This window comes from Leptodactylus fuscus, chromosome 1, assembly GCF_031893055.1.
Source record: "Leptodactylus fuscus isolate aLepFus1 chromosome 1, aLepFus1.hap2, whole genome shotgun sequence".
NCBI lineage: Eukaryota > Metazoa > Chordata > Amphibia > Anura > Leptodactylidae > Leptodactylus > Leptodactylus fuscus.
The window spans coordinates 352,960,375-353,104,553 of record NC_134265.1 but is presented as its reverse complement, the minus strand read 5'-3'; the positions used below and the strand labels follow the sequence as shown (position 1 = coordinate 353,104,553).

General features: G+C 46.3%; 1 protein-coding gene across 2 annotated transcripts; it reads right to left on the bottom strand.

Moving 5' to 3' along the window:
* Window positions 1-71,916: 71,916 nt before the first annotated feature.
* LOC142188244 (5-hydroxytryptamine receptor 7) lies at window positions 71,917-106,815 on the bottom strand. 2 transcript variants are annotated; one of them, XM_075261801.1, is made up of 3 exons: window positions 106,478-106,815; window positions 103,897-104,459; window positions 71,917-72,865 (listed from the first exon to the last, which is right to left on the bottom strand). In XM_075261801.1, the coding sequence occupies exons 2-3, from the start codon at window positions 104,400-104,402 to the stop codon at window positions 72,094-72,096; spliced, it is 1,278 nt and encodes a 425-aa protein (XP_075117902.1). In that variant the 5' UTR covers window positions 104,403-104,459; window positions 106,478-106,815; the 3' UTR covers window positions 71,917-72,093. The 2 variants fall into 2 exon arrangements, with proteins under 2 accessions (XP_075117902.1, XP_075117903.1); XM_075261802.1 differs by lacking the exon at window positions 106,478-106,815 and adding an exon at window positions 106,227-106,367.
* Window positions 106,816-144,179: the final 37,364 nt, after the last annotated feature.

Sequence of the window (144,179 nt, the reverse complement as noted above, 5' to 3'; positions counted from 1 at the left end):
GTTGATGCTCCATCTATGGTATTTTCACCAGTCATGATCTGTTGGTATTCTGTCTATGGTATGTTCTCCAGTCATGGTGTTCTGTCCATAGGATGTCCACTAGTCACACCTTTTTGGTGATGAGTAGTCCATCAGCCATGACCGGTATTGTCGTTGGGTTGTACTTCCAGCTACGACCTCCTGGTTTCTGTAACGGGAACCAGACATCTCCAGTCATGACCTATTGGTATTCTGTCTATGGCATGTTCTCTACTCATGACTTGTAGGTCTACTCTCCTTGGGATATCCTCCAGTCATGACCTATTGATATTCTGTCTATGGCACGTTCTCTACTCATGACTTGTAGGTCTACTGTCCTTGGGATCTCCTCCAGTCATGACCTATTGGTATTCTGTCTATGGCACATTCTCTACCCATGACTTGTAGGTCTACTGTCCTTGGGATCTCATCCAGTCATGACCTATTGGTATTCTGTCTATGGCACATTCTCTACCCATGACTTGTAGGTCTACTGTCCTTGGGATCTCCTCCAGTCATGACCTATTGGTATTCTGTCTATGGCACGTTCTCTACTCATGACTTGTAGGTCTACTGTCCTTGGGATCTCCTCCAGTCATGACCTATTGGTATTCTGTCTATGGCACGTTCTCTACCCATGACTTGTAGGTCTACTGTCCTTGGGATCTCCTCCAGTCATGACCTATTGGTATTCTGTCTATGGCACGTTCTCTACTCATGACCTGTAGGTCTACTGTCCTTGGGATCTCCTCCAGTCATGACCTATTGGTATTCTGTCGATGACATGTTCTCTACTCATGACCTGTAGGTCTACTGTCCTTGGGATCTCCTCCAGTCATGACCTATTGGTATTCTGTCTATGGAATGTTCTCTACTCATGACCTGTAGGTCTACTGTCCTTGGGATCTCCTCCAGTCACGACCTATTGGTATTCTGTCTATGGCACGTTCTCTACTCATGACTTGTAGGTCTACTGTCCTTGGGATCTCCTCCAGTCATGATGAGCTGTTGGTATTCTGTCGATGACATGTTCTCTACTCATGACCTGTAGGTCTACTGTCCTTGGGATAATATACCCACAGCAATCCATGAGTATATACAGTATATACAGGACATTCCACCAAAGCTTCATGGCCTATATTAATGCCTGAAATGGCTAAAAATAACTTCCATAAAGTCCACATATGCTGTTTGGAGCTTCGTATTTTTCGTCTTGCATCAACCTGTCCAGAAAACATATGAAACATGGCAAAAATGGCTGAGCTGTGATTTTCAGATGACGGTTTCAGACATAATGCCACATCTCAGGAGGGAACATTTTTCGCGTTCAGCCTTCGCTGTGACAGAAGGAATCCCCCCACTCCCCATCCAGCATGCCTGTGTCTTAATAAGACGTGGAACTAATATGAGAACAGATGGACCTGACTGTATAATGCCGTATGATTTACCCTGATTATGATGCAGATATGACAAATTTATCAAGTGTCTGGATATTCCTCTCACTGCTGCCCCCGGGGGATTTGTTGCCCCAGCATTGTCACCTTTGCATCAGATGTGTCTAGCACACTGCATTGTGGTATATAGAGGAGATGTAAATATAGAGAATTATTCACAGCCCTATCCTTATGGGAGTCTTTATACTGCGCCCCATACAATCCTGTTAGTCTGGCATGCTTATGACCACCAGTATAATGTCCCCCTAAATATGGCCCCCACAGTATAATGCCCCCATTTCCATAACCATCAATGCTATTTTATCATCTAGTCTAATCCTTTTATGAATGTGTCAGCTGTGACTACTGTAACCAGCTCCCAGGGTAGGCTATTCCACAGATTCGCAGCCCTTACAGTGGAAAAGACTTGTTGGTTCTAGAGATTAAACTTTTTTTCCTTCAAGTGGAGAGCGCGCCCTGTTGTCTTTTGATGGGATTTTACATGGAACAGCTTTTGCCCATATTTCTTGTATGAACACGTAGATTTAACTCCTTTATTCTCTCTCTATAACAGAGGTCCTCCATACCCCCATCAGTTTTCTGGCCCACCGTTTAACGTTTTCCAACTCCAGGACATCCTTTCTATGAACTGGTGTCTAGAACTGAACTACATAATGAGATGGGGCTGCACCACTGACTTGTAAAGTGGTAATATACATCCATGTCCAAAAAATCCATACCTCATTTCAGTGGCGTAACTAGGAATGGCTTGGCCCCAAGGCGAACATTTAACATGGGCCCCCCCACCCCGACCGAGCCAACCCCAGCCCCATCCCCAACCCATAACACCCTCCTTATCCCCCTGCTCACACAAACCGGATTCCTGCACACAGTATTATGCCTCATAGTGGCCCCTGCACACAGTATTATGTCCCATAGTGGCCCTTGCACACAGTATTATGTCCCATAGTGGCCCCTGCACACAGTATTATGTCCCATAGTGGCCCCTGCACACAGTATTATGCCCCATAGTGGCCCCTGCACACAGTATTATGCCCCATAGTGGCCCCTGCACACAGTATTATGCCTCATAGTGGCCCCTGCACATAGTATTATGCCCCATAGTGGTCCCTGCACACAGTATTATGCCCCATAGTGGCCCCTGCACACAGTGTTATACCCCATAGTGGCCCCTGCACACAGTATTATGCCCCATAGTGGCCCCTGCACACAGTATTATGCCCCATAGTGGCCCCTGCACACAGTATTATGCCTCATAGTGGCCCCTGCACATAGTATTATGCCCCATAGTGGTACTTGCACACAGTATTATGCCCCATAGTGGCCCCTGCACACAGTATTATTCCCCATAGTGGCCCCTGCACACAGTATTATGCCCCATAGTGTCCCCTGAACACAGTATTATGCCCCATAGTGAAGCCACACTTCGACTCAGGAGAGTCACCAAGTCCACTATGACACTCCAGGAAATGATGCCAAACCCTGGAATGCAACTGGGACAGCAGGGGAAGCATGTCTGGGGGCATCTAACAAGCCCAAGTACCTGTATTACACCACTATCTCATTGGGATCCCTGCCAGTTTGCGATATGCGGGAGCTGACTTTTTCCCATAGGAATGCATTGACCAGCGTTGATTGGCCGAATGCCATACAGAGTACAGTATTAATCAATGCTGGTTCTAGCGGAGAAGGCAGAGTCTAAGATCGGTCTACAGCAGTCTCCATTGTGGTCCGATCTCAGATGTTGCAGTGTTGCTCACCTAAAATGTAGCAGAGCTGACCGTACGCTGAGCTCTGCTACACCCAAGATGTAGCAGAACTGAGTGTGCGCTGAGCTCTGCTACACCACAGATGTAGCAGAGCTGAGTGTGCGCTGAGCTCTGCTACACCACAGATGTAGCAGAGCTGAGTGCCGGAGGAGGTGGAGTCTAAGATCGGTCCACAGTCCAATCTCAGATGTAGCAGTGTTGAGTGAGCGCTGAGCTCTGCTACACCCGAAAGGGTTAAATTTATTGTCATATATGACTGGAAACATTCCCTAAGGAAAAAAAAAAATATGTTCAATGTTTTATTATCTAAGTTTTTAACATGAGGCCCTATAGTTAATTTAGGGGCCCCACTGCAATCACTAGACTCTCTTGGTTATGCCTAGTCCTAGTTTTAGTTCATTACAATCCTCTGCATTGAAATTGTACCAAGATGGAGACGTTTTGCAATTATGGAAATCCCAGGATGGATAGACTTGTCACTAATATGCAAATGATAAAAAAAAAATGGAAACCAAATATAACAAACATTATTTATTCAGTATCAAGTATGAGCAGAATGCAGAAATCTCCGCACTGACACGCCTTGGCATGCTATCAGAGAGGATATCAATGGTTACCTGGTGAATGTTATGCCATTCTGAATGTATTTGGGCACACAAGTCATCAAACTGGCTACTGACAGCTCATTGTCATCCAATGACTTCCCAGATGTGTTCAATGGGAGCCAAGTCCAGAGACTCTGCAGACCATGGTAGTATATTTAGACCATGCAGGCTGCGCGCTGTAGCACAAGCAACATGTGGCCTGGTGTTGTCCTGCTGAAAAATGGCTCCTGTGACTCGTTGGAGGAATAGTTGTACTACTGGTTCCACATATCAATGTAACACTGAGCCGAAATATAGATTAACGGGGTTCAGTTACCATACATAATGCCACCCCTCACCATAATCTTGGAAGTAGTACTGCTGTCGTGTGATGGCTTCTTAATGGCTTCTTAATGACATGACATTGCCAATGTCATCTCCAGACCAATATCCGGGTTTAATATGGTATAATACATCACCAACTTCATCCATGTTGTCCTCCCATTGTCATCTCCGTTTATGTTGTCCTCCCATTGTCTTCTATGTCTATGTTGTCCTCACATTGTGAACTCTGTCTATGTTCTCCTCCCATTGTCATCTCCATCTATATTGTCTTCCCATTGCCATCTCCGTCTACATTGTTCTCCCATTGTGATCTTTGTCTATGTTGTCCTCCAATTGGCATCTCGGTCTATGTCTGTGATGGCAAACCTATGACATGGGTGCCAGAGGTGGCACACAGAGCGCTATTTTTGAGCACTCATCTGTGGAACAGATTATACTGTGTGGAGGCCAACGTGGAGCCAATTGTACTGTGTGGGGGTCACAGTGGAGTAGAACGCTCTATAGAGCCCCATTCGTATGACCATATTTGGAGGTCTGTAATCGTCTCTAATTGTAGATCCGCACATTATTAAGGATAAATTGCCGTGTTGGCACTTGGTGATAAATTAATGGGTTTTGGGTTGCAGTTCGGGCACTCGGTCTCTAAAAGGTTCGCCATCACTGGTCTATGTTGTCCTCCCATTGTCATTTTGGTCTATGTTCTCCTCCCCTTGTAATCTCCATCTATGTTCTCCTCCTATTGTCTTCTCCATCTATGTTGTCCTCCTATTGCCATCTCTGTCTGTGTTGTCCTCACTTTGTCATTTTGGTCTATGTTGTCCTCCCATAGCCTCTGATTTCATACAGCTTTCTATACTCAAGTTTATTCTCTTAGATAGGAATTTTCTGTATAACTGGCACACGGCTGTTATCTTGGTCAGCAGGATGATGTCTTCAGGACTCAGAACATTGACAGACTCTGCTGAGAGTTGATAAGGCTCAAAAAGACGTGAAATCTCCTCACAAATCCCCAAATGCGGTTTAATGCACACGTCCATTCTTAAAATGCTTAGAAAAAGCTGCAGAGAGAGAAATACAAGCAAATCACAGTTTATTCGCTGACGTATAAAAGAACATAAGAAGTTCTATCATTTATCCAGTGGTAGATTATGGTCATGGTCAGGTCTTATATCTGGGCAGTCAGATGGTTATAAATACTCTGTATAACAGAGAATATCTACTGCATGCACATCATGGTTTTCTCTAGTATAGACTGTAGGGGGCACAAAAAATGGATAGGATAGGTCTCCAGAATTAGATCCATCAGGATCTGACACCCAGACCCCCCACCAAACATGTTTCGACTACTGGAAGCTATATATTAAGTATACTGGCAGAATCTGCCCTGTTATTATTCAACTGATGTTCCAGGCAGTGCCACTACATTCACTTGAATAGGATCAGAGCAATTCCGGCCCATGTACCTAGTATACAACTTTTTGAGGCCGAAACAGCATATGGTCTGATACATTTTTCCTATGTCTTAAAGAGCAGAGATAGAAAAATTTAACAGTCATATTTTTTTTGTTTTATTGTTTTACTCCCCGCCTTCACAAAAGCCATAACTTTTTTATTTTTTGGTTGACTGGTTGACTGTTCCGAGCTCTATGAGGTCCTATTTTTTCTGGGACAAATTGTTATTCCTAATAGTAACACTTAATCTTCTGCACATTGTACTTAGACGCTGGAAACAATTCAGAACAAGGTGGAATTAAGAAAAAACTTCTTCCATTTTCGTATGGTTATATTATGCGGGTCAGTGTGATCTCGGAAATATCAAATTGCTATAGTTTTTGTTATGAGTCACCATATTCTGACGTTTTTATATTTCCGTATTCGGACTTGGGAAAGGCAACTTTTATTTGTGGGGCAAGTTACTGGACAACAGCATAAGTTTTATGGTCCGTATAATGTATTCAATAAGGAGGAAAGAGGGGGCCTCTGGAGTCAACAAGACTGGAAACTTCTGTAAAGTTCCCATCATTGGTTTTTTGGGAAATAGTTATGCTTTTTGTGCGATGCACTTTCATTCTATGGGTTGTTAGGTTTGCAGTAAAACCGAATATGAAATTTTTAACACCCTATCATGCCATTAGGCGCTGGTGGGTTTACAAAGGGCTCCTCCTCCTTCTGTAACGACAGCAGTAACTAAGGGGTTAAAGGGCAGGAATTAGAGATGTAGACGCTGTATACTACACCCACTATTATGGGTGGGGTGCACAAAGGGGTTAAATGTATTAAAAGATAATTTAAAAAAAAAATGTAAAAAATAAAAATAAAAACATTTCCAAAGTTTCTATTGAAATTTATTGTACAAAAAGAAGTTAAAGGGATCCTATCATTAAAATCACATTTTTTTCTCAATCACATCGAAAGGCTATTGTTCTCTGACCTTTAGATGTCTTCTCTGTGCCGCCATTCGGTAGAAATCCCAGTTTTAGTCTGTATGCAAATGAGTTCTCTCGCAGCACTAGGGGCAGTCCCAGAACTCTAACAGCACTGTGGGTGTCCCCAATGCTGTGAGAGAACTCTCCAGCGCCGCCTCCATCTTCTTCAGGAACGGCCTCTCTGCGCATCTTCTTCCAGAGCTGGGTTCAAACTTCTACGCATCCGCAGTCGGCTCTGCCGTCGGGCTGCAGTCAGAGCCGACTGCGCATGCCCACCTGGTGTAAGCGGCCATTTTTTTGTGGCTGCTTACCAGTAAGCTGCGGTAACGAAAAAATGGTCACGTGCATGTGCAGTCAACTCTGCCCGAGTCCCGGTGGCAGGGCCAACTGCGCATGCTGGGTTCAAACTTCTATGCATGCGCAGTTGACCCTGCCATCGGGACTCAGGCAGAGCCGACTGCACATGTGCGTGACCATTTTTTTGTTGCCACTTACTCCAGTTTACTGGTAAGCAGCCACAAGAAAATGGCCGCTTACACCAGGTGCACATGCGCAGTCCACTCTGCCTGTAGCCCGATGGCAGAGCCAACTGCGCATGCGTAGAAGTTTGAACCCAGCTCCGGAAGAAGAAGCGCAGAGAGGCCGTTCCAGAAGAAGATGGAGGCGTTACTAGAGAGTTCTCTCGCAGCATTGGGGACACCCACAGTGCTGTTTGAGTGCTGGGGACCGCCCCCAGTGCTGTGAGAGAACTCACTTGCAAACAGACGAAAACCGGGATTTCTACCGAATGGTGGCGTGGAGAAGACATCTAAAGGTAGGAGAAGAATAGACTTTCTTAAGGCTATTCCTACGTGTTAGGAATAAAAATCTAAAAATATACAAACATTTGTGATATCATCTATTTGATTTCGTTCTTTTGGTGTTTGTTTTTGTGTAGTTTTCTACTTCTATCACTACATACTGCACAGCCGAGAGGAGAAATAGTCGGCGACCACGGAGATAGCAATTACTCAGGCCCAGGCGAAGTCCTCTCCTAATTGAGTCTAGTAATTTAACAGTGGGCCTTCTAAAATGTCACAAATGAGCCTGAACCTTTCCAGTTTCTATAATGGGGACTGAATAGCGCAACAAGTGAGGCATTCAGAAAATGACTGTACCCCCCATAGTTCAGGGTGAAGGTGCTCGGCTGGATAAAGTGGCATCTGCTGTAAAATTATTAGCAGGAGGACAGACTAATTTCATGACTTCCAAGAAATTCTGTGTTTCAGGGGTAATGACATTTTAAAAGCAATGTTCCAGATGAAATATCGGCTGAGGACTCGGCCCGGTTATTGTGATTTATAATTATAGTATGCGGTCTGCCGGTGGTCGTGTGGCTATTAATGTTTCATTGTGACTCACTTCTATGTAATGATCGGTGAGTACAGCGGTAAGTCTATAATGGTGGCTAAGCAATGGCTGGATGGCTGTCCACACCCTATGGTTTGCATTAGAGATGACTAATAAGTTGAGGTGAACAAAACAACTCGGCGCAAATCAAATTCATGCTGATTTCCTAAAAGTTTTGGATTTCAGCAAAACTTTCATAATTCATTTGAATTTACATCAAAATGGCAGCTGGAATAGGAGCCAGGGGAATTTTAAGGGTCCGGCTCTGATCCGAGGCAAAATAAGTATAATAAAGGTTTAGTTTATTTATATAGTGTTGGTGATCTTTATTTCAATTAAAGTGTATTTTTTGACAATGGAGATGTTTAATCGCTAGTGTTCTAATACTAAGGAAGCAGATTAGTGATTGTCAGAACAATGGCTAACACTAACAAACTCTTTTCTATTACCTGAGTATTCAGTGCCATCAGGGGTACCAGGAAGAGCCAGATACTATCAGAATCCGACCACCTAAAGTCATACTCAACTCCTAGTGGGGCCATAAGATGGTATTTTTAAGGCTGCAAGGGTCAATATCCATGGACCGTCCCAAGCTAATAATACTGTCCTGACACAGGTGATTACTTCTTTTTCCCATCCTTTTCATCTCCTATATGGTATAGTATTTACCTCACAATCCAGAGACTTTAATTGCAACAGATTTTTCCAAAGTTTTGGGGTTCATCACTCATGAATAGGGTTGAGCGATCGGAATTCCGAACACGATCTTTCACAGTGGGATCGAGATCGGTACGATTTCCCACAATGCTTTGCTTAGCCTTCACACTGAGTATATAGTGTATATTCAGTATGAAGGCTCCGCTGTGGTTCCATAGGAATGAATGGAAGCAGCTGGCACACAGCCTCAACCCCCTGCACGCCGGCTGCTTCCATTCATTCTAATGGGAGACTAAACTAACATCTCTAGTAGCTACTTACCTCCAGAGATGGCTGCTCCGCTGCTCCGGTGTTCTTCTTCGCCTCGCTGCCGCTCCACGCTGCAGTCTTCTCGGCTCACTGCCCCGCCTCCCAGGTTAGTGTTTAAAGAGCTAGGAAGGCGGGGCTTGTGGCTTAGGAGAGTGTGGGCGGGTACAGGGCGGGGAGACGTGACGTCTCCCCTCCCAGTACCCACCCACACTCTCTTAACCCGCCCACACTCTCCTAACCTGGGAGGCAGGGGGCAGCGAGGCAAGAAGAGCAGCGTGGAGCGGCAGAGAGGCGAAGAAGAAGGAGAAGCAGCGGAGCAGCCATCTCTGCAGGTAAGTGGACACCAGGGGGGACTAAGCAGCCAGAGGATTTAAAAAAAAATCCTCTGGCTACTTAGTGATTCACTACACAGCGTGGATTCTAACAATTAAAGCGTTCAATTGTTAGATTCCATGCTATATAGTGAATAGGGTTGCTTTTAAAATCCGATCATCAATTAATAAAAAAATCCCATTGACTTGCATTGGGATCGAGATCGGGTTCGAATGAAAAATGATCGGAAATCGGATTTTAAAATCGATCCTGAAAAGTCAAGATCGGCTCAACCCTAAAGGTGAGATTTTAAAAATGATCAGCTGAACCCTACTCCATAAACATAAAGTAACTAGAGTTGAGCGATCGGGATGGGGAAAGATTGTAGCAAATTTCACGATCGCCGATCAAGATCGACTGGAAAATGATCAAAAATCGGATTTTAAAAACAATCCTGTACTCTGATGCCCGATTAAAACTTAACATTTAAAATCTCAAATTTAAAACCATAAAGTTGGAAACAAGCCATATAGGTAGGAAGGAAGTAACCAGACAAAGTCATCTACTGAACGTACAACAGAGATGAACCATCTGTAACAGCTGTGATGGTAAAGCGAAAATGGTAATAAAGAACGATCTTACCAAAGGTTGAAGGTAGGGCCAGACATACCACAGGAGGATCCTAATAAATCCCTGTGGTCAACCTGCCGATATGCCCTATCACCCAAATGACTCCCACCCTTACAAGGGCAGTCCCAAGCTGCCCCTCACAGGAGACCCTATAAGTCCCTAGGCCCTACGCATTTCTTGGCCCAGTTATGCACCAGTCATCAGGGGACCTTACTATGCTGCCATAATCGCAGCCCCTTCAATAAAGGAATAACATATATGCCTACACTGGTAGGACATACATACATCCCTTCCTAGCACTGACTTCCAAGTAGTGACATTGGCAGCCAATGGAGATGACATTGTCTGGTTACTTCCTTGCTACCTATATGGCTTGTGTGTATATGGCCCGTGCGGTCACTGAGGCCCAATGACTGGCCTCTGCAGTCCACCGGGGTACATGATGTCAGCCAGGAGGCTGGAAGACTATTGAAGAGGATCATGATTGAGCCCAGGAGAGGTGAGGGAATCTGTAAGTGTGGGTTGATATGCTGGGGTCTAAGATGGAGTGTTGTAATGGCTGCAGTCAGTGCTGTCGGGTCACAGTCAGAACTTTCTATTCTTGTAGAAGACGTTGATTGATCAGATATATTGCGATAGCATCTTAATAGATTTTCTACAAGAGGGTGACTGAGCGGCCGATGTTTCTCTCCACTTTACCAGACGGCAGACACTTTACTTCTACATTATTCTTCATTTGGCTGCTGTGGGTGGAGATTGCGCTCTCCGAGGTCCTGAAAGGACCTTGTTACTGCGTGCGGACATGTTGCTGTGTTCATGCGCAGCAGCGTACCGCTATATACACCAATCTGCTCCACTACCATAAGTAACATAATCCATCACAGTGACATTCTAAACATTAAGTACCCCTATACAGTATTGTGCAAAAGTTTTAGACAGGTGTGGGAAAAAATTCTGCACAGTAAGAAGTTGTTCCTGATATTTTAAGTAAGTCCAAGTCTTCTGTGGATGTCGGCTTGCTCCAATCCTTCTGTCTCTTCATATCATCCCAGACAGACTGGATGATGTTGAGTTCAGGGCTCTGCGGGGGCGGTATCATCACTGCCAGGACTCCTCCCCCAAAGGGCAAAGGTGACACTAAATATTGATGGATTTGCATTTCTCTTTTCTTCATTCACTTCATTTTGGTCATTGCTAAAAATAAACTATTAACCCTTCTATTTCTGAAAGCATTCTTAGTTTGCAGTGTTTTATCGAGACATGCCTAAAACTTTTGTACGTGACCAGCCCATAAAGTGTGTAAGTCACATATAAATTGACCCCGATGGGCCAGGAGATTTGCTTGCTCTTCCAGGAATCCAGGTGAGTTATTTGTGAGAACTTCCCTGAGAGTTGGTAAGTACATGATAGTCACATCCTAAGAATGCAAGGCAGGGGAGGGGTTAAGATGTGACATGATTTCTTGTTAGTAGTGATGTAATGATGGGTCAGTGGTGTTATCTATAGAGGTGTTATCTTCTCTTGTAATCCTGTCTGTGATGCAAAGGAGGTGACTGGGTACAAAGAAGACTGCTAAAGAATTGGCAAGTATCAGTCTATTATTAGGCTTAGTAGGCAGAGTGAAAATTGCAGGATTTACATACATTTATATAGATACAGACATTTGGAAATTCTTAAAAATATGTTTAACCTAAAAGCTTTGTTTAAAAAGTAGATAACACCTTCCCTTTAAGTGAAAACTTTATTTTTTTTTTGCATTCACATTTCAGGAAAGTTCCACCCCAGGGAGGGTAATCAGGGGGATTGTAAACCACCAAAAAATGCTACATAATACTACATTGTATGTAACCATAGGCGTTGCATCGCCCGGGCCAGGTGACTACCAGTGTAGTGTATTATTTCAGTGCCGACGGAGCACAGAAAGCCTTGAAACTCTCCCCCTGTCAATCCCATTACAATGCACACGAGAGCCCGGTTTACGGTGTTTTGTGACTGGAGCTGTACAGCGCTCCTGTCTGCTAATGTGTTCCAGAAAGGAACTGAATAGGAACAGGAATGTCAGCGAGAGGAACAATTAACTTCTCCTTGGCAACACAAAATTCATCTTCCTATAAATAAATTAAAACACTTCAAAGTCGTGAATGGGAAAGCGACATTTCAGGGGACAGGTCGTAATTGCTAAGGCGGAAAGCAATAATGTAATAAATATAAAACCGCCAACAGATATGAGGAACAATAGTGATAGATATGCAGGGTGATAGTAGAGGAGGATTCTTCTACAACGTTGCTTCAGGTCATTGAGGACCCTGGTCAGCCGTTTCTGCCACCATGGCATTTAGGTTGGGTTGAGGTCTGGTCATCACAACATGGCTATATGTCAGTCATTCTATTGTGGCTTTGCTGCTGTGCTCGGGATCGTTGTCCGTTACATGACCCAGTGTCAGCCGTGCTTAAGCTGTTGGATAGATGGCCTGTAGGGTTGAGACGATCTTGAAATTTCCGATTTCCGATCATTTTCCATTCGAACCGGATCCCAATCCAAATTCCGAACCCAATTCAAGACAATGGGATTTTAAAAACGATCCTATTCACTACACAGCATGTTGTCCAAAAAATCCCCCGGCTACTTAGCCCCCTGGTGTCCGCTTACCTGCACAGATCCGCTGCCGCTGTCACTCCAAGTTCTTCTCGGTCCTGTCCTCTCTCATTGACATGCCTTCAGAGCACCGTGCACGCCCCCACCTCCCTAGGCTAGTGATAGAGATGATAGGAGTAGGCGGGGCTTGTTTCTCCCCTCCCAGTACCCTCCCACACTCTCCTAAGCCACAAGCCCTGTCTTCTCCCAGCATCTCTAACAGAAGAGGAGCAAGAAGAACAGGGAGCGGCAGCGGCAGCACTTCTGTGCAGGTAAGTTGAGCGAAGTTCGCGAGTAGATAGATACTATCTACTCTTCTGCTTCGTCCCTGCTTTACTGTATACTCAGCTCTGCTACAACTCAGATGTAGCAGAGTTGAGTATACCGTAAAACAGGGACGAAGCAGAACAGTGGCAGGCTGCAGTAAATCCATAGGAATGAATGGGCGCTTGCATTCAATCCTATGAGTGCATGCTATTCGAAAACGGGAGTTTTGAATAGTACTCGCTCATCTGATACTATAGCTTTTCCCACAATGATTGACCAGTAACCAAGCATTGTGGGAAATAACCTCTGACCTCGATCCCGCTGTGAAAGATAGGGATCGAAGAAGAAGTATTAGTAGTAGTAGTAATAGTAGTAGTAGTGGTAGTAGTATTATAAGATGCAGATGTACAGTAGTATTGGCAGTAATAGTAAAAGTAATATTAGTAATAGTAGTAGAGTTACAGTAGCAGTAGTAGTGGTAGTAGTAAAAGAAATATTAGTAGAGTTGCCGTAGTAGTAGAGGTAGTAATAGAGGAGTTACAGTAGTAGTATTAGTACTAGTAGTAGTAGTAGTAGTAGTAGTAGTAGTGTTACAGTTGTAGTATTGATAGTAGTACTAATAGTAGTAGTGGCATAGTAGTAGAAATAATTGTAGTAATATTAGTAGTAGTGATAGTCTTAGAAATAATAGTAGTGTTACAGCAGTAGTAATAGTAGAGGTCAATAGAGCAGTTACAGTAGTAGTAGTAGTAGTAATAGTAGTAGTAGTGTTACAGTTGTACTATTGATAGTAATCGTAGAAGTAGTAGTGATAGCAGTACTAGAAGTAATGGTAGTAGTAGTAATAGTGGTGGCAGTAGTAGAAGTAGTAGTAAAGTTACAGTTGTTTTGATAGTAAGAGTAGTAGTAGTAGTATTGACATAGTAATAGTAGTAGTACTAGTAGTAGCAGAAGCATAATAGTAGTAGCAATAGTAGTAGCAGGAGTAGGAGCAGTAGTAGTAGTAGCAGTAGTGGTAATAGTAGTAGTAAAGTTACAGTTGTTTGGTAGTAGTAGTACAGTAGTATTAATAGCAATAGTAATAGTAGTAATGGCATAGTAGTAGTAATAGTAGTAGTAGTAGTAGTAACAGTAGTAGTAGTGGCATAGTAGTAATAGTATTATTAGTAGTAGTAGTAGTAGTAGTAACAGTAGTAGTAGCAGCAGTAGTAGTAGTAAGATAAGATAAGATAAGATAAGATAATCCTTTAATAGTCCCACCTTGGGGAAATTTCAGCGTGTTACAGCAGCATAGTAATACAGATACAGGATAATACAGAGTAATATATAGTAGAGGTAGTAGTAGAGTTACAGTGGTAGTATTGATAGTAATCATAGTAGTAGTGGTAGTAGTACTAACTGTGATAGTAGTAGTAGTGGCATAGTAGTAATAGTAGTAGTAGTAGTAGTAGTAGTAGTAACAGTAGTAGTAGTAGTAGTAGTAGTAGTAGTAGTAACAGTAGTAGTAGTGGCATACTAGTAATAGTAGTAGTAGTAGTCTAACAGTAGTAGTAGTAGCAGCAGTAGTAGTAGAAGTAGTAGTAGAGTTACAGTGGTAGTATTGATAGTAATCATAGTAGTATAGTGGTAGCAGTACTAATGGTAATAGTAGTAGTAGTGGCATAGTAGTAATAGTAGTAGAAGAAGTAGTAATAGTAGTAGTAGTAGAGTTACAGTTGTAGTATTGATAGTAATCATAGTAGTGGTAGCAGTAGTGGCGTAGTAGTAGTAGTAGTAGTAGAAGTAACAGTAGTAGTAGTAGAAGCAGTAACAGTAGTAGTAGTGGCATAGTAGTAATAGTAGTAGTAGTAGTGGCATAGTAGTAGTAGTAGTAGTAGTAGTAGTAGTAACAGTAGTAGTAGTGGCATAATAGTAGTAGTAGTAGTAGTAGTAACAGTAGTAGTAGCAGCAGTAGTAGTAGAAGTAGTAGTAGAGCTACAGTGGTAGTATTGATAGTAATCATAGTAGTATAGTGGTAGCAGTACTAATGGTAATAGTAGTAATAGTGGCATAGTAGTAATAGTAGTAGTAGTAGTAGAGTTACAGTGGTAGTATTGATAGTAATCATAGTAGTGGTAGCAGTAGTGGCATAGTAGTAATAGTAGTAGTAGTAGTAACAGTAGTAGTAGTAGAAGCAGTAACAGTAGTAGTAGTGGCATAGTAGTAATAGTAGTAGTAGTAGTAACAGTAGTAGTAGTAGCAGCAGTAACAATGGTAGTAGTGGCATAGTAGTAATAGTAGTAGTAGTAGTAGTAGTGGTATAGTAGCAACAGTAGTAGTAGCAGTAGTAGTAGAGTTACAGTGGTAGTATTGATAGTAATCGTAAAAGTAGTGGTAGCAGTACTAACAGTAATAGTAGTAATAGTGACATTAATTGAATAAGAATCCATCTTCATCTGTATGGGATAAACTACTGGTCAATATTCTAGAACATACTGAGTGTCCACCTGATACATACAGTATATATACTGTACTGTATATAGGAGACGTTCCATCACAGTGAATAGGGTATTGTGCTTGCTTAGTATTCCTGATATTTTCTTGCCCTTGGATGAAGGCCATCAGCATGAAGGTGATATAGTGATATTCTATAAATATGTCTGCTGTTTCTATAGAAATAGAGAGGAATCTGAGAGGGACTATGAAAGCCATACCGCACCCCCATCACTGCTCACACACAGCAGTACTTGCGTTACATTAACTTCTCTTCTCACAGTTAACCCTTTGTGTGCACTGTATGGTATGTATGAGCGGGTGTAAGCCTGCCCCCTCCCAAGTCTGAGGCCATATTCACATGACTGATTGGCTGTGTGGTGTCCACGATCAGGTTTGCCTGGTTTTACAATATGCTGTATCTATTGCAATGAATGTTGAGTATTTCTGTATCTCTCAATGGCATCACTCCATTTGTTCATTGCTCTAAAACATTTATCATCCTCCGTGAAGACCAATTCATCTTCCATAATGGCTGCACCCCGGAGAGGAGAACTAGAACATGTAAAATCAATTACAGAGGAAGTCGCGCACTTTACAAGAACCTCGCGAGGAGAAGACTGCGGCCTATTATACTTCTATCAGGCAAGGCTTAGGGCATCAGAAAATATCACGAGGAATCGGACCATGGCTTTCATCCTGACCACATCTGAGGTCCCAGGACTGGAAACAGTGTGACTATCCAGGGTCATCCATCACATCGTATATGGTGAGGTCCCTACAGTGTTGGCCAAAAGTATTGGCACCCCTATAATTCTGGACAAGGACACAGGACAGAGGTTGAGTCAACTTTAATCTATTTCAACTGGCTGCATGAGTGATTTACTTATTGCCACCACCTGTTAGGTGCCTCAGGTAAGTAACAGGTGCTGTTAATTACATAAATTAGAGAAGCATCACATGATTTTTCAAACAGTGCCAATACTTTTGTCCATCCCCCTTTTTTATGTTTGCTGTGGTCTCAGAGGACCCCATGGCTTGGGAGATGACCCATGAGGCTGGCAGAGGGCCATGAGGGAGACCAGGAGGAATAAAGGAAGGCAAGTATCAGGGTTTACTATGTCTCCGTATCTCCCTTGGACCTCGGCTCCGGTCAACCCAGAAACGTTTGTCCAATCCAATTTGTTCCAAACTAACTCTCGTATCAATTAGTAGATGGCGGAAGTAAAATTTTTGATAGACTCCATTTTAGATAGAGGGAATACGTGATACTCCACTGAGCCAGAATTACAGGTCTTATCATTCCTCTATGGCCCGTGACATCACCCAGGAATCCAGAAGACGTCCACATCGCAGTACACGAGGTGAGTATCAGTGTTTGTTATGTTTCCGCACCTCCCCGTATACCCCTGGTGCCTACAATTGGTTTGCAGGTGGTCAAACCTGAAACTTTTGAAAAATTTGGGTCCCATCTGGTTCTTAATAAACTGGCTACATGGTGGAAACACAAAAAGTTCCATTTCGGGAAGACTCCCTGTCCGACAGAGAGAAGACACGATGTTCTGCTGAGCTATGGATTTCGGTCTCGTCCTTTAAGGCCACTTTGGTCTTTTGAGATCCACAACTCAATAATCTCATAAAAAATCCAAATAAGAAATAACAGGATGTAGCGCAGCGAGCGCGGCCTGGAAGACCTTACGCCGATGTAATGAGCTAATATTGTGCTCCCCGCAGTACACCACATGTCAGCACTACACACTCTTTTGTCTTAGTTTTTGTGCGACCTCAGATATAATCTCAATGTTATAAGTTTATCCTCATGAGAAGACTCGCAACGTCGACAATAGCTGCTTACAGGGCGTAGCGGTAGTGCTGAGCCAGCCGTCGTACAGGGCGGGTCTATGTTATTAACTATCATTGCAAACATCGTTGTTTCCAGACTGTTTGTTACTAAAGTGGCACACCATAGACAAGCCAATATTTAGAGCACCTGCCCCATCATCACCCCCAGCTACCCCCTGCCAAGGCAGTACCATGGAAATTAGGAGGTGACAAACTGTACCAGGTCCACCCACTGACAGTCCCAATAGTCTGCAGATCTACTGAATGATACTATGCAGACGTCAAGACAAACCTTCTCTGAAATTGTCTGTATGGCGGTATTATCTTGACTACCTATGAAATATTCATCCACTATATGACAGTGTAATTTGGACAATATGGCATTTGTATTTAAACATGGCATGGCATTATTATTAGTGGTATTATCATTTAGGCAATGATTGTTGGAATTATTTAGGAATTATGTGGCGGTATTATGTAGGAATTGTATAGCATTATTACTTAGGCACTGTATGGTGGTATTATTTAGGCACTTTATAGTGGAATTGCTTAGGTATAGTGTGGTGTCACTATTGAGGTATTGCTGTATTATTTATGTGTTATATGGCAGTATTATTAAGGCATTGTATCATGGTATCATTCAGGCATTATTAAGTAGTATCATTTAGACATTTTATGGTGGTATGATTGAGGAATTATATTTTGGACATTATATAGAGGTATTATTTAGGCATCTTAATGTAGTATTACTTAGGTATTGTATAGTGGTATTATTTAGGCATTGTATAATGGTATTATTTAGGCATTGTATAGTAGTACTATTTAGGCTTTTTATGCTGTATTATTTGGCAATGTATAGTGGTATTATTTACCCATTATATGGTGATATTATTTAGGCTTTGTATGGCAGTGTTGTTTAGGTAATATATGGCAGTATTATTTAGACTTTGTATAGTGGCAATATTTAAGCATGGTATGGTGGTATTATTTAGTCATTTTATAGTGGAATTGCTTAGGTATAGTGTGGTGTCACTATTGAGGTATTGCTGTATTATTTATGTGTTATATGGCAGTATTATTAAGGCATTGTATCATGGTATCATTCAGGCATTATTAAGTGGTATCATTTAGACATTTTATGGTGGTATGATTGAGGAATTATATTTTGGACATTATATAGAGGTATTATTTAGGCATCGTAGGGTAGTATTATTTAGGTATTGTATAATGGTATTACTTAGGCATTGTATAGTAGTACTATTTAGGCTTTTTATGCAGTATTATTTAGGCATTGTATAGTGGTATTATTTAGTCATTATATGGTGATATTATTTAGGCTTTATATGGCAGTATTATTTAGGCTTTATACAGTCCTATGAAAAAGTTTGGGCACCCCTATTAATCTTTATCATTTTTAGTTCTAAATATTTTGGTGTTTGCAACAGCCATTTCAGTTTGATATATCTAATAACTGATGGACACAGTAATATTTCAGGATTGAAATGAGGTTTATTGTACTAACAGAAAATGCGCAATATGCATTAAACCAAAATTTGACCGGTGCAAAAGTATGGGCACCCTTATCATTTTAATGATTTGAATACTCCTAACTACTTTTTACTGACTTACTGAAGCACAAAATTGGTTTTGTAACCTCAGTGAGCTTTGAACTTCATAGCCAGATGTATCCAATCATGAGAAAAGGTATTTAAGGTGGCCAATTGCAAGTTGTTCTACTATTTGAATCTCCTCTGAAGAGTGGCATCATGGGCTACTCAAAACAACTCTCAAATGATCTGAAAACAAAGATTGTTCAACATAGTTGTTCAGCGGAAGGATACAAAAAGCTGTCTCAGAGATTTAACCTGTCAGTTTCCACTGTGAAGCGAAAGAGGGACCGTCCTCCTTGTGGAAGATGAAAGGAAAACCGCGCTCGCCCAGGTACAATGAAAAGACTTTATTTTGCACAACGCGTTTCGAGCATACTGCTCTTTCTCAAGTGCATATGATCAACCTTAAAATTAACAACAACATCCAGAACAACAATAAATACTTCAAAATTTAGACAAATAGTTAAAATATCCAGTTATACAAAGGCTAAGGATATCATGATAAGGTCCAGTAAGTTGCTACACTTATGGACTAAGCTAAGAGAATTCTAACAGTCTCATTAGATGTGTGAATAATCACATAGAATAGAACTGCTAAATGAAATAAACCTTACTAACACAACACAAATAGGAGAGATGATAATCATTGCAATCTAAAACATTATTCAACTTGTAGGTGAACATAAATAGCTCACTATAGATAAAACATACAGATCAGGCCATGTTGTAAAAAATCCCTCAAGCACTAAATAAAGTGCCAGGGGAGTCACTCAAATCCTACTTCACCATAAATCCTAATGGTTCTGATGGGAGGATATAAACACATAACAAGAATACATGACAAGTAAGTGGGAAAACCAGCCTCTGTGCTTACCTTCCCTAGTTGAGGGTTAGTGCTTGAGGAAAGCAACAGTAGGTTGATTATTTATACAATAAGCGGCAGGAAGTGACATCACACGGCAGGAAGCCCGTGACCACGTTGCCAGTGTAACACATCCCGGCGTCAGGTATCGGGCAACTGCGCATGCGCGGGCTTATGAGTCCGATACATAGTGCGGTCAGTTAGGAACACAGTTATCGGGTCGCATAGAATACCAGCGACCCGAGTTCAATTCCCATCATACTCCCTAGGACGGATGACATCTATATTTAACAACTTAAAACCTGCATCTTAAAAACATAAAAAAATTTCCCCATAGGCAAAAACACTGAGCAAAAACAATAATACATAAAACACTCATTGCCTTGACGTCTTGCAGGCGTTCTTTCCAGCGGCTGCCCGTGTCCCTATTGCTTCCAATATTATACGTCATAGAGTTGTTGTGTCACACACAACTCTTCCAGGTGAGCGGACAAATTTTTTGCTTACCTACTTTTTACCCATCATTTCTACACATTGGTCGGCTCGGTGCCCCTCTCTCTCTGTAGTTTCCACTGTGAGGAACATAGTAAGGAAATGGAAGAGCACAGGGACAGTTCTTGTTAAGCCCAGAAGTGGCAGGCCAAGAAAAATATCAGAAAGGCAGAGAAGAAGAATGGTGAGAAGAGTCAAGGACAATCCACAGACCACCTCCAAAGAGCTGCAGCATCATCTTGCTGCAGATGGTGTCACTGTGCATCAGTCAACTATACAGCGCACTTTGCACAAATAGAAGCTGTATGGGAGAGTGATGAGAAAGAAGCCGTTTCTGCAAGCACACCACAAACAGAGTCGCCTGAGGTATGAAAAAGCACATTTGGACAAGGCAGCTTCATTTTGGAAACAAAAATTGAGTTGTTTGGTTATAAAAAAAAGGCGTTATGCATGGCGTCCAAAAAGAAACAGCATTCCAAGAAAAACACTTGCTACCCACTGTAAAATTTGGTGGAGGTTCCATCATGCTTTGGGGCTGTGTGGCCAATGCCGGCATCGGGAATCTTGTTAAAGTTGAGGGTCGCATGGATTCCACTCAGTATCAGCAGATTCTTGAGAATAATGTTCAAGAATCAGTGACGAAGTTGAAGTTACGCCGGGGATGGATATTTCAGCAAGACAATGATCCAAAACACCGCTCCAAATCCTCAGGCATTCATGCAGAGGAACAATTACAATGTTCTGGAATGGCCATCCCAGTCCCCAGACCTGAATATCATTGAACATCTGTGGGATGATTTGAAGCGGGCTGTCCATGCTCGGCGACCATCAAACTTAACTAAACTTGAATTGTTTGTCCAAAATACCTTTATCCAGGATCCAGGAACTGATTAAAAGCTACAGGAAGCGACTAGAGGCTGTTATCTTTGCAAAAGGAGGATCTACTAAATATTAATGTCACTTTTCTGTTGAGGTGCCCATACTTTTGCACCGCTCAAATTTTGGTTTAATGCATATTGCGCATTTTCTGTTAGTACAATAAACCTCATTTCAATCCTGAAATATTACTGTGTCCATCAGTTATTAGATATATCAAACTGAAATGGCTGTTATAAACACCAAAATATTTAGAACTAAAAATGATTAAGATTAATAGGGGTGCCCAAACTTTTTCATAGGACTGTATATAGGTATTATTTAGTCATTATATGGTAAATATTATTTAGGCTTTATATAGTGGTATTATTTAGGCTTTATATGACAGTATTATGTAGACTTTATATAGTGGTATTATTTAGGCTTTGTATGGCAGTGTTGTTTAGGCAATATATGGCAGTATTATTTTAGACTTTGTATAGTGGCAATATGTAGGCATGGTATGGTGGTATTATTTAGGCTTTGTATGGCGGTATTATTTTATACAACATTTAATTGTAGGACATTATTATCTAAAGATGAAGAAGGTGAAGACTGAAAACTTATAATAATTTGGGATATTATTTTTATTTATAGGGAGGCAGAAACACAGGTATCATAGTAATCTCGTACCTGACGACACGTGTGCAGACATATTTAGCAGACATTTCTCAGGTTGTCTCGGTTGGAGGCTGCGCTTAGTTCTCTACGCAGGCAGGATAACCCGGAGCACGCGGCGAGCGCTGCCATACCTCCACAGACATGATGTATTAACTTTGTAAAACAATTTGCAGGCTAATATTGCTTGACCTCAGGAGAAAACACATCTCTTGAAAATGTGCCATAAAAACATGACAGTCTATTTGTCAAAGTCAGCAAGATACCGAAACACAGCGGAAACTTAAGTGGATTTCTCCGTTTTTTTGCAGTTGTGTTTTGCTGGCTCAGTAGAAGATATGGGAGCTCCTGACAAGTGTCCCCTGCCTGCTCCGGCCAGCAATGGGCAAGCGGCCGCCATAATGAAGATGAGAAATGGATTGTTACATGACGACATGAAGAGAGACATCTGTGTGAACAAGCGCATTGTTACAGGGCCTCAAACACGCCAAATCTTCTCTAAGCCTCACACTGATGACTTAATTGTGGCGGGAAGGTTACACAAACCGGGGCAAGCGGGGTTAATTGAAAACATAACACGGCATCATGTCTGCGCGCAGACCGCAGGGATATCAATACCGCAATGATCTGTAGTAATGGTTAACTATTACATGTCCTGCTGGAACACTCCTTCTATATTGTAGTATCTATCTATCTATCTATCTATCTATCTATCTATCTATCTATCTATCATCTATCTATCTATCTATCTATCTATCTATCTATCTATCTATCTATCTATCAGTGGTGCAACTAGGAATGGCAGGACCCCTAGTGAACAGCTGACAGCCCTCTAACTCTCTCCCCCCCTACACAAACCACATTCCTGCACACAGTATTACCCCCCATAGTGGCCCCTGCACACAGTATTATCCCCCATAGTGGCCCCTGCACACAGTATTACCCCCCATAGTGGCCCCTGCACACAGTATTATCCCCCATAGTGGCCCCTGCACACAGGATTATCCCCCATAGTGGCCCCTGCACACAGTATTATCCCCCATAGTGGCCCCTGCACACAGTATTATCCCCATAGTGGCTCCTGCACACAGTATTATCCCCCATAGTGGCCCCTGCACACAGTATTATGCCCATAGTGGCCCCTGCACACAGTATTATCCCCCATAGTGGCCCCTGCACACAGTATTATGTCCCATAGTGGCCCCTGCACACAGTATTATGTCCCATAGTGGCCCCTGCACACAGTATTATCCCCCATAGTGGCCCCTGCACACAGTATTATGTCCCATAGTGGCCCCTGCACACAGTATTATAACCCATAGTGGCCCCTGCACACAGTATTATGTCCCATAGTGGCCCCTGCACACAGTATTATAACCCATAGTGGCCCCTGCACACAGTATTATCCCCCATAGTGGCCCCTGAACACAGTATTATCCCCCATAGTGGCCCCTGCACACAGTATTATCCTCCATAGTGGCCCCTGCACACAGTATTATGTCCCATAGTGGCCCCTGCACACAGTATTATAACCCATAGTGGCCCCTGCACACAGTATTATACCCATAGTGGCCCCTGCACACAGTATTATACCCATAGTGGCCCCTGCACACAGTATTATGTCCCATAGTGGCCCCTGCACACAGTATTATGTCCCATAGTGGCCCCTGCACACAGTATTATCCCCCATAGTGGCCCCTGCACACAGTATTATGTCCCATAGTGGCCCCTGCACACAGTATTATGTCCCATAGTGGCCCCTGCACACAGTATTATGTCCCATAGTGGCCCCTGCACACAGTATTATACCCCATAGTGGCCCCTGCACACAGTATTATGTCCCATAGTGGCCCCTGCACACAGTATTATAACCCATAGTGGCCCCTGCACACAGTATTATGTCCCATAGTGGCCCCTGCACACAGTATTATGTCCCATAGTGGCCCCTGCACACAGTATTATAACCCATAGTGGCCCCTGCACACAGTATTATGTCCCATAGTGGCCCCTGCACACAGTATTATAACCCATAGTGGCCCCTGCACACAGTATTATACCCCATAGTGGCCCCTGCACACAGTATTATCCCCCATAGTGGCCCCTGCACACAGTATTATCCCCCATAGTGGCCCCTGCACACAGTGTTATCCCCCATAGTGGCCCCTGCACACAGTATTATCCCCCATAGTGGCCCCTGCACACAGTATTATCCCCCATAGTGGCCCCTGCACACAGTATTATGTCCCATAGTGGCCCCTGCACACAGTATTATAACCCATAGTGGCCCCTGCACACAGTATTATGTCCCATAGTGGCCCCTGCACACAGTATTATAACCCATAGTGGCCCCTGCACACAGTATTATGTCCCATAGTGGCCCCTGCACACAGTATTATGTCCCATAGTGGCCCCTGCACACAGTATTATAACCCATAGTGGCCCCTGCACACAGTATTATGTCCCATAGTGGCCCCTGCACACAGTATTATGTCCCATAGTGGCCCCTGCACACACTATTATAACCCATAGTGGCCCCTGCACACAGTATTATGTCCCATAGTGGCCCCTGCACACAGTATTATAACCCATAGTGGCCCCTGCACACAGTATTATACCCCATAGTGGCCCCTGCACACAGTATTATCCCCCATAGTGGCCCCTGCACACAGTATTATCCCCCATAGTGGCCCCTGCACACAGTGTTATCCCCCATAGTGGCCCCTGCACACAGTATTATCCCCCATAGTGGCCCCTGCACACAGTATTATCCCCCATAGTGGCCCCTGCACACAGTATTATGTCCCATAGTGGCCCCTGCACACAGTATTATAACCCATAGTGGCCCCTGCACACAGCATTATGTCCCATAGTGGCCCCTGCACACAGTATTATCTATCTATCTCCTATCGATCTATCTCATATCTATCTATCTATCTATCTATCTATCTATCTATCTATCTATCTATCTATCTCCTATCTATCTATCTCCTATCTATCTATCTCCTATCTATCTATCTATCTATCTATCTATCTATCTATCTATCTATTTATCTATCACTGTCTCAGCTGTGAGGGTCTCCATCAGTTGTATTATTCTGTGGGGATCCCCACTTTGGTCTCCCCTTTGGTATGTTTGTGTACATCTATACATTATATTGTTTTTCTTTATTTGAAAGATTAATAAAACCCTGAACAAGAAAAATCTTCCACAATATACCTGGTAGTTATACATTAGAGATGAGCGAACACTAAAATGTTCGAGGTTCGAAATTCGATTCGAACAGCCGCTCAATGTTCGTGTGTTCGAACGGGTTTCGAACCCCATTATAGTCTATGGGGAACAGATACTCGTTAAGGGGGAAACCCAAATCCGTGTCTGGAGGGTCACCAAGTCCACTATGACACCCCAGGAAATGATGCCAACACCTCTGGAATGACACTGGGACAGCAGGGGAAGCATGTCTGGGGGCATCTAACACACCAAAGACCCTCTATTACCCCAACATCACAGCCTAACAACTACACACTTTACACACTCAATACCACCTCTCTGACAGTAGGAAAACACCTTGAAACATGTGTATTTGGCACTTGCAGTGAGGAGAGCTTGTCACCAGCAGTGAATTTGGCCCTTGTAGTAAGTTGAGGTTGGCACCAACATTTGTTTTGAAAATCAGGGTGGATTGAGCCTCTAACCAGCAGAGTTTGGGCAAATTCATGGTGGAGGGAGCCTCTAAACACCCCAGTTTGGGCAAATTCATGGTGGAGGGAGCCTCTAACCAGCCCAGTTTGGACCAATTAATGGTGGAGGGAGCCTCTAAACAGCCAAGTTTGGACCAATTCATGGTGGAGGGAGCCTCTAAAAACCCCAGTTTGGACCAATTCATGGTGGAGGGAGCCTCTAACCAGCCCAGTTTGGGCAAATTCATGGTGGAGGGAGCCTCTAAACAGCCCAGTTTGGGCACATTCATGGTGGAGGGAGCCTCTAACCAGCCCAGTTTGGACCAATTAATGGTGGAGGGAGCCGCTAAACAGCCCAGTTTGGACCAATTCATGGTGGAGGGAGCCTCTAAAAACCCCAGTTTGGACCAATTCATGGTGGAGGGAGCCTCTAAAAAACCCAGTTTGGACCAATTCATGGTGAAGGGAGCCTCTAACCAGCCCAGTTTGGACCAATTAATGGTGGAGGGAGCCTCTAAACAGCCAAGTTTGGACCAATTCATGGTGGAGGGAGCCTCTAAAAACCCCAGTTTGGACCAATTCATGGTGGAGGGAGCCTCTAAACAGCCCAGTTTGGGCAAATTCATGGTGGAGGGAGCCTCTAACCAGCCCAGTTTGGACCAATTAATGGTGGAGGGAGCCTCTAAACAGCCAAGTTTGGACCAATTCATGGTGGAGGGAGCCTCTAACCAGCCCAGTTTGGACCAATTAATGGTGGAGGGAGCCTCTAAACAGCCAAGTTTTGGGAAATTCATGGTGGAGGGAGCCTCTAACCAGCCCAGTGTGGGCAAATTCATGGTGGAGGGAGCCTCTAAAAAACCCAGTTTGGACCAATTCATGGTGGAGGGAGCCTCTAACCAGCCCAGTGTGGGCAAATTCATGGTGGAGGGAGCCTCTAACCAGCCCAGTTTGGGCAAATTCATGGTGGAGGGAGCCTCTAAACAGCCCAGTTTGGACCAATTCATGGTGGAGGGAGCCTCTAACCAGCCCAGTTTGGGCAAATTCATGGTGGAGGGAGCCTCTAACCAGCCCAGTTTGGGCAAATTCATGGTGGAGGGAGCCTCTAAAAAACCCAGTTTGGACCAATTCATGGTGGAGGGAGCCTCTAACCAGCCCAGTTTGGGCAAATTCATGGTGGAGGGAGCCTCTAACCAGCCCAGTTTGGACCAATTAATGGTGGAGGGAGCCTCTAACCAGCCCAGTTTGGACCAATTAATGGTGGAGGGAGCCTCTAACCAGCCCAGTTTGGACCAATTAATGGTGGAGGGAGCCTCTAACCAGCCCAGTTTGGACCAATTAATGGTGGAGGGAGCCTCTAACCACCCCAGTTTGGACCAATTCATGGTGGAGGGAGCCTCTAAACAGCCAAGTTTGGACCAATTCATGGTGGAGGGAGCCTCTAAAAACCCCAGTTTGGACCAATTCATGGTGGAGGGAGCCTCTAACCAGCCCAGTTTGGGCAAATTCATGGTGGAGGGAGCCTCTAAACAGCCCAGTTTGGGCAAATTCATGGTGGAGGGAGCCTCTAACCAGCCCAGTTTGGACCAATTAATGGTGGAGGGAGCCGCTAAACAGCCCAGTTTGGGCAAATTCATGGTGGAGGGAGCCTCTAAACAGCCCAGTTTGGACCAATTCATGGTGGAGGGAGCCTCTAAAAAACCCAGTTTGGACCAATTCATGGTGGAGGGAGCCTCTAAACAGCCCAGTTTGGGCAAATTCATGGTGGAGGGAGCCTCTAACCAGCCCAGTTTGGACCAATTAATGGTGGAGGGAGCCTCTAAACAGCCAAGTTTTGGGAAATTCATGGTGGAGGGAGCCTCTAACCAGCCCAGTTTGGACCAATTCATGGTGGAGGGAGCCTCTAAACAGCCCAGTTTGGGCAAATTCATGGTGGAGGGAGCCTCTAAAAAACCCAGTTTGGACCAATTCATGGTGGAGGGAGCCTCTAACCAGCCCAGTTTGGACCAATTAATGGTGGAGGGAGCCTCTAAATAGCCAAGTTTGGACCAATTCATGGTGGAGGGAGCCTCTAAACAGCCCAGTTTGGGCAAATTCATGGTGGAGGGAGCCTCTAAAAAACCCAGTTTGGACCAATTCATGGTGGAGGGAGCCTCTAACCAGCCCAGTTTGGGCAAATTCATGGTGGAGGGAGTCTCTAAACAGCCCAGTTTGGGCAAATTCATGGTGGAGGGAGCCTCTAACCAGCCCAGTTTGGACCAATTAATGGTGGAGGGAGCCGCTAAACAGCCCAGTTTGGACCAATTCATGGTGGAGGGAGCCTCTAAAAACCCCAGTTTGGACCAATTCATGGTGGAGGGAGCCTCTAAAAAACCCAGTTTGGACCAATTCATGGTGGAGGGAGCCTCTAACCAGCCCAGTTTGGACCAATTAATGGTGGAGGGAGCCTCTAAACAGCCAAGTTTGGACCAATTCATGGTGGAGGGAGCCTCTAAAAACCCCAGTTTGGACCAATTCATGGTGGAGGGAGCCTCTAACCAGCCCAGTTTGGACCAATTAATGGTGGAGGGAGCCTCTAACCAGCCCAGTTTGGACCAATTAATGGTGGAGGGAGCCTCTAACCAGCCCAGTTTGGACCAATTAATGGTGGAGGGAGCCTCTAACCACCCCAGTTTGGACCAATTCATGGTGGAGGGAGCCTCTAAACAGCCAAGTTTGGACCAATTCATGGTGGAGGGAGCCTCTAAAAACCCCAGTTTGGACCAATTCATGGTGGAGGGAGCCTCTAACCAGCCCAGTTTGGGCAAATTCATGGTGGAGGGAGCCTCTAAACAGCCCAGTTTGGGCAAATTCATGGTGGAGGGAGCCTCTAACCAGCCCAGTTTGGACCAATTAATGGTGGAGGGAGCCGCTAAACAGCCCAGTTTGGGCAAATTCATGGTGGAGGGAGCCTCTAAACAGCCCAGTTTGGACCAATTCATGGTGGAGGGAGCCTCTAAAAAACCCAGTTTGGACCAATTCATGGTGGAGGGAGCCTCTAAACAGCCCAGTTTGGGCAAATTCATGGTGGAGGGAGCCTCTAACCAGCCCAGTTTGGACCAATTAATGGTGGAGGGAGCCTCTAACCAGCCCAGTTTGGACCAATTAATGGTGGAGGGAGCCTCTAACCAGCCCAGTTTGGACCAATTAATGGTGGAGGGAGCCTCTAACCACCCCAGTTTGGACCAATTCATGGTGGAGGGAGCCTCTAAACAGCCAAGTTTGGACCAATTCATGGTGGAGGGAGCCTCTAAAAACCCCAGTTTGGACCAATTCATGGTGGAGGGAGCCTCTAAAAAACCCAGTTTGGACCAATTCATGGTGGAGGGAGCCTCTAAACAGCCAAGTTTGGACCAATTCATGGTGGAGGGAGCCTCTAAAACCCCCAGTTTGGACCAATTCATGGTGGAGGGAGCCTCTAACCAGCCCAGTTTGGGCAAATTCATGGTGGAGGGAGCCTCTAAACAGCCCAGTTTGGGCAAATTCATGGTGGAGGGAGCCTCTAACCAGCCCAGTTTGGACCAATTAATGGTGGAGGGAGCCGCTAAACAGCCCAGTTTGGGCAAATTCATGGTGGAGGGAGCCTCTAAACAGCCCAGTTTGGACCAATTCATGGTGGAGGGAGCCTCTAAAAAACCCAGTTTGGACCAATTCATGGTGGAGGGAGCCTCTAAACAGCCCAGTTTGGGCAAATTCATGGTGGAGGGAGCCTCTAACCAGCCCAGTTTGGACCAATTAATGGTGGAGGGAGCCTCTAAACAGCCAAGTTTTGGGAAATTCATGGTGGAGGGAGCCTCTAACCAGCCCAGTTTGGACCAATTAATGGTGGAGGGAGACTCTAAACAGCCCAGTTTGGACCAATTCATGGTGGAGGGAGCCTCTAAACAGCCCAGTTTGGGCAAATTCATGGTGGAGGGAGCCTCTAAACAGCCCAGTTTGGACCAATTCATGGTGGAGGGAGCCTCTAAAAAACCCAGTTTGGACCAATTCATGGTGGAGGGAGCCTCTAACCAGCCCAGTTTGGACCAATTAATGGTGGAGGGAGCCTCTAAACAGCCAAGTTTGGACCAATTCATGGTGGAGGGAGCCTCTAAAAACCCCAGTTTGGACCAATTCATGGTGGAGGGAGCGTCTAACCAGCCCAGTTTGGGCAAATTCATGGTGGAGGGAGCCTCTAAACAGCCCAGTTTGGGCAAATTCATGGTGGAGGGAGCCTCTAACCAGCCCAGTTTGGACCAATTAATGGTGGAGGGAGCCGCTAAACAGCCCAGTTTGGACCAATTCATGGTGGAGGGAGCCTCTAAAAACCCCAGTTTGGACCAATTCATGGTGGAGGGAGCCTCTAAAAAACCCAGTTTGGACCAATTCATGGTGGAGGGAGCCTCTAACCAGCCCAGTTTGGGCAAATTCATGGTGGAGGGAGCCTCTAACCAGCAGAGTTGTGGGAAAGCAGGGTGGAGGGAGCCTCTAACCAGCAGAGTTGGTGGAAATCAGGGTGGAGGGAGCCTCTAACCAGCAGAGTTGGGGGAAATCATGTTGGAGGGAGCCTAGTATTAGCAGAATTGTGCAACGCTTATGGTGGATGAGTATGAGGATGCGGAGGAATTGGAGAGGTTGAGTACAGACATGGAGTTTCATGTTGGGGTGCTTTACACAGGTGGGCACAAAAATGAAGGCTCTATCCAGTGGTGGTTCATTTTTATCAAAGTGAGCCGGTCGGCACTCTCAGCTGACAGACGGGTGCGCTTGTCAGTGATGATGCCACCGGCTGCACTGAACACCCTCTCAGATAGGACGCTGGCGGCAGGACAGGACAGCACCTCCAAGGCATATAGGGCAAGTTCAAGCCACAGGTCCAACTTCGACACCCAATACGTGTAGGGCGCAGAGGGGTCGGAGAGGACAGGGCTGTGGTCGGAAAGGTATTCCCGCAACATGCGCCTATACTTCTCACGCCTGGTGACACTAGGACCCTCCGTGGCGGCACTTTGGCGAGGGGGTGCCATCAAGGTGTCCCAGACCTTAGACAGTGTGCCCCTCGTTTGTGTGGACCGGTGAGAACTTGGTTGCCTACTGGAGGAACTGCCCTCCCTGCCGCCAACGTCACATGCTGGAAACATCTCCATCATATTCTGCACCAATTGCCTGTGGCAAGCATTGATGCGATTGGCCCTCCCCTCTACCGGAATAAAAGACGAGATGTTGTTTTTATACCGGGGGTCAAGGATAGCAAAGATCCAGTACTGGTTGTCCTCCATGATTTTGACAATACGCTTGTCGGTTGTAAAGCACCCCAACATGAACTCAGCCATGTCTGCCACAGTGTTAGTTGGCATGACTCCTCTGGCCCCACCGGAAAGTTCAATCTCCATTTCCTCCTCATCCTCCATGTCTACCCATCCGCGCTGCAACAATGGGACGATTCGAAGTTGCCCGGAAGCCTCCTGTATCACCATCACATCATCGGACAACTCTTCTTCCTCCTCCTCCTCCTCCTCCTCCTCCATTAAACGCAGTGAAGCGGACAGATGTGTGGACCTACTCTCCAGCTGTGACGGATCGGATGCTATCCCTAACTCCTCTGTGTGATCTGAGTTATCCTTGATGTCAATCAGGGATTCTCTCAGAACACACAAGAGCGGGATTGTAAGGCTCACCATCGCATCCTCAGAGCTCACCCTCCTTGTGGACTCCTCAAAGACCCATAGGATGTCACAAAGGTCTCTCATCCATGGCCACTCATGGATGTGAAACTGAGGCAGCTGACTTTGTGGCACCCTAGGGTTTTGTAGCTGGTATTCCATCAAAGGTCTCTGCTGCTCAACCACTCTATTCAACATCTGAAACGTTGAGTTCCAGCGTGTGGGGACGTCGCACAAAAGCCGGTGTTGTGGCACATGCAGGCGTTGCTGGAGAGATTTTAAGCTAGCAGCGGCTACTGTCGACTTGCGAAAGTGGGCGCACATGCGCCGCACTTTCACCAGTAGCTCTGGAACATTGGGGTAGCTCTTTAGGAAACGTTGCACCACTAGGTTGAAGACGTGGGCCAGGCATGGAACATGTTAGAGTCCGGCAAGCTCCAGAGCTGCTACCAGGTTCCGGCCGTTATCACAAACGACCATGCCTGGGCCCAGGTGCAGCGGCTCAAACCATATTGCCGTCTCATCGAGGAGGGCATCCCTCACCTCGGAGGCAGTGTGCTGTCTGTCCCCCAAGCTGATCAGCTTCAGCACAGCCTGCTGACGTCTACCAACGCCAGTGCTGCAACGTTTCCAACTCGTAGCTGGGGTCAATCTAACAGCGGAGGAGGAGGCGGTGGCGGAGGAGGAGGCGGTGGCGGAGGAGGAGGCGGTAGAGGAGGAGGAGGAGGGGGGTGTTCTTCTCGTGTCCCTGCCAGGAATGTTAGGCGGGGAGACGAGGTACACCGGGCCAGTTTGGGAAGCAGTCCCAGCCTCAACTACATTCACCCAGTGTGCCGTCAGTGAAATGTAGCGTCCCTGTCCGCATGCACTTGTCCACGCGTCGGTGGTCAAGTGGACCTTTGTGCAAAGCGCGGAACTAAGGGCCCGCCTGATGTTGAGTGACACGTGCTGGTGCAAGGCGGGGACGGCACACCGGGAGAAGTAGTGACGGCTAGGGACGGCATAGCGAGGTGCCGCAGTTGCCATCAGGTCCAGGAAGGCGGGAGTTTCAACAAGCCGGAACGCCAACATCTCCTGGGCCAGCAGTTTAGCGATGTTGGCGTTCAAGGCTTGCGCGTGTGGGTGGTTAGCAGTGTATTTCTGCCGCCGCTCCAATGTCTGAGAGATGGTGGGTTGTTGTAAAGAAACGCCTGATGGTGCCTTTGATGGTGCAGGAGAAGGAGATAAGACAGGACCAGGGGAGGATGAGGTAGAAGTCAACAAAGTGGCGGAGGCAGATGAAGTGGTGTCCTGGCTCGTCCTCTGGAGTGCATCGCCAGCACAGTCAGCAGTGGCAGTGGCAGAGGCAGAGGCAGTGGCAGAGGCAGTGGCAGTGGCGTGAACGGCAGGCGGCCTTTGTCCTGCCGTTGCTGCCTGCCACTGATTCCAGTGCTTGGATTCCAAATGACGGCGCATTGAAGTGGTGGACAGGTTGCTCTTCTCAGAGCCCCTAATCAATTTCGAGAGGCAAATTGTGCAGACAACACTATATCTGTCCTCGGCGCATTCCTTGAAAAAACTCCACACCTTCGAGAAACGTGCCCTCGAGGTGGGAGTTTTTCGGGGCTGGGTACGAACTGGAACATCTTGGGAGATTCCGGGTGTGGCCTGGCTTCGCCTAAGCTGCTGACCTCTGCCTCTGCCTCTAGCTACCCTTTTTGGTGCTGCACCTGCCTCAACATCCACACTACTTTCCCCGCTTGACATCCCCCCTGTCCAGGTCGGGTCAGTGTCCTCATCATCCACCACTTCCTCTTCCAACTCCTGTCTCATCTCCTCCTCCCGCACAATGCGCCGGTCAACTGGATGCCCTGACGGCAACTGCGTCACATCATCGTCGATGAGGGTGGGTTGCTGGTCATCCACCACCAAATCGAACGGAGATGGAGGAGACTCTAGTGTTTGAGCATCTGGACACAGATGCTCCTCTGTTAGGTTCGTGGAATCGTGACGTGGAGAGGCAGGTTGAGGGACAATGAAAGGAGCGGAGAACAGCTCTGGGGAGCAGGGACAGTTTGGGTTATTGTTCTGTAAAGCTTCGGAATTTTGGGAGGAAGGAAGACAAGACTGTTGGGTAATAGGAGGAGAGGAGGCAGAGTCTGACTGGCTGCTGGACAATGTGCTGTAAGCGTTCTCTGACAGCCATTGCAAGACCTGTTCCTGGTTCTCGGGCCTACTAAGGTTTGTACCCTGCAGTTTAGTTAATGTGGCAAGCAACCCTGGCACTGTGGAGTGGCGCAATGCTTGCTGCCCCACAGGAGTAGGCACGGGACGCCCTGTGGCTTCACTGCTACCTTGCTCCCCAGAACCATTCCCCCGACCTCGCCCACGGCCTCGTCCACGTCCCTTTCCGGGAGCCTTGCGCATTTTGAATTCCTAGTTAGAAATTGGCACTGTATACCAGTAGTAAAAATTGTGGGTGCACGTAACCCCAATATATTCTTTGAATTACCAGTCAGAAACTGGCACTATATGGCAGTAGCAAGAAATGAGGGTATTTGTATTCCCAATATATTCTTTGAATTCCCAGTCAGACAATGGCACTGTATACCAGTAGTAAAAATTGTGGGTGCACGTAACCACAATATATTCTTTGAATTACCAGTCAGAAACTGGCACTATATGGCAGTAGCAAGAAATGAGGGTATTTGTATTCCCAATATATTCTTTGAATTCCCAGTCAGACAATGGCACTGTATACCAGTAGTAAAAATTGTGGGTGCACGTAACCCCAATATATTCTTTGAATTACCAGTCAGAAACTGGCACTATATGGCAGTAGCAAGAAATGAGGGTATTTATAACCCCAATATATTCTTTGAATTCCCAGTCAGACAATGGCACTGTATACCAGTAGTAAAAATTGTGGGTGCACGTAACCCCAATATATTCTTTGAATTCCCAGTCAGAAACTGGCACTATATGGCAGTAGCAAGAAATGAGGGTATTTGTATTCCCAATATATTCTTTGAATTCCCAGTCAGACAATGGCACTGTATACCAGTAGTAAAAATTGTGGGTGCACGTAACCCCAATATATTCTTTGAATTCCCAGTCAGACACTGGCACTATATGGCAGTAGCAAGAAATGAGGGTATTTGTATTCCCAATATACTCTTTGAATTCCCAGTCAGACAATGGCACTGTATACCAGTAGTAAAAATTGTGGGTGCACGTAACCCCAATATATTCTTTGAATTACCAGTCAGAAACTGGCACTATATGGCAGTAGCAAGAAATGAGGGTATTTGTATTCCCAATATATTCTTTGAATTCCCAGTCAGACAATGGCACTGTATACCAGTAGTAAAAATTGTGGGTGCACGTAACCCCAATATATTCTTTGAATTCCCAGTCAGACACTGGCACTATATGGCAGTAGCAAGAAATGAGGGTATTTGTATTCCCAATATATTCTTTGAATTCCCAGTCAGACAATGGCACTGTATACCAGTAGTAAAAATTGTGGGTGCACGTAACCCCAATATATTCTTTGAATTCCCAGTCAGACAATGGCACTGTATACCAGTAGTAAAAATTGTGGGTGCACGTAACCCCAATATATTCTTTGAATTCCCAGTCAGACACTGGCACTATATGGCAGTAGCAAGAAATGAGGGTATTTATAACCCCAATATATTCTTTGAATTCCCAGTCAGACAATGGCACTATATGGCAGTAGCAAAAATTGTGGGTGTATATAGCCCCAATCCTATTGCTAGGGGACTTGCAGGGTATTTCTGGGGTGAAGGTGGGGGGGCACACCGTTGGAACGGGTATCGGGGGTATATATCGGGTATACGGGAATACACTGACAGTGTATTCCATTCAGGATCCTGGGAAAGCTGGGTTGCGGCGATTGAGCCCGTCAGTGCCACGTTACACTGACAAGCTTCTCCCTGGAATTTAGCTCTTATAAGAGCTGTTGGTTGTCTTCTCCTTCCTATCCTAGCCTGTCCCTGCCTACCCAGAATCTAAGCCCTAGCTAACTGGACGGAAACCTCCGTCCTCGGTGAATTGCAAGCTCAGAATGACGCGAAGCTGGGCGGTGCTGTTCTTTTAAATTAGAGGTCACATGTTTTCGGCAGCCAATGGGTTTTGACTACTTTTTTCAACGTCACCGGTGTCGTAGTTCCTGTCCCACCTACCCTGCGCTGTTATTGGAGCAAAAAAGGCGCCAGGGAAGGTGGGAGGGGAATCGAGTAATGGCGCACTTTACCACGCGGTGTTCGATTCGATTCGAACATGCCGAACAGCCTAATATCCGATCGAACATGAGTTCGATAGAACACTGTTCGCTCATCTCTATTATACATCTGTACGACAGATACACCGGGGAAGATGTATTATACATAAAAAAGTCAAAATTTTTGGGTAGAAGTTGTTTTATTGTGCTAAAACTTTTGCAACTTGTTCTTTTTATATGTCGCCCTCGTCACTTTCCCAATAATTTCCGCTCAACACGTCTTCTCTTCAGTTGCTGGTCCATGTGGGACAGTTTCCTTCTCCTTACAGAAATATGGCTGTCTATGCCATCCCGCCTTATAGACGCCATCTTATTTATGCAGCTAACTTTGGCCTTTCCAGACATTGTCCACTAGATCAGACCGCCCTCTAGGGGTCTGTGCAGAGGTCAACATGACATATGTCCCAACATCAACTTATCTGCATCCTCCGACTTCACCATTGAGCACCTGGTGTATACTGTCCAGTCAACTGAAGGGGAACATTATACTGTGGGCTCAAATGGAGGGGGAGCATTATACTGTGGGGGCAAATGGAGGGGGAGCATTATACTGTGGGCTCAAATGGAGGGGGAGCATTATACTGTGGGCTCAAATGGAGGGGGAGCATTATACTGTGGGGGCAAATGGAGGGGGAGCATTATACTGTGGGGGCAAATGGAGGGGGAGCATTATACTGTGGGGGCAAATGGAGGGGGAGCATTATACTGTGGGCTCAAATGGAGGGGGAGCATTATACTGTGGGGCAAATGGAGGGGGGGATTTTTTTTTTAATCCTCTGGCTACTTAGTCCCCCCTGGTGTCCACTTACCTGCAGAGATGGCTGGTCCAGTGCCCGGTGTTCTCGTTCTTCTTTGTCTCGCCGCCCCCCGCCTCCCAGGTTAGGAGAGTGTGGGCGGGTACTGGTAGGGGAGACGTCACGTCTCCCTACCCTGTACCCGCCCACACTCTCCTAATCCACAAGCCCCGCCTTCTTCCTAGCTCTTTAACACTAACCTGGGAGGCGGGGGCAGCGAGGCGAAGAAGAACGAGAACACCGGGCACCGGACCAGTCATCTCTGCAGGTAAGTAACTACTAGAGATGTTAGCTAGTCTCCCATTAGAATGAATGGACGCAGCCGGTGCGCAGGGGGTTAAGGCTGTGTGCCGGCTGCTTCCATTCATTCCTATGGAACCGCAGCGGAGCCTTCACACTGAGTATACGCTCCGCTCAGAATGAGAGGCGTGTATACTCAGTGTGAAGACTAACATTGTTAGCTTTTCCCACAATGCTTGGCCAGTAGCAAAGCATTGTGAGAAATAATCCCCGATCTCGATCCCACCTAAAAAGATCGTGTTCGGAATTCCGATCGCGATCGCTCAACCCTAGTAACCAGTGTTTGGCCATTCTGCTGAAGTTCTGTAGTACTAAGTGTTGCACCATGGAAGGAGTTATTCGCCATGTCCCATGGTATGACCCATATTGGCTGCAATGTGATGCTTAAGTTATACCAGGGGAAGGCTCAATATAAGTAGAGTCCTTGCACATTTTTGGGTGTTCCAGCCCTGTGATGCTGGGTCATGAATCTGTGAGAGGGAATAGAAGAATGGGTGTTGGCAGAAGTGTTGCCAGTAGCCTTACACAAACCCCGGTAACTTGAAGTTGCTGTTTACAATTGCTGTGATGTTTTTCACGTTGACGGTGTTTCTTTCCACCAATCCTGCATGGCGCCGACCACTTGTCTAGCCAACAGTTGACTCTCCCAACTCCTACATAGACATACACCCTTGACATGTATCCTCCTCCATATCCCCTTCCACCTCCTTCTTCACTGCTCGTTCCCCATTACTCCCTCACATCTCGCACCTTCCTCGCTTCTCCTTCCATCCGATGCGATTCCTCACTTATATTCGGCTCTAGCAAGTGTTTCTACCAATAATCTTCCCATCTATGGCAACAAAGCCTTCATTTCTCATCCACAGATATCTGCTCGACAGGCTGTAAAATAAGACGTGCCCACAATTTTTCTTGTTAAGTGAACAATCTTTTCCTAGGCATGGCCGTGTCAGGCTTCGGATTCTCTGCCTTCCCCTATGATTACAATGTTCTTTCATTGGAAAACCATTTCAATGCAAAAAAATAAAAATAAAAAATGCAATTTCAAACAAGAAGAATTGCAACTTTTGAAATACAAAAATTCTGCGCTATCCTGTCTAGGTCTACCACGAGGGTCATGGAACGGGTCTTGGACTTGTGGTTTTATGTCACATTCGTCGGTGGCAGGGGACGCGGTAATTATTATTTTATGTCTTGCGTCTCGGTATACGTTACTCGGCGGAGTGTTAAATACACACAGATGTACAATGATACTAAAATTAATCTCCGAGCCCACAACATGTCAGACATGAATAGAAACTGATGCGCTTCCTCTTTACTGCTCATCCCTCGGATCCCAGGTGCACGTTTTATTCTCCCGTTCCTCCGCGTGGATTCCATTGCAGCTCCCAATGGAGAAATATATTCTCTCATCCCTGTATACAGTGCCAATAAAAAGTATTCACCCCCCCACATAATATTCCAGGTGATACTCCAAGGCCCTTTAACCACTTCCCACCCCAGCAAAGTTTTAAAGGGATTCTGTCATTAAAATACTATTATTCTCCCTAACACATAGGAATAGCCTTAAAGGGATCCTATCACAGAAACCCTTTTTTTTATGAGTAACACGTCGGAATAGCCGTAAGAAAGGCTATTCTTCTCCTACCTTTAGATGTCTTCTCCGCGCCGCCGTTCCGTAGGAATCCCGATTCTTGTCGGTATGCAAATGAGTTCTCTCGCAGCACTGGGGGCGGGACCCAGCACTCAAACAGCACTGGGGGTGTCCTCAATGCTGCGAAAGAACTTTCTCCAGCGCCGCCTCCATCTTCGTCAGCAGCATCCTCTTCATCCTCTTCTTCCCGTGCAGGTTTCCGACTTCTAGGCCTCGGGCATTGGGCAGAGCAGACTATGCATGCCCACAGGCCATGAGAAAATGGCCGTTTACAATAATGTGCAAGCGGCCATTTTCTCGTGGCCTGTGGGCATGCACAGTCTGCTCTGCCCAAGGTCGGAAACCTGCGCCGGAACAAGAGGATGAAGAGGATGCTGCTGACAAAGATGGAGGCGGCGCTGGAGAGGGTTCTCTCGCAGCATTGGCGACGCCCCCAGTGCTGCGAGAGAACTCATTTGCATACCAAAAAGATCCGGGATTCCTACGGATTGGCGGCGCGGAGAAGAAAACGAAAGGTAGGAGAATAGCTGGGCTTTCTTAAGGTTATTTTGACGTGTTACTCATAAAAAAAAGGGTTTCTATGATAGGATCCCTTTAAGAAAGGTTAGCGCTAGCTTCAAACTTCTAAGCATGCAGAGTCGGCTCTGCCGTCGGGCCTCGGGAGAGCCTACTGCGCATGCCCACAACCATTTCCTTGTGGCCGCTCACCCCAGATTACTGTGTAAGCAGCCACAGGAAAATTACTGCGGGCATGCGCAGTTGGCTCTGCCCGAGCCCCGACAGCAAAGCCGACTGTGCATTCCTATAAGTTTGAAGCCAGCACCGGAAAAAGACGCAGGGAGAGGCCGTTCCAGGCGAAGGAGAGTTCTCTCGCAGCATTGGGGATGCCCCCAGTGCTGTTTGAGCATTGAGGACCGCCCCCAGTGCTGCGAGAGAATGTTTTTGCATACAGAAGAAAACCGGGATTTCTACCGAACGGCGGCGCGGAGAAGACATCTAAAGGTAGGAGAAGAATAGCCTTTCTTAAGGCTATTCCTACGTGTTAGGGAGAAAAAATAACATTTTAATGATAGAATCCCTTTAAATCTCTGCCTTTTAAAAGCCATACGTTGTATCATTTTAATTTCCATTCCAATTTCCATTCAAAGAGCTATGTGAGGGCTTGTTTTTTGTGGGACGGATTGTATTTTCTGTAGGCACCATAAAATATCCAATATGATATATTGGGAAGCCAGAAAAAATTCTCAAATTTAAAAAAAAGGTGGTACTGTACCTATTGCTGATGGGTTTTGTTTTTACAGTGCGCGCTGTGCGATAACAAATGACAGGTTACTTTTACTAATTGTGGATTATTTTTATGTTTTAATACCCTTAACTTTTTCAAACCAAAATTTCCTTTGTGTTACTCTATTACACTTTTTATATAATAATTTCTACAGATCTGCGTCAGGGCTCTTTTTTTGTGGGATGAGATGATGTTTTTATCGGTACCAAATTTTTGATCGTTACCCTAACAGTGCCACGTCATGCTCTCGTAACAGAACCAATGTGCAGCAAACTAAGTCTGTGATAGATACAATACAGTAATCTCTGGTCACCCGATGCCCCCATAGACCCGTGCCACTCACCGTGTAGGGTTCATATGCCATATTGTCACACATTATTCTTAAAGTTACGGTAAAACCAGAGCTTCACTTTCTGTAACTATCCAATATCCATCTTCTTTATACATGAATGGAAATGGTTGAAATGTCACGTATCAGTCAGCGCTGAAGGATAGATACGGACCAGCGATTGTCCCACAGGAAGAAGCAGATGAATAGCGGTGATTACCGGTGACACGTGGCAATGCCAGTGCCCGCTCTCCATGTTCATAGACACCAGCACAAAGAATCCCATCCATTTACATACAAATCTCATTCCTCCGAACATCCCCGGAAAAGGAACACTGGTACAAAGAGACACAATCAGAATATTTTAGGAGCTATTTGTGAAGACAAAGAGCCTGAGATCAATCATGACACGTAGCAATCCGCAGATTTCTGAGTTAACCCCTATCCATCAATGCTGGGCAGAAGTGTTATATATAAGACGCACCTAGGTTTTAGAGGAGGAAAATAGGGGAAAAAAATTTTGAAGCAAAAACTGGTAAAATATTTAATATATGGGAGTTGTAGTTTTGCAACAGCTGCAAGGCCACATTGACAGGTGACCCTGCAGCTGTACGGGGATGCATAGAGTGGTTTTTTTGGCGGGGCTAGAAGTACTTTTTAGTTATACCATTTTGGGGAATATCTATTGCTTAGATCACCTTTTATTAAAAAAAAAAAAACGGTGGTTTATGATATATGGTTTTCTACTTTTATATATATATTCTAGGGACAGGAGGTGATTTAGAACTTTTATTTATTTCATATTTTTAAAGCTTTTTTTTTTTTTTTACTATTTTATTCCCCCCCCCCGGGGCTTGAGCCTGCGGTCACTTGATTGCAAGTCACATAGACGGCAATACAACTGTATTGCCGTCTATGGGACATTCTGTCTATTAGTATTACGGCTGGTCATAGAGACCAGCCGCAATACTAATATATAGCAGTGACAGGCCTGGGAGCCTCACTAGGCCTGGGAGCCTCATTAGGCCTGGGAGCCTCATTAGGCTCCCGGCTGTCACCCGAACAGGTCGGCTCCTGCGATATCGCCGCGCAGGAGCCGGCCTGCAACTTCACAGGTATGGGGGGAGAAGAGGCCGCTGATACAGACTGCAGACCCGGCATCCGCTGTACTAGAGAGGCGGATGCCGGGGAGGGATAGACGCCGGGGCCTGAGACATCGCTGCCCTGCCCTGTATGAAGCCAGCGGCGGGGGGACGGAGGAGCGGAATAGCAGCATCACTCCTCCCGCTGCTGGCTTCATGCAGGACAGAGGAGCACAGCGATGTCTCAGGCCCCGGCGTCTATCCCTTTCCGGCTTCCGCCTCTCTAGTACAGCGGGTGCCAGGCGCCACATTCGGCCTATAAGACGCACCCTTCTTTTCCCCCCAAATTTTGGGGAAAAAAAGTGCGTCTTATAGTCCGAAAAATACGGTAGTATCATATGCTATATGCTATAGTGTAACTTATCACCATCATATAGCAAGTCTGACAACTGAATGTGTGGACAGGTTACAGTTTCATAAAAAAATAAACTATCTTTTCCTGAAGTACTCTGTGCTGCAGATGGGTCACCTTACATATATAAGACACTAGAGGGAGGACCCAGCTTCGCACGGGTATATTACATTTTATGTTTGTGTAGTGGCCCCATAAGAATTGTCCAATTTTGCACTGGTGTATTTTGTATGTGATTTGTGTGTATGTCCATAAGCGTCATGTGATTATGTGTATCTCATTTTCAGTGAAAAACCTGTGATCAGTTGTTATGGATACCTGGAGTAAAGCTGTATCTAATCCTTCCCCGTGTAATACTGTGTTTAGATGCAAGTATCCAATCCTTGTTGGTGTGGTACTGTGTGAAGACACGTGTATCTAATCCTCCCCTGTGTGGTATTGTGTGAAGAGGCGCGTATCTAATCCTACGGCGTGTGGAACTGTGTGTAGACGCGCGTATCCAATCCCCCGGCATGTGGTACTGTGTGCAGACGCGCGTATCTAATCCTATGGCATGTGGTACTGTGTGCACACGCGCGTATCTAATCCTCCCCTGTGTGATACTGTGTGCGGAGATGCATATCTAATTCTCTGGCTTGTGGTACTGTGTGCAGAGGCATATACCTAATCCTCCAAAGTGGGGTACTGTGTGCACACACACGTATCTAATCCTCCCCTGTGTGGTATTGTGTGAAGAGGCGCGTATCTAATCCTTCGGCGTGTGGATCTATGTGTAGACGTGCATATCTAATCCTACTGCATGTGGTACTGTGTGCAGACATGTGTATCTAATCCTATGGCGTGTACAACTGTGTGTAGACGCGCGTATCTAATCCTACGGCATGTGGTACTGTGTGCAGACATGCATATCTAATCCTACGGCATGTGGTACTGTGTGTAGACGCGCGTATCTAATCCTACGGCATGTGGGACTGTGTGCAGACGCATGTATCTAATCCTCTGGAGTGTGGAACTGTGTGTAGACGCGCGTATCTAATCCTACGGCATGTGGTACTGTGTGCAGACGCGTGTATCTAATCCTATGGCATGTACAACTGTGTGAAGACACGTGTACCTAATCCTCCCCTGTGTGGTATTGTGTGAAGAGGCACGTATCTAATCCAATGGCATGTGGTACTGTGTGTGGACGCGCGTATCTAATCCTACGGCATGTGGGACTGTGTGCAGACGCGTGTATCTAATCCTCTGGAGTGTGGAACTGTGTGTAGACGCGTGTATCTAATCCTACGGCATGTGGTAATCTGTGCAGACGTGTGTATCTAATCCTATGGCGTGTACAAATATGTGCAGATGCGCGTATCTAATCCTTTGGAGTGTGGAACTGTGTGTAGACGCGCGTATCTAATCCTACGGCATGTGGTACTGTATGCAGACATGCGTATCTAATCCTATGGCATGTGGTACTGTGTGTAGACGTGCGTATCTAATCCTACGGCATGTGGGACTGTGTGCAGACACGTATATCTAATCCTCTGGGGTGTGGAACTGTGTGTAGACGTGTGTATCTAATCCTACAGCATGTGGTAATCTGTGCAGACGTGTGTATCTATTCCTATGGCGTGTACAAATGTGTGCAGACAGGCATATCTAATCCTCTGGAGTGTGGAACTGTGTGTAGACGCGCATATCTAATGCTACAGCATGTGGTACTGTGTGCAGATGCGTGTATCTAATCCTATGGCATGTACAACTGTGTGAAGACACGTGTATCTAATCCTCCCCTGTGTGGTATTGTGTGAAGAGGCGCGTATCTAATCCTACGGCGTGTGGAACTGTGTGTAGACGCGCGTATCTAATCCTACGGCATGTGGGACTGTGTGTAGACGCATGTATCCAATCCCTCGGCATGTGGTACTGTGTGCAGACGCGCGTATCTAATCCTATGGCATGTGGTACTGTGTGTAGACGCACGTATCTAATCCTACCCCGTGTGGTACTGTGTGCAGACGTGCGTATCTAATCCTCCCCCCGTGTGATACTGTGTGCTGAGACGCGTATCTAATTCTCTGGCTTGTGGTACTGTGTGCAGAGGCATGTATCTAATCCTCCAAAGTGTGGTACTGTGTGCACACACACGTATCTAATCCTCCCCTGTGTGGTATTGTGTGAAGAGGCGCGTATCTAATCCTTCGGCGTGTGGAACTATGTGTAGACGTGCGTATCTAATCCTACTGCATGTGGTACTGTGTGCAGACACGTGTATCTAATCCTATGGCGTATATAACTGTGTGCAGACGCGCGTATCTAATCCTCTGGAGTGTTGAACTGTGTGTAGACGCCTGTATCTAATCCTTCGGCATGTGTATCTAATCCTATGACATGTACAACTGTGTGCAGACACGCGTATCTAATCCTCTGGAGTGTGGAACTGTGTGTAGACGCCTGTATCTAATCCTTCGGCATGTGGTACTCTGTGCAGACGCACGTATCAAATCCTTCAGTGTGTGGAACTGTGTGCAGAAGTGCGTATTTAATCCTCTGGTGTGTGGGACTGTGTGCAGACCCGTGTATCTAATCCTGTGGCATGTGATACTGTGTGCTGATCTGTGTATCTAATCCTCTGATGCGTGTATCTCAGTTTGGATATCAGTATTGTATTGTGCATGTGGAGTGACCGTGTGCATTGCAGTTGGAATATGAGTGAAAGTCTTGCAGGTTTGTATTGGCTAAGGGGGGGGGGGCACTGTGTTTGGAATGCTGTATCTCAGCAACCGTACGTTCAAGCGAGTTGGAGTCTCGTCTTAAACCTTCCCGGATATCTGAAGTATCTCTGTACCAAATTTGGTGAAGATCGGTCCAGTCGTTTGGTTCGCATTAGAGAACAGACAGACAGACAGACGGACAGACAAGAATTCATTTTTATAAGATAGAGAGAGAGAGAAGAGATATGTGGCCTCACATTTGTCCCCTTCTCACATCTCATGACTTTATCACATGCAACCTTGTCCTCACAAACAAGGACTTCTCTGCACCTACTGCTGGTATTACTGTAATGTGACACCATTATACTGTGTGGGGGCACTAAGGAGAGCATTATACTGTGTGGGGGCACTAAGGAGAGCATTATACTGTGTGTGGGCACTAAGGAGAGCATTATATTGTGTGGGGGCACTAAGGAGAGCATTATATTGTGTGGGGGCACTAAGGAGAGCATAATACTGTGTGGGGGCACTAAGGAGAGCATTATACTGTGTGTGGGCACTAAGGAGAGCATTATACTGTGTGTGGGCACTAAGGAAAGCATTATACTGTGTGGGGGCACTAAGGAGAGCATTATATTGTGTGGGGGCACTAAGGAGAGCATAATACTGTGTGGGGGCACTAAGGAGAGCATTATACTGTGTGTGGGCACTAAGGAGAGCATTATACTGTGTGGGGGCACTAAGGAGAGCATTATACTGTGTGGGGGCACTAAGGAGAGCATTATACTGTGTGGGGGCACTAAGGAGAGCATTATACTGAGTGGGGGCACTAAGGAGAGCATAATACTGTGTGGGGGCACTAAGGAGAACATTATACTGTGTGGGGGCACTAAAGAGAGCATAATACTGTGTGAGGGCACTAAGGAGAGCATAATACTGTGTGGGGGCACTAAAGAGGGCATAATACTGTGTGGGGGCACTAAGGAGAGCATTATACTGTGTGGGGGGAATAAGGAGAGCATAATACTGTGTGGGGGCACTAAGGAGAGCATTATAATGTGTGGGGACACTAAGGAGAACATTATACTGAGTGGGGGCACTAAGGAGAGCATAATACTGTGTGGGGGCACTAAGGAGAACATTATACTGTGTGGGGGCACTAAGGAGAGCATAATACTGTGTGAGGGCACTAAGGAGAGCATAATACTGTGTGGGGGCACTAAAGAGGGCATAATACTGTGTGCGGGCACTAAGGAGAGCATTATACTGTGTGGGGGGAATAAGGAGAGCATTATACTGGGTGGGGGTACTAAGGAGAACATTATACTGTGTGGGGGCACTAAGGAGAGCATTATACTGGGTGGGGGTACTAAGGAGAGCATTATACTGTGTGGGGCACTAAGGAGAGCATTATACTGGGTGGGGGTACTAAGGAGAACATTATACTGTGTGGGGGCACTAAGGAGAACATTATACTGTGTGGGGGCACTAAGGAGAGCATAATACTGTGTGAGGGCACTAAGGAGAGCATAATACTGTGTGGGGGCACTAAGGAGAGCATTATACTGTGTGGGGGCACTAAGGAGAGCATTATACTGTGTGGGGGGACTAAGGAGAGCATTATACTGAGTAGGGGAACTAAGGAGAACATTATACTGTGTGGGGGCACTAAGGAGAGCATTATACTGAGTAGGGGAACTAAAGAGAACATTATACTGTGTGGGGGCACTAAGGAGAACATTATACTGGGTGGGGGTACTAAGGAGAACATTATACTGTGTGGGGGCACTAAGGAGAACATTATACTGGGTGGGGGTACTAAGGAGAACATTATAATGTGTGGGGGGACTAAGGAGAGCATTATACTGAGTAGGGGAACTAAGGAGAACATTATACTGTGTGGGGGCACTAAGGAGAGCATTATACTGAGTAGGGGAACTAAAGAGAACATTATACTGTGTGGGGGCACTAAGGAGAACATTATACTGTGTGGCAGTATAATGCATAGAAGACATAGAAGAAAAACTGTACTGTGGTGGGGGGACTAGGGGCATTACAATGTGTGGGGGCTGACTTGGGGTTATTATAATAAGTGGGGTCTGCAGGAATAATAATTTGTGTGAATGAGGACATTATACCAAATGAAGGGCTGTTTAGGGCCCATTGATCGGGCATTATATGGTGTGTGGGCACTAAGAAAAGCATTGTACTGTGTAGGGGAACTAAGGAGAGCATAATACTGTGTGGGAGCACTAAGGAGAGCATTATACTGTGTGGGGGCACTAAGGAGAGCATTATATTGTGTGGAGGCACTAAGGAGAGTATTATACTGTATGAGGGCACTAAGGAGAGCATTATATTGTGTGGAGGCACTAAGGAGAGCATTATACTGTGTGGGGGCACTAAGGAGAGTATTATACTGTATGAGGGCACTAAGGAGAGTATTATACCGTGTGGGGGCACTAAGGGCTCGTTCACATCAGCGTTGTGAACTCCGTTATGCAGGTTTCCGTTTCCTGCCTAAAACAGAGCAGGAGACGGAAACCTGCAGGAGTCTCTCTCACCCATTCATTTGAATGGGTGAGAGAGATGTCCGGCCGTGAGTGGCGGTGAGCGTTTTATGCTCTCCACCGCGAAACCGGGTTTTATAATCCGGACACAGAGTCGGACATGCAGTACTCTGTGTCCGGATAAAAAAATCCGGTTTCGCGGCAGAGAGCCTAAAACGCTCACCGCCGCTCACGGCCGGACGCGGTCTGTGCTTTCCGTCTTCTGGCATGCAGAAGACGGAAAGCACAGAACGTAAAGAAGAACGCAGGTGTGAACCTAGCGTCAGGAGAGTATTATACTGTGTGGGGACACTAAGGAGAGTATTATACCGTGTGGGGGCACTAAGGAGAGTATTATATTGTGTGGGGACACTAAGGAGAGTATTATACCATGTGGGGGCACTAAGGAGAGTATTATACTGTGTGGGGACACTAAGGAGAGTATTATATTGTGTGGAGGCACTAAGGAGAGCATTATACTGTGTGGGGGCACTAAGGGGAGTATTATACTGTATGAGGGCACTAAGGAGAGCATTATATTGTGTGGAGGCACTAAGGAGAGTATTATACTGTGTGGGGGCACTAAGGAGAGTATTATACTGTGTGGGGACACTAAGGAGAGTATTATACTGTGTGAGGGCACTAAGGAGAGTATTATACTGTGTGGAGGCACTAAGGAGAGTATTATACCATGTGGGGGCACGTTTGAGAGTATTATATTGTGTGGGGACACTAAGGAGAGTATTATACCATGTGGGGGCACTAAGGAGAGTATTATACTGTGTGGGGACACTAAGGAGAGTATTATACTGTGTGGAGGCACTAAGGAGAGCATTATACTGTGTGGGGGCACTAAGGAGAGCATTATACTGTGTGGGGGCACTAAGGGGAGTATTATACTGTATGAGGGCACTAAGGAGAGCATTATATTGTGTGGAGGCACTAAGGAGAGTATTATACTGTGTGGGGGCACTAAGGAGAGTATTATACTGTGTGGGGACACTAAGGAGAGTATTATACTGTGTGAGGGCACTAAGGAGAGTATTATACTGTGTGGAGGCACTAAGGAGAGTATTATATGGTGTGGGGAGACTAAGGCGAGTATCATACTGTGTGGGGGCACTAAGGAGAGTATTATACCGTGTGGCGGCACTAAGGAGAGTATTATATGGTGTGGGGAGACTAAGGCGAGTATCATACTGTGTGGAGGCACTAAGGAGAGTATGATACCGTATAGGGGCACTAAGGAGAGTATTATACCGTGTGGGGGCACTAAGAGGTCACTAAGTACAGCCAATTACATATCAACCAGCAGTAACTTGTGAAACGTCTCGGTAAAACTTAATCAGGTTCATTTTCAAACAAATCTCTATTTTTTCAGGATTTACTCTAGAAAATGTTATGGCCCAAAGGGGTTAAAAGTAAGAGAGCAGGTGAGCAGATGACACACTAGCCTGACAGGCGGCACCCTTGGGTACGTTGGTGATGCACATATTATGGTCAGGATGTCATCTGTCCATGGATTCAGCGAGCTAGAAGCAAAACATCAGATGGCTTGTGGGGATTCAGAACACGCTGATTCTGCCAACATGAGAATATGGTGCATTATTTTCTCACCGATCTGTCGTTCTGCTTTCATGAGAGGCCTTAAAGGCGTTTTCATCTCAGATTTCAACAATATTTGGGGGGATGGTATTAATAGTTCACCTGGCCACTGTGCAACTAAACAATGCCCATGGCTTTGATAGTTGTCACCTGGGTGCAGGAGCTAGAGCTGGCACATGGCCCTATAAGCATATACATGGATGGCATTAAACCTGCACCAACAGGGCTTTGCAGCTGCAATATAAAGTGACGACGTATTCTACAAATGTTATAACATTTCTTATTTTGCTACAGCGACTTGCAGTACCAGGCACAGCCACCACCACCATTAGGGCGCTGTGCCTGGTAAACAATGAAGTTATGCAATGCCAAAAGGAGATTTACAACCTCTTGCAGTCAAATGACCATCAGAGGTACCAGCATACCTCCCAAATTTTGAAGAACAGAAAGAGGGACAAAATGCAAATTTAGCTCCGCCCACTTTTATGTTGGCTCATTCATTTTTCATGTGCCCTCACATATATAATCCTCCTACAGTCACCCATAAATTATATGCCCCCCTCCATTTCTACCCCCAGTTTCATGTCCCCCATCTCTGCACAGTTTCATGTCACCCTTCCATCTGCCCAATTTCATGTCCCCTCCATCTCTGCCCACAGTTTCATGTCCCCTCTCCATCTTTGTCCCCAGTTTCATGTCCCCCAATCTCTGCCCCAGTTTCATGTCACCCTTCCATCTGCCCAATTTCATGTCCCCCTCCATCTCTGCCCACAGTTTCATGTCCCCCCTCATCTTTGCCCCCAGTTTCATGTCCCCCCATCTCTGCCCCAGTTTCATCTCCCCCTCCATCTCTGCTCCGAGTTTCATATCCCCCATCTCTGCACACAGTTTCATGCCACCCTTCCATCTGCCCAATTTCATGTCCCACCTCCATCTCTGCCCCGAGTTTCATGCCCCCCCCTCCATTTTTGTCCACAGTTTCATGTCCCCCATCTCTGCACACAGTTTCATGTCACCTTTCCATCTGCCCAATTTCATGTCCCCCCATCTCTGCCAACAATTTCATAACCCCCCTCCATCTCTGTCCCCAGTTTCATCTCCCCGCTCCATCTCTGTCCCCAGTTTCATGTTGCCCCCCTCCATCTCTGCCCCCCCAGTTTCATGTCCCCCCTCCATCTCTGACCCAGTTTCATGTCATTCCCCCCCCCCCTACATCTGCCCCTAGTTTCATGGGCTCCAGACGCAGATGAGTTGAAACAAGGACATACCTTCCGACAACCGGGACTGCGGGACAGGACCCCGAATCTGGGAATGTCCCGTAAAATCCGGGACGGTTGAGAGGTATGGGTACCAGGATTTGGACTATAAGAATGTAAAAAATGTGTTCAGGGTGACACTGTGTAGCTATAGAAGGCCAGGATCTGCCAGCCAGTGTCAGGAGTCTTGTGCTGTGTTCTGCACTGGAGCGGCAGGAGATTTTGAAGGTCAAGAAATACCATGAAGTCAGCCAAGACCTGTGTCCTGATGTCCCCTGGTGATGTAAGGGAGAACTCCCACCAGCAGAGGTCAGACTAGGGATGGGTGAATTGGTTGGATGACGCAGTGAAGAGGCCGCTAAGAGAAGAATAGCCTTTCTTAAGGCTATTCCGACCTGTTCTTAGCTAAATAAAAGGGATTCTAATGATAGGATCCCTTTAAGTGTTTTTTGTTGCTCACCCAAAAAATAGTCTTGCAGTCCTATGAATGCAAATGGCGCTTTTAACCCATTGTTGTCTCCGGCACTGTAATTTGCTGTCTCTATGGCCGTTGTCAGCACATTTTCACCATCCGCCCTGTACATGGCTCCATACTAACCATCAGTGACACGGAGCAGCTCAGCCCTAAAAGCTTCATCTGCGGTTTGGGTACATTGAAGTGTCCTCCAGTAATCTGTAGCAAACATGACGCCACCGCCTTAGGATTTCCATATGGGAGTAAGAAACCCATTTACAAATTTTCCTTCCAGAGACAAATATTATACATGAATACGGTTTACATGTCCTATTATCTGTATGTGAGCACGTAATCGACACTGCAGTATTACAGTCATATGGCCATACAGTGCGCAATAAACCTTACCTTATATAGGTAGTAATACATACTGTAATATATTTATATACATACCCTGAAAATAATCTTATGGACAGTGACAGATGACTAGTAGCACCAAATGCCTAAGGGCTCGTTCACACGGGCACAGAGGGGGCGGATTATGGCACCGAATCCACGTCATAGTCCGCCCCCTCACAATGGTGGTCTATGGAGACCACTAGCGTTCTTTTTGCTCCCCACGTCAGTCTCGGTGCCAAAATCCGCCCTTCCGCTCCCCGTGTGAATGGGGCCTTATAGTACCATTTAGTAATGCCATAGAGTGCTCATATAATACTGATAAACAATGCTCTTATAATACCTCCATACAGTGCTCATATAATACCACCATATGGTGTTATATAAATCTGAAATACAATGCTCGTATAATGCCACCATACAGGGTTAGTATAATATTGAAATACCATGCTCATATAATACTGACATGCAGTGCTCCTATAATCCACCCTTTAGTATTCATATATTACTGACATATAGTGTTCATATAATACTTCCATACAATGCTCAAATAATACTAACATCCATTGCTTATATAATACTGCCATACAGTACTCATATAATGCCACCATACATTGCTTCTATAATACTGCCATACAGTACTCATATAATGCCACCATCCATTGCTTCTATAATACTGCTATACAGTACTCATATAATGCCACCATACATTGCTTATATAATACTGCCGTACAGTACTCATATAATGCCACCATACATTGCTTAGATCAGACTGTCCTACTAATATACTACTGACATACAGTGCTTCTATAACACCTATATACAGTGCCCATACAAGGCTGCCATACAATGCTCATATAATACCGTATCTGTATGCTGCACTTTGTGCATTGAGCTACCCCTGTTAAGCTGCTACATGTCTCCTGCCCCATTTCTGCACTGAACATCGAGGTGCCGCCATCCATAATCCGATAGACCGCCATCAGAATGTGTCCGGGGAAGCTATTGTCTTACTACCACACCACCATCTTCGAGCACTGCTCAATATGAATGGTTTGTCATCATGGGCTGAACCCTGATCTCGAAGGCGTATGAAACTTTCATGCCACGGCTCTCAAGGCTTTCATCTTCGCCGTCTTCCCGTTTCAGGTCCTATCGCACTTCGCCTTCACTTTTCCTATTAGAATCATAATACCGAGCATTAAAGGCTTTCACGGGAGGGACGGCACAAAGTGAAGTTTTGGTCATGGTGTTAACTCCATAGGTGCCAGATAAGGACTCTCTCGTAAGGCCCCCCCAATACCTTCTCCGCCTTAGTTTTAGGAAAACCGTAAGACGCGTCGGACGCCTTAAGCCGAATGCATGTGGTGAAATGTCAAACGCTGTCTGCAGCGCGATATAATTGGAAAGGGCCAGGGGTGGAAATCAAGGCAGTGACTGTGAATAGTGAGGAAGTGTTACAGATGGAGCGGGCCTCGCTCCTGCCCCCTGGGACATGGCAAGAACAACCCTCCAAGCCGACTAGGAGCGGAGGGTTGGGGTACAACGTCTCACTTTTTGCCTCTCTGACTGACATAATGATGGGGTTGTACACGTCGGCCATGGACGTCTGCACGCGCAGTTCGCCAGGGCCTTGCTGGGATTCGCCTGCGGTTCTTGGAGAACGATTTCGTCATCCGGGTAATGGAGTGGCTAATGAATTCCTCGCCTGCTAATAAAAGCGGAGGAGAATTAAAAGCTGACCTGACGCTTCGGGAAGAGACGCGCGAATCATCGGGGCACGACATTTCCTACTTGGTGTCGCCAGGTAATAAAACCAAAAAGGCCTTTAACCCCTTCAGACCCTGTTTTTTTTTTAGTAATTGAAATTATAGAGAAAAATTTTTTAAAAATTAATAGAATCCCATGTCATAGATTCAAGAAAAAAAAATATTTTCACATCATAGAAAAAAAAATCAAAAACATAAGTCACAACACAACAAGAATTTAGCTCTCTGGCATATTGAATATCTGGGATATAGGATAATACATTACACCTGTACATAATAATTCTACATTTATTACACTACTAGCCTCTGCCTGCGACTGCGTCTGCGAGTTGTTGGTGTCGATGATCCGCCTATATTCAGCAAATTGCTGCCATCGATGGTTTGCCTGCTCCGGCGTTTTGGCAGCTCTTAAGCTGTCCTGCTGCTGAACTTGTTCCTCACGCTGTGCCTGTGATTGTTGCGGCATCTCAGCAGCTCGCTGGGACTCCATATAATGAGCGTGTTGTTGGTGTTGATGATCCACCTGCTCCAGCGTTTCAGCGGCTCTCAAGTTGGCCTGGCACTGAAGTTGTTCTTCGCACCGTGCCCGTAATTGTTCCGGCATCTCAGCAGCTTTGTGCGACGCCATATAATGCATGTGTTGTTGGCGTAGATGATCCCCCTCAGCTCCGCTTGAGGAGAACTCTGTGACTTCTGGCTCCTTCATAGCTTTTGTTGTTTGCGACAAATTAGATTTTCTTTTTCCAGGCATGTTTAAAATTGACAAACTGCCAATTTGGATTAAAGGTGTTTTCCCATCTATTGTGCAGTGAGATCAGATAATGTGCAAATACGTGTACACAATCCACTGAGGGTTAGTGAGTGTTTACACAGAGAGATAACAGACCTGGGACCTGAGATAAGGCTGCTGCCAAGAGCAGTGTAATATAGTATGTGAACATAAATTCATAACAGTCTTGAAGCCATGTCATTTACCGTGATAAAAAGTAGCCTGTGAACATAAATTCATAACAGTCATGAAGCCATGTCATTTACCTGGATAAAAAGTAGCCTATGCTTTAATCGAGGTTACAATCTATGTGCCACATTTCATTCAAATCCGTTCAGCTGTTTTTGCATGATTGAGGAACAAACATCCAAACTTCATTTATAATATTAGTAGGATTTATAATATTAGTAGGATAGGATAGGACTAGTAGGATAGGATGCCTATGTGATTTCCTATAGGTCCCACACACACATTGACTGAACCCACAGATTTCCACAGAACCGGCCGACCAATGTGTATGGGGTCTTCAAGATAACAAGATAAAGAAGAATCAACCATGATGAAATTTAAAGGGGTATTCTTGGGAATAATAAAACTTACTGGTACATTCTCTATATTACTAATATAGACCTCATCCCCATTTACCAACTTTGCAGAGGGCAGTGGGGGGGCGTCAGATTTCTTGTTTCTCCATCTCCCTGGCTGACACGACCACTCTTGATCATATGAAGGGCTGAGCAGAGCGTGTATGTGTATAGGGCATCAGGAGGAACAGCTGTCACTTGGATAATCTCAGTACTGGAGCTAAGGAAGGGGTTAAATTAAATGGACAGGATCGGAGCTTTCTACAATCAAGAATTTGGCATGCCCTGGGCCATATAGAGTAGCATGGCTGGGGGGGGGGGGGAATGGATGTGGAGCAATGACCAAGTATAAAGGCGGAAACCAATATGGCTGCACTTCCTGTTGTCACTTTTACTGTTTTAATATACGATGGTGAGCAGAATTTACAGGCATTTACGGACAATGACCACGGGGGCCGCCGCTGCACTGTTAATTGTTTTATGATATATTTAATATGAGACCTGATCCAAGTAACTGAAGATCAATCCTCGCAAATGTAATTGCTTCAATTATGATATTGCTGTTGTCTTCTATTACAAGGTTCTGGGCCAAAAAAATTTATCTATTGGCCACGAATCTGATGGTGTGACTATTAACTCCGTAAATGCTGGCCAGAACTGATATTGAGAAGAATGTGCGCCTCCGTCAAGGGTATAACTACCGGCGACAGCCGCTACTGCTGCGGTTTTTTTTTCCTTAATAGGCCGTTACCGGCTGGAGTAACTCTATGGGCCCTATTTACTTACCAATCCTAAGCGTCGCAAACACTATTATTATACTCGGGGGTCTTTTCAGACCCCAAGTATAATGATCGGAGGCCAAGGAGAGGTAAGAGAACATAAAAACCAGTGTTACTTTCCTCTCCGGCCAGGCTTCAGGCCTACTTCTGTGACGTCTCTGACGTCACATGACCGAGGCCTGCGACCGGGGCCATGTGACGTCGTGGACGTCATTGAAGATGGCCGACACCATTGAAGAGTGCAACGGAGCCGGAGATAGGTAAGTAACAGTGTTTTTTATGTTTGTTTTCCCCCTCGCGGGTCTCCGATTATTATACTCTGGGGTCTGAAAAGACCCCAGAGTATAATAATTGTTAATGGGTGTCCACAATGGAGCACAATACTGTGTGCAGGGGCCACTATGGGGCATATTAGTGTGTGCAAGGGCCACTATAGGGCATATTAGTGTGTGCAGGGGCCACTATGGGGCATATTAGTGTGTGCAGGGGCCACTATGGGGCATAATAGTGTGTGCAGGGGCCACTATGGGGCATATTAGTGTGTGCAGGGGCCACTATGGGGTATAATACTGTGTGCAGGGGCCACTATGGGACATAATACTGTGTGCAGGGGCCACTATGGGGCATAATACTGTGTGCAGGGGCCACTATGGGGCATAATACTGTGTGCAGGGGTCACTATGGGGCATAATACTGTGTGCAGGGGTCACTATGGGGGATAATACTGTGTGCAGGAGCCACTATGGGGCATGATACTGTGTACAGGGGCCACTATGGGGCATAATACTGTGTACAGGGGTCACTATGGGGGATAATACTGTGTGCAGGAGCCACTATGGAACATAATACTGTGTGCAGGGGCCACTATGGGACATAATACTGTGTGCAGGGGCCACTATGAGGGATAATACTGTGTGCAGGGCCACTATGGAGCATAATACTGTGTGCAGGGGCCACTATGGGACATAATACTGTGTGCAGGGGCCACAATGGGACATAATACTGTGTGCAGGGGCCACTATGGGACATAATACTGTGTGCAGGGGTCAGTATGGGGGATAATACTGTGTGCAGGGCCCACTATGGGACATAACACTGTGTGCAGGGGTCACTATGGGGGATAATACTGTGTGCAGGGGTCACTATGGGGGATAATACTGTGTGCAGGAGCCACTATGGAACATAATACTGTGTGCAGGGGCCACTATGGGACATAATACTGTGTGCAGGGGTCACTATGGGGGATAATACTGTGTGCAGGGCCACTATGGAGCATAATACTGTGTGCAGGGGCCACTATGGGACATAATACTGTGTGCAGGGGCCACTATGGGGGATAATACTGTGTGCAGGGCCACTATGGAGCATAATACTGTGTGCAGGGGCCACTATGGGACATAATACTGTGTGCAGGGGCCACTATGGGGGATAATACTGTGTGCAGGGCCACTATGGAGCATAATACTGTGTGCAGGGGCCACTATGGGACATAATACTGTGTGCAGGGGCCACAATGGGACATAATACTGTGTGCAGGGGCCACTATGGGACATAATACTGTGTGCAGGGGTCACTATGGGGGATAATACTGTGTGCAGGGGACACTATGGGACATAATACTGTGTGCAGGGGCCACTATGGGGGATAATACTGTGTGCAGGGGCCACTATGGGGGATAATACTGTGTGCAGGGGCCACTATGGGGGATAATACTGTGTGCAGGGGCCACTATGGGGCATAATAGAGAAGGCAAGAATGCAGGGGGGGGAGTCGGTCGGGGTCTTCAGCCTCAGTCATGGGTGGGGGGCCCATGTCAAAAGTTCGCCACAGGGCCCCGCTATTCCTAGTTACGCCACCGGCCTCCGTCAATGCAGGAGTGTCTTGCCCGACAACCCGCACATGAGAGCCTCAGTCCTTGTAAAGCGCTCTACTAAAACCTAATAAAGTGTCCTCTTACCATCCTCTATCTGCCTCCCAGGACATGACAAGATCCAGCCGGGTCATAAAAAGAAAGAGGAATTTCTATGGCATTTACGACCAATTTAGCTGCGGCAAGTGAAATATTCAACAACTAAAGTAAAATCCTTTCTAGAGTGATGGAAGGACACCGATTCATTTCTAAAAATACAGGAACTATCCCAAGTGAGGTAATGGGCCAGAATCCAGAATGGAGAATGTCATCAAACTCACAATGGAAGCCGAAAAACTAATAGTTTCCTATGTTCTGTAAGTGGAGGAGTATGGAGGTGAAGAAGGTTGCAAGCAGAGATGGGTAAACCCTGCGAGATTCATTTGCAAATATGTTCGAGGGTCGTCCACCTGTTTTATTCAGTCCTGAACTTGAAGTGATGTTGTCAGGGCCGAGTCTAGCTTTTCTGCTGCCCGAGGCGAAAATTGAAATGTCACACCCCCAATAACTTGGGATGTTTGTGCTCCCAGACCTTCTTCTACATACATGGTTGACAGTGTCTACTAAATCAAACACCTCCAACCTCCCCCCAGACATTCCTGCTATAAAATTGCACCGTTTTTACTTACATCATTTGGTGGCCACAATAAATATTGGATTCATTTATAGTAAGTTGATATGTCTGGCGGTGGCATGGGTGGTGGGGGGAGGGGGCGCTGTTGGTTTCTTTACTTCTGCTGTTAATGGCAGCCAGGCTGAAAGTGGAGTCGGCAATGCCACCTTCTCATGGCCTCTGCAATCTGCCGTCTGAGGCAAGATCCTCATCCCGCCTCATGGCAAATGCAGTCCAGATTTCTTATATATACTCCAAGGTATTTTCAGATCCCAGAATTTAGTAGGTGGAGGTCCGGGGGAGGTGCAGAAACATCATATATACCGATGCTCACTTTCCCTTTGCTCTCCTGGGCTCCCTCGTAGCCTCCACCACTGCTGTAGGGTCGTCTTATAGCCTCTTCTTGTATGACATCATGGGCTGTGGGGGACCACTTAGGCCACAGAGGTCACAAGGGGCACACGGAAGTCATTGCACTTTAATCACAGAGTATACTAGCAACTTGTGGATGGGCAGTCCCTCAAGTTTCCAGTTAAACCTGAAAATTTTGGAAAAATGTAATTAAATTTAGTTTCTTCCGAATTAGTTTGCTCATCTCTAGTTGTGGAGAAATTTGTGATGCGTTGGACATAACTGTGCCAGCATAATGACACAGGTGAAATTGTGTCATCTTGTGGGCTAACAAAAGTGTATAGGCTTTACAGACTACCAGAATGATTGTAGTGCAAATTCTGAAAATTGGATACCCTCTGCGCCAATCTTTAAGACATGCCTAGCAGTCATTGTTCTATCACCTAGAGGTACACTACCCAAAAGTAACATCTGAGAATCTTTTTATAGGGCATCAGCAGAAAACAATTTTTGTCGTCCTGTTGTGACAAGACCTAGTACCACCCCTGTCATAGTTTACAGGGCGAGTTTTTCAGTAATCCGAGATTTCTATCTGCGGGCGGTATTTTTTCTTTTCAATAGGTGTGTTATGGAGGTCATCACAGGGTTAAACGTCTATCTTCTGTTCTCATTTTAGACATTTTGAAGCAATAGCATGACATGTGGCTGTGACGGCGGAGGTCCCCTATAAGTACAGTATGTAGCAGCTGGAATCATTGCGTATGACGATGTCAAACTTTCCTGTAAGTTCCAGACTTTGTGATAGTTCCGCCTGCGCCATATGGTATTACCATATCTAAAAGCTTGCAGTGACCTACTTCTCATCGTAAAGCTGGACGCTGCCGCTAAGGAGATTGTGACTCATACAGATCGCCCCTTTGTCATCCTCCCCGGGTGAACTTTGATATTTGTCTGTCCCTCATCTTATAGAATGGAGATGAGTATTCACCAAGCCGAAAACCTGCACCGAACAGGGAGTCCCTCTCCTAGTATAATAGGTGCAGGCAGTGGCGTAACTAGGAATGGCGGGACCCCATGGCGAGGTTTTGCCAGAGACCACGACCAACCAACCCATAGTGTCCCATAGTGGCCCCTGCACACAGTATTATGCCCATAGTGGCCCCAGTACACAGTATTATGCCCATAGTGGCCCCTGCGAACAGTATTATCCCCCATAGTGGCCCCAGTACACAGTATTATCCCCCATAGTGGCCCCTGCACACAGTATTATGTCCCATAGTGGCCCTGCACACAGTATTATCCCCCATAGTGGCCCCTGTACACAGTATTATGTCCCATAGTGGCCCCAGTACACAGTATTATCCCCATAGTGACCCCTGCACACAGTATTATCCCCCATAGTGGCCCCTGCACACAGTATTATGTCCCATAGTGGCCCCAGCACACAGTATTATGTCCCATAGTGATCCCTGCACAGTATTATCTCCCATAGTGGCCCCTGCACACAGTATTATGCCCCATAGTGGCCCCTGCACACAGTATTATGTCCCAAATTGGCCCCTGCACACAGTATTATGTCCCATAGTGGCCCCTGCACACAGTATTATGCCCCATAGTGGCCCCTGCACACAGTATTATGCCCCATAGTGGCCCCTGCACACAGTATTATCCCCCATAGTGGCCCCTGCACACAGTATTATGTCCCCATAGTGGCCCCTGCACACAGTATTATCCCCCATAGTGGCCCCTGCACACAGTATTATCCCCCACAGTGGCTCCTGCACACAGTATTATCCCCCATAGTGGCCCCTGCACACAGTATTATCCCCCATAGTGGCTCCTGCACACAGTATTATCCCCCATAGTGGCCCCTGCACACAGTATTATGCCCCATAGTGGCCCCTGCACACAGTATTATGCCCCATAGTGGCCCCTGCACACAGTATTATCCCCCATAGTGGCCCCTGCACACAGTATTATCCCCCATAGTGGCTCCTGCACACAGTATTATCCCCCATAGTGGCCCCTGCACACAGTATTATCCCCCATAGTGGCTCCTGCACACAGTATTATCCCCCATAGTGGCCCCTGCACACAGTATTGTACCCCATAGTGGCCCCTGCATACAGTATTATCCCCAATAGTGGCCCCTGCACACAGTATTATCCCCCATAGTGGCCCCTGCACACAGTATTATCCCCCATAGTGGCCCCTGCACACAGTATTATCCCCCATAGTGGCCCCTGCACACAGTATTGTACTCCATAGTGGCCCCTGCATACAGTATTATCCCCAATAGTGGCCCCTGCACACAGTATTGTACCCCATAGTGGCCCCTGCATACAGTATTATCCCCAATAGTGGCCCCTGCATACAGTATTGTACCCCATAGTGGCCCCTGCATACAGTATTATACCCCATAGTGGCCTCTGCACACAGTATTATCCCCCATAGTGGCCCCTGCATACAGTATTATACCCCATAGTGGCCCCTGCACACAGTATTATCCCCCATAGTGGCCCCTGCACACAGTATTGTACTCCATAGTGGCCCCTGCATACAGTATTATCCCCAATAGTGGCCCCTGCACACAGTATTGTACCCCATAGTGGCCCCTGCATACAGTATTATCCCCAATAGTGGCCCCTGCATACAGTATTGTACCCCATAGTGGCCCCTGCATACAGTATTATACCTCATAGTGGCCTCTGCACACAGTATTATCCCCCATAGTGGCCCCTGCATACAGTATTATACCCCATAGTGGCCTCTGCATACAGTATTATACCCCATAGTGGCCTCTGCACACAGTATTATCCCCAATAGTGGCCCCTGCATACAGTATTGTACCCCATAGTGGCCCCTGCATACAGTATTATACCCCATAGTGGCCTCTGCACACAGTATTATCCCCCATAGTGGCCCCTGCATACAGTATTATCCCCAATAGTGGCCCCTGCACACAGTATTGTACCCCATAGTGGCCCCTGCATACAGTATTGTACCCCATAGTGGCCCCTGCATACAGTATTGTACCCCATAGTGGCCCCTGCATACAGTATTATACCCCATAGTGGCCTCTGCACACAGTATTATCCCCCATAGTGGCCCCTGCATACAGTATTATACCCCATAGTGGCCTCTGCATACAGTATTATACCCCATAGTGGCCTCTGCACACAGTATTATCCCCAATAGTGGCCCCTGCATACAGTATTGTACCCCATAGTGGCCCCTGCATACAGTATTATACCCCATAGTGGCCTCTGCACACAGTATTATCCCCCATAGTGGCCCCTGCATACAGTATTATCCCCAATAGTGGCCCCTGCACACAGTATTGTACCCCATAGTGGCCCCTGCATACAGTATTATCCCCAATAGTGGCCCCTGCATACAGTATTATCCCCAATAGTGGCCCCTGCACACAGTATTGTACCCCATAGTGGCCCCTGCATACAGTATTGTACCCCATAGTGGCCCCTGCATACAGTATTGTACCCCATAGTGGCCCCTGCATACAGTATTATACCCCATAGTGGCCTCTGCACACAGTATTATCCCCCATAGTGGCCCCTGCATACAGTATTATACCCCATAGTGGCCTCTGCATACAGTATTATACCCCATAGTGGCCTCTGCACACAGTATTATCCCCAATAGTGGCCCCTGCATACAGTATTGTACCCCATAGTGGCCCCTGCATACAGTATTATACCCCATAGTGGCCTCTGCACACAGTATTATCCCCCATAGTGGCCCCTGCATACAGTATTATCCCCAATAGTGGCCCCTGCACACAGTATTGTACCCCATAGTGGCCCCTGCATACAGTATTATCCCCAATAGTGGCCCCTGCATACAGTATTATGCTCCATTGTGGACACTGACGAACAATTATTATACTTTTCAGACCCCACAGTATAATAATCGGAGACGCAGGGGAGATAAAAACATTAAAAAACACTGTTACTTACAAATCCCAGGCTCTGCTGCATTCTCCGCCGCTGTCGGCCATCTTCAATGACGTCCAGGACGTCATGTGACTGGGGGGCCTGCGTCGCGACGAATATGGACGCAGGTCCTGTTCATGTGATGTCAGGGATGTCACGCAAGTAGGCCCAAAGCCTGCCCAGAGAAGAAAGTAAAACAGTTTTTTTATATTCTCTTACCTCTCCTGGGCCTCTGATCATTATACTCGGGGGTCCAAAAAGACCTCAGAGTATAATAGTGCTTGTGGGGCCCGCAGCATCACTTACCGATCCCGGCCCCTGCCAGGATCAGTAAGTAAGTAGGGATTGTTACTGGCTAACGGCCTATTAAAAAATAAAAAACCGCAGCGGTAACAGCTATTGCCGGGCCCCCTAATGTCCCGGACCCTGTGGCAGCTGCTACCACTGCTACCCCGGTAGTTACACCCCTGGGTGCAGGCCAGTAAACCCAACAAACACATTTACAAAGTTTCACAGCTGAAAGTTGGTTGTGTAGATGCGAGGTTACCTTGCCAACTCTGTGCGGGGTTTTCTTTGCAGCAGTCGCCTTATTTACACCAGAGGCTGCATTACAATAGAAGATAACACCTTTGGACCGCAGTGAATGTACCATTAGCATGTGCTATTTAGGGTATCGGGGTCTTCTTATATGTCAAAGGGTCTTGGTGTGACTATATTAAACCTCCAGGATCTTGCTTGCTGTCCGCCATACTTTACAGCCTTCGCCTCTCACCTATAAATACCGCTCCTACTGTATGTTTATACCCAGCTACAGTAATTGCATGTGACGCACCGCAGGAAGCAGCAATATTAACTCTGCGGGCTCCACATAATTACATACAAATCACTTGTACCTCCTGATGGTTACAAGACAGAAATAAAACATCGCTTGTGGTTTTTATGGGACCAACGTAAAACTGGTGAGAGGGTCAAGACCTGGGAAGACGCAGCCGCAATAATCTGCAGAAGTCACAACATGATCCCTGGAGGAGACGGAGATGTCCCTGAACTCTCTCAACGTACAGTATGTCAACGATAACGCCAAAAGTATTCGCACTATGACTTTACTAGGACTGAACGTTGAGGTCAAGATTTAACATGGATCATCCTTCAGATGTGACCACAACTCCATCTTTGTTAAGGTGATTGGATTGGACATGATTGGGAAGACGTCCACCTTTCTAGATAAGGTGCCGAGGGCATCAGTACATAAAATTAAGTCAAAAAGCTCAAAGCGTGGTCAGAAAGTCTTCGAGACTGGAGATCTAGGAAAGGAAACAAATTAGTTGAGGAACATGTGGCCTCCATCATTCTTAAATGAACCACATTTTCAAGAGTCGTTCTATGATCCTCGGTGAAGAAAGTGACCAAGAATCTGGTGGTTCAACCATGGAGAGACTGCACGTGGTCACCAATCAGGCTTTATGGTAGAACGTTATAAGACAATGGCAGGACACATGGGCTCTGATGGAACTGAAGACTGAATTTTTTGGGGGTACCAGGCCCCTCCTATCTATCTATCTATCTATCTATCTATCTATCTATCTATCTATCTATCTATCATCTATCTATCTATCTATCTATCTCCTATCTATCTACAGTATCTATCTATCTCCTATCTATCTATCTCCTATCTATCTATCTATCTATCGTATCTATCTATCTCCTATCTATCTATCTATCTATCTATCTATCTCCTATCTATCTATCTATCTATCTATCTATCTCCTATCTATCTATCTATCTATCTATCTATCTATCTATCTATCTATCTATCTATCCTATCTATCTATCTCCTATCTATCTATCTATCTATCTATCTATCTATCTCCTATCTATCTATCTATCTATCTATCTATCTATCTATCTCCTATCTATCTATCTCCTATCTATCTATCTATCTATCTATCTATCCTATCTATCTATCTCCTATCTATCTATCTATCTATCTATCTATCTATCTATCTATCTATCTATCTATCTATCTATCCATCCATCCATTCATGTCTCTATCCACTATCTCCCCGTATCTCCACCACTTCTATATCTGCTGTGATATAAATAGTCTTCCACCACCGCTGACCTTGATTTTTCCACTTGTTTTTATCTGATTAACCTATTTCTCGGAGTACTCGGCTGCGGTTTTCTGCGTTGTCGCCGGATATGTGTCACGTTTAATATTTCACTGCTGGATCCTCTGCAGAACCGTTTGCTCTCTCCTTTGTGCTCGCTCTGATAGATCCGGCGTCTTCTCCGTGTGTCACATCTCCAGTAACAATGACTGTATGTATTTGTACCTCAGCAGTCATCGCCTGCGCCTCGCACCCCATTATCTGCCATCTTGGGCCTGTCTGCTGGATATTTCGTGTTATGGGGACTCCCGCCATGTATCTCTGTATCCTCGGCTTCCTTCATGGAGCTCGTGATTATTTGGACTACTTGTCCTCTTCGTGTCGTGTCGTATTGTGTCCATATTCTCAATTTACTTCCCTACGAAATTGTTGAGCTTGTTCCCTTCCCACCCACATTGCCTCTCTTTATATCACAGGATGAGACCCATCCCAAACAGAAGTGTAATCTGGGGCGCAGTGCTAAATAGTTGCGATCGTCTATGTGTTCTCTAGAGCCCGAATGGAGCCGCTACCTCTCCACTCTCCATATATGTAGATACGTATAGTATATCCCAACATATGCCATAAACATCTATAATACCCCTTTAAAGGGATCCCATCATTAAAACTCAATTTTTTGTCCTTAACACGCAGGAATAGCCTTAAGAAAGGCTGTTCTTCTCCTACCTTTCGATGTCTTCTCTGCGCCGCCGTTCGGTATAAATCCCGGTTTTCATCGGTATGCAAATGAGTTCTCTCGCAGCACTGGGGGCGTCCCCAATGCTGCGAGAGAAATCTCCAGCGCCGCCTCCATCTTCGTCTGGAACAGATTCTCTTCGTGTTGAGTCGCCCTGGCTCGGCCTCTGTGGATTCATGGTGCAAGCAGGCCTGACACCAGGGGCGGCAGCGCCTTGAAGAAGGGGAGTTTTAAGTAAAAATGGATTAAAGAAAAATAATAAAGAAAAATAAAAGTTTTTCGTGACGCCAATTGGAGTTTCAGTTTGGGATGAAGCCGGGCACTGATGATGGGGCCTCTGGGAAAAGATGGTGACGCAGTGCCAGATGTTATACCCTCTCCAACCAGGGCAGGTCCCAGGGCCAGATGATATAGGTGAGGAAGGGGTGATTTCCAGGAGGAGTAACAGGAGGGATGATTGATGAAAGAATCCAGTCCAGACAGGGGTTAACCAAGCAGGATTTTACAGGAGGATTCACCTTGTTCCAGTATAGTGAGATGCCAGGCTTCCCTTTTACCACCAGTATGATTCAGCCTTCCTCTGCAGCTCACACTCTCTAATAGATTTCCTCTGGTCCTGGGTTCCAGGAGCTCAGAGGTTACGTACAACTGGGTAGATCCCCCTTCTGGACAGCAGGTAACGCGAGTTCTTTTGGATACTAGATGCACTCACCCCCAACTCTGTATGTTACTGAGCCTCCAGGAATCTTGCATTCATTAGGCCTCAGTCCAGTGAGTCTCTCAATGTTCTTAGTGTTTCTCACACTAGTTAGGAATTGATGGTTCTATGACTGCAGTTCCGTCCCTGCAAGGTCTTGTCTCACTTCTGCAGACCCCTGGCCTCCTGTGCTGTGCTATCACACCATGAGGCTGCAGCACACCCTGCACCTCCACACCCTTCTGCTCTCTCTTACAGACTCCTGCACTCTCTGACCTGGAACTCAAAGAGAGACCTTCGTCCAGTCCTTAGCTCCACCTAAAGAGGAAATGTCTATGGAACTTTGTGTATGCTAACAGGTTGTCTGGATCTCACTATATCTTCACAATACACAGTGTAGATCACATAAGATGACATTTCTAGTGACCCACTCTGTGGGGCGCTACAGTGTCTTCTTCCGGTGCAGGGTTCAAACTGCGCATGCCCACTGGCCACAAGAAAAGTCTGAAGCCAAGTGATGAAAGAAGACACAATGAGAGCCCGTTCCTGAAGAAGATGGAGGTGCTGCTGGAGAGTTCACTGCAGCACTAGGAATGCCCCCAGTGCTGTTTGTTCGCTGGGGCCCGCCCCCGGTGCTGCGAGATAACTCATTTGCATACTGATGAAAATCAGGATTTATACTGAACGGTGGCGTGGAGAAGGCATCTAAAGGTAGGAGAAGAATAGCCTTTCATAAGGCTATTCCTATGTGTTAGGGACAAAAAATTGAGTTTTAATGATAGGATCCCTTTAAGTTTGTTTTCATATCTCGACATACCACTTTAGGCCAAAATTGGTGACATCCTTGAAGGGGTTTTTTCATGTTTCTTATCCTTAGGATATCAGTATGGGGCCAACAGCCAGCCGCCCACGGATCAGTTGTTCGGAGTTGCACCCAGTCTGAGTACTATACAATTTCACTCTGAAATCCGTTTTGGTTTCGCAAGATGGACTGTTCACTGACGTATCAGATCACATATTCCAATAGCTGTCTATGAAGAGGGAGGAAAAAAATGAAAGAAAGAAACATACACCTAGACAAATGGTGGCTTCTGGAGTTAATGGTAAGTTTTATATCTAGCCAAATTATTTTTCCTCATCAGTATGGGTCAGTCCTTCTCTACTTCTCTATGTTGTTCTATATAAGTTTACTGAAGCTTCTGAGTGATAGTGAAGGAGCAGAATCTCGGTTTTCCTCTGTGTTTCATCCATTGGAGATATCATAGTAGTTGGTTTACATGCACAAGCTCAGGGAGAACTGGAAATGAACATAACAGAGGGGAAAACTGCCAAAACTGCAAATCATGTAATGGTCAGAAATAGTGTTACTAGTGATACACCGCATATACAAAAGCATGGCAGGTTATTCTGAAAATTTTAGGTCTGCTACAAAATTTAGAACACTGAGCGTGTTATTCAGAGAGGGACGAACAAGACAGATCAACCCGAATATTCCACATTGTTTGGTTTTAAGGAAACTGAACAAACTGTGACAAACTATAATGGCCGCCTCAGCATGCATTGCAGTAAATGATTATCCTCTGGAGTTTCTTCATACCCCATAGTATAATAGGTGGAGATTTTGGGGATATCTATGGCAGGTGCATTGGGAAACGGAGAAGCGTCTATGGATGGTGGAGACTATATCCGGGGGCATCGGTGGCTGACTCCAGCAGGGGGCATCCTCTATGGCTTGCAGGGGTTTACAGTGTTCACTATTGTGCAGTAATGCGGTGTTTGCAGCAATATATATACAGTATATACACTCACCGGCCACTTTATTAGGTACACCTGTCCAACTGCTCGTTAACACTTAATTTCTAATCAGCCAATCACATGGCGGCAACTCAGTGCATTTAGGCATGTAGACATGGTCAAGACAATCTCCTGCAGTTCAAACCGAGCATCAGTATGGGGAAGAAAGGTGATTTGAGTGCCTTTGAACGTGGCATGGTTGTTGGTGCCAGAAGGGCTGGTCTGAGTATTTCAGAAACTGCTGATCTACTGGGATTTTCACGCACAACCATCTCTAGGGTTTACAGAGAACGGTCCGAAAAAGAAAAAACATCCAGTGAGCGGCAGTTCTGTGGGCGGAAATGCGTTGTTGATGCCAGAGGTCAGAGGAGAATGGCCAGACTGGTTCCAGCTGATAGAAAGGCAACAGTGACTCAAATAGCCACCCGTTACAACCAAGGTAGCCAGAAGAGCATCTCTGAACGCCGCACAGTACGTCCAACTTTGAGGCAGATGGGCTACAGCAGCAGAAGACCACACCGGGTGCCACTCCTTTCAGCTAAGAACAGGAAACTGAGGCTACAATTTGCACAAGCTCATCGAAATTGGACAATTGAAGATTGGAACAACGTTGCCTGGTCTGATGAGTCTCGATTTCTGCTGCGACATTCGGATGGTAGGGTCAGAATTTGGCGTCAACAACATGAAAGCATGGATCCATCCTGCCTTGTATCGGTAACGGTTCAGGCTGGTGGTGGTGGTGTCATGGTGTGGGGAATATTTTCTTGGCACTCTTTGGGCCCCTTGGTACCAATTGAGCATCGTTGCAATGCCAAAGCCTACCTGAGTATTGTTGCTGACCATGTCCATCCCTTTATGACCACAATGTACCCAACATCTGATGGCTACTTTCAGCAGGATAATGCAATGCCATGTCATAAAGCTGGAATCATCTCAGACTGGTTTCTTGAACATGACAATGAGTTCACTGTACTCCAATGGCCTCCACAGTCACCAGATCTCAATCCAATAGAGGAGCATCTTTGGGATGTGGTGGAACGGGAGATTCGCATCATGGATGTGCAGCCGACAAATCTGCGGCAACTGTGTGATGCCATCCTGTCAATATGGACCAAAATCTCTGAGGAATGCTTCCAGCACCTTGTTGTATCTATGCCACGAAGAATTGAGGCAGTTCTGAAGGCAAAAGGGGGTCCAACCCGTTACTAGCATGGTGTACCTAATAAAGTGGCCGGTGAGTGTATATTACACAGCAGCTAGGATTGCATTTGGCCACAAGCACTGGCATACACTCCGAGAGCTGCAGAGGAATAATATATGGAAAATGTACAAGAGAACAGTCGTCCTTGTGTGTATAAATAGCTCATTGATGTCGCTGCCCCCTCTTCATCATTCCTGCAGGCCCCTCTCTCTATAATACGGCTCGTGCCCCTCTGTGCCCCTCATCTCACTGCCCAACTGAGCTGTCACAAATCCCCCGCAGCCATAAGATGTCCCCTGCACGCTCCCATTTATCACATAGCAGAAGAAAGAAGGCGACTGATCACCACCCCACGCCCCATCCTCATCAGAGTGTGCAACTACAAGTCCCAGCATGCAAGTACATAGGTCATTGTGTGAGCATTGAGGTTCCTGTACAAACTGATAGCAGGATGAATGTATTTTACACACTGATTCATGGTGATGTAACAGAGCTGGATCTGACATGACCAACCCCCCCCCCCCCCATTACCTTCCATAAGATTCCATAAGAGAAATATCTTTACGTAACTGATGGGACTCTAAACATAGAGACTCCCATCGATATAATGGCAATGTCAGTGTATTCCAAACCCAGGGGTGGCCTGAGGCGATCCTGGCCAAAAATGGTGGGGTGCAATTTTTTTAATTAGCCACTATCTATTGGATTATTCCAATACTTTACTCCCCGACCCCGCTCCTATCCAGCCCAGTCTCTGCTTCTTCCTCCAGAGGGCGCAATGTCCGCACTCTGAAGGCAGAAGAGGAGGTCAGATAGGACAGGAGAGTGGATCGGTGAGTAATATTTGCTCCTATCTGTTGGAATAATCTAATAGATAACGGCCAAACTTGTGCGGCACCAGGGGAGGTGAGTACAAGCAACAAACAGTTATACTCACCTCTCCTCTGCATTTGGAAGTCACCAGGAATCCTCTTGAAGTGTCTGAATGATGTCACAAACCGCAGGGTGACAGTCACTGGGCCTCAGTGGTCACATATCGACATCATGACACTTTGACGTAATATCATTACAATGGCGCGTCCCAAGTGACCGCGGATATCCAATCACAGGCCTCAGGGGCAGTGTCTTGTGGGCCCAGGTGCAAATTTTGATGATGACATCATCAAAGGTCCTTCAGCCCATTAGGATTTAGCATCTACCTCAAGAAGAGCCCCGGTGGATGCTAAGCCTAGAACAGGTGAGTATAAAGTATTGGGATGGCATTTGATTCCAGTCGGGATCCTTTCCATTTACAATATGTATAATGGTCGGGGAACAAGGATTTCCCCAACCTCTGTGGTCTGGGGCACCGGCCATTTCCAGCTGGCCGCGGGGCCCTGTACAGCTCTGGGCCCGGTCACGGTCCCACCCCCTGCGACCACGATCGTTACGCCACTGCTCAGCGGTGACTCTGGGGCGTGTGACCCAGCCAGAGGCCGGAAGTGGCCCAAAGAGGATACCTGGGGTCAGAAAGTTTCCCGGGCCCACGGAAATTGGCATGTTTGGACAACACTTATCTAATGTGTATGGGAACATTAAAGGTGGACCTGTTATCACATCTGACATACACTAACAGGCGCTGTCACCCTGAACAATTTGATGTTTTGTTTTACCAAATCCCTTTAGATATAAGCCTTTACTCCATTGACAAAAATCAGAGTCTACTAGCCAAGTGGGTCCCTATAGAAACCACAAAATTATCACCCATTTAGCTAACAGTTCCATTAGAAGGGCTTATATCTTTGGAATAGCTGAACAGATTTGGATAAAAGCACCGATCAGATGACCACTCTTCTTTAAAGATGGACATACACCTTCGATACCTGTCTGCAGAATACTTGTTCGGACTACTATTACTACAATATCCCTTGGCCTGATGGGGGTTTTGTTGATCAGAGGCAGAGGACATCCAATAGCAATGTAGATAGATAGGATAGAGCCGATCTTGAGATTTCAGGATCGATTTTAAAATCTGATTTCTGATCATTCACCATCCGATCCCGATTACGAAATTTGCTTGATCGCAGATCGGGATCCGATCTTTCCTGATCCCGATCGCTCGACCCTATTCATGATATATACATGAGCCGATCTTGAGATAACCTCTGACCTCGATCCCGCCAGAAAAGATCGGGATCGGAATTCCGATCGCGATCGTGAAATTTACTCGATCACCGATTGGAGTCCGATCTTTTACGATCCCGATCGCTCAACCCTATAGATAGAACATTTGAAGAAAGAATGGACATGTCTTTGAGAAGCCAACTAGAAGATGAAACTTTTTGATAAAAAATTACTTTGTTCACAACTAGAGATGAGCGAGTAGTATTCGATTGAGTAGGTATTCGATCGAATACTACGGTATTCAAAACACTCATACTTGATCGAGTACCACTCGCTATTCGAATGGAAAAATTTGATGCAGAACCAGCATTGATTGGCCGAATGCTATACAGTCAGCCAATCAACGCTGGTTCTTCTCCTACCTTTAGAAGTCTTCTCCGTGCAGCTTCCCCGCAGCATCTTCCGGCTCTGAATTCACTCTGCTAGGCATCGGACCTGGGCAGAGCCGACTGTGCATGCCCGCGCTACAAGAAAATGGCCACTTTGACTGTAAGCGGCCATTTTCTTGTAGTGCGGGCATGTGCAGTCGTCTTTGCCCAGGTCCGATGCCTAGCAGAGTGAATTCATTGCCGGATGACGACGCGGGGACGCAGCGCGGAGAAGACTTCTCGGAGAATCCAGCCTGACCCTCACTCGTAGACTTGGTAATTTCAGTTTGATCGAACGTTGCTTACCCCTGAAACGAGCATTTCCCCCATAGAGTATAATAGGATTCGATATTCGATTCGAGTAGTCGAATATTGCGGGGCTACTCGAAACGAATATCGAATATTGAGTATTTAACTACTTGCTCATCTCTATTCACGACCTTATCTGTACACGAAGATAGTCCTAGCCATCATTACACTCATATTTTCCCGTCGATGGTCTAATATCACATACACACATCAGCCAAGTACTAGAACAGGAGTGGGCAAAGCCTTTTTATTGAGTTCATATGGACAAACAGATGGTCAGATGTACTGAGTGCTACCGAGCTGAGGCAAAACACATAAGAAATACCATTCCACCTTCACAATTTTATGCCATTGTGATTGTGTCATTTCCCCACTAGGAAATATATGTATCAAAAATGATCTTCTACCAATGATGGCGTCGACTCTATTTACATTTTTGTATTACAAGTTGTCACCTACAGAACCATACAAATGTACAAAGCTTTGGAGCTCCGATTGGATTCTGGTGGTGATTTCCTCTAAGGCGAGCACACTACGGGTGTCTATACATGCCGAGCACTGGTCATAATAAGAAATGGTCACAATTTGGTGATGATTGTCTCTGACGGGAAGTGTTGAAGCTGTGTGAACGTTACCCTCATGTAAACCTTTGTAGTTAAGAGCTGGAGAAGAATGCACATTCAGTAATGGTCACGGCATAGTACATCTCTGGTCAATTTACAAGAAAATCTTACGTGTGGTTTTTTATACAAGGTCCATTCAAGTAGAGGAGTGATTACCAACATTTTTACCAAAAACGGAACTCTTGACAAAAATTTTCATTTCAAGGGAAAGCCCCTACAACCATCCCATCCCTACAGTAATGGTGACTTGATGGTGGTGTCTCTTGGAGAGGTCATCCAACCACTTCATCTGGAGGTATCTCATGGAGAGGTCATCCAACCACTTCATCTGGAGGTGTCTCATGGAGAGGTCATCCAACCACTTCATCTGGAGGTGTCTCATGGTGAGGTCATCCAACCACTTCATCTGGAGGTGTCTCATGGAGAGGTCATCCAACCACTTCATCTGGAGGTGTCTCATGGAGAGGTCATCCAACCACTTCATCTGGAGGTGTCTCATGGTGAGGTCATCCAACCACTTCATCTGGAGGTATCTCATGGAGAGGTCATCCAACCACTTCATCTGGAGGTGTCTCATGGAGAGGTCATCCAACCACTTCATCTGGAGGTGTCTCATGGGGAGGTCATCCAACCACTTCATCTCTACCATAAAGGTGACCATACATATTAGACAGACGTAGATAATTTTTCTGGTGATGCCATGCAAATTTTACTCCATATTGGTTTTTACAGTCAGATACCTGATGAAGGACGAAGGATTGATTGAAAATTTCACCCAACGAACAATTGTTTTGGTTGAAATCTTCCATTTTGATTAATTTTATACTAATGTGTATGGCCACTTTTATGGTGAATTTTAGTTGCTGTCTCCTCGAAACCTAGAAGCACCCTATCCTTCAAGTAATGGGGGTTTAAAGGTGAGGTTTCATGGGGAACCCTTATAAAAACTCCAACTTTTTGCTGGGTCTTTTTCCTGGTGAACCAGCCTATCCTTACTGCAAAGTGGCTTATAGGCCCTACAACCACCTTGGTCTTCTGGAGACCTCTGAACCAAATTCCATAGAGCTCCAGGAACACTGTTTGGAAAGCAGCAGCGTACAGTAGACATATTTTTCAACTGTATTTCTACCCAACAGGTTTATAATAACCATGGTAATAAATATACTGAAAAACTAAATCAAAAGACAGTTCACCATAAAGCATCGTCTCTCGGGATAGGCACTAAACAGCGTGTCTCTCAAAGTCCTGGTCAAGTCATGATGTCCAAGGTCCATGGTGAGGAACCATGAAGAACAAGTTACAAGATGCCCTCATGCCTTTCTGTAACTTTTAATGCTTCATGCATACTGGCGGCCGACAGCCTCCTATTGATATTGGTGTACTTACACCTCAACAAGTTCCAAAACGTAGTCCTTAAATCCCTGTTGAAGAAGGCATAGATTAATGGGTTTATGAGTGAGTTGGTGTAGCCCAACCATAGAAGTGTCCTCTCCAGTCTGAGGGGCATGCAGCTACACCTAATGCCACAAATGAAAGGCCTGGCCGTGGACAACAAGAAGAATGGAAGCCAACAGAAGGTGAAGGCTCCAACGATTATCCCAAGAGTCCTGGCGGCTTTCTGCTCTCGTTTAAAGATGGAGATGTTCTTCCTGTCTTGGCGTATGAGTTTGGACAAGGTGGCAAACTCTTCAACCGCTTTGTTCTTTTTGGAGCTTTTTTTAGGAGCAATTTTATCTTCCAAGCAATAAATGCCTTCTTGTTCGATAAGTCTTGGGATGTTCACGAATTTGTGCTTCTCGGCACTGATTTTTGCTGCTACAAAGATTCTCTGATACATAATGAGCATGACAGTCATAGGGATGTAGAAGGCAACTGCAGTAGAGTAGACGGTATATCCAAAGTCCTGACTTATCAGACACATCCTCTCCACGGTGACATTTTGAGCCCATCCGAACAGTGGCGGGAGCGTGATAGAGGCAGAGAGAAGCCAAACGATAAACACCATCTTAGCCATCAATTTGCCATTCTGTCGCGCTGGATAGGTGAGTGGTCGCGTTATCCCGAGGTACCTGCAGAAAACAAAATGAAGGCGTTACATGAAGATATCGGTAGACATTACACAATGCATCAGAAATGCAAAACCAGTCATTAAAAACCTGCACCACGTCGGTCACTGGGCTATGTCTGATAATTCAGCTCATGCCTATCCAAAAACAAATTCTGACCTTGGGCAACTTTTTGAATTGATTAACAAACTTTATGGATATTAAAATGAGTGACAAACGCACTAGAACCTATCCAATGTGGTACTACCCAAGCCAAGATAGTGGTCGTAAAGTGGAGCTAAGCTGTAACAATCCTGCTCCGCACATCGAAACACAGTTGATCAACAGATGAGACATGTACCGGGTCCAGTCAACATTGCCACCAGTGGTCGTCAACCTGAGACTCTCCAGACGTGCAAAACTAGATCTTACAGGATAGGAATTAATCTCTGATAGAAGGGATAGTATTATTGGATAACATTCGAATGTCAGCCGAATCGGTCAGTGGCATCTGGGCCACTTTGTGCTTCCATGTTTTTTCTTGGTTGAAATTGGGACACAAAGACACTCGAGGGCATCTACAACTCGTTAAATTGCCTTGATTCATAATGGCCATTCAGAATACCAAAGAAGCATTGAATATCTCTAATATCATAGTAGGCCTTCCCGTGGTTTACTGGACGAATAGTATGGATTAGAAATGAATAAAACATTTCATACTGACACATGTTATTCAAGAATCTTCTAAAAAGAATATTTGGAGTTCAACACCCACAAATCATTATTACACGTCGGCCACGAGCCATTTCCAGTCACCCATGAATTCACTTGATGTCAGTGGCCCCAGGACAACTGATTCCTGTTCATAGCCTGATGCCTACGGGACCGATTTATGCTATGTTTGTTGAAAAAGTTAATATTTTTGCATGTAAAACATCCCCCCCTCCCCCCAAGTGATCCGATATGTTTTACAGATCTAGCTTCTTAGCTCAGTGTTTAACTACTAATACTGCTGTGGGAAGTTACAACTGGCCATACATGTGCAATGGGGAACTATAAGACGACATATATACATTCTAATAGGGGACCCTTGAAATATATCAACCAAGTCTACCCAAATAAAAGACACTCTCTGATAGCAGATCTAGTATATGAGCCAAACGTAGGCTACACTTTTACATCCGAAAAACAAAGTAAAGCAAAAGCTATGTATTCTTGAGATTTGTGTAATCTTCAGATCTATGTATTCTTGAAGTGAATTTGTTGCCAAAACCAAACACAATGACCCAGCCCCACAGATAGATAGGTTACTGTCACCAGACCCAGCATATCACTCCAGCCCTGCAGATAGATAGGTTACTGTCACCAGAACCAGCATATCACCCCAGCCCTGCAGATAGATAAGTTACTGTCACCAGACCCAGCATATCACCCCAGCCCTGCAGATAGATAGGTTAGTGTCACCAGACCCAGCATATCACCCCAGCCCTGCAGATAGATAGGTTAGTGTCACCAGAATCAGCATATCACTCCAGCCCTGCAGATAGATAGGTTACTGTCACCAGACCGAGCATATCACCCCAGCCCTGCAGATAAATAGGTTACTGTCACCAGACCGAGCATATCACCCCAGCCCTGCAGATAGATAGGTTACTGTCATCAGAACCAGCATATCACCCCAGCCCCGCAGATAGATAGGTTATAGTTACCAGAACCAACATATCACCCCAGACCTGCAGATAGATAGGTTAGTGTCACCAGAACCAGCATATCACCCCAGCCCTGCAGATAGATAGGTTATACTGTCACCAGAACCAGCATATCACCTCAGCCCTGAAGATAGATAGGTTACTGTCACCAGAACCAGCATATCACCCCAGCCCTGCAGATAAATAGGTTACTGTCACCAGACCTAGCATATCATCCCAGCCCTTCAGATAGATAGGTTAGTGTCACCAGACCCAGCATATCACCCCAGCCCTGCAGATAGATAGGTTAGGGTCACCAGAACCAGCATATCACCCCAGCCCTGCAGATAGATAGGTTAGGGTCACCAGAACCAGCATATCACCCCAGCCCTGCAGATAGATAGGTTAGTGTCACCAGAACCAGCATATCACCCCAGCCCTGCAGATAGATAGGTTACTATCACCAGAACCAGCATATCACCCCAGCCCTGCAGATAGATAGGTTAGTGTAACCAGAACCAGCATATCACCCCAGCCCTGCAGATAGATAGGTTACTATCACCAGAACCAGCATATCACCCCAGCCCTGCAGATAGATAGGTTACGGTCACCAGAACCAGCATATCACCCCAGTCCTGCAGATAGATAGGTTACTGTCACCAGAACCAGCATATCACCCCCGCCCTGCAGATAGAATGGTTATACTGTCACCAGAACCAGCATATCACCCCAGCCCTGCAGATAGATAGGTTAGTGTCACCAGAACTAGCATATCACCCAGCCCTGCAGATAGATAGGTTAGTGTCACCAGAACCAGCATATCACCCCAGCCCTGCAGATAGATAGGTTAGTGTCACCAGAACTAGCATATCACCCAGCCCTGCAGATAGATAGGTTACTGTCACCAGAACCAGCATATCACTCCAGCCCTGCAGATAGATAGGTTACTGTCACCAGAACCAGCATATCACCCCAGCCCTGCAGATAGATAGGTTACTGTCACCTGAACCAAAAAGTGCTTTCACCATTGCTTTAATTAACATGCAAATGAGTATTGAGGGTGTTGCCTCTGACCTCTTTGGAGCAATAAAAATGCCCTTGTCTTATTTGCATAGTTTAAAAGACAACAATATCTTGGGAACAGAGTCAGCGATACACAAGGGAGAACCCTAACCTAGCTATCTTTCACATGATGGAAAATGAAGAGGAATTCCTCTTCATTTTTCAGATGCCGTTTCCCGGCTGCCGGCTACCCAAAGCATGGGCATTCCATCACCGCTATCCGCCACCGATCAGGCCCAGGTAGATGGCGGCAAGGAGGCTCGAGACGCAGACTCCGCAGCTGAATCAGCCATGGCATCCACAATAAGATCGAGCAGGACACTTATTTTTTCAACATCCTTGATAACAAAGGGAGGCAGAATGTGTCACTGATTCGGGGCAGATTCCTACTTGTAACAGCCCCTAAAAATCCTACAGATCAGTGACAAAGAGGAATGATAGAAGGGCAATGCTTGCGGCAGAAGGTACTTGGTACTTCAAGGGGGCAAATACTTTTTTGCATGAATTATCAGACTCTTTGTAGGTAGTAATAATGATAACACTTGTTAACTCCACCTTCAGTTTTAATATAAGAAACCATTATATGCAACTACTATACAATAGGGGGCATTTGGAGGGGGGTACATACTTTTTCACACACTGTTGGCGGTGTAAATGATTGTTCTTACAGGAATACACATTAGTAGAAACTTACATCTCTCCCTGTCCTCGCCAATTGCTTCTGGAGGTGCGAAGTGAGATCTTGTAGGTGATACATTAGACCCCCCCATTACACGAATCCATCGCGCCTGCAGTCATATAGGTCATGACGTACGAGCAGATTACTGCGGCCTGTTACATGAATTGTAATAATCTTAGAAATGACCTTTAGTCTCTACTACATCACCTTACCCAATATAGAGAATCACTACAGCCTACGTAGTGCGGCATACGGTAGTATAAAAGTAATATACGGTAATATACTATGATAGAGTGTTGTAATGTAGTGAATGTGCTTCTACGGGTTGTCCACCATCTTGGGTTCTTCTTCCTTGCTAATACAGTTGCCGTAAAGCAGACTATACTATTAATGATGCTTTGGACAGATGGAGGGGTCGGAGTCTCCCCATACTGCACTTGGTCTGTACAAAGTCCTTCCCAAGAGCAGCAAGTGATAGCACCATGATGCCATACCTCCCAACTTTTGAAGAGCAGAAAGAGGGATAAAATGCGCTGTAAATTAAGCTCTGCCCACTTTTATGTTGACCCCCACCCATTCTCATTCATTTTTCATGTGCTCCCACACAGTATAATCCTCCTACAGTCACCCGTAAATTATATGTCCTCCCTCCATTTCTCCCCTAGTTTCATATACACCCTTCATCTGCCCCTAGTTTCATGTCCCCCCCTCCATCTCTGTCCCCAGTTTCATGCTGCCCCCTACATCTCTGTCCCCAGTTTCATACCCCCCCAATTCATGTCCCCCCCGTCTCTGCCCCAGTGTCATGCCGTTCTTCCCCCCTTCATCTGCCCCAGTGTCATGCCGTTCTCCCCCCCTTCATTTTCCCCAGTGTCATGCTGTTCTCCCCCCTTTCATCTGCCCCAGTGTCATGCCGTTTTTCCGCCCCTTCATTTGCCCCAGTGTCATGCCGTTCTCCCCCCTTCATCTGTTCCAGTGTCATGCCGTTCTCCCCCCTTCATCTGCTCCAGTGTCATGCCGTTCTCCTCCCCTTCATCTGCCCCAGTGTCATGCTGTTTTCCCCCCCTTCATTTGCCCCAGTGTCATGCCGTTCGCCCCCCCCCCCTTCATTTGCCTCAGTGTCATGCCGTTCTCCCCCCCTTCATCTGCCCCAGTGTCATGCTGTCCCCCCCCCCTTCATTTGCCCCAGTGTCATGCCGTTCTCCCCTCCCTTCATCTGCTCCAGTGTCATGCTGTTCCCCCCCCCCTCATCTGATCCAGTGTCATGCCGTTCTCCCCCCCTTCATCTGCCCCAGTGTCATACCGTTCTCCCCCCCTTCATCTGTCCCCAGTTTCATGGGCCCCCTACATTATGTTCCACCTTAATGTTTAACACAAACACTTACACTCACTTTCCATCGCTCCCCCGCTGCTCTCTCCCTCATACGCGTCATATCACGGCTACAAATGCCAGAGTACAGCGTTAAAGCAGGAGCTGAGCTGTGACAGCTCCTGCTTTAAAGAGGACCTTTGATGGTCCGGGGCACAGGCAGTTCTATATACTGCTGGAAAGCCGACAGTGCACTGAATTCAGCGCACTGTTGGCTTTCCCGATCTGTGCCCCGGGTAAAAAACTAGTGGTGCCGGTACCGTAGCTCTTTACAGTCAGAAGGGCATTCCTGACAGTCAGTCAGGAACGTCTTTCTCCACAGCAGCGCCTATCGTGCTGTACAGTGTGAGCGGTGAGGAACGCCCCCTCCCTCTGCTCACAGTGCTCGACTGGGACTGTGGGACAGGACACCAAAATCGTGAGTGTCCCACGGAAATCGGGACGGTTGGGAGGTATGCGATGCTTGGTGTGCCCATGTCACTGCTGTGGGCCGGACGCAGCAAGGAGGCAGAGCGCCGGATGTCGTGAGCAAGCCCAAAAGGGGTAACGGAAGGTGAGTATAAGTGTTTTTTTCTAATTTTTACACCTCCCCTATTATATCCTGATGTCTGAAGAGACCCTAGAGTATAATAAGTTACTGCAATGTACATCACAGCAGGCAGCCAGGTTAGTACGTCCAAGATGAATCCCAAATGGCTTAGTTTTGTTGAGAAACAAACAATTTGAAATATTTGGCTTGAATCCAGTTCATTAGAAACTGATTTGCCAATTTGTAATCCTATGTAATACAGCTTCAGTGTACTTCCTGCCTGCACTAGGTTTCTTCCTGTCAAGTCTTGAAAGCAGGAGGCAGAGGGAGGAGCATGGAGCTGAATTTTATAGAAATACACTGGAGATTCTGCACACAGCAATCACAGATCCTATAAGGCAAAAATAATCTCTTCAGCAGCACTCTATACATGGAGTGAGCTTGGTGAGATGGGTCTGAGAGCTGCCTGGGGAGATTTAATAGGTGATAATATAATCCTATAGTTCATAGCAAGTCAGAGACCGGCTCCTGTCTGCACATGAGAGCCAGCTTTATATTGGACCCCAACCTGTGCTCATATCCTGCAGTGAATCTGATGGGTTACACTTACAGTATCAGATCAACAGTAGTTCTGCTGACAGCCATTACCTGTATAATACTGCCCCCCCCCCCCCCCCACCTCGCTGTGTACGTAGCTGGCCACAATGGCAAATGTGAAAGGGAATCTAACTGGTCCAGAATATCTTCCAAGCCTATAATAGGGCTTACAATAGATGATATCTCTGTGGCTACAAACTGAGGATGCACTACATCATTGATTTATGAATATGCAAATCAAGTGCACTGGGGGTGGGGCTTGATATACTGGATTTCCCTACAGACTTCAGTGATACAGGCAGAAGCTGGTCAATCACAGATCTGGGTTGGCATTGGGAAGCGATCACAGAGGAACGTTGGAGCACTTGTGGCAGTAGGCAAATCTAGAAAACCAGGCTCCTCCCCCAATGCACTTGCAGACTGATTTGCATTTCCATACATAGATAATTATCTATGAATTGATTCGTGGGTTTGTGGCCATATAGATATGTATCTGAGCTATTAAAGCCCCCTATATGGTACCTTCATTGGATTGGGAGTCATTTTGGATTGATAGACCCCCTTTAGTGTCCAGTATCTGACCGGTTGTGGTTGGTGTTTCCATTTGAGGCACCCCTATGGGTACTATCTAGGTTTTTATCACATTGGGGGAGATTTAATAAACTAAATATGCCAGAACAAACCAAAAATGTACAAATTTATGAATAAATGTTACAGTCGGCCAATCCCACCGAAATCCCACCGGATAAGCCGACGTCATTCATGCTAGGCTTATATACAACAGCAGACCAGGGGCGGATCCAGGGCCGGGCGAGACGGGCAACCACCCGGGGCCCCGCGCTTAGCAGGGCCCCGCGGCACGGCCGGGACCTATTACCATTCCCTGCGAGTTAGCAGGCGCGGGGCTTCTCCTCCCTGCACTGTGCACTGCATGTAGCAGGACGTGTGCTGCCCCTCCCCCACACAGATCGGCGTGTGCAGGGGGTAGTCTTCCGGCTACTGCAATGAAGCAAGAGCTTTCACCACAGGCCAGACAGGACAAAGCTGCACAGGAGCCTCCTTCATATCCAGTGCACCAGGCCAAATGTAAGTACATTTTTTTGGGTAAAAATATGCATATTTAATGTTTGTATATTTGTGTAAAGTGTCTGTGTGAGCCCTGTATGCTTGTAGATAGGTGTGTGTGTATATATGTATGTATATTTAATGTGTGTATATTTGTGTAAAGTGTCTGATATACTGTGTGAGTCCTGTATGTTTGTAGATAGGTGTGTGTGTCTGTATGTATATTGTATATGAATGTATGTGTGTAAATATATGTTATATGTATTAGGCCTGGTTCACACCTGCGTTCAGTATTCCTTTTTGGGAAGTCCACTTGGGGTTCCCCCGAACAGAAACCTATATGCATTAAAAAACGGTGAGCAATGAAACCACACGGACCCCATAGACTATAATGGGGTCTTTGTGTTTTCTGTGCGGTGTCCACATGAATCACGTGGAGAGAAAAGGAGTACTTGCAGCACTTTTCTCACCACACGATTCATGCGGACGCTGCACGGAAAACACATGGACCCCATTATAGTCTATGGGGTCCGTGTGGTTTCATTGCTCACCGCTTTTTAATGCGTATAGGTTTCTGTTTGGGGGAACCCCAAGCGGACTTCCCAAAAAGGAATACCGAATGCAGATGTGAACCAGGCCTAAGTATATCCTGCAGCATATGAGTGTGTTTCTGTGTTTTCTTCTGTACATGTCTACCATTATGCATACTAGAATTGTATTTTATAGTGTGATGTTCAGTATACTGAGATGTTACAGGGGTTATCCAGGAATTACAGTTCTCTGCAAGGGAAAGGTCACAAATAAGAAAAAAGCAAAACCCATACTCGCCTGTCCCCGGTGTCTCCCACGTCCGTCTGGTCCAGAGGCTCCCGGAGCGTTGTTCTGGCAGATGTCATCGCCACACGTGACTGCTGAGGCCAATCAGCGGCCTAAAGAAAGGACACGTGACATCACAGGTGACATATGTGAGTGATATCGCGGTTTCTTTCCTTAGGCTGCTGAGGCAGATGATTGACTTCATCAGTTACGTGTGGCGAGGACTGAAAAAACTCTGGGGCACTGCTGGAGCGGACAGGGGTAGGAGAATCAGGGACAGGTGAGTGTGGGGTTTATTTTTTTTCCTTCACCGGCCTCCTTGTAGAAACCTGTAATTCCTGGGCAAACCCTTCAAGGATTAGGCCCTACTGAGCAAAACACAGCTAACACTGGATTCACACCAGCGTCTGGTCTCCGTTCTGAGGTTTCCGTCTTCTGCATGCAGAAGACGGAAACCTGTCGGACTGAGTCTGGCCATGAGCGCCAGTGAGCGTTTTATGTTCTCTGCGGCAAAACCGTTTTAAACCAGACACAAAGTCTTGCATGTCCGACTCTGTGTCCGGTTAAAAAAAACAAAAACGTTTTGCCGCGGGGAGCACAAAACGCTCACAGGCGCTCACGGACGCACACTTCATTTGAACGGGTTTGAAAAATGCCTGCAGGTTTCCATCTCCATGGCATGACACTGGGGCAGAGACGGGGGGAAAATGAAACTGTGGGCAGATAAAGGGGGAGAATGGCATGAAACTGGGGACAGAGATAGAGGGGGGGACATGAAACTAGGGGTAGATGAAGGATGTATATGAAAATGGGGGGGAGATATAATTTATGGGTGACTGTAGGAGGATTATACTGTGTGGTTTTTTTGTGTTTTAAATATACTGTGTGGAATCACATGAAAATTGAATGAGAATGGGTGGAGTCAACATAAAAGTGGGTGGGGGCTAATTTGTTGCGGCGCGCTGCACACACCGCACATTTTGTTCCCTCTTTCTGGTCTTCAACAGTTGGGAAGTACAGGTTAGAATTACGTGACCCCCAGTAAGTAGGGCCCCGCCAAAGTCAATTGCCCAGGGCCCCGCAAACCCTGGATCCGCCACTGCAGCAGACAGTATCGCACATTACATGCTTAGATACACTGGCTCAGCTAATAGTACCACACACAATAGGTTTAGATACCTATGGAGCTAGCAGGCAGTACATGGCTGTAGTCAGACGACTTTCAGCCCTGTGTATTATCCTCTATGAGATGTTTCGGCTGTGCTGGTCAGGGTGGGGGAGGGGGCAGTCTTCCGACTTCATATTTGCAGATACTTATCCATGCACATAATGTGACTGTCGTCTTTTCCCGACTCCCTTATTGATTCCCTAATAGATGAGACGTCTTCTTATCACAAGGACTGGCACAAAATCTCATCGATTTCTTCCCATCACAAAATCTCAGCCATTTATTTTCTGTCCAAACCTCATTTATCACCTGGACTTCTCAGCCTGCACCGCCGTTGACCCTGAAAATGGCGAAATTTCTAATATTTAACTTTTTTTGCACCACTAGGGACACGAACACACAAATGACTGATGGCTCCTATAATACAATACAATTCTTCTATATTACAGTGTATTATAGCCATTAGTTCTACAAAATGACATAAAAAGGGAGTAACGTACATCTCTATCCAATACCCCGCAGCAATGAGCTCTCAACCAATCAGTGGCTTCACTGATAACCCACATCAGTCAGTGATTGGCTCCATGCTGACTTCCTGTGCGTGAACAGAGAACAGGAAGTAGACATTGGTGAGGGACTGAAGAGGAACCTGAAGAAGAGCTGTTTTTGATTTTTTAGGATCATTCTGATGTGTTTTTGATGGTTGTAACTGGTCAAACACCTGATGCTAGATTCACATTAGCGCTGCCTGTCCGTTGTTCTGGTCCATTAGAAGATCAGAACACTTTGATGGACTCCGCCGCAAATGTCGATGTAGCCTTAACAGTACAAGTCTACAAATTCTTGTATCATTACTAGTCAGACAAACCCTTCGGTTTTATACAACTTGTTAGCCTGGAGCTTACCTCATAGAGGATAAACTAGCATGGATACAACTGTAGCAAACTCTCAGCTGTGAGACATTATTTCATAAGATTTATCAGTCTTGGGCTATAAACAAGAACAATTTCAAGTGATGACATCAAGCAGAGATCTTAACAACTGAGAATAAAATGGTTCAATTATTTGTAAAAAGCTGGAAACCTGAACAAGAAAAGAAGACACAAAATGGTGCAGGAGAAGAAGACACAAAGCGGTGTGGGAGAAGAAGACACAAAACTGTGCAGGAGAAGAAGACACAAAGCGGTGTGGGAGAAGAAGACACAAAACTGTGCAGGAGAAGAAGACACAAAGCGGTGCAGAAGAAGACACAAAACTGTGCAGGAGAAATAGACACAAAACTGTGCAGGAGAAGAAGACACAAAGCGGTGCGGGAGAAGAAGACACAAAACTGTGCAGGAGAAGAAGACACAAAGCGGTGTGGGAGAAGAAGACACAAAACTGTGCAGGAGAAATAGACACAAAACTGTGCAGGAGAAGAAGACACAAAGCGGTGTGGGAGAAGAAGACAAAGTGGTGCGGGAGAAGAAGACACAAAGCAGTGCGGGAGAAGAAGACACAAAGCGGTGCGGGAGAAGAAGACAAAGCGGTGCAGGAGAAGAAGCCACAAGCGGTGCGGGAGAAGAAGACACAAAGCGGTGCAGGAGAAGAAGACACAAAGCGGTGCAGGAGAAGAAGACACAAAGCAATGCGGGTGAAGAAGACACAAAATGGTGCGGGAGAAGAAGACAAAGCGGTGCGGGAGAAGACGATACAAGACTGTGCGGGAGAAGATGATACAAAACGGTGCGGGAGAAGAAGACACAAAGCGGTGCGGGAGAAGAAGACACAAAGCGGTGCGGGAGAAGAAGACACAAAACTGTGCAGGAGAAGACGATACAAGACTGTGCGGGAGAAGAAGACACAAAGCGGTGTAGGCGAAGAAGACACAAAGCGGTGCGGGAGAAGAAGACAAAGCGGTGCAGGAGAAGAAGACACAAAGCGGTGCGGGAGAAGAAGACACAAAGCGGTGCGGGAGAAGAAGACACAAAGCGGTGCGGGAGAAGAAGACACAAAGCGGTGCGGGAGAAGAAGACACAAAGCGGTGCGGGAGAAGAAGACACAAAGCGGTGCGGGAGAAGAAGACACAAAGCGGTGCGGGAGAAGAAGACACAAAGCGGTGCGAGAGAAGAAGACACAAAACTGTGCAGGAGAAGACGATACAAGACTGTGTGGGAGAAGACACAAAGCGGTGCGGGAGAAGACACAAAGAGGTACGGGAGAAGACGATACAAGACTGTGCGGGAGATGATGATACAAAATGGTGCGGGAGAAGAAGACACAGCGGTGCGGGAGAAGAAAATGGAACATTGAGGAGGAGATGATAGAGAATTCCTTCAGTGATATATTTAATGCTCATTTTACACTGATTTCCTCTTCATTATGCCCTGACTATGAGCTAGGAAATCCTTGTCCAGCTGTGCGTGTATAATGCCCCCCATCAGCCAGGGGGAGGGGGAGATCCAGAGCGCATCTGGCTGCAGGCCTCCTCTCTTCCCGGGGAGCTTGGAGACAAGCAGACATACTTGTTCCATTCATGGCCATCTGTAGAGTTTCAGCTTCAGTGCACAGAGTAAGAATTTACAAAAGTCACATATACGGTATTAATCCGGCATCCGATAATCTGAGATTGCATTATTATACCGGATTACAGAAGACCAAGCAGCCACAACCAATGGGGAAATTTAATGACATAATGGGAGGAGCAAGGTCACCAGCAGCACAGAGTATTTCAGCAAAATGTTGGAGAGTCAGCGCGTGACCCCAGGCAGTAAAGCCCATGGACCTCTTAAAGGGTTTTTTTCACTACCTCTACCAACACCAAATCATTGTACTGTATATTTAGGCGGCACTCCACTGATTCCAACACAGTTGGAATTTTTTCTCTAATCCCCACCATTCCTGAGCAATCAGTGCTGTTAGCTTCAGCACCCAATATGCTAATTAGGTTCTCTACAGTCGGGTAGGCGGTCCTAGATTGGAGCACATAATCTGAGAGCAAGCACCTGCAAGTAGAAAGCCTACTTATTACATTGGGTACGGAAACTAACAACCCTGATTGCTCAGGAATGGTGAGGACTAAAGAAAAAATTACAACTGTGCCAGAATCAGGGGCAGCAACTATTGAAGGATGAAAAGAGTTGCAGAAGGTGGCGGAAGGTCCCTTTTAATAAACTACACATTGGCTTCTGTTTTTTTTTTTTCCAGCACAAGTGTCCCTACTGTTGACAGGTCATTGCAGCACAGACCAATTCACTTCAATGTAGCTGCAATACCAGACATGGACAGGTGTGGGGCTGTTTCTGGAAGGAAGCTATTACCGGTACATATTCTTTCTGGTAGATTCAGACTCAGATATAGACAGGGTCACCAATTGAAGGTTTTCTACAGGAAGTGATCACAGGGAGTAAGAAGCGAGTACTATGTACTGTCCCACCATGTACTGCTCCGGACCACGCTCTATTACATTGCCCTGGGATATGCTGTCAGCAGTGCTCACTATACAGATGGCCGAATTATACGTTCCTACTTACAATGTACCCCTTAGGTCGACACGCTGGGACGTTGCATCCATATTTGCCAACATCTCCATTAGCAAAATCGGGATGTTTTTTATCAAGGCAATGCGTCACCAGAAAATGATCCACATTTCAAACCAATTTTTTTTAGTCTAATCATATGTTTTTAACAATTTTTTAAATTTTGTTCTACATTTTCCATAACAGCATCTATATAAAAAAATTTACAGTGTCCTGCAATTTTCACTCTGGCCACTAAGCCTAAAAATAGACTTAATTCTTTTGGCATTTTCTTTGCAGCAGTTACCTTATTTACAGCACAGACTGTATTACAATAGAAGATAACACCTCTATAGATAACACTACTACTGACAATAGATGATGTCATACCTTATCTCCTCCCCTCCCTGTCTACAAAATTTTCCTACAGATCTGAATGGGGGAGATTTATGGACACTGGCGTTATAATAACCCCATCATTAGTGGAGGGTGTGCCAAATACACCTCCTTATATATGAAGTGCACCTTCCACCAGGTCGTGCGCCTGGAAAGGAAAGTAATACGTTTGCTGCCTGGGGAAAAAGGGGTTACAGCACTGCACGTGGCATTGTAACCCCTTCTTCCCCAAAGCTGGCATAAATTTGCTGCATCATTGATGCCAGATTTTTGGCCTAAATAATAATGAAAATCTATATACCCTCGTCACGCCCCTTTTGAGAAAGCAGTTTGGTTGGCGCAAAAAAAACTTTTTGTGAAACAAAAACAATTTGTGTCAAAAAATCACAAATTTTTATGATGATATTATGGCAATATAATCATAATACATCTGCGCCAATGAGTCGGTTCCAGACTACTGTTACCTATGGCCATGACTATGCTGTAAAGCATATCCCTAAATGCTGTTAACAGGGCTCTGGCAAGATGGCCGCCACCATGATCATGTACAGAAAATAGAATAGAAAAATGTAAAATCATAAAATAACAGAAAATAATAAAGTAATAGACTTCACAGGTTTTAATAAATTAAAAATAAATTAAAATTCTTGCCCCTGCCACGTTCAGAAAATGGGTTGGACCAGCCACTTTTGGGTAGAGTTTTTTAAGTCATGATCTTTATCGGTTTGGGATATGACCAAATTTGCCAGAATTGTTTCTCCGAATTTCTAATTCTTTGACCCTTAGAGCCGCTCACACGTAGAAATTTTATGCTGGTTTGGGGGAGGAGTCAAAAACGGAGTCGGAAAGCATGAAAATGGCGGCCAGAAGATGAACGGCTCCTTAAAATAGTGTTATGTGCAGGAGTTTAGCTATAGGAGGTGCAGCGGTAGCAACCACTGGGGGCCCAATGGCTTCTCTATAACCTACAAAGACCCCAATATTATAGATGACACATGATAAGTGGGGGCTCCGTTGGGGCCTAGGAGTTTCAAGTTATGCCCCTGACTTACATGCTACCGTATATACTAATTCCTTGAGCTACCGCCATATTGTCTAGGTAAAACAAATGCAAATCAAGTCTGCACAGCCCAGTGTGGTAAAATGGTGGTCACCCAGCTGGAAGACACATGGTTGCCAGACAACCCAAAGCAGAAATGTAAGGTTATCCTGCCAACGTAGGCCTTACCTTCCCGGCCCGGCTACGAGGCGGCTGCCCATGGGTTCGGCCTTGATTTTAGCCTTAATCTTGAATTATCTCTTTACGTCAGCCTGATCTCTAATTTCGGAAGAGGCTTTATTTTCGGAGACGGGGCTTTACTATTTAGCAGCAAATTTATTGGATTATTCTATTAGATCCGATTCACAGGGATCAGATTGTGCCAGCTAAGAGAGGCGGTGCAGTGACTGTTCACCACCAGGGGGGGTACTAAAGCAATGTACAACACCTGCAGAAAGTATTTACTCCCCCTCCAAGTTCAGGATAAGGCCGACTGCAGACGACCATGCTATGGATCAGTGTGCGGTCTGTGTATTTCACGGACAGCACACTGGCCCATTTCTTTCTATGGGCCCATACACACGCCCATGATTTTCACGGTTCCAAGTGTGAGCCAACAGTCCGGGCCACATCAGATAGTATAAATCCTATTTCTGACTTATTTTGTGGGAGCATTTTCTTTAAAAAGAGGTACAATGGGTCCGTAATCAAGGGGCACAACATTGTTTCTGTAATCAGGGGGAACAGTTCAGGAGTCATCTTGATCCAGGGGGCACAGCATGAGATACGTGTTTATTCAGGAGGCATACTGGGGATATTGTTTTTAGAATCAGTGTCCACATTTGGGGCATCATTTTAATCAGGGGGTATAGTGAAGGCATTTTCTTAACTAAGAAGCACCGTGGGGGTATTTTCTTAATTCCAGATGTTTTATCCACCATAATCTGTCCCCATCAAGTCATTCCCTTTCCATTGGTGTCCTCAATAGTTGTAGTGAAGTTACGAGTTATGTCTGAAAACATGTATGAATTCCCGGGGATAGTCATAGTGGTCGGGGAGCAGCTTCAGACTCATGATGGAGATGTCAATCATGCCCAAGAGCTATGATCAGTTCCCGCCCACTTGACTACTTGATTTGCATAGGATTCTCTTTGCTTTCAATCACTTTGCTGTAACGGAAAGAATATAGAGGTGCCCCAATAACTTCATACTGCACATGATGGGCCCAGTTTGTGACCTGACCCTTACCTGGCACAGTGGGGGCAATTTCTTAAATCGGGCACAATTTAGGCATTATTTTCAGTAGGCAAATTAAAGACATTTTTTTTACCTATTTACCCCTATGGGGGCTTCCGATCCATTCAGAACCTGTTCTGTTTTCATTGCATCAGAACGAACCATTGGACGGCAGACACGGAGTCTAAAACTGCACCAGATTTATCACAGTGTGATGCTGTTTGATTAATCTGTTGTATTCTTAGGTTCTGTTCATACAGAGTTTTTTGGCAGCGGATTTTGACGCCTCAAAATCCGCTGCCAAAAACGGCTCACATTCACTTCAATGGGAGCCGCTCGCTTCTTTTTTCCACTAGCTAGTAGTAGAAAACAGAAGCAAGCTGCCCTATCTTACCGCGGATTCTGCCGCTGACTCAACCGCGGCGTCTGCGGTGTGAGACTCCCTCACGATTAAGTCCATTCATTCGGGCCTAATCTAGATTGGAATGCCGCAACGGGATGGCGGTGCACTGCAGGCTTACTCACTTTCACACTACTACTTGCCTTTCAAGTAGATCAATAAATGATGTGCACCTCAAAACGGTACAAATTACAGCTTATCTCACACAAAACAAGCCCCACACGGCTAAGGCAAAGGAAACATTAAAAAAGAAAAAAAACTTCCAATTGGAATTGAATAAAGACAAACAATGCTGCAACCTTAAGATCTAATATAGCCCAGGCCTTAAGTGTAACTGTCTTGTTTTTTTACAATGGATGTGAGGACCGCAGCGAGGAATGATGATCAGTGTATGGCGGTTGTGGGATCACACACAGTCACAAAGCCTCCATCTCCGTTAGTAATGGCGGCCTTCTAGGCTGCTCTCGGCCGGCCTTACACCGCCTCAGGCTCTCTCCTTAATCTCCTGACAATCCTCTTGTAGTAGTGTCATGTGTGCGCTCTCTCCATTCACTTCTCAGGATTAGAGGCAGCTCCAGCACTGCTACATGGGGAGACTGCAGGCGCTCTAATGGTCTCTGCCTCTCTGGGCAGCTCTCTCTCTCTCTTCCATCTCTCTCCACAATCTCCCTCTCACACTTGGTGACTCTTCCTTTCTATTCCTTACGTCTGTCTCTCTCCGCATCACTTGCTTTCTTCTTCTATCCCTGTCTCTCTCCTCTCTGTCTCCTGCTCTGTCTCTCCCTCTCTCTTTTTTGTAACCTTCCCTCTCGCTTTCTCTTCTCCTTTTTTCCTTCTCTCTCACTCTTTTATCTTTCTCTCCCGACTCCCTCTGTCTCTCACAATCTCTGATCACATCTTTCTATCTTCCTCTGACTCTTCTTATCTCTCTAATCTTCTCTCTTTCCCTCTCTCTCTCTCTCTGTTCCTCTCTTTCCCTCTCTCGGGGCTTCTTCCGCACTTCTCCCTTCTTTCCTCTCTCTGTCCATCTCTCTTTACCATTGACAGTCTCTGCCTCTCTCTCCTCCTCTTTCTATATCTCTCTCTACTTGCCCCACTTCTTCTCTCTAAGCCTCTCTCTTCTGCCTCTCTCTAGCTGTCTCTTCTAATCCCCTCTCTAGAGATCCCTCTCCCCTATATATCGCTGTCTCCTCTTCTTCTCTCTAACATGTTACTTCTCGTTTCTAGACTATTAATGTCATATCCACTGGCACACGTCATACATATATACACGTAGTCACACGTACTGTATATACATACACACATATTCATAGTGTACACACATAGACGCACAGATATTTATATACACACATATTCATGCACTCATTACATACACACAGAGAAACATAAATATATACAGGCATATTCATACACACACATATACACAGATACATATATATACACATATTTATGCACGTACATACATACACATATACACAATTATATATACACACATTCATACACATTTATGTATACACATATTGACACACATACAAACACACAACATTTATATCTACATATTCATACACACATACATACACCGATACACTGTTATATATACACATATTCATATACATACCTACAGATACACATTTATATCTACATATTTTCATACACACACATACATACACAGATACAGTTATATATACACATACATTAATATATATACATATTCATACACATATACAGTGCCTACAAGTAGTATTCAACCCCCTGCAGATTTCGCAGGTTTGATAAGATGCAAATAAGTTAGAGCCTTCAAACTTCAAACAAGAGCAGGATTTAGTAACAGATGCATAAATCTTACAAACCAAAAAGTTATGTTGCTCAGTTAAATTTTAATAAATTTTAAACATAAAAGTGTGGGTCAATTATTATTCAACCCCTAGGTTTAATATTTTGTGGAATAACCCTTGTTTGCAATTCCAGCTAATAATCGTCTTTTATAAGACCTGATCAGGCCGGCACAGGTCTCTGGAGTTATCTTGGCCCACTCCTCCATGCAGATCTTCTCCAAGTTATCTAGGTTCTTTGGGTGTCTCATGTGGACTTTAATCTTGAGCTCCTTCCACAAGTTTTCAATTGGGTTAAGGTCAGGAGACTGACTAGGCCACTGCAACACCTTGATTTTTTCCCTCTTGAACCAGGCCTTGGTTTTCTTGGCTCTGTGCTTTGGGTCATTGTCTTGTTGGAAGATGAAATGACGACCCATCTTAAGATCCTTGATGGAGGAGCGGAGGTTCTTGGCCAAAATCTCCAGGTAGGCCGTGCTATCCATCTTCCCATTGATGCGGACCAGATGGCCAGGCCCCTTGACTGAGAAGAAGCCCCACAGCATGATGCTGCCACCACCATGCTTGACTGTAGGGATGGTATTCTTGGGGTCGTATGCAGTGCCATCCAGTCTCCAAACGCCACATGTGTGGTTGGCACTAAAGATCTCGATCTTGGTCTCATCAGACCAGAGAACCTTGAACCAGTCTGTCTCAGAGTCCTCCAAGTGATCATGAGCAAACTGTAGACGAGCCTTGACATGACGCTTTGAAAGTAAAGGTACCTTACGGGCTCGTCTGGAACGGAGACCATTGCGGTGGAGTACGTTACTTATGGTATTGACTGAAACCAATGTCCCCACTGCCATGAGATCTTCCCGGAGCTCCTTCCTTGTTGTCCTTGGGTTAGCCTTGACTCTTCGGACAAACCTGGCCTCGGCATGGGAGGAAACTTTCAAAGGCTGTCCAGGCCGTGGAAGGCTAACAGTAGTTCCATAAGCCTGCCACTTCCGGATGATGCTCCCAACAGTGGAGACAGGTAGGCCCAACTCCTTGGAAAGGGTTTTGTACCCCTTGCCAGCCTTGTGACCCTCCACGATCTTGTCTCTGATGGCCTTGGAATGCTCCTTTGTCTTTCCCATGTTGACCATGTATGAGTGCTGCTCACAAGTTTGGGGAGGGTCTTAAATAGTCAGAAAAGGCTGGAAAAAGAGATAATTAATCCAAACATGTGAAGCTCATTGTTCTTTGTGCCTGAACTACTTCTTAATACTTTAGGGGAACCAAACAGAATTCTGGTGGTTTGAGGGGTTGAATAATAAATGACCCTCTGAATAAACCTTTCACAATTTTTAAAAAAAATTAAACAAAGAAATAACATTCTTTTTTGCTGCAGAGCATTTCACACTTCCAGGCTGATCTACAGTCCAAATGTCACAATGCCAAGTTACTTCCGAATGTGTAAACCTGCTAAATCTGCAGGGGGTTGAATACTACTTGTAGGCACTGTACATACACAGATACACAGTTATATATGCACAGAGGTACCTCTCACACAAAATAGAGCAACTAGAGGACTCCCTCCAGGACAGCTCATTCTGGGAGACCTGGCACCACATGGGCACAAAGCCCAAGAAAAACTCCCTCCACATCCAAAATGGCAATATCTGGCTCAACTACTTCAGAGGTCTCTACAAAAACATCCCTGAAGAAGATCTAACCCCAGAACAGTAACAGATAATCACCAAACTGAGGGACATGGAGAAAGTCATCAAAGACTTCCAGAACCCTCTGGACTCGCCAATCACCATAAAAGATATACAGGAAAGAATTGCCCTGCTGAAAGGCAAAAAGGCTAGTGGCCCTGACGGCATCCTACCAGAGATGATCAAATACAGCCCTCCAGCAATACACGCGGCACTGGCAAAGCTATTCACCCTTGTGCTCAATGCTGGACACTTCCCCGAAGACTGGAACAAAGGCCTCATAACCCCCATCTACAAGAATGGGGACCAATATGACCCCAACAACTACAGGGGGATCTGCGTCAGCAGCACGCTGGGGAAACTGTTCAACAGCATCATCAATAACAGAATCCTCACCTTCCTCACACAACACGGGGTCCTCAGCAAGAGCCAAGCAGGGTTCATGCCAAACCACTGCACCACAGACCATATCTACACCCTGCACAGCCTCATCAAGACCCACATCCACAACACCAGAAGAGGCAAGATATTCGCCTGCTTCGTAGACTTTAAGAAGGCGTTCGACTCAGTATGGCACCCAGGCCTGCTCCTAAAACTCCTAGAGAGTGGAATAGGAGGAAGAACGTACGACGTCATCAAGAGCTCCTACACCGGAAACCAGTGCAGTGTGAAGGTGAATGGGAAAAGGACAGCATACTTCCAACAGGCCGAGGGGTCAGACAAGGCTGTAGCCTGAGCCCAACGCTCTTCAACATCTATATCAATGAACTGGCTACAGCCCTGGAGGCCTCACCAACCCCAGGCCTCACCCTGAACAATTGTAAGGTGAAGTTCCTGCTATACGCCGATGACCTCCTACTCCTGTCCCCCACTGAGAAAGGCTTCCAAGACAGCCTGTCAGTGCTGGAAAAATTCAGCACCACATGGGCCCTACCCATCAACCAGAAGAAGACCAAAGTCATGGTATTTCAGAAGAAGGGCCACAATAAAGCCTCCACCACCCCACAATTCACACTGAACGGCTCCACACTGGAGAAAACCAACAGCTACACCTACCTGGGGCTGGAGCTCAGCCAATCAGGAAGCTTCAAAGCAGCAATAGAAACCCTGAAAGCAAAAGCCTGCAGAACCTTCTACGCCATCAGAAGACAACTGTACCACCTCAAACCACCGGTGAGGGTCTGGCTGAAGATATTTGACGCAGTCATCTCCCCGATCCTTCTCTATGGCAGTGAGGTTTGGGGCCCAGCCACCTACCCAGACCAGTCAAAGTGGGATTCCAGCCCAACAGAGACCTTCCACCTGGAGTTCTGCAAATACCTGCTCCATGTCCATTGCAACACCACCAACATGGCCTGCAGGGCTGAGCTAGGCAGACTCCCCCTATGGCTCACCATGCAGAAGAGGGCGCTATCATTCTGGACTCACATACAGGACAGCAGTCCTGGCTCTTACCACCACCAAGCCTGGCTGAGCCACAGAGCCCAGAGAAAAACTGATTTGATTAGCACACATTCATAAACATACATACACAGACACACATTTATATACACATATTTATGCACATACATACATACATACACATTTATATATACACAAACATATACACATTTTCATACACACACATACACGCATACATACACACGCATACATACATACACATACATACACACATACACATACATACACATACATTCACACACATACATACACACATATAAATACACATACATACACACACATACATACATACATACACACACATACATACATACACATACATACATATACACACACATACATACAGATACATACACACACATTCATACACACATACATATACACACACATACACATACATGCACACATACATATACACACATATAAATACACATACACATATACATACATACACATACATACACACATACATATACACACATACACACACATACATACAGATACATACACACACACACATAGACACATACATACACACATACACATACACACATACATACACACACATACACACATACATAAACACATACATACACATACATAAACACATACACACATACACACACATACATAAACACATACATACACATACACACATACACACATACATACATGCACACACATCTTTAGAACATTCTTTTCAGCTATTTGCAGACATATTTTCTGTACTATCTTAAGCCTTCAGGAAGCTGCAGATAACAGATATCATCTTTTTGCTGTTATTACGTGTGTGTATACTAAGTGTGTCCTGCTGTAAATGGGCCACGCCGCTTATAAGCCCCCTTTATATTAAGCCACACAATCCATTAGCACCACTGAGCCTGCTTGTTGATGGTTTCCAGATGGCAGAAGATTTTTTTTTCCACACTCACAGGATAAATTTGAACAAGTGAAGCCATAAGCAGAAGATGTACTAGAGACATGACGGATTGTACCGGTATATAGCCGATGTTAGTTATGGGCGGAGCCTCACGGTTTACCTACACATCATGCAAAGTATCTCTAGCAGACAAATAGACACATTAGAGTTCTAGCTCACTATCATTGCCCTGCCCAGTGTATACACATACAGGGGAACACGGAATCTTCTATATACTGCTGGTTACATTTATAGTCTTTTTGCCTCTGGGACTAGATTATGCAAAGAAGATCTGGACTGATGCATTATGGGTATGGCATTTCTTACAGAGGGCAAAAAAGGTCTCATATATTGCAAAAATATCCCTCATGCATATGCAGTGAGATGGTTCTGGGCTATATCCTAGTGCAGTGCACAACAGTCATCTGCTAACCAGGCTGAAGTGGCTGATAACAGGGAACAATAGAGGACTCTGCACCAGCGTGAAGGCGCCATCATCATCTCCAGCAAGAGCATATGACAAACCCCCCACCATGAGGGGGAGCCCCAGTCTGGCTGTCACTATGGGACCCCCAACTATATATATATATATATATATATATATATATATATATATATATATATATATATATATATATAGTGGCCCTACTGACACCTATTGTAAAAAGTTGCTGTGAAAGAGGCAATAGTAACGTAGAAACTAGAAGCAAGACCTACGTCAAAGCTAGCCCTTTAGGTGGCGCTCTACATCTCATAGAAGACATATAGCGATAATAATAAAGAGAGAAATAAGTGGGCGCTCTCACCCCTCACTCCTTTATTCCATGTTAGAGTAAAAGCAATGAACGGGGGAGAAACTACACAAATAGGCCAAGCAACGAACGCTTCGTGCTGTGTTCTGCAAGCCTTGTGTGTGCTTTCTCTCTATATGTATATGTATAGTCATATGAAAAATAATAAGATAAAATAATAATATCATAAAAACAATTATATATAATAATAATAATTATAAGCACAAAGATGAATATAATAATATTACAATGTAACAGATTTTCCACAGACAAGTTAGAATCAAACATATCAATGAGCGACGTCCTGGATGTACAGAAGCAGTGTAATAGTGTCACAGATCAGAGACACCGGAACATGGCATATTACATAGAAGATTCTGCTGAACAATTCTTATCATCCATATCTATCTACCTCATATCTATCTATCTATCTATCTATCTATCTATCTTCTATCTATCTGTGTCCTATATCTACAGTCCTATGAAAAAGTTTGGGCACCCCTATTAATCTTAATCATTTTTAGTTCTAAATATTTTGGTATTTGCAGCAGCCATTTCAGTTTGATATATCTAATAACTGATGGACACAGTAATATTTCAGGATTGAAATGAGGTTTATTGTACTAACAGAAAATGCGCAATATGCATTAAACCAAAATTTGACCGGTGCAAAAGTATGGGCACCTCAACAGAAAAGTGACATTAATATTTAGTAGATCCTCCTTTTGCAAAGATAACAGTCTCTAGTCGCTTCCTGTAGCTTTTAATCAGTTCCTGGATCCTGGATAAAGGTATTTTGGACAAACAATTCAAGTTCAGTTAAGTTAGATGGTCGCCGAGCATGGACAGCCCGCTTCCAATCATCCCACAGATGTTCAATGATATTCAGGTCTGGGGACTGGGATGGCCATTCCAGAACATTGTAATTGTTCCTCTGCATGAATGCCTGAGGATTTGGAGCGGTGTTTTGGATCATTGTCTTGCTGAAATATCCATCCCCGGCGTAACTTCAACTTCGTCACTGATTCTTGAACATTATTCTCAAGAATCTGCTGATACTGAGTGGAATCCATGCGACTCTCAACTTTAACAAGATTCCCGGTGCCGGCATTGGCCACACAGCCCCAAAGCATGATGGAACCTCCACCAAATTTTACAGTGGGTAGCATGTGTTTTTCTTGGAATGCTGTTTCTTTTTGGACGCCATGCATAACGCCTTTTTTTTATAACCAAACAACTCAATCTTTGTTTCCAAAATGAAGCTGCCTTGTCCAAATGTGCTTTTTCATACCTCAGGCAACTCTATTTGTGGCGTACGTGCAGAAACGGCTTCTTTCTCATCACTCTCCCATACAGCTTCTATTTGTGCAAAGTGCGCTGTATAGTTGACCGATGCACAGTGACACCATCTGCAGCAAGATGATGCTGCAGCTCTTTGGAGGTGGTCTGTGGATTGTCCTTGACTGTTCTCACCATTCTTCTTCTCTGCCTTTCTGATATTTTTCTTGGCCTGCCACTTCTGGGCTTAACAAGAACTGTCCCTGTGCTCTTCCATTTCCTTACTATGTTCCTCACAGTGGAAACTGACAGGTTAAATCTCTGAGACAACTTTTTGTATCCTTCCCCTGAACAACTATGTTGAACAATCTTTGTTTTCAGATCATTTGAGAGCGGGCTGTCCATGCTCGGCGACCATCAAACTTAACTGAACTTGAATTGTTTTGTAGAAAGAAATGGTCCAAAATACCTTCATCCAGGATCCAGGAACTGATTAAAAGCTACAGGAAGCGACTAGAGGCTGTTATCTTTGCAAAAGGAGGATCTACTAAATATTAATGTCACTTTTCTGTTGAGGTGCCCATATTTTTGCACCGGTCAAATTTTGGTTTAATGCATATTGCACATTTTCTGTTAGTACAATAAACCTCATTTCAATCCTGAAATATTACTGTGTCCATCAGTTATTAGATATATCAAACTGAAATAGCTGTTGCAAACACCAAAATATTTAGAACTAAAAATGATTAAGATTAATAGGGGTGCCCAAACTTTTTCATAGGACTGTATCTATCTATCTCCTATCTATCTATCTATCTATCTATCTATCTATCTATCTATCTATCTATCTATCTATCTATACCCAGACCCCCGCCTCCTGGGCACTCATCCCCTAGCACCCCAGACCCCCGCCTCCTGGGCACTCATCCCCTAGCACCCCAGACCCCCGCCTCCTGGGCACTCATCCTCTAGCACCCCAGACCCCCGCCTCCTGGGCACTCATCCTCTAGCACCCCAGACAACCGCCTCCTGGGCACTCATCCTCTAGCACCCCAGACCCCCGCCTCCTGGGCACTCATCCTCTAGCACCCCAGACCACCACCTCCAAGGCACTCATCCTCTGACACCCCAGACCCCATCACCTGGGGCACTCAGCCTCTAGTACCACAGACCCCCATCTCCTGGGCACTAAGCCTCTTACACCCCAAACCCCCACCTCCCTAGTACTCAGCCTCTGACTCCCCAGACCCCACCTCCCTGGCATTCAGCCTTTGACACCTCAGACCCCCACCACTCTGGTACTCAGCCTCTGGTACCCCAGATCCTCACTTTCCTAGCATTCAGTCTCTAGCACCCCAGAACCTCATCCCCCTTGTACTCAGTCTCTGGCATTCCAGACCCTCACCTCTCTGGTACTCAGCCTTTGACACCCCAGATCCCCACCTTCCTAGTACTCAGCCTCTGACACCCCAGATCCCCACCTCCCTAGTACTCAGCCTCTGACACCCCAGACCCCCACCTCCCTAGTACTTAGCCTCTGACACCCCAGATCCCCACCTCCCTAGTACTCAGCCTCTGACACCCCAGATCCCCACCTTCCTAGTACTCAGCCTCTGGTACCCCAGATCCCCACCTTCCTAATACTCAGCCTTTGACACCCCAGATTCCCACCTTCCTAGTACTCAGCCTCTGACACCCCAGATCCCCACCTTCCTACTACTCAGCCTCTGACACCCCAGATCCCCACGTCCCTAGTACTCAGCCTCTGACACCCCAGACCCCCACCTCCCTAGTACTTAGCCTCTGACACCCCAGATCCCCACCTCCCTAGTACTCAGCCTCTGACACCCCAGATCCCCACCTCCCTAGTACTCAGCCTCTGACACCCCAGATCCCCACCTTCCTACTACTCAGCCTCTGACACCCCAGATCCCCACCTTCCTACTACTCAGCCTCTGACACCCCAGATCCCCACCTTTCTAGTACTCAGCCTCTGGTACCCCAGATACCCACCTCCCTAGTACTCAGCCTCTGACACCCCAGATCCCCACCTTCCTAGTACTCAGCCTCTGGTACCCCAGATACCCACCTCCCTAGTACTCAGCCTTTGACACCCCAGATTCCCACCTTCCTAGTACTCAGCCTCTGACACCCCAGATCCCCACCTTCCTACTACTCAGCCTCTGACACCCCAGATCCCCACCTTCCTACTACTCAGCCTCTGACACCCCAGATCCCCACCTCCCTAGTACTCAGCCTCTGACACCCCAGATCCCCACCTTCCTAGTACTCAGCCTCTGACACCCCAGATCCCCACCTTCCTACTACTCAGCCTCTGACACCCCAGATCCCCACCTTTCTAGTACTCAGCCTCTGGTACCCCAGATACCCACCTCCCTAGTACTCAGCCTCTGACACCCCAGATCCCCACCTTCCTAGTACTCAGCCTCTGGTACCCCAGATACTCACCTCCCTAGTACTCAGCCTCTGACACCCCAGATCCCCACCTTCCTAGTACTCAGCCTCTGGCACCCCAGATCCCCACCTTCCTAATACTCAGCCTTTGACACCCCAGATTCCCACCTTCCTAGTACTCAGCCTCTGACACCCCAGATCCCCACCTTCCTACTACTCAGCCTCTGACACCCCAGATCCCCACCTCCCTAGTACTCAGCCTCTGACACCCCAGATCCCCACCTTCCTACTACTCAGCCTCTGACACCCCAGATCCCCACCTTTCTAGTACTCAGCCTCTGGTACCCCAGATACCCACCTCCCTAGTACTCAGCCTCTGACACCCCAGATCCCCACCTCCCTAGTACTCAGCCTCTGACACCCCAGATCCCCACCTTCCTAGTACTCAGCCTCTGGTACCCCAGATACCCACCTCCCTAGTACTCAGCCTTTGACACCCCAGATTCCCACCTTCCTAGTACTCAGCCTCTGACACCCCAGATCCCCACCTTCCTACTACTCAGCCTCTGACACCCCAGATCCCCACCTTCCTACTACTCAGCCTCTGACACCCCAGATCCCCACCTCCCTAGTACTCAGCCTCTGACACCCGAGATCCCCACCTTCCTAGTACTCAGCCTCTGACACCCCAGATCCCCACCTTCCTACTACTCAGCCTCTGACACCCCAGATCCCCACCTTTCTAGTACTCAGCCTCTGGTACCCCAGATACCCACCTCCCTAGTACTCAGCCTCTGACACCCCAGATCCCCACCTTCCTAGTACTCAGCCTCTGGTACCCCAGATACCCACCTCCCTAGTACTCAGCCTTTGACACCCCAGATTCCCACCTTCCTAGTACTCAGCCTCTGACACCCCAGATCCCCACCTTCCTACTACTCAGCCTCTGACACCCCAGATCCCCACCTCCCTAGTACTCAGCCTCTGACACCCCAGATCCCCACCTTCCTAGTACTCAGCCTCTGACACCCCAGATCCCCACCTTCCTACTACTCAGCCTCTGACACCCCAGATCCCCACCTTTCTAGTACTCAGCCTCTGGTACCCCAGATACCCACCTCCCTAGTACTCAGCCTCTGACACCCCAGATCCCCACCTTCCTAGTACTCAGCCTCTGGTACCCCAGATACTCACCTCCCTAGTACTCAGCCTCTGACACCCCAGATCCCCACCTTCCTAGTACTCAGCCTCTGGCACCCCAGATCCCCACCTTCCTAATACTCAGCCTTTGACACCCCAGATTCCCACCTTCCTAGTACTCAGCCTCTGACACCCCAGATCCCCACCTTCCTACTACTCAGCCTCTGACACCCCAGATCCCCACCTCCCTAGTACTCAGCCTCTGACACCCCAGATCCCCACCTTCCTACTACTCAGCCTCTGACACCCCAGATCCCCACCTTTCTAGTACTCAGCCTCTGGTACCCCAGATACCCACCTCCCTAGTACTCAGCCTCTGACACCCCAGATCCCCACCTTCCTAGTACTCAGCCTCTGACACCCCAGATCCCCACCTTCCTACTACTCAGCCTCTGACACCCCAGATCCCCACCTCCCTAGTACTCAGCCTCTGACACCCCAGATCCCCACCTTCCTACTACTCAGCCTCTGACACCCCAGATCCCCACCTTTCTAGTACTCAGCCTCTGGTACCCCAGATACCCACCTCCCTAGTACTCAGCCTCTGACACCCCAGATCCCCACCTCCCTAGTACTCAGCCTCTGACACCCCAGATCCCCACCTTCCTAGTACTCAGCCTCTGGTACCCCAGATACCCACCTCCCTAGTACTCAGCCTTTGACACCCCAGATTCCCACCTTCCTAGTACTCAGCCTCTGACACCCCAGATCCCCACCTTCCTACTACTCAGCCTCTGACACCCCAGATCCCCACCTTCCTACTACTCAGCCTCTGACACCCCAGATCCCCACCTCCCTAGTACTCAGCCTCTGACACCCGAGATCCCCACCTTCCTAGTACTCAGCCTCTGACACCCCAGATCCCCACCTTCCTACTACTCAGCCTCTGACACCCCAGATCCCCACCTTTCTAGTACTCAGCCTCTGGTACCCCAGATACCCACCTCCCTAGTACTCAGCCTCTGACACCCCAGATCCCCACCTTCCTAGTACTCAGCCTCTGGTACCCCAGATACCCACCTCCCTAGTACTCAGCCTTTGACACCCCAGATTCCCACCTTCCTAGTACTCAGCCTCTGACACCCCAGATCCCCACCTTCCTACTACTCAGCCTCTGACACCCCAGATCCCCACCTCCCTAGTACTCAGCCTCTGACACCCCAGATCCCCACCTTCCTAGTACTCAGCCTCTGACACCCCAGATCCCCACCTTCCTACTACTCAGCCTCTGACACCCCAGATCCCCACCTTTCTAGTACTCAGCCTCTGGTACCCCAGATACCCACCTCCCTAGTACTCAGCCTCTGACACCCCAGATCCCCACCTTCCTAGTACTCAGCCTCTGGTACCCCAGATACTCACCTCCCTAGTACTCAGCCTCTGACACCCCAGATCCCCACCTTCCTAGTACTCAGCCTCTGGCACCCCAGATCCCCACCTTCCTAATACTCAGCCTTTGACACCCCAGATTCCCACCTTCCTAGTACTCAGCCTCTGACACCCCAGATCCCCACCTTCCTACTACTCAGCCTCTGACACCCCAGATCCCCACCTCCCTAGTACTCAGCCTCTGACACCCCAGATCCCCACCTTCCTACTACTCAGCCTCTGACACCCCAGATCCCCACCTTTCTAGTACTCAGCCTCTGGTACCCCAGATACCCACCTCCCTAGTACTCAGCCTCTGACACCCCAGATCCCCACCTTCCTAGTACTCAGCCTCTGACACCCCAGATCCCCACCTTCCTAGTACTCAGCCTCTGACACCCCAGATCCCCACCTTCCTACTACTCAGCCTCTGACACCCCAGATCCCCACCTTTCTAGTACTCAGCCTCTGGTACCCCAGATACCCACCTCCCTAGTACTCAGCCTCTGACACCCCAGATCCCCACCTTCCTAGTACTCAGCCTCTGGTACCCCAGATACCCACCTCCCTAGTACTCAGCCTTTGACACCCCAGATTCCCACCTTCCTAGTACTCAGCCTCTGACACCCCAGATCCCCACCTTCCTACTACTCAGCCTCTGACACCCCAGATCCCCACCTCCCTAGTACTCAGCCTCTGACACCCCAGATCCCCACCTTCCTAGTACTCAGCCTCTGACACCCCAGATCCCCACCTTCCTACTACTCAGCCTCTGACACCCCAGATCCCCACCTTTCTAGTACTCAGCCTCTGGTACCCCAGATACCCACCTCCCTAGTACTCAGCCTCTGACACCCCAGATCCCCACCTTCCTAGTACTCAGCCTCTGGTACCCCAGATACTCACCTCCCTAGTACTCAGCCTCTGACACCCCAGATCCCCACCTTCCTAGTACTCAGCCTCTGGCACCCCAGATCCCCACCTTCCTAATACTCAGCCTTTGACACCCCAGATTCCCACCTTCCTAGTACTCAGCCTCTGACACCCCAGATCCCCACCTTCCTACTACTCAGCCTCTGACACCCCAGATCCCCACCTCCCTAGTACTCAGCCTCTGACACCCCAGATCCCCACCTTCCTACTACTCAGCCTCTGACACCCCAGATCCCCACCTTTCTAGTACTCAGCCTCTGGTACCCCAGATACCCACCTCCCTAGTACTCAGCCTCTGACACCCCAGATCCCCACCTTCCTAGTACTCAGCCTCTGACACCCCAGATCCCCACCTTCCTAGTACTCAGCCTCTGGTACCCCAGATACTCACCTCCCTAGTACTCAGCCTCTGACACCCCAGATCCCCACCTTCCTAGTACTCAGCCTCTGGTACCCCAGATACTCACCTCCCTAGTACTCAGCCTCTGACACCCCAGATCCCCACCTTCCTAGTACTCAGCCTCTGGCACCCCAGATCCCCACCTTCCTAATACTCAGCCTTTGACACCCCAGATTCCCACCTTCCTAGTACTCAGCCTCTGACACCCCAGATCCCCACCTTCCTACTACTCAGCCTCTGACACCCCAGATCCCCACCTCCCTAGTACTCAGCCTCTGACACCCCAGATCCCCACCTTCCTACTACTCAGCCTCTGACACCCCAGATCCCCACCTTTCTAGTACTCAGCCTCTGGTACCCCAGATACCCACCTCCCTAGTACTCAGCCTCTGACACCCCAGATCCCCACCTTCCTAGTACTCAGCCTCTGGCACCCCAGATCCCCACCTTCCTAGTACTCAGCCTTTGACACCTCAGACCCCCACCTCTCTGGTACTCAGCCTCTGGCACCCCAGACCCCCACCTTCCTAGTACCCAGCTTTTGACACCTCAGACCCCCACCTCTCTGGTACTCAGCCTCTGGTACCCCAGATACTCACCTCCCTAGTACTCAGCCTTTGACACCCCAGATTCCCACCTTCCTAGTACTCAGCCTCTGGCACCCCAGATCCCCACCTTCCTAGTACTCAGCCTTTGACACCTCAGACCCCCCACCTCTTTGTCACTTAGCCTAAAGCACCCAAGACTTCCACCTCTTTGGAACTCGACCTCTGGCATCCGAGACTACAACGTCACTCAGCCTTGAGAACCCCAGACCCCCACCTCTCTGGAACTCAGCCTCTGGCACCCCAAACCACAATCTTTCTTACAGTTGACCTCTGGCACCCCAGACCCCCACCTCTCTGGCATTCCACCTCTGGCATCACAGCTCCCACCTCTCTGCCACTCATGCTCTGGCACCCCAAATTCTCATCTCTCTGTCTCTCAACTTTAGGCACCCAGACTACCACCACTCAGCCCCTCAGTCTCTGGCACCCAGACTACCACTACTCAGCCCCTCAGTCTCTGGCACCCAGATTACCACCACTCAGCCCCTCAGTCTCTGGCACCCAGATTACCACCACTCTACCACTCATCCTTTGTTCCCTTGCACCCTCACCTTCTGACAATTGATCTCTGTTACCCCAGATTCCCACCACCCTGGTGCTCGGCCCCTGGCCCACCTGTCTTACCTGTCCACACTGATGACACATAGGGTCATAATGGAGGCCGTGCAGCACATGACATCCATGGCTATGAACACATTGCAGAAGACTTTGCCAAAGAGCCATTTTCCACCAACTAAGTCTGTGATGATAACAAAAGGCATCACAGCGATGGCCACCGAGAGGTCAGCGGCTGCCAAGGACACCACCAGGTAATTGGAGGGTTGTCTGAGCTTCTTCACTATACACACAGAGATGATGACCAGCCCATTTCCAGCTATGGTGAAGATGGTGATGATGGATAACACAACCCCAATAACAATCTTCTCAATGTCCCCATACAACAAGATCTCCTCTCCACAATCGGTGACGTTGGTGTGGTTGACAGTGGCCAAGTCTTGTTCAGTAGTAAGTAAAGGTCTGTCAGTCATGAATGCAGGTGGGAGAAGAATTTGTGGGGGACAGGGTGGCTGGGCGCTGGACGAAGAGAGATGGACGACTGTCAGTGGACTGGACTGGACCTGTATCAGCATCCCCCCTCCTTGATGTCCTCACAGATGCCAAAGTAGCCAAGATCCTGGGGTAGACTCCTGGAAGAGACAAGATCATTGGAGAACCAAGATACATATACACATCGAAGCCAGTGGTCTATACGCTTCATGGACATTATAATCATGGTTAACGTAACGTCCTGTATCCTGCTATCCTTTACTTCCCATATATAAAGCCTTCAGAGAACCGCATCTTCCTGAGGAGATTATTTCCACTCCAAGTGACTCCTTCAGAGTTCAGACCAGTCGGTTCCTTTGTCAACTCTGATTAAGCCAAACATGCGGCGTCTCCTTCCACCTGCGGCAGAGAGGTAGTGGCATCCCTGAAGATTCATGACATGTCCTACCTGTCCTACCACCAAGTCTGGAAAGATGCAAGCTCCTCGGCAGTTACACGTATGGCTCCGTGCACTGGACAGTCACAATACACTGCAAGTCTGTGCAGATATAATGCTGCTCAGCAGTTACGTGTATATCTCAGTGTATAAATAGGCACAATATGCTGCAATCCTGTGCTATCCTCTATGGACATACATAGCAAGCTCCTCAATAGTTACATGTATGGCTCCGTGCACTGGACAGTCACAATATACCGCAAGCCTGTGCAGATATAATGCTGCTCAGCAGTTACGTGTATATCTCAGTGTTATAAATAGGCACAATATGCTGCAATCCTGTGCTATCCTGTATGGTCATACATAGCAAGCTCCTCAATAGTTACATGTATGGCTCCGTGCACTGGACAGTCACAATATACTGTAATCCTGTGCTATCCTCTATGGACATACATAGCAAGCTCCTCAATAGTTACATGTATGGCTCCGTGCACTGGACAGTCACAATATACTGCAATCCTGTGCTATCCTCTATGGACATACTGTACATAGCAAGGTCCTGAATAGTTACATGCATGGGTCTGTGCACTGGACAATCACAATATACTGCAATCCTGTGCTATCCTCTATGGACATATATAGCAAGCTCCTCAATAGTTACATGCATGGGTCTGTGCACTGGACAATCACAATATACTGCAATCCTGTGCTATCCTCTATGGACATATATAGCAAACTCCTGAATAGTTACATGCATGGGTCTGTGCACTGGACAATCACAATATACTGCAATCCTGTGCTATCCTCTATGGACATATATAGCAAGCTCCTCAATAGTTACATGTATGGCTCCATGCACTGGACAATCACAATATACTGCAATCCTGTGCTATCCTCTATGGACATATATAGCAAACTCCTGAATAGTTACATGTATGGGTCTGTGCACTGGACAGTCACAATATACTGCAATCCTGTGCTATCCTGTAAGGCATGCAACAAAGTAGTAGCAGAGCTCCTAAAAAGTTATACATATCCCCCCTACTATGTACAGTCACAATATCCTACATTCCTATGCTATAGTGACATGTATCCCTCTATACTATGGACAGTGACAATATACTGCAATACTGTAAGTCATGCAACAAAGTATAGCTGTAGCAGAGCTCTTCATCAATCACACGTATCCCTCTGGCATATGGACAGTGACAATATACTGCAATCCAGTGCTATGCTTTACGTATAGATGTAGCAGAGCTGTCTCACGTATCCCTCCATACTATGTACAGTCACAATATACTGCAATCCAGTGCTTTGCTTTAAAGGCTCTCCAGCACTCACACATAAACCCTCTTTACTATGGACAATCACACTATCCTGCAATCCTGGGCTATCCTGTAAGACGTGCAAGAAAGTACAGATATAGCAGAGCTGACTTTGTCACCCCTAGGAGCTAATGCAGTGGATTTACCTGCAGTCCTACATAACACATTGCGATATCGCCCCGAGATGTGACATATTGCTATCCCCCTGTACTGTGCAGGGATCCAGCTCTTTAATAGTTAAAAGAGACATTTGCTGGTGCTGGCGTAGAAGGACGTGCAGGTCTAGCGCTAAATGAAGTGTAAAGTGCAAAGCTTGGCGAGTTCATGCCTATAGGTTATATAAGGGGGCGGTCATGCAGGATTAATTGCCGGATAACCCACATTCAGGCTATATTACCTGCTTGGTATAGGGTGCACTTTAAGACTCCTTCAGTCACAGTCATCTTCTTAATACCGGTCTTGGATCTTGAGGAATAAATCCAGTGCAGAAGTCACTTGTGTCCTAGGTGAGTGGTCTCATGGTGGTCCTGTAGTCACTGCTCCGCTATGCACAGTCCTCCATCCTCGCCTCTGCAGGATTCTTGTGTGCAGTCACTTCCCATCCAGTCATCCTGGCAGAGCCTGTCACACCGCAGCCGTCCCCAGCTCTAGTGCCTCGGAGGTAGCAGCCAGCCCCTGCCACTCAGGACTTGTCACAGTTGGGAGTCTGTTGATGTGAGAAGTGCCGCTCCTTGTGTAGCAGGAGTCTCTTTCTTGCTCTGATGACATCACAGGCTCCCAGCAATGAGCAGCGGCTTACAGGAGTTTATCTGATCTTAGTAGATCAGCAGTCCTGCCGTGTGATACGCTGCGAGATACGGACATGGAAAGCTGCCCCGACAGAATCTGCCCCCGTAAGCGTCCATTCTCACATGGCCGAAATCTTACGGATTGTACCTGTAAATTGGTGCAAGAAAAATCTGCGGTGGAAGATAAAAAATACAGAGGAGTGAACGGTTGGCAAATTTTAAAAAATCTCAAATTCTGCCGGACCTGACATTTTTTAGGCTCCTTATCCAGGAATCATTGTTACACTCTGGGGTCGCACAAAAGTCGCGTGACTAAAACCGATGTACGACCTGTCACGTGACTAAAACCGATGTACGACCTGTCACGTGACTAAAACCGATGTACGACCTGTCACGTGACTGAAAGCGATGTACGACCTGTCACGTGACTGAAAGCGATGTACGACCTGTAACGTGACTAAAACCGATGTACGACCCGTCGTGGGACTAAAACCGATGTGCGACCTGTCACGTGACTGAAACTGATGTACGACCTGTCACGTGACTGAAAGCGATGTACGACCTGTCACGTGACTGAAACTGATGTACGACCTGTCACGTGACTGAAAGCGATGTACGACCTGTCGCGTGACTGAAACCGATGTACGACCTGTCGCGTGACTGAAAGCGATGTACGACCTGTCGCGTGACTGAAACCGATGTACGACCTGTCACGTGACTGAAAGCGATGTACGACCTGTCACGTGACTAAAACCGATGTGCGACCTGTCACGTGACTGAAAGCGATGTACGACCTGTCACGTGACTGAAAGCGATGTACGACCTGTCACGTGACTAAAACCAATGTTCGACCTGTCACGTGACTAAAACCGATGTACGACCTGTCACGTGACTAAAACTGATGTACGACCTGTCACGTGACTAAAACCGATGTACGACCTGTCACGTGACTAAAACCGATGTACGACCTGTCACGTGACTAAAACTGATGTACGACCTGTCACGTGACTAAAACCGATGTACGACCTGTCACGTGACTAAAACCGATGTGCGACCTGTCACGCGACTAAAACTGATGTACGACCTGTCACGTGACTAAAACCGATGTACGACCTGTCACGTGACTAAAACCGATGTACGACCTGTCACGCGACTAAAACTGATGTACGACCTGTCACGTGACTAAAACCGATGTACGACCTGTCACGTGACTAAAACTGATGTACGACCTGTCACGTGACTAAAACCGATGTGCGACCTGTCGCGTGACTAAAACCGAGGTACGACCTGTCGCGTGACTAAAACCGATGTACGACCTGTCACGTGACTAAAACCGATGTACGACCTGTCACGTGACTAAAACCGATGTACGACCTGTCATGTGACTAAAACCGATGTATGAACTGTCGCGTGAGTAAAACCGATGTGCGACCTGTCCCGTGACTGAAACCGATGTACGACCTATCACGTGACTAAAACCGATGTATGAACTGTTGCGTGAGTAAAACCGATGTATGACCTGTCACATGACTAAAACCGATGTACGAACTGTTGCGTGAGTAAAACCGATGTATGACCTGTCACATGACTAAAACCGATGTACGACCTGTCACGTGACTAAAACCGATGTGCGACCTGTCACGTGACTAAAACCGAGGTACGACCTGTCGCGTGACTAAAACCGAGGTACGACCTGTCACGCGACTAAAACTGATGTACGACCTGTCACGTGACTAAAACCGATGTACGACCTGTCACGTGACTAAAACTGATGTACGACCTGTCACGTGACTAAAACCGATGTGCGACCTGTCGCGTGACTAAAACCGAGGTACGACCTGTCACGTGACTAAAACCGATGTGCGACCTGTCCCGTGACTAAAACCGATGTACGACCTATCACGTGACTAAAACCGATGTATGAACTGTCACGTGAGTAAAACCGATGTATGACCTGTCACATGACTAAAACCGATGTACGAACTGTTGCGTGAGTAAAACCGATGTATGACCTGTCACATGACTAAAACCGATGTACGACCTGTCACGTGACTAAAACCGATGTGCGACCTGTCGCGTGACTAAAACCGAGGTACGACCTGTCGCGTGACTAAAACCGAGGTACGACCTGTCACGTGACTAAAACCGATGTACGACCTGTCGTGGGACTAAAACCGATGTACGACCTGTCACGTGACTAAAACCGATGTATGAACTGTCGCGTGAGTAAAACCGATGTGCGACCTGTCCCGTGACTAAAACCGATGTACGACCTATCACGTGACTAAAACCGATGTATGAACTGTCACGTGAGTAAAACCGATGTGCGACCTGTCCCGTGACTAAAACCGATGTACGACCTATCACGTGACTAAAACCGATGTATGAACTGTCGCGTGAGTAAAACTGATGTATGACCTGTCACATGACTAAAACCGATGTACGAACTGTTGCGTGAGTAAAACCGATGTACGACCTGTCAGCGACTTTTTTAAAGCTGCGATTTGGTTATAAAAATGAACATCATGTCACAAGTTTATGGTAAAAAAGTTGCGTGGGACCAAAATACACCAGATTTGGATTCTGTGCAGTTGTCGCAGTCGCCTGATGTCGCACATCGCAATCGAGAATTATTATGGTCCGAACTTTCTGGTTTGGACTCAACAAGTTGAAATGAAACTGGAGAATATTCGCAAATTGTCACCATTTACTGTTCCCTGACGTTGTTGGCGTTGTGATATGACTATAAAAACAAGTCATGGTAAAAAACGTCACACGCAACTTGTCATCTGCGACCGAAATCTAACAGATTTGGATTGTCTTTGACTGTAGCGGTCGCACGATATCACCAGAGAGATACAGAAGTCACAAGATGTCTTAGCCTAAAAATGTCACGTGACCTGCAACCAAAGTCGCACAGATTTGGATTTTCCGATTGTCGTGTCCTATGATGTCATAATGCAACACCAAAGAGATACATTGCAATTTTTCATGGCACGACTTTTCTGCAGGTTTTTTGCTGCGCTACATATGTTACTGTGCAGCCATAGCCTTTACATTTTGGCCGCGGGTCACATGTCACTCATGATCCCGCCCGCGCGTCCCTGTTTTTGGTTTGGGTTTGGTTTTCCTCTTGTCGCAGCAGTATGGCGGGGTGGGGGGTCCTTGGAGTTGGTGGAAATTTATAGTGGTGGGGAAGACTTGGTGGTCAATTTCCCCTATGTTTTAGTCTGGTGGGTTTTCGGACTCCTGCTGGGCCGCTGGGCCGCTGTCCCGAGGAGGGTTATGTTTCTTTACTGCCATTCTGTGCGGTTTGGTGCTCCTGGGCCTGTTCTTGCGGCGGGAAGGGGGGGGGGTAATTTTGCAGGATTGGCGGCCAGACATTTCGGAGATCCAGGGACCTCCCCCCTCATTGGGTAGTGGATTAGTAGTTTAATGGGGAGGTCCAGCAGTCTTTGTTCGGTATAATCTTACACGCCTGGTTCCTGTCAAGTTTTTGTATGCAGTTTTTGAAACCACAATGGGACAGGACATATAAAGGACGGCGGGATCTGTCTCGGTTTTCAACTCACTTTTGATTCAAAAACTGCATGCAAAAACCTGAATGTGTAAATGTAGCCTTACTCAGTACAGACATGGAGACCTGCAGCGGGGGGTTAAAGTCAACTTCTGTTTCACTTTCCTTCCCTTGAAGAGGCAGGAACACCTTTGTTTGCCTCACGTGCCGCAGCCAGCAATGACGGAGCGGTGGGGAGGGAGGTGTACTCTAAGGGTGTGTTCACACAGTCAGTTTTCATCGTATTTCAGCGAGCAAAACACTTACAGTAGAGTATGACCAAAAAAAATGCTTAAAAACAGTCTTTGATTTTTGGACAGTAAGCTGCAGTAACTCTGCTCAGCCACTATGTAGAGAGCGGCGCTGTCTGCTTCTGTCTCCTTGCTCTGTGTAAGTTTCGGCAGCTGGTGAGAGATTCCAGGCGTCGGACTGATCTGATATTGAGGACCAAGATAGGTCCTCAATATTTTAGGCCTAAAAAACCCTTTAATAGAGCGAAATTCCTCATGCCAGACCTCCAAGACAAAGTACAGATACAAAGAGTGTCTCCCACCTTGGAGGACCTGACACGTCCACACAATAGATATAATATCCCTGTGATAAAAGAGAGCGGGAATATGTCTGAGCTACAACATGGCCGGAGCAAAGGATTCTCATCTATGGTGAGCAGAAAATGACGTGAAGAAATATTTCCTAATGTTGGGTCTCCTGAGGGAGTATCACACCATAGGCTTAGATACACACCATAGGCTTAGATGTACACCATAGGCTTAGATACACACCATAGGCTTAGATACACACCATAGGCTTAGATACACACCATAGGCTTAGATACACACCATAGGCTTAGATACACTGGACAGTATGTCTCAGCCCTCTCCGACCCCTCTTCATGCTGGTTTTCTCCTTCTCTTCTTGTACATAGGCCGCAGCCTGGGCCAGTGACAGACACTGGACATCAAGCTCTGCCATTATTCAGATGGCCCTGGGGCCGAGGACAACATTTGGATTAGAGGAGTCGATAAAGCTGCGGCCTCTCGTATCACCCAAACTATGGCGCACTATATGTGTCGTATGTAAAATATATTGGTGGTGGATGTTCAATATTCTGTAAGTGACGGCTATTACGGCAGTCGGTATTACACATAATGGGCTTAGATACGCACGTATCACATGTGCTGACTGGTCCGAATTTTCAAAGGTATTACTAATAAATCCAGAGTCACTGACCAGATGGTGTTATAGTATCACAGATAGTATCACACAGGAGAGGCTTAGATACACCAGATAGTATCGCACAGGAGAGGCTTAGATACACCAGATAGTATCGCACAGGAGAGGCTTAGATACACCAGATAGTATCACACAGGAGAGGCTTAGATACACCAGAGAGTATCACACAGGAGAGGCTTAGATACACCAGATAGTATCACACAGGAGAGGCTTAGATACACCAGACGGTATCACACAGGAGAGACTTAGATACACCAGACGGTATCACACAGGAGAGGCTTAGATACACCAGACGGTATCACACAGGAGAGGCTTAGATACACCAGACGGTATCACACAGGAGAGGCTTAGATACACCAGATGGTATCACACAGGAGAGGCTTAGATACACCAGATGGTATCACACAGGAGAGGCTTAGATACACCAGATGGTATCACACAGGAGAGGCTTAGATACACCAGATGGTATCACACAGGAGAGGCTTAGATACACCAGATGGTATCACACAGGAGAGGCTTAGATACACCAGATAGTATCACACATTACAGGCTTAGATACACCAGATAGTATTACACAGGAGAGGCTTAGATACACCAGATGGTATCACACAGGAGAGGCTTAGATACACCAGATAGTATTACACAGGAGAGGCTTAGATACACCAGATGGTATCACACAGGAAAGGCTTAGATACAGCAGATGGTATCACACATTACAGGCTTAGATACACCAGATAGTATCACACAGGAGAGGCTTAGATACACCAGAGAGTATCACACAGGAGAGGCTTAGATACACCAGATAGTATCACACAGGAGAGGCTTAGATACACCAGATAGTATCACACAGGAGAGGCTTAGATACACCAGATAGTATCACACAGGAGAGGCTTAGATACACCAGATAGTATCACACAGGAGAGGCTTAGATACACCAGATAGTATCACACAGGAGAGGCTTAGATACACCAGATAGTATCACACAGGGGAGGCTTAGATACACCAGATAGTATCACACAGGAGAGGCTTAGATACACCAGATAGTATCACACAGGAGAGGCTTAGATACACCAGATAGTATCACACAGGAGAGGCTTAGATACACCAGATAGTATCACACAGGAGAGGCTTAGATACACCAGATAGTATCACACAGGGGAGGCTTAGATACACCAGATAGTATCACACAGGAGAGGCTTAGATACACCAGTTAGTATCACACAGGAGAGGCTTAGATACACCAGATAGTATCACACAGGAGAGGCTTAGATACACCAGATAGTATCACACAGGAGAGGCTTAGATACACCAGAGAGTATCACACAGGAGAGGCTTAGATACACCAGAGAGTATCACACAGGAGAGGCTTAGATACACTAGAGAGTATCACACATGAGAGGCTTAGATACACCAGATAGTATCAGACAGGAGAGGCTTAGATACACTAGATAGTATCACACAGGAGAGGCTTAGATACACTAGATAGTATCACACAGGAGAGGCTTAGATACACTAGAGAGTATCACACATGAGAGGCTTAGATACACCAGATAGTATCACACATTACAGGCTTAGATACACCAGATAGTATCACACAGGAGAGGCTTAGATACACCAGATAGTATCACACAGGAGAGGCTTAGATACACCAGATAGTATCACACAGGAGAGGCTTAGATACACCAGATAGTATCACACAGGAGAGGCTTAGATACACCAGTTAGTATCACACAGGAGAGGCTTAGATACACCAGACGGTATCACACAGGAGAGACTTAGATACACCAGACGGTATCACACAGGAGAGGCTTAGATACACCAGACGGTATCACACAGGAGAGGCTTAGATACACCAGACGGTATCACACAGGAGAGGCTTAGATACACCAGATGGTATCACACAGGAGAGGCTTAGATACACCAGATGGTATCACACAGGAGAGGCTTAGATACACCAGATGGTATCACACAGGAGAGGCTTAGATACACCAGATGGTATCACACAGGAGAGGCTTAGATACACCAGATGGTATCACACATTACAGGCTTAGATACACCAGATAGTATTACACAGGAGAGGCTTAGATACACCAGATGGTATCACACAGGAGAGGCTTAGATACACCAGATAGTATTACACAGGAGAGGCTTAGATACACCAGATGGTATCACACAGGAGAGGCTTAGATACAACAGATGGTATCACACATTACAGGCTTAGATACACCAGATAGTATCACACAGGAGAGGCTTAGATACACCAGAGAGTATCACACAGGAGAGGCTTAGATACACCAGATAGTATCACACAGGAGAGGCTTAGATACACCAGATAGTATCACACAGGAGAGGCTTAGATACACCAGATAGTATCACACAGGAGAGGCTTAGATACACCAGATAGTATCACACAGGAGAGGCTTAGATACACCAGATAGTATCACACAGGAGAGGCTTAGATACACCAGATAGTATCACACAGGGGAGGCTTAGATACACCAGATAGTATCACACAGGAGAGGCTTAGATACACCAGTTAGTATCACACAGGAGAGGCTTAGATACACCAGATAGTATCACACAGGAGAGGCTTAGATACACCAGATAGTATCACACAGGAAAGGCTTAGATACACCAGAGAGTATCACACAGGAGAGGCTTAGATACACCAGATAGTATCACACAGGAGAGGCTTAGATACACTAGAGAGTATCACACATGAGAGGCTTAGATACACCAGATAGTATCAGACAGGAGAGGCTTAGATACACTAGATAGTATCACACAGGAGAGGCTTAGATACACTAGATAGTATCACACAGGAGAGGCTTAGATACACTAGAGAGTATCACACATGAGAGGCTTAGATACACCAGATAGTATCAGACAGGAGAGGCTTAGATACACTAGATAGTATCACACAGGAGAGGCTTAGATACACTAGATAGTATCACACAGGAGAGGCTTAGATACACTAGATAGTATCACACAGGAGAGGCTTAGATACACTAGAGAGTATCACACATGAGAGGCTTAGATACACCAGATAGTATCACACATTACAGGCTTAGATACACCAGATAGTATCACACAGGAGAGGCTTAGATACACCAGATAGTATCACACAGGAGAGGCTTAGATACACTAGAGAGTATCACACATGAGAGGCTTAGATACACCAGATAGTATCAGACAGGAGAGGCTTAGATATATGGCTCAGCACATGACACTGTATGATATCTGTAATGTGCGCTCTTTCACTATTTCGGAGGCCTTAACCCTCGCCTGCTCCTGACTTTTCCTAAGATGTAACCTATGTCTCTGGGCAGAGCTCTCTTGCGCCCCCTCAGGCTTCAGGCCTTGGATATAGCCACAACCTCTTCCCTCTATAGCGACATCTGCAGTGTGGCTGGGTATGGTCTCCATAGAACATGTTTTTGTACACAGGTCTTCACCAGGGAAACCAAACACAAATCACACGTGCGATACCGACACAGCGCAAGCACGTCCATTGTCTGCTTATCTGTAGGCCAGATATGGACCATAATCAAGTGGAAAATTCATGATAACAAAATCAGAGAATTGTTGGGTTAGGGATTTCTTCATTGCATAATAGTGTGAATAGACGCCACCCGCACAACTGCTCCATGGAAAGCCTCCAGTAACATGGATGACAACCATAGAGGTTTATAGGCCGAGGTATAACTCCCATCATGGTCTGACATCATCATCATCATATTACTACGTCTCACATAAAACCTTCTACCGCTGTCCTGTACTGCCATATGTCTGCTTACAGATATACACAATCCTCTATGTGACCTCAAAATTAATTCATACCCCAGAGCAAATTGCTAAAATCAATACAGACCCCTAAACAAATTCAGACAAGACCCCAAATTTGATTTAGTCCCTTTAACAAATGTAGATCCCAAAAAGAACCCCCAAAAAATTCTGACCACAGAACCAATGGCAAAGTGATCTCAGATCTAAGACCAGATCTAGTAATTCCGACCCCAGAGCTGAACCTTCAAATGACTCCAAACTCCGAAACAAATTCACCCGCAAGACCCCAAAATGAATTCAGACCCCGTAACAAAGGTAGATCGAAAGGATAACCCAAATAAATTGCGACCAGAGAACCCAGACCAAAGTAACCTCAGACCCCAGACCAAAGCTCTCCCATTTATTTACCCCTCCCGGTACCAGGTTGTTCTCTGGGTAAGAGGCAATGGGGTAGGTGGTGAATGATGCCGACCATTGGACCAAGTCCAACAACAGATTTTGGTGACTTTGGCCCCGCTGTCAGACCATGGGCCACATATAGCCAATATGGCTACTACACTCCTGTGCGATGGATGCCTTATTAGGTAACATGGTGATGCACAGAGATGCTGTATGGCGCCACATGGAGTCCCTACGTGGGGATTATGAGCTTTCTTGGCCAGTTCTTCTGCTCCTGCCACCAGGTCTTGATCTAGTTCTGGATCTTGACCACACCCCCCCCCGCCCCTTGTTCCTACCATTGTTTTGGGGGGGGGGGTTCTTTCTTTTTGGAGTTTTTGAGATTCTTGTCTTGGTTTTTGTGTGTGTGTTCTATATAATGGTGACCGCAGAGCCTCCAGCGCCTCTCATGAGGTTGTTGTGCGGTGTCACCGGGTGGAGTTGGGTTTTTTGTTTGGTTTTCTGTCCTTGGCAGTCGGATGGGTTTGTTACACAACGGGCAGGTGCTCCTATAGTCCGTCTGTTTGTTCAGTCTGTGTGTTCAGTTGTTGTGGATTTCATTAAATACTTTTATATCAAGTCCCTGCCTCTAGGAAGGAGCAATGTCACGAGACTATGGAATCTCCGGGAAAACACCAGGAATGCCCTAGACATCTAGGCAGCTTAAACATAAGTGGAACCGCACAACTTGCAAAATGGATATTCAGGATAGTGGAGAAATGTAGATGAAGTCAGAAGACAGGCCGGATCTATGATAAAGAATAGATATTTACATGAACACCTACAGCTAAGGGTTGGTTCATACTAGCACTTGCATTTGGTCCGGAAGGAGTCCGCATAGACACCCCCAGGACGGAATACAATTACAAGCGATGTGCTGTCAAAGCACACGGACCCCATAGACTGTGCTTACTGCATGCACACTGCCCGCACGAATCGTGCGCGGCAAGCACACGGACCCCATTATAGTCTATGGGGTCCTTGTGCTTAACTGTCCAGCGCTTGTAGTTGTGCTGGTATTCCGTTCGAGGGGGTCCTCATGCAGACTCCTTCCGGACGAAGCGCTAATGTGAACCGAGCATTACCTAAAAGCCATTACTGTTCAAGTACTGGATAGTAGGGGAATCTGGACATTAGCAGAGGAACAAATGTGGAGCACACTGACCCTTTAGGGTAAGTTCATACAGGGTTTTTTAGATCGGAACCTGAGGTGGAGGCTGCCTCAGGTTCCAATCCAAAAACCAGGTAGCCATGACTGAAAGCCAATACACTGCACTGGCATCCAGCCGCGCACTCTGCTCCAGATTAGGCACAATGAATGGTCCTAGTCCGGAGTAGGGTGTGTCTTCAGGCCGAATCGCAACACGACCAGCTCCCGGAAAAAAAGACCAGAGCGGCTCCCATTGATTTCAATGGGAGCCGTCTTTTTGGTCAGGGTTTTGAGGCGGATATGGCCTCAAAACCCTGACCAAAAAACTCAGTGTGAACTTACCCTTAAATGGTCACTAGCTTTTTAGATCATCTAGACATGTGATTCTGGACCAAATGTAATGCACTTTATTTACAAATGTTGATCTTTTATGCCTGAAAACCTCTCTAAAAACCCTGCCACTAGGTGTCTCCCTTCTTGTGTAAGGGAAGGTCTCTCTTAACACAGTGAGTGGACGGGAGAGGGGTAGGTCTCTCTTCACCCAGTGAGTGGAGGGGAGAGGGGTAGGTCTCTCTTCACACAGTGAGTGGAGGGGAGAGGGGTAGGTCTCTCTTCATACAGTGAGTGGAGGGGAGAGGGGTAGGTCTCTCTTCACACAGTGAGTGGAGGGGAGAGGGGTAGGTCTCTCTTTTCACAGTGAATGGAGGGTGGAGGGGCAGAACATTCTTCACAGCCTTTGCACTTCTTTGGGTTTTACCACAGGTTTCCCCACCTGCACACTACACAGAGTGTTGAAACTAGAGTGGAGTGGTTCCAGTAGGTGGATCCAGTAGGTGGTGCTGTTTTAGCTCCGGAAGCATTAGATTTGTGGTCTGGCAGGTCCAGCCAATCACAGATAACGTACCCAAAGCTTCAGCATTTTCAGGTGTTGAAGCAGAGGCTAACTATGCCTCTCCTATATGCAACCCTAACACACCTGGTTTGACATGGATGCTAACAGTCACTGGAGGCAATGCCACCTACTGGATCCACAGCATATAAGACAGTGCCTGATTTTACCTTCTCCATAGTATCTCCCTTATACAGAGGAGACTGCAACTTCTAGAAAGTAAGAGTAAGGAGAGTCTACTTACTTCTATGTATTGCTATCTACTCTACTTCTGACTAGCTGCTTGTGCTATTACTGATGGGATGTTAGTCACAGTCAGCAGCTTTCCTTATAGTGTTCAGATTTCTCTTTTTCTGTGTCAGGGATCTTTTTAGCAGCATCATAGCATGTATTTGCAGTGTCCTTGGAAATCCTATATTATGGTCACTTGGATTCAAAGTCACTCCTGTAAGAATTATATGTAAAGAAACCAGTAGTAGTAATAATGGATGAAAATTTAGATACCCTTTAAGAAAGAAGGAGGAGAATAGCAGCAGTGAGCAGGATGCCCCAAGCAGGTAGAAGAAGCTAGGCATAATGTAGGGACTGGGAAGTAATGGTATTTACCTTACGACTCCCATATCATTTCTGCATACCGTATATGATCTAGAACCTTCTAGAATGTTTCTGATTGATGTATATTCATTACTATGCCAACAAATTACATTTAATCTCTTGAGGATAAAGCTGCTTCCATATCCTAACTCCAGCCTATAGATCATTACCAAGGTGTAATTACGACATCCCATAATTCTCCGCTTTTATTCTCCCACATAAAGCTTATTGCTATTTAATCGGAAATCCTCGCCGCTCGCCATTTAATTAACGGCTCGTTATTACACAATCTGCTTTGTAGTGGAATTACGGCATCTGATCCTAATATTCCCTGCTATACCTTCCAGGGCGCCATTACGTGTAATACGCACAATGCGGCTAATTATACTAATAGGTATCATGTAACAGAGGGGATGGGAGCGCTCAGGGGGTAATGAGGCTCATTCACACAGGACGCGGAAACTCATCAGGCATAAATAGGACGGAGCAGAGGAGGGAACGGAAAACACAGGATCGGGGTGAAAGCTGGAGAGCGCAAATGTCCAGCCAGAGGGGCTGATGGGGCACGTGCAATAGCAAAGTGGGCTCGAGATCAATAATTTTAGGTGTTATCTAAAATATTGGACCTATAAAATAATAGATCTAATTCAATAGCACAGTTATCTCTGGATTTACATACACAGATACAGCTCCAAGAAACCTCAAAAACCGAAGGCATTATGCAGAGACTCAGACTGGCCAAGAGTCATCATCCCGGCCTGTGAGCAGGTCTATAACCTAGACAACCGGGAGAGAGATTTATATGTATCTGGCAAACAGAACAAGATGGATAAAGCAATGTATTGGGTAAAACACTTCAATCTGCTCCAGCTACAAGTCTGAGTATGACCCTTGAGCTGGAGATGGGACTACCCCTTAAATAACTGGTTTCAAGTATAAGCTGTACCAGTCATTGCAAAGAGACTACACCATGGCCACCTACCTGGAGAGAATACGCCACCCCAAACACAGACAGACCCTGAGCCGGTACAGACTGAGCGCCCACAACCTAGAGATAGAGACGGGGCGATACAGGCAGACGTACAAGCCACGGGAGAAGAGACTGTGCCAGCACTGTGACCAGGGGGCCCTAGAAGACGAGACCCACTTACTGCTACACTGCACCAAATACTCAGCTGTGAGGGCCGTCTATTACCAAAGACTCTCTGCCCACATCCCAGACTTCATATCTGCAGACGAGAAGAGGAAACTCTACATCCTACTGGGAGAAGAAGAAGCCACTGTGGAGATCACTGCCCAATACGTGTCCAGCTGTCACCAAATAAGAGGAAGATGAGACTCCATGGACTGTTATACCCCAAACCACCCGCCCCACCCCCCCATATAGTGTCCACCAACTAAGAGGAAGATGAGACTCCACGGACTGTTATACCCCAAACCACCCGCCCCACCCCACCTCCCCATATAGTGACCACCAACTAAGAGGAAGATGAGACTCCACAGACTGTTATACCCCAAACCACCCGCCCCCCCCATATAGTGTCCACCAACTAAGAGGAAGATGAGACTCCACGGACTGTTATACCCCAAACCACCCGCCCCACCCCACCTCCCCATATAGTGACCACCAACTAAGAGGAAGATGAGACTCCACAGACTGTTATACCCCAAATCACCCGCCCCCCCCCCATATAGTGTCCACCAACTAAGAGGAAGATGAGACTCCACGGACTGTTATACCCCAAACCACCCGCCCCACCCCACCCCCCCATATAGCGGTCACCAACTAAGAGGAAGATGAGACTCCACAGACTGTTATAACCCAAACCACCCACCCCACCCCCCCATATAGCGGTCACCAACTAAGAGGAAGATGAGACTCCACAGACTGTTATACCCCAAACCACCCGCCCCACCCCACCCCCCATATAGCGGTCACCAACTAAGAGGAAGATGAGACTCCACGGACTGTTATACTCCAAACCACCCGCCCCACCCCACCTCCCCATATAGCGGCCACCAACTAAGAGGAAGATGAGACGCCACGGACTGTTATACCACAAATCAACCACCCCACCCTCCCATACCCACCACTCCCCCCCCTGACTTCAACTCCTCCCCACCACCACTTTACTAGCTTTGGCAATGCCAAATATCTATTCGGACATGCCAATAAAGCCTGTTTGATTTGATTTGGCTGCCTGTACTTGAAAACCAAGGTCTCACGTCCCCGTTGATGAGTGTCAGCATACATATACTTTACAAGCGGTGTAAGAGTACCACTAGGTAATATCTAATGTCACCCCGTCCCCTATCACTCCTTGTAGTCAGCCTCCGCTCTGCCCTCAGCACGTGGCAGCACACAGCGTGACCCCGGGGCGAGCGCTCTCTGCGGCACCTTCTGTGCTGTTTGTTCTCCATCCTCCAGTAGTGATGACATGTGAGCTGTATTTCTTCTCAGTCCAATCATCCTCTAGAGAAGATAGTGTGTATTAAGACCTAACAGGATTACGGGGGTTTAATATCCCATTATTCCCAAAGATTATTCTTTTCTATGCAACATATTCCTAATCCCAACTATTCAGACAAACTGGGTCAATGTAAATGTAGAGGTTTTGGAAAGTAACATCTAATCTTATGTAATCACCTCACATTGTGTGCTGAGGCCTGGGCCGGCTCCAGGATCCATCGTCCTCCATGACTACTACAACGTCCTTACTACAACCTACGTAGTGACCACCGAGCAGAGGCCTCAACACAATGGCCTGATGGACTGTAGTAGTGGGGGAAACCCAAAGATATCGCAACCTATGGGTTATATATAATATGGCCACCAGACATTATAGGACACAGCTTTAGAGAGAGACCTCTCCACCATGGCCAAGACCAAAGAGCTGCCTAAGGACACCAAGGACAATATGATAGACCTGCATAAGCCTGGGATGGGGCTATAGAACAATAAGCAGCGACTTGGTGAGAAGGCAACAACTGTTGGCGCAATTATTAGAAAATGGAAGAAACACAAGATGACTATCAGTCTTCCTCGCTCTGGGGCTCCATGCAAGATCTCACCTCGTGGGATAAAGATAATTCTGAGAAAGGCTCAGGAATCAGCCCAGAACTACATGGGAGGACCTGGTCAATGACCTAGAGAGAACTGGGACCACAGTCTCCAAGGTTATCCTTAGTAACACACTACTCTGTTATGGATCCTGCAGGGTCCCCCAAGGTCCCCCTGGCTCATGCCATCACAAGTCCAGTTCAGTTTGAAGTTCACCAATGACCATCTAGATGATCCAGAGGAGACATGGGAGAAGGTCATGTGGTCAGATGAGAACTTTTCGGTATCAACGCCACTCGCCATGTTTGGAGGATGAGTACAACCCCAAGAACACAATCCCAACAGTGAAGCATGGGGTGGAAATATCATACTTTGAGGGTGCTTTTTTGCAAAGAGGACAGGACGACTGCAACGTATTGAAGGGATGATGGATCGGGCAATGTATCACATGATTCGGCCAACAACCACCTTCCCTCAGTAAGATCACTGAAAATAGATCATGGCTGGATCTGCGAGCGTAACAATGATCCTAAACACACAGCCAGTGCAAGTTAGTAGGGACTCTGTAAGAAGCATCTCAAGGTCCTAGAGAGGCCTAGACAGTCTCCAGATCTCAACCAAATCAAAAATCTCTGGAAGAAACTGAACAACAATGTAGGCCAACAATAGAGGGTACCATATACTTACGTCTCACTATTATAGAGGGTACCATATACTTACGTCTCACTATTATAGAGGGTACCATATACTTATCTCTTAATATTATAGAGGGTACCATATACTTATCTCTTACAACTATAGAGGGTGCCATATACTTATGTCTCACTATATAGAGGGTACCATATACTTATGTCTCAGTATATAGAGGGTGCCATATACTTGTGTCTCACTATATAGAGGGTACTATGTACGTATTCCTCAGCATTAGACAGGTTGCACTGCATAATCCTTTGCTACACCACATTATATTCTATTTTGCAGACTATATCGGTATATTTGGAGGGGGCAGTCACCGCTACTTAATACACTCCACTTGATACTAATACGAGGCTCCTCCAATGTTGCCGCTTCTGTGTACGACCAAATGGTGAACAGGAGGTGTCTCAGTACCTTGTGTGTTATGTGAGGCCAAACAGAGAGTGGCTGGTGGGTAGATATATTAGGAAATAGCTCAGTTACCCTGGAAACCCCAGAGACAGCGATGACTCCAGAAGGTAAAGGGGTGGAATGTATAAGCCTCAATATGGCAGTGACAAATATTCATGTGACTGTCATTATATTCACCGATCTGCACAACATATTCCAGCGTCACATCACCACGGGACTCAAGACTCACATTTTCCATAAGCTCCAAAATATGATAGTGAGGACAGGAAAAAATAGAAAAAAAATATATTATAGAGAAAAAACTATTTTACCCCATGGCATGATTATACAATTACTAGAAGAGATAGGAGAACCCATTGGGCTTACCCGGATTTCTTCATGGATTGTTAACAAAATATGGTCTGGTTGTTATCGCTATCACAATAAGAGAGAAAGACGATGGAAATCGACTAATACAAGAGAAACACTTGTGCAGGACATGTCCTTCATTGTGCACATTAAGTACAAGAAAAGTGAACCCCAGGATGTAATAAGCAGTAGATCCCCCATCACCTCCACCACATGCTAAACGTAGCTGCAAATAACATGTCTATAAGATTAAGGAGGAATTCTAGACCATTCCTGCCTGCAAATGAAATGCCTTGTGTGTAACACCTTCTTCTTCTTTGGATACCGAAAAACGTTTTACTCTGTCTCTACAGACAACACGTGTGTTGAATAAAAGAGCTAACAATTTGGCACATTCGTAGTGTGACATTCCATTATTACTGCAAGTCTAGGGTTGGGACCCTACGTTCACACCAACTGACATCTCTTATTGCATCCCTCTACCACAGGAATCCACAGCAGTTACTTCTTGCTATATACGTGCAAACCAGCTTTTCTTTGGGGTGTCCCCCCCCCCCACAAATTTGCAGGAATACAGAGCAATTACCTCCTGCTATATACGTGCAAACCAGCTTTTCAGGCAGCGTGTAACCCCGAAACAGGGATACAGAGCAATTAGGTCCAGCTATGTATGCTCAATCCAGATATCCAGGGTGTGTACCCCTAAAACCTAGGTGGGAGACACACCAAAATTCAGGCTGTCTGCTCAATCCACTTTTTCAAAGTGTGCAACCCCAAAACCTACCTGGGAGAGAGAGAAATTCAGTCAGGCTATGTACGCTGAATGGAATTTTTAAGGGTCTACCCCCCCCCCCCCCCCCCCAAAGCTAAGTGGGAGACAGCTGTTCATTCAGTCAGGCCATGTATGGTCAATCCAATTTTTAAGGGTCTACCCCCCAAAAGCTAAGTGTGATACACAGCAATTCAGTCATGCTATATCAGCTCAATCCAATTTTTTTGTCCAATCCAGTATTGTTTGCTCTCCATGATGTGAACTATGCCTTTTTTTCTTGAAAAGCAACCCAACATGAAGTCAGCCATGTGTGCCAGTGTGTTACTTGGTATGACTTCGCTGCCCCCAACTGTAAGGGTCACTCTCCATTTTCCACTCCCCTTCACACCATCTGTGCTGAAGCAATGGGATGCACTGAACTTCACCCTCAAGCCTCTTGTGGGACAGTCACATGAAATGCCATGTGTGGACCGTGTTTGAGTCTGGCAAGCTCCAGATCTGCTACCAGGTTCTGGCCATTACCACGCAAACATGCCTGGGCCCAGGTGCAGCAGGGAAAACCATATTGCCATATTATCCTGGATGGCATCCCTCACCTCGGAGGCACTGTGCTATTTGTCCCCCAAGCTGATGAGCTTCAGGACGTCCCACGCCAGTGTTACAGCATTTCCACCTCATAGTTGGGGTCCAGGTTGCAGCGCAGGAGTAGGCTTTCAGAGAAACCCTGCCATGAATTTTGGGCTGGGAGAGGAGATAGGCCACCCCAGTTTGCACCCGGGCCCAGACTCCACTACATTCACCCGGCCTGTCATTAAAGATAAGCAGCATCCCTGACAGCAGGCGATTGTCCATGCGTCGTTGGTCAAGTGGACCTTGCAGCAAAGCGCGTAGCTCTGGGCCCAACTGATGTTATGGGACATGTGCAGGCACAAGGTGGGGACAGCACACCAAGAGAAGTAGTAACGGCTAGGCCCAGCATAGGGAGGTGCCCCAGCTGCCATCTGGTGACGGAAGGCCTGGGTATCCAGAAGCATAAACAAACACCAACATCTCCAGGGCCAGCAGTTTTTATATGAGGCCGTTAAAGGCTGGGGCATGTGAGTGGTTTGCGCTGTACTTCTGCCTGCAATGAAACGCCTGAGAGATGGGGAGTGGCTGGGAAGATGCGCATGATGGTGCAGGTCAAAAGGGCGGATGAGGGTGAACTCCCCAATGTGTCAGAGACAGATGTGTAGGTGTCCAGGCTGGTGTAAACAGTGGAAGAGGCAGTGTCGGCAACGCCGGGCGATGATTGTCCTGCGTTTGCTCTCTCCCACTGAGTGCAGGGCTTGCCTTCCAAATGACAGCGCACGCAAAAGGTGGTAACGTTGCTCTTTTCAGAGCCCCTACTCAGTTTAGACTTGCAAAGTGTGCAAACCGCACTAAATTTGTCATGTAACTGGTGACACTAGGCACCTCAGTGGTGGTAGTTTGGCCAGGGGGTGCCGCTAGCCTCCTGTGTGACAATGAAATCATCTGCCACTTCGTCATCCTCCTCTTCCATCAATATACGCTGTGAAGTGGACAGGAGTGTGCACTGACTATCCTGCTGGAATGGTTCTGCTTCTATGCCCGACTCCTCAGCGTACAATGTGTTATCCCTGATGGTGATGAGGAATTCTTGCATCACACACAGGAGCAGGATTGTTAAAATCAGTAATGCGTCATCAAAGCTGACCCTCTTGGTGGACTCCTCAAAGACATGGAGAGATCTCGCATAAGTCTGGCACCATGGGCGAGTTTTGCATGAGTGTCTAGTACATGGAAAATCTTTGGCCTTGCTGCCTCTGGACATGCCTTTGCCTCTAGCGACCTTTTTTCCTGCTTAGCTCGCCGCCACATCCACACTGCTTTCCCCGCTATACATCACCCCTGTCCATGCCTCTGCCTGTAGCCACCTTTTTTGCTGCTTAGCCTACCTCCATATTTACATATCATTTGTGCGATTTTTTTTTTCCTTTCCCCTACCAGAACAAAGGATGAGATTTTTAAATTATACTGGGGGTTGAGGATTGCAAAAATTCATTATTGTATAGTAATACTAGTTGTAGTAGTAGCAGAAGTACAGTAGTAATAGTGGTAGTAGCAATTGTAGTAATTTTAATAGTAGCAGTTGTAGTAGTAAAAGTACAGTAGTAATAGTGGCAGTAGCAGCTGAAATAATACTAGAAGTAATAGTAGTAGTGGAATTAGTAACAGTAGTAATAATAGTAATGATAGGAGTAATTATTGTAGTAGTAGAAGTAGTAGCATTAGTTGTAATAGAAATGATAATAGTAGAAATAATAAATGTAGTAGTAATAGTAGTAGTATGAGTAATATTTGTAGTAGTAGAGAAGTATTAATAGTAGGATTGATAGTAGTAGTAGTAGTGGAAAATAAATAGTGGTATTGGTAAAAAAAAGTGTTAGTAGTAGTAGAAGTGGTAATAGTAGTAGTAGTAATAGTGGTAGTAGAAGTAATAATAGAATTAGTAGTAGTAATAGTAATGGTAATAGTAGTAGTATTAACAGTAGTTGTAATAGTAGAAGTAGTAATAGTACTAGAATTGGCAATAGTAGAAGTAGTAATAGTACTAGAATTGGGAATAGTAGTAATAGTAGTAGTAATAGTACTAGAATTGGAAATAGTAGTAGTAATAGTACTAGAATTGGAAATAGTAGTAGTAATAGTACTAGAATTGACAATATAAATCACTGACGGGCAATTTACTCTCTATATTTGCTCATATCACCGAAAGAGTAAAATAAAACATAACTTTTAATAGTAGATAATTAATATAATAATACATTTTATTTATATAGCACCAACATATTCCGCAGCGCTGTACAATTTATAGGGTTCAGATACAGACATACATAACAAAGAACGTCATTTCACACAATGGGACTGAGGGCCCTGCTCAAAAGAGCTTACAATCTATGAGGTAGAGGGGGTGACACAAGAGGTAGCAGGGGCGGCATTGCTTATACAGAGGTCAGACAATTTTGTGCATTAGGAATTGTGATAGGCTTGTCTGAAAAGATGCGTCTTTAGTTTGCGTTTGAAACTGTAGAAGTTGGGAGTTAATCTTATTGTCCGGGGTAGAGCATTCCAGAGAAGTGGTGCAGCTCGGGAGAAGTCTTGTATACGAGCATGGGAGGTTCTGATAATAGAGGATGTAAGTGTTAGGTCATTGAGTGAACGGGGAGCACGGGTTGGGCGGTAGACAGAGATGAGGGAAGAAATGTATGGCGGTGCGGCATTATGGAGAGCCTTGTGGATGAGAGTAATAACTTTATATTTTATTCTATAATGAATAGGCAGCTAATGTAACGACTGGCACAGACCAGAGGCATCGCTGTAGCATCTAGCCTGGTAGATGAGCCTGGCCGCTGCATTCAGAATAGATTGTAGAGGAGAGAGTTTAGTGAGGGGAAGACCGATTAGTAAGGAGTTACAGTAGTCAAGGCGGGAATGAATCAGAGAGACAATAAGTGTCTTTAGTGTATCTCTGGTAAGGAAAGGGCATATTCTGGAGATGTTTTTGAGGTGGAGGTGACATGAACGTGCGAGTGATTCAATATGAGGGGTGAAGGAAAGGTCTACGTCAAATATGACCCCAAGGCAGCGGGCATGCTGCCTAGGAGTTATAGTAAGGCCTGAGACTGCAATGGATATATCAGGGACAGATCTGTTAGATGGTGGAAACAGTAGTAGTTCAGTCTTAGAGAGATTTAGTTTCAGATAGAGCGAGGACATGATATTAGAGACAGCAGAGAGACAGTCACTGGTGTTCTGTATGAGTGCAGGGGTGATGTCACGGGAAGATGTGTATAATTGGGTGTCATCAGCATAAAGATGGTACCTGAAGCCAAATCTGGCGATGGTTTGTCCAATGGGGGCTGTGTAGAGAGAAAAGAGCAGGGGGCCGAGGACCGAGCCCTGAGGAACCCCAACAGCAAGGGAAAGAGGGGAAGAAACAGAGCCCGCAAATGATACACTGAAAGTGCGGTCTGAGAGATAAGAGGAGAACCAGGAGAGCGCAGTGTCATTGAGGCCGACTGAGCAGAGCATAGTGAGGAGAAGTTGATGGTCAACAGTGTCAAAAGCTGCAGAGAGGTCCAGAAGAATAAGAAGAGAGAAGTCACCATAATATAATAAACCCAGTGTATATAAAAATTTTTTGTAAAGTGGTGTAGTTTTGATGCATTAAAGACACCACTATGATACATTTAAATACAATGTTTTCCTATATATAGAGGATCTCGATTGGTTGAGATCTGACCATGACTATCACCCATAGGTCTGGTGAAATAGTTAGGTATCAGTGGGGAATAAAAGTCATAGATGCATAGTTCTTATTATCCACATCTATGTTTATGTTTATCTATGGGTGATAGTCATGGTCAGATCTCAACCAATCGAGATCCTCTATATATAGGAAAACATTGTATTTAAATGTATCATAGTGGTGTCTTTAATGCATCAAAACTACACCACTTTACAAAAAATTTTTATATACACTGGGTTTATTATATTATTTTAATTATCTACTATTAAAAGTTATGTTTTATTTTACTCTTTCGTAGAATTGACAATAATAGTAGTAGTAATAGTAGTAGTACTAGAATTGGAAATAGTAGTAGTAGTAATAGTAGTAGTACTAGAATTGGCAATAGTAGTAATAGTAGTAGTAATAGTACTAGAATTGGAAGTAGTATTAGTAGTAATAGTACTAGAATTGACAATAGTAGTAGTAGTAGTACTAGAATTGGAAATAGTAGTAGTAGTAATAGTAGTAGTACTAAAATTGGCAATAGTAGTAGTAATAGTAGTCGTAGTAGTACTAGAATTCGCAGTAGTAGTGGTAGTAGTAATAGTGCTAGAATTGGAAATAGTAGTAATAGTAGTAGTACTAGAATTAGCAATAGTAGTAGTAATAGTAGTAGTACTAGAATTGGCAATAGTAGTAGTAATAGTAGTCGTAGTAGTACTAGAATTGGCAGTAGTAGTGGTAGTAGTAATAGTGCTAGAATTGGAAATAGTAGTAATAGTAGTAGTACTAGAATTAGCAATAGTAGTAGTACTAGAATTGGCAATAGTAGTAGTAGTAATAGTATGAGTAATATTTGTAGTAGCAGTAATATTAATAGTAGAATTGATAATGGTAGTAATAGTAGCGGAAAATAAATAGTAATATTGGTAAAAACAGTGGTAGTAGTAGTAGACGTGTTAATAGTAGTAGTAATAGTATTTGTAGGTAATAGAAGTGGTAATAGTAGAAGTAATAGTAGTAGTAGTAGTAGAAGTAATAGTATTATTAGAAATAGTAGCGATAAAATCAGTAATAAAGTAGGTAAGTAGGTAATAAAGAAACAGTTATGGTCAGAGAAATGATAGTAATAGTAGTAGTAATTGTAATATTAGTAGTAGAGGGAATAGTCCTAGTATTACTATGTGCTGGTAATAACATTAGTAGAACATGTAGTGGTAGTAATATTAGTAGTGGAGGGAATAGGAATACTAGTAATAGTAATGGTAAGTATTAGTTGTAGATATAGGACTAGCATGTAATACTACAAGACACAGGAGGTGAGTGGGGAAATATTCTCATGCCTTTTAAAGAAAATAGGAGCCTCTTACTCTGCAAAGTAAGGAGATCAAGACTGGTGTAGGAGAAGGCAGCCTTGATAAATCTCCGCCATAGTGTTTGCCTGCAGCTGCCACTAGGGGGCGCTCACATTTATTCATTCACATCCCAACTCTGGGACATTAACCCCATGCGACCCTCCATTGAAGCCACACGGCCCTCCTCCCTGAAGTCTATGGAGACAGCCAGCTCTTTAGGGTGAATTCAGATGGTCAGACTGGGTGCAGTAAAAACCACATGGTAAAATTTGCAATTTTGCTGCAGTTTTGGTTCCTATTTTTTTCTTTGAATTTCACAGGTGAAGCACATTTACTTAGCAGGTGTCTCCTGTAAAACCCAAGACTGCATGAATACTGCGGCAGCTATTCCTGCTGATCTGTCATCAGGAGATCCTGTGGTCAGCAGTGTGTACACAACCCTAGAAATTTACGAGTAAAAACATTACATTTCTGGGATACTTTACTTTGACATTAAATCTTCCTCAGTTTACAGAAAGGCGGACAAATATTGATATTCTGACTGATCTACGAGGATAGACGGAGAAGTGCGGCATAAACACCGAGCGAACATCTGAGAATCCAGCCAAACCCTCACCGTGTAGCAGAGCCGAAAGACAGCCGGCAAGTGAAGACACTATGGGAAGGCGAGTATCAGTGATTTTTATTTTGTCTGCACCTCTCCTGGGCGAACACAAAAAATTTCAGCTTTAGCCAGAAATGTTCGGAAAAATTTATGATGAATTGGCTCGCTCACCTCTAAGTGACGGGACAAACTTTGCACTGTGTCTTTAACTATCACTTTACTTCTTATCTGAGTGATTTTGGTCCATACTCCATACACAAGCAATGTCACTTTACAATGAAGTCTATGGAGAGAGAAGGGGAAGGAGACAGACAGGGCTATGAGGCTGTCTATAGCATTAAATGAGTCATTTCTATCAAGAGAAGACTGGATAGTCATTCCTGATATCTTGGCTGTGTTGTGAAAGAGAACTGTCTCTCTACAGAGTAGATGTTTCTCCCAAACCCCTCACCATAGACTTCTACTGTACATGTTTGATCTTGAAATACTTAACACTATATGTTGTTGGTAAAGCCTAATAGGAAGATGCTTATGGCACCTGAAGATATTTATTAGGCCATTGGCTACTATATTAGAGTATGAGGCCTCCACCATCTTGTTCCAGTTGGCCGAAGAACCTGGGAAATTTTCTCCATCTAAGAGGATAAAATCATCCAAGACCAACTTTATTGGTCCTTGTTCAGTGTCCCGGAAACCTATGGGGACCATTTCAGCCATCAAATTTCCGGCAATCAGGTATGTAGGTCCAGTTGCAACTGGATGATCCTGGATATGTTGGATATTTTTGGTCACCTGTTGTTCCAAATTACCATTGCTTGCTCGCCCACTTTTGACTGATCACCAGCCATCTTGTGCAATCTCGTACTTCTTTTTTCATAAGAACTGAATTGCTCCCCACCTTCCCCAGTCAAGCTATTCAGACACTTCCAAGGCGGCCATCTGAAATCCAACGTGTCTGGCCAGCCTAAGACTGTTGTCGTGTTTATCAGGACTGCAGTGACCATAACATTGCAATCCTCTTCCGAAACATTACCCTAAAGAGACAGCTCATTGAACTCCCCTGAGATGTTAAGGATAGGAACAACATAGCTTCTTTCTTCCAAAAACAGCACCACACCTGTCTACAGGTTGTACCTGGTATTGCAGCTTAATTCCACTAAAGTGAACCTGCAAAGCCAAACAAACCTGTGCACATGGTGCTGTTTTTGGAAGATCCTTTAAAATTCCTAAGAAAATTCTGAAGCCGCCAAAAATCTCCACTTCACACGAACGACACGACGACGGGATATATTTTGAGGCCATTTACGAAAACAAACAAAAAAAGGCAGAAGTTTAAATATTTCCTCGGAATGTCAAAATATTCCTCTTGTTCCCGCTCAATGAGGAGTTTGTTTGTGGCGTCTCCCTGTACACGGAGATAAGGCACGTGAGCGCTTCTCGCAGGTTGGACTCTGCAGTGCGCTGACATTTCCCTCACAGCCCATCTGCCTCGGCGAGGCCCATGAATTATTCAGGCCTTTATTTTTGCTTTGCTTCGTACAGATTTGGAAAGTTGCCATTCTAAAGGAGATACAAATCTGCCGAGCTTGTGACAAGGCTTTCTTGGCGACACATTAGGGAAAGCTCAGGACAAATGGCGTGTGACAGATAAGACAGGAACAAGGGGCCGGGAGGAGGTGAAACATTACTCAACAAATCTAGGACAGGAACGCTTGAGAGTCACAAAGTTACTACAGCTCAGGTATAGTAGGTAGAAGGCCGGGGCCTAGCTATATGGTCTGCAGAGGTAGCAAGAAATACCAGGCCCTGGAGCCTAAGGGGCCCCCAAGGATGCTCTGGAACACAAAACATACCACTAGTCTAAGGTACCTACGGGCCACACCTAAAGCATTGGGGCCCAGCAGCTTCAAGTCGTAGAAGTGCCAAGAGGGGGAAACTAAAGAGCGTTTTATGTCCCCATTGGTCAAATATGAGAACATGGAAGATGTGCACCACTGTAAATGCTCCAGCCTTAGCCTTAGTTGTAGACATAGTCGTATGGACCTTCGTAAACATGGAGGGTTTTTGGAAGTGCCAAAATTCAGACTCAAATACCAACTGACCCATGACCCTCCATATTTATGAAGGTGCGGACGAGAGAGTCATAAGTATGTCTACAATTATGAATGAGAATTGACAGTGCAACGTGCCGCAGTATTAATGAATGAGATATTACATAGCCCCCAGATCTCCTGGTAAGTAGGGCCCCGCCAAAGTTAATTGCCCAGGGCCCGCAAAGCCTGGATCCCGCACTGCCCTCAAACCAGCCTTGTGTCTTATTACATGGACATGCTAAGGGTCTCTTCAGACCATAGAGTATAATAGGTGGATCCCCAGGGAAGGGGTAAAAAAAATAAAAAAACATTTATACTGACCTTTTCCAACCTCTTTTGAGCCTCCTTAGGCTTCCGACCTTCGCTCTTAGTTTCCTCAGTCACATCAGGCTCCCGAGGTCACGGCTGACGTCTATGTCACCAATGTGGCCCAATCACAGGCTGCAGTAATGACCCCAGGAACATGACATCACCAGGAGAGAGCAGGAGGCCACGAGGAGGCCCAAAAGAGGCGAGTATGAAAGTTTTTTTTTTATTTTTGTCACCTCCCCGGGCCTCCGCCTATTATACTGTCTCTGAAGAGATAATTTACATTACTGGTCACGGTGGCCATTATAGTTATCCAAATATCCCAGGATATTTGGGTTAAACCCAGCTTGTGAGGAAGCGGTTCACCCGTAGGTCATGGTAGCCATTATAGTTATCCAAATATCCCGGGATATTTGGGTTAAACCCGGCTTATGAGGAAGCGGTTCGCACATAGGTCATGGCAGCCATTATAGTTATCCAAATATCCCAAGATATTTGGGTTAAACCCGGCTAGTGAGGAAGCAGTTTGCCCATAGGTCATGGCAGCCATTATAGTTATCCAAATATCTCGGGATATTTGGGTTAAACCCGGCTAGTGAGGAAGCGGTTCACCCGAATCTAGCTAGGAGTTGTAGTTCTGCAAGGGCTCGAAGGTCCCACGTTGTAGATCGCTGTCCTGGCCGTGTGCTCAGATCTTCTCTCTCTTTACCTGAATACTTTTGATTCTCTTCGCCTTCTATTCATAGTATATAAGATTCTCGCTCATTCGCAGCGCTGGCCGCCACGGGCTCAGCCGTCCTCCGGCATTACCATTTACTTCACATTCTCCACAAGGACTCATAATTAACCTACGTCGCCCGTTTTCCGCTCGCTGTATTAATGTCCTCAGACAACAATATTAATATGATGAATAACAATGTGGAGGAGAAGAATAACAATCCCTACGGGGAAGCACGAGCGCGGCCGCGCGGGAGAGAGGCGAATACCCACATTGTCACGCAGAGTCTTTATGATAAACGAGAACCCATGGTGGATATCCTCTGACCCAAGAGCCTACGTTATTATATTACTCATCTCCATTAACCTTTAAAGTGAAGGTCCGTCCGGCAAAACCACTGAGTATTTTTGTGTTCAAATCCAGTTCTAAATTCTCCCAAGTGGTTTCCAAATTTCTTTTTTTTTAGCAATCTGTTTTTCTGATATAGATGCGACTAGTTTTTTAAGATAACATGATTTGGTGATATTCTGTCACAGAGTGATATGCTATATGTCTCTATATATGGCCACACAATGGCTGTATGGTGTATTGCAGCCTGTCAAAGGTTTTGATAGCAAGTCACAATATGGTATTGAATTGGTTCCAAGAGAAATTGGAGTCGTTAACCAAATATGAGCTACAGTAAAGATGAACCCATCTTAAAGTCATGGCTGATAACCATTCCCAGCCAGTACCCCAAGGTATCTGGGTCTGCCGCATGCATGATCCATGTCTGCTTATCATTCGCTTTCACCACAAACATATGTAACAGTTCTGTAAATATCTGTCCACTGCTGGTGCAGTCTGGGTAGGGAGTGTAACTATGAAGAGGGCTGGTGGGGTATGTGCCCAGGGTGGTGGGAGGAACATGAAGTGAGCTGGTGAGGCATGTGCCCAAAGTGGTGGGAGGTCAATGAACAGGGCTGGTGGGGAACATGCCTAGGGTGGTGGGAGGTCCATAAAGAAGTCTGGTGGGGCATGTGTCCAGGGTGATGGGAGGTCCATGAAGGGGGCGTGGCGGGGCATCACTTTTTTGGTGTAAATGATGCCATAAATCTACACTAGCAAGGAACTGACGTAGATTTCTGTTTTGGCGCACAGAAAGATGTGTGTAGAGAACATGGCGGTCTTGATAAATTGGCCCCATGGTATTCCTCTGCAGTTTTTGCTTCCAGTTCTGTCCATTGTATAGGTTCTATAGACTCTACTATAGATAAGTCACACTAAGAATAAGGGTTGACAATTCCTTTAAGTCCACGTATGGTGTTTATATGGTAAACAAAGTGATAATCATTTATTTATAAGCCATAGAAGCCTTATGTTCAGGAGAGCAACATACAGGGGAGGGAGGGGGAGGTAAGAGATTTCTTCCAGCTCACAGCCCTCAATGTATGTTCTCTATAGCATCGCTCCCCTAAGTAATCATTCATGCAAGAAGCACTCCAGCCTACAAGGGATTCGCCATTCTGCGCTCCAATCTGCAGCGTCTTGACTCCATTTACTTCTCGACATGTATATGACCTCTGTAAGGGAAGACTACATATATATATATAATGCATCTTATTCCATTCATGTGTCCGCACATAAAAGAGCAAGCCATTTTTTGCTGGAGGGAACACTTTACTCCCCTCGCCCCCTCCCACCACATAATTACCACAAATGGATCTTCGCTTTAGTATTTTCAGTGCGACTCCAAATGAATTCGTGATAAAAGGATCAATTATGATTAAAAGTAATAACCGAGAGTGAAGAAGCCGCATCTTAGAACTGCGGAACATCTTAATGTCCTTGGGCATATCAAGTCTAACTCTGCTTCTGAACAGCGTTCTGTTGCTTTGTAAAATCTTTGCTCCGATCACATCCAGAGCTGCATTCAAAATTCTGCTCGCTTCCTGTTGGTGTAGAAGAAGCACATCTCTATGCTGCCCCCTGTAGTGGCTGTAATGAATTGCAGGTGGTGATGTTTTAATCAGTAGCCACAATGTACACTGCAGAATATAAAGATCCAGGAGGTGAGAGGAGGCGCCTGGGGCTGTCCTGTAACCCTGAGTCTACAATGAACACTTGAAAAAGGGCACGATTAAGCCCGAAACGTGTTGTATGAACATTAGTAATAAAGCCGTCTTTTCTATACTACCTTGTGGAAGCGTGATTCATCTTTCCCTCACCTCTCAAACAAAGGTTTGGGATTGGTCCTCCTTCCATCTACATTTACACCTTCAGGTGTTGTGAATCAGCTGCACGCCACTCGGAGAGGAACGCTCTGACAATTGGTTCCAACGCACCCAAAGGCGTTGTGGTCTCTCCACAATCCCACCAGGTGAGACGTTTTGATCCTTTCACCTACTTTGTCACACTTACTGTATTACGCAATGGGGCGCTCGGTGTCCTTTCTCTATCTTTTTTGAGACTGTCCCATATAGGACTCACAATCTACATCCCTTATCAATGTGTCTTTACAGAGTGGGACGAAACACATGAAAACCCAGGGAGAACATACAAAACTCCTTGCAGATGTTTTCCTTGGCAGGAGTTGAATCCAGGATTCCAGCACTAACCACTGAGGTAGAGTGCCAGACAGTGCCCAAATAACAGCACTATATGGTACCATAATAACACCCAAACTGGTGCTAGGACAAGCTTAAAACAAGGAAGGCAGGGGGCATGGCTTGGCTATGCCTCAGCTCCGTCCCTAGCCTCTGGATTCCTGCGGTACCTTAGCTGACCGGCGCCTGTGTACTCACCAGCACCATGGGGAAATCACGGAGGAACCTCCAGAGATCATCTTCGACCCCTCCTGGGGCCTCCAGGGACGCCTCCATAGAACGCTTCCTACGGGTACCACGCTCTTCAGCCACGGCCTTTGGTGCCAGTTCCAAGATGGCAGCCACCTCCGAGTCCCAGCCCTGCGGCTCTGCCTCGCAGCCGTCCGCGCACAGCTCCGCTCCTGCCTTCAGCACCCTGATGGCTCCGGCTCTGCCTCCCACGGTCTCCGCGGGTCCTGGCCCTTCCTCCAGTCCGCCAGCACCTTGGCTCCGTGTAGATGACGGCCACGTGTCTCTCCCCTCCCCCATGCCTGCTGGAGGCTCTGACATGGCGTGGCCATCCCTTCCTCCCTCTCTAGCAGCTCCTGCAGTGTCTCCTGACCTGAACATCACACAAGACTCCTCTCTGACTGCTCCCTGCAATGGAGTTAGGCCTCTCAGGCTCTCCCTCCCCATGGCTGGCCCCTGCTGCCCTGTTCCACCCAAGTCCTCAAGCAAGTGCTCCTCCTGTTGTGCCTCCTGGCACCCTGGACTCTGACCCGGGCCCTGCACAGGTCCTAGTGAGCTCTCCAGTGCTCTCTTTAATTGGGGGTACGGAATCCCTGCCCATCCATCCCTCAGCTGCTTCCCACTGTAGGCTTCTGTCACCTGAGCCCTATGACAACTACTCCTGGCACTGGCTCATCTGTGGCTGCTGGTTCCGTGCCCGGTCCTGTTCTGCATGGTGACACAGTTTCCGTTTCCTCCATTACTGATACCCTCACTGAGCTCCGCCACCTCAGTGCCCATTTGGCGGACGTCCCTACTAAGTCTGATATGGAGGAGTATGTCTCTCGTCTGGAGCAGTCCTATAAATCTGAACTTTCTGTGATTCACTCCACAGTTCAACTGCTAGAAGGAAAGGTGGACGTTCTAGAATCTTCCACTGCTGCTCAGGGTTCCCAGCTCACCACCCTTGATTCTACAGTGGCTTCTCACACTAAGCAGCTGCAGCATTTGTCAGATCTTCTGGATGACTTGGAGAACCGCAATAGGTGGAATAACATCAGGGTGAGGGGGCTCCCTGAATCTATAGAAACCCAACAACTGGACGCCACCCTGCGCCTCATTTTTAATTCCCTGCTGGAGGCCCACCCGGACTCCCCTCTTGAGCTTGACCGCGCACACCACTCTCTGGGCCAGTGCGCTCCTGATTCCTCAAACCCTAGAGACGTCATTTGCAGGGTTCACAGATATCAACTGAAGGAGGCGATCATGCATAAAGTCCAGGATACCCCCAAGTCATGTTTCAGGACGCTGTACTCCAATTGCTCCCTGACCTGTCCTGCCTTACTCTGGACATCTTGGTTCAGCACCAAGTGCCGTACTCCTGGGGCTTCCCCTTTCGTCTTCAGGTTCGCTACAATGGGCGCATAGTGTCTCTCTCCCATCCGGATGAACTACCATCCTTCGCTGCTGCCCTGGGATTCCCCCGATCCCTGTCCTCTCCTGGCCTTCGTTTTCTGGTTGCTCTCCCTCCGAACCTGTCTGCCAGGCCTTAAAGACATCCTAAATGGCGTCGCCATGATCGGGCCCCCCGGTGGCGGGTGGATGGGACGCTGCTTCCCCCACCTCTACTTAGTCATTGGGACTGATGTCATACCGTGATCTCCTTCTGATACTGTATTTTATGGATGGGGGCTCTGCCCGCCCCGGAGGACTGCGGGCTGCCTCACAGGCGCCTTTTCCATTGGCTCTTGTGCTCCCCACTGGACAGGCATCCCCACACCTTTGTTGGTCGTTTACCGTGGTAATGTCAGGATTTTCCCTTGCCTTTTACTAGACCGGACAGCTTTTTCATGTTGTTTCTGATGTTTTTGCTATTTATCGCGTGGTCTGGAGGTCCGGGCGGGATTACGGCTCCTCTGTTGAAAAGTTTGTTTCCCACCAAGGTCTCCACGCTACTTTTTGGCGTGGGACTTAACATTTTTCTTTGCCTTTTCCCCACACTTCTCGTGTGGAGGTTGCTCCTCCAATCCACTTAGTTGGTTTGATTGTTTGTTACTTGTTTCTTGCTCTCGTTTTTCGTATTTCACTTATCTTTTTCTTCGTATTCCCCCAGTTCCCCTCCCTTTTTTCCTCGTCTTCCCCCTTGTGCTTTTGTCTTAACGCCCCTTTTTTCTTTTTTTGCTTTGTTTTTTGTCTATTATGTCCTCTCTTCATTTCTGAACATTGAGTGTCAGGGGTCTTAATGTCCCCAAAAACACAGCCAGATCCTCTATCAGTTGCATAAGAAGCATTCCCAAATTCTTATCTTACAGGGACTCACTTCAGGAAGGACCACGTGCTGGACATTCGTAACCGCTACTACCTTCTCTGGTTCCACAGCTCCAACCCGGTCGCCAAGGGGGTTTCTATAGCCCTCCATCGCTCCTTGCCGCACGAGGTCTTGGACACTCTGATCGACCCTGATGGTAGATATATTTTCCTCAAACTGCGCATTGCGGGCACTGTCCTTACCCTTGCCGGTTGTTATCTCCCAAATCAGGGTAAAGTAGCATGTTGTAAATCACTGATTGGCAGGTTGGCAGACTTTAGTGAAGGTGTGGTAGTTCTGGGGGGTGATTTTAATTTCGTCTTGGACCCACTGGTGGAATCCTCGACCCCTCGACCCCCCCATGCCCCCTCTCAGATGTGCCGTCTTACTACTACCCTCCATCGTTCCCAGTTGGTTGATATCTGTCGCATCCTACATCCACAGGGTAGAGACTATACCTACCACTCTCCCGCCCATAATTCTTATAGTCACATAGATTTCTCTCTCACTAGTCATCATGCCCTTTCCTGGTCCCCTGTTGTCTGCATCAATTCAGCTCTCTGGTCGGATCACGCTCCCGTGTACCTCTCTCTTGAGATCCCAGGCTTAGTGCGTCACCCTTTTACGTGGCGGCTTAATGAAAGCCTCCTGAAAGATTCACTTGTAAGTCTGGTATCGATGCGGCCATCGGGGATGTTCTCCTTATTCACGAACATGATCCTACCGCCACCCCATTGCAATGGGAGGCATTGAAATGTGTTGTACGTGGGATCTTGATCCAACACGGCTCTCGCCTTAAAAAGGAGCATGTCGCTTGGATAGCGGATCGTCTCTAGCTTATTTATTCATTGAAGTCCTCCCACAAACGCCCCAGGTCCCAGACTACTTTCACTGAGCTGATTAACGCAAGGGAGGAAATCCGTTCTTTCCTTGATGAGTGGTTCTTGCATGCTAAGGATCGCGTTCGAAAATATTATTGAGTTTGCAAACAAGTGTGGTCGTTCCCTGGCATGACGACTTCATCCACGTGACTCTCTCTCGTATATTCCTCGGGTAAGGAATGCGACGGGTCAGATGCTCCATAACCCCACGGATATTGTTGCGGAGTTCCGCTCCTTCTACAAGGACTTGTACAACATCCACGGTCATTTTGCAGATCTCGCTCCATTGGCCTTCCGCAACAGGATACGGAAATATGTCTCCGAAACTCCCCTCCCTACTCTCTCGAGCGCCGGCAAGGCGGCACTTGAGGAGCCTTTTTCTCTGGAGGAGGTCTGCCTTGCCATTCAGGCCTCTCCCCTGGTAAATCCCCGGGCCCAGATGGCTTTACCGTGCGTTTTTATAAATGCTTTTGATTCTCTAGCTCCTGTCATGTCGTGCGTGTTTAACAGTGTCGGCGACTCGGCGCCGTTTGCTTCGCAATCCCTCGCGGCTTTCATTACAGTACTCCCTAAACCTGGTAAGGATCCTGCCCTCCCTGCCAGCTAACGTCCGATCTCCCTGATCAATATTGACGTTAAGATCTTTGCCAAATTGCTTGTGAATAGACTGTCCGCCCTTATGCTGGCCTTGGTACATAATGACCAAGTTGGCTTTATTTATGGATGCGAAGCTCAGGATAATGTATGCAAAACTATATTGGCTGTCTCAGCGGCTCGTTCTTCCAAGCTGCCCCTATGTTTGCTGTCGGTCGACGCCGAAAAAGCGTTTGATCGGGTTCATTGGGGCTTCTTGCGTGCACCTCCTTTTATACATCTCACAGCCAAGGGTGTCGTTCCCGGCCATTCTTCACAAGTTTGCTTGCCTTGGTCATCTTAGCAATTTTAAAGTCAATCTTTCCAAAACGGAAGCCCTCAATGTTTCACTCCCCTCAGCGGAGATCGCCTTCCTCTCGCACGAGTTCCCGTTTTGTTGGCAATCTACCTCCTTTAAGTACCTCGGAATTCATATCCCGCCCGACCCATCCCACTTGTTCCGACTGAACTACCTTCCACTCCTTGAGAGGGTTACGTCTGACTTGCGCTCTTATGGTGCTAAGTCGTTATCTTGGTTCGGCCGCATCCAAGCCCTTAAAATGGACAGTCTCCCGAGGTTCCTATACCTGTTTCAAACACTCCCCGTTCTGCTGTCCTGTGACTTCCTCAATCGCATCCAGTCCTTATTTGGGAAATTCATATGGGGTGCATCGAGTAGTAGACCTAGTTTTCGTGCTCTCACCCGTCGTAAGGACAGAGGGGGAGCGGGTTTGCCAGATGTTAGGCTGTACTACCGCTCTTCGGTTCTAAACCGTCTCTTTGACTGGCAGTTCTGACGTTGTGAAAAACAATGGGTTGCTTTTGAGGCTGACCTGTTCTCGCCCCCTCTCTCTGCCGTGGATCCCGCCGCAATTCCACCCTAAGTCCTCTGGACACTCTATCCTTTCCCTACACTTTCTCAACACATGGGATCTGGTGTGTTCTGTTGGGAGGCTGGCACGGGTTCCGGGCCCGTTGACTCCTCTGTTTGATAATCCCATGTTCCCTCCGGGTTGCTCAGGGTCTAGATTTCTTTGCTGGGACAAGTCAGATGATGTTCGCCTCCGGCAGGTTGTGGGCAACTCCCCCCTCCTTCCTTTCGCCCAGCTCCGCCTGACGCATCTGGACTTTCACCTCTGGTGATTGGAATATGGCCAGTTGTCAACCTTCCTAAGACAGTTCGCTCTCTCTCATCCTGGCTCTCTACGTCCTTGTTAGCACTGGAGTCCACCACTGTCTCCTCGCATCCCCCCCGACGCGTGTTGTCCCTTCTGTATGATCTTCTCCTTGCTGATGCTATACCGGGGCTCCCCTCGTATGTGGCCTTGTGGAACACTGAGTTTTCCTTGGGTCTCCCGCCTGCCAATTGGGACAAGGCCTTCACTCTTTCCCATAAATTGGCTTTGCCTGTAGTGCGCAGGAGAGGAGTTTTAAGATTTTTACCATATGGTATAGATGTCCTGACTTCCTTCATAGGATCTTCCCTGCTGTTCCTGACCGGTGTTGGCGCTGTAGTACCGAGAGGGGAACCATGCTCTATATTTGGTGGGAGTGCACTGTGTTCGGACCATTTTGGGATGTGGTCTTCTCCCTCTACTCTAGAGTGTGTGAACGCACAGTTGTGGTCTCGCCCCAACTGACCCTGCTATCTGTCATTCCTTGTAAGTTGTCAAAAGGGACCTACTGGGGCATTCCTCACGGCCGCCAGGGCTGTCATCCTGAGGCATTGGCGCAGCCCTACTCCGCCTACCCTTCTTGAGTTCCTCCAGGAATTTCTCCTTATTCAGAGAATGGAGGCCCTGGTTGCAGAGGACTATCCTGACTCCTCTAGGTTTGAGCAGCTCTGGCGGCCCTGGGTGATATTTCAGGAGTCCTCTGACGTTACTTCTTCCTTCGCCTGAGTGGGGATTTGGTTGCAATTCCGATCCTCTTTGTTCTCTCTCTGTCTCTTTCCTCCCTTTCTGGTTTACCCGTTTTCTTATCCCGTCTTCCCCCTCTCTCTTGCTTGTGTGTGAGGTTTCGACTGTTTGTTTTTTCGGGGCCCTGTCCCCTTTCTCTGTTCCCTGTATGTTTTTGCCGTTCATATTGTCTGGTCCATGTGACTGGTTTATATTCTTTATATTTGTCACTTCAGCATTAAGTATATTCTATTGTTTGTCCTTGTTTTTTCATAATGAAAAAATTTCAAAAAAACCCGATTATACATAAAACAAGGAAGGCAGCCAGTGGCAGATACAGTGGCGCAATGGTCGATGTCCTGGAGCTAGTCCCTCTTTCCACTTTGCTGTATTCAGGTCCATGCACCTGCGCCCCCTGGGGGTCACTGAGGAATTATCATGCTAATAGATAGAACACAATAAACATCAATGTAAAATAAATCCTCCAGATGGAGGGAAGTGTGAGCTGAACATCATGAGATTGTAGATAAGACTTCTACTCTGGACGCTATATGGTATATGTATTCTGTTCTGTGTAGCGTTAGCTCCCTCTAGAGATTTACAGCGATAAAAATTGTGAGCCTTATATTTCCAGGGAATACATACTACAGGGCTATAGTAAGCAAATATTCTTACAAAGTCATATAATGTATTGTCCAACGTATTATTCCATTATACTGCATATAATATAATACACTACATATTATATTGCACATTATATCATACTATAGTACATATTACGCTGGGTTCACAGTAGCGCCCGGACTCCGTTCTGAGCTTTCCGTCTTCTGCATGCAGAAGATGGAAACCTGTCATGCCGAATCCGGGTCGTGAGCGCCAGTGAGAGTTTCATGCTCTCCGCGGCGAAACTTTTTTCGCCGCGGAGAGCATAAAACGCTCACCGGCGCTCACGGTCGGAGACTTTTCAAGCCCATTCAAATGAATGGGTTTGAAAGATGCCGGCAGGTTTCTGTCTCCTGCCCAGTTTTGTGCAGGAAACGGAAACCTGCAGAACGGAGACCTGGGCGCAGATGTGAACGAGCCCTTATACTGTATGTAATATAAAATACTACATATACTAAACATTATATCATACTATAGTACATCTATTATAATGCATGTAATATATCACACTACATATCATACTGCACATTATATCATACTATAGTACGTATTATACTGTATGTAATATAATATACTACCAGTGGCGTAACTACCGGGGAAGCAGCAGAGGCAGCTGCCACAGGGCTCGGCGACAGACGCAACCGCTGCGTTTTTTTTAAATTTCAATAGGCCGTTACCGGGTCCTACTTACCAATCCTGGCAGGGGCCGGGATCGGTAAGTGACACCGCGGGCCCCGCAAACATCATTATTATACTCAGGAGTCTTTTCAGACCCCCGAGTATAAAGATCGAATGCCCGGGAGAGGTAAGCGAAAATAACAAACAGTCTTACTTACCTTTCCGCGAAGGCTTCGGGGCCTACTGGTGTGACGTCTCACACATCACATGACCGGGGCCTGCGTCCTTATGCGTCGCGACACAGGACCCTGGTACTCCGCCATGTCTGACTGTAGGGACCATGTTCTTCTCTTTGAAGGTCTCTTTTTTTCCTGTAAACTCTCTGTTGATGCCTTTTCCTACTTTTGTCTCATCTGACCAGAGAACATTCTTCCAGAACGGTTTTGGCTTTCTCAGGTAAGTTTTGGCAAACTCCAGCCTGGCTTTTTTATGTCTCTGGGTAAGAAGTGGGGTCTTCCTGGGTCTCCTACCATACAGTCCCTTCTCATTCAGACGCTTACACTGGATAGTACGGGGTGACACTGTTGTATCCTCGGACTGCAGGGCTGGTTGGACTTGTTTGGATGTTAGTCGAGGTTCTTTATCCACCATCCGCACAATCTTGCGTTGAAATCTCTCGTCAATTTTTCTTTTCCGTCCACATCTAGGGAGGTTAGCCACAGTGCCATGGGCTTTACACTTCTTGATGACACTGCGCACGGTAGACACTGGAACATTCAGGTCTTTGGAGATGGACTTGTAGCCTTGAGATTGCTCATGCTTCCTTCCAATTTTCCTTCTCAAGTCCTCAGACAGTTCTTTGGTCTTCTTTCTTTTCTCCATGCTCAATGTGGTCACACAAGGACACAGGACAAAGGTGGAGTCAACTTTAATCCATTTCAACTGGCTGCAAGTGTGATTTAGTTATTGCCACCACCTGTTAGGTGCCTCAGGTAAGTAACAGGTGCTGTTAATTACACAAATTTGAGTAGCATCACATGATTTTTCAAACAGTGCCAATACTTTTGTCTCAGCCTTTTTTATGTTTGCTGTGGAATTATATCCAATTTGGCTTTTTGACAATTCTTTTTGTGGTTTTTTATTGAAGACAAATTAAATGAAGATAATAATACCAAACAGTTTGTGATTGCAGTCATTTTCTGGAAGAACAT

Excerpts from the sequence above, each read along its gene's own strand:
- LOC142188244 (XM_075261801.1), bottom strand. The coding sequence starts at position 104,402 with ATGCTGATACAGGTCCAGTCCAGTCCACTGACAGTCGTCCATCTCTCT. Across the intron at positions 72,866-103,896 it reads TGTGTCATCAGTGTGGACAG|GTACCTCGGGATAACGCGAC; the intron begins GTAAGACAGGTG and ends TGTTTTCTGCAG.